Raw genomic sequence first — 142,363 nt, 5'->3', positions numbered from 1 at the left:
TATTCACATTTTACAAACAGGAATAACAAAAGTATGGTAAGTATTTGTGGCAGGGACCCTTGGCTATCATCTTCATCTAAGTATGGGGACTATATTAGTCTTTCTGCATATTTGCCTCCTGTCCAAGAGTCAGTTCCTATGTGAACCTATTCACCACAATGCATACCTGCAGCTGTAGTTTCTACAGCCTGGTGCTCTAACTGCATATGTGATTTTGTTACCTTGAGTCAACCCAAAACAACAAAACAAAATTCTTACCAAAGACAACAAGCGGCAGCTCATGCCAGATATTTGCCAGGCGATAGACAATGAATGGGGTTATGATTCCACCAATATCACACATGGAGGAGCAGACCAGAACTCCCAGATTCCTGAAATTTTCATGTGTCATTTAGTAATGCGTACTATTCAGTGCCAAAATGAGATCAACAGTGTATTCCTAGGCAGTTACTGCAGTCTAAGACTATTTATTTCAATGGGCTTTGACTGAAGTAACTCTGACTGGGATCATGCTGTTAGTACTGATAGATGATAACCCATCTTCAAGCCCATTCTCTTGTTAGGGCTGAAGAACCAGCCTGTGCCTCTTCCTGTCCATTGAAGCTGCTCATGCAGCTCACCAGTAAGCCTCCTCCAGATGGTGAGCTGAGGAAGCAGTCTGGGTGGAGAAGACAATGAGGACAGGAAGAAAAAAAAAGAAATGGGTGTTGAGGCAATGTTGAAGGGAAAGGGATATAGAGCTGAGAGATGGGACACTGTAAAGGAGTAGGCATAGGATATCTAAAGATGATTTACTCACCTGAGAAACGTTGGGTATAGTTCTGCATTTACTAAGCAAACCATTTCATAGCACATAGTAATGCCCATCCTGCCGAAGCAAGCTGCAGCAACTTTAAGCCAATAGAGATCTGAAAAGATACAATTTAAGTTGCTGGAGGCTTGCATGGTGTCCTAACATTTCCTGTGCAAAACTGATAGTATCATATACTAGGAATTTTACTTACAGGCACCTGTGGCCTCCACGCTTATGTGGCACAGGATATTTGCCAGCTTTTAAAAATGGCAGATTTAAATGGATACTCTAAGACCCTTCCTCCTAATGTTATTTCTACTGAAAAGTGGGGAAATCTGGTTGTTTAAACATATATGTGCCACATATACCTGTGCCATTCTAAACACTGCTGTAAAGTTTCCCCTGACTTTCTGAATTTTGGAGGGAAGTTGGCGGCTTATATTAACAGAAGAGCAACATGATCTTCTGGATCCAAGACACTAGCTCCAATAAAATCCAGTAGAGTCCAGTAGCACCTTTAAGACCAACAAAGATTTATTCAAGGCATGAGCTTTCGAGTGCAAGTACTCTTCGTCTTGCACTCAAAAGCTCACGCCTTGAATAAACCTTTTTTCGTCTTAAAGGTGCTACTGGACTCTGATTTTATTTTGCTACTTCAGACCAACATGGCTATTCATTTGAAACTAGCTCCAATGCCAGCAAGCAATGTAGTACGATCAAAAAAGAAGCATGCACCTCTTCAATGGTGAGGAAGGATATGCAAAGGGAGTGCTGTGAAGAACTCACCCTCGGGGACCAGAGCGGTAATAAGGCAAGCCATTCCTGCTGTCAGAGTTGCTGCAGCCCAGGGATAGCGGCGACCTATGCGCTCAATTGTGAGTATGAGTATGAGGGCAGCAGGAAACTCCACAAGAGCAGAGTAGAAAAAGTCCAAATAAACATTGCCACCAGCAATGCCCATGTGCATGATGAGGCCCTGATAAAGCACAGAGCTGGTGAACCTATACAAAGACCAGAGGGCAAAGGAAGGAAGGAGACAAAGGGAAGGCGATTGTAAACTCCTTTATGCAGTGAAAAGCAGGGTATAAAAACACTTCTTCGATAGCTGAGGGTGACTGGCCCAGGGTCACTCAAAATGCTTGTGGCTACATAGAGATTTGAAACTGGACTTCTTAGGTCTTCGCCAGCCGCACTAACTACTATATCACACCGGCTCTCTGCAGAGCCCTGGAGGCTTAATACTTCTTCTGGGTTAGGAATGCCAGGCCTGCAGCTGGCAACAGTAGGAGTATTAAGGGGCATGTAAAACTATATCACATGATGCACCAACATCCTTCCTGGGTGAAGACCCAAAAGAGACATCACCACCTTGAACAATGCTCTAGGAATGTTCATTATAGCAGAAGAGATGGAGGAGATTCCTGGAATGCTGCTTATCATATCAATGGCAATTCTGGGACTTCATCCAGAAATGAAGACCCATCATGTGAGGTTGCTTTCCCCCCACCCCACCCCCTTTCTGATTCCCCTTGGCTGGTCCATTGAGCAAGGACACAGGATTGGGAACAACAGGAGCGGGGGTGAGTAGCCCACCAATAATGGGTAAATGGCAGCCCTAGTCTGTCTCATTAGAAAAAGGCTACCCCCTACCTTAACATCTATCAGGCCTCCCTTTTAAAATGATGCCCCCAGACCGTACTCTGGCTCCGGAAGAACACAACACGGAGACTGTGGATGCTGCTATTCTGTTTTGATATTGATGCTATTTTAAATTTAAAACATATCTTTTAGATTTTAAATTAACTTAATGAAGCCTTTTACCTGTCAACGTTGTTCAACATAATATATACTACCCTGCGCCAGTTTGCTGCATAGGGTGGTATATACATCAAATAAATAAACACGTATTTCACAAACATTTTTAGCACTCTAAAGACTGTATGGTCAGCTCACACTTATTTTTTGCGTGATAGGACCAACAATTGCTGATCCTGTGAGGGAGGTTTGGCTGAGAGGGAGAGCAACTGATGCAAATTCACTGAGTAAGCTTCATGGCCGCGGAAGAGGGCTGCCAGTTCTCCTGGAGAAAATGGCTGCTTTGAAGGGTGGACTCTGTAGCATTATGCTCTCCTCAAGCCCTGCCACCCCCAGAGCTCCAGGAATTTCTCCACCTGGAATTGGCCATCCTAACTGAAGGGCTCCTCTGGAGAGAGAGACCTGCCCTGTGAGTTCCATGTGTGAAAGGAAATGAATCACCCTCATGGAAATTAATAATTTATTTTCTATGAATATTTCTTACCAAGTGTACATTAAAATGAGTGTATGTTTCCTTATCTGTGGTGTCCTCACCAGATCAAGAAATGAAGGGCCTAGTTTTTCACTCACTTCTTCCTCGGGCTGAAGATTCTAGCAAGATAAACAAAACAGGGTTCAGTATCATGGGGGTGGGGACAAAACTGGAAAAATGAGAGTTTCGAGTCAGGCAATCTCATGACAGCTACAGTGCAAATAAAAACTAGCACAGGTAGGTGTTGAAATTACCTTCACTGGCTCAGGGATTTTTCTTAGCCCTCTTCCCTATATTTTATTTTAAAAAGTAAATATTTATCTATTTCTTTTCCAATTTATATGCCACCCTTCCCCAAAGCTCAAGGTGGCTTACAACATTCAAATCATAACATTAGCCCTTTTACTTTGAGCAGCATGAGGAAAAGATCCAAGACAACATGTTTCTATCCAGTTGCTCACTAACAAATAGATTTGGTCCTGGATTCCAGAATAATTATGGCAAAGGGATTCAGAAGTACTGAGACAAGTGTAAGGCATTTGCACTCTGGCTCATATATGGGTCAGCTGTATGCTCAAAATCCTTTTGTCAGTCAGTGGTTTGTGCCCTGCTGCTCCCCCTTCTGAACAGCTGAATTTTAGATTTTTTTCCCCCCTTTGCTGCAGGAAGGACTGTGAACTGGCTAAGGATGGCAGACTGTAATCTGGAGAACTGGGTTTGATTCCCCACACGTTAGCATAAAGCTTGGGGCAGTCACAGTTCTCTCAAAGCTCTCTCAGACTAGATCCATGCAATACAGGTTAGCATACTGCTTGAGAGCTACAATTCTTGTCTGTGCTGATTTAATATGCTGTGAAAAGGCGAAGGGGGCACAAAGTATTCAATACCGGAACCTTGTCACTTATTGGAAAAAACTTCTATGTGCCGCTCTCAATGTTTTGGTTGGTTTTTCTAGCTATGTTTTTTCTTTCACTGATATTGTTGTAACCATTCCTGTGGCTGCTTGTAATTATTTGCTAACCTTCAGGTGCAGTTGAGAATATTAAACTTATGTCCGGACTACAATGATTCCTGGAGAAAATGGCTGCTTCAGAGGATGAACCATTTGGCATTTTTCCCTGCTAAGGTCCCTCCCCTCTCCAAATCCTGCTCTCCCTAGGTTGTCCCCCAAATCTCCAAGAATTTCCCAACCAGGAACTGGCAGCCCTATGAATGTTTTCAACACATTTCACTGGTCCTGCCAATACCTTGCAGTGCAATGTTTCACTGAGTGGAAAGAGCAATTACTCTTCATTAAGTGATTTGAAGATTTCCTGCAGTGCTGCTTCGCTTGCCAAATCAGTCTGTTCCGAAGGCTGACTGAGATCACATTTAGTCATCATGGCAAACCTCATTTTACTTCTGATGGACACAAGTGTCCATATTTGCATTCTCAACCCCTCCATTTCCTTTATGTTCAGAGCATGACTAAAAGCTTCTGGAGTTGGGAAGCCTTGAAGCAGGCTCCAGTGTGGGGCAATGGCTGCATACAAGAGCTTGGTCAAATTGGAGTCTGTTTCCACCCCTACAAAACTAAGATTCTACCATGGTTTGGAATCCCAGTTTCAAAGAGAAAATGTCATGATGAGACTTGGCAGAAGTCTTCCCAAGCCTGGCAGCGTTCAGTCATGCTCTAAACACAACAGTAAAACGAGTGGATGGATATGACAAAACAAGCCATTTTCTGCCCATCACCTACACACAGAGGTCTGTTATGGTGGCTTCTGCGTGGCCTGACTGTGGGTTAGCAATCCATTTGTAAACTGATTACCTCCATAGACGGAGGTAGTTTTTTCTTGTTTCCCTTGGCAATACGCCTAATTATTTTCAGAGCTTTGTCACTTTCCTTCTGGGCTATCAACCATCTTGGGGATTCTGGAAGACACCTGCAAAATAAAAAAAAACTAGGCATCATTAACTGCTAGTAAAATACATGCCCCTTTCTGTAACAAAGCAGGGTCAAGTGAGTACAAGTCTAAACATCAACAAAATACAGCTTTCAAAATAGCAACTATACTCTGGCACTGACAGTGCAATCTGGGCTGGTGGTGGTAGTAGTGGTGGGGGGCTGAAAGTGCCCAGGCAGCCGAGTAGCCATTGCACTAGAATATCTCAGAGATAAGCTAGCATAAGCAGGAGTTAACACCAGTACAATTCCCCAGGGCTACCCTTGGTCACATCTTGGTCACCTGTGATGGATACCCATCGGTGGGCCAGTGGCATAGGACCTCACACCAGTGTGCAAGTGGGGAGCTGGGGGCACAGAATGAGTTAGTTGGCTCCTAAATTGCTTCAGCTTGGGAATGCCCCTTTCTCCCCCATGGGTATGCCCTGTTCAAAAAACTCAGAGGAACACAGGAAGCTAACTATGGGTGAAACAAGTCCCCTTTTTTGTGGTGGCCAAGCACCCAAGCACAGCCCCCCCCCCCGGCCCTACAACCCACCCCCTTCCATGACTTATTAGGCAGGACTATGTCTCAGAATTACCTGCCATCCAAACGTAGAGAGACTGGCATGGCACTGTGGTGACAAGAAAAGCACAAATGGGCACTAGCACTACAAGGAGAACTCTTTGTGCTAACAACCAAGAGGAGAGCAGAGGTCATAGCACAGGGTTAACAAGTCTCACTGCAGAACCCTAGCAAGTGGTCCCTCTCTGGAAGGCAACTGTGCACTGAAAGGTATGCAAGGGCCAGGCTCCCTGGCCTGCCTTCCTGTTCCCCTGTTCCCCTTGCTACTCTGGCAATGCCACCTCTGACAACCAAACCCAGCATTATGCAAGTGCAGAGGTGGCCAAAGCCACTGCCTCCCAGCACCATGGACCCTGTCACGCAATGGGAAAAGATCCCAGGAAAGTTTACTGGGAGAACTGCTGGGGGAAGGATGCATTCAGCTTCACACTGGGATGTTAGCACCTCCCCTTGCCAGGATCCCCCCATCAGTGGAGGACAGGGCTTGACAGTAATTTGGGATATCTGGTGGCTGCCCCACTTTCCCTGGTGTCTCAGCTTGCTGAGCAATCATGGGCCTCATCCCCTTGCAGGATCAGGACCCTATGCAGCAGTTAAAGCAGAGATGTGATTATTAGCAATCGCTGAGAACTTCTACACAGGTTCATAGAATCATAGAATCATAGAATCATAGAGTTGGAAGGGGCCATACAGGCCATCTAGTCCAACCCCCTGCTCAACGCAGGATCAGCCCTAAGCATCCTAAAGCAAGGTTGGGTCAGTGTAGTTTGGATAGTACTAGCCTCTACCATGAGGGTCTGGGACTATGGACTTGCTTGGGCACTACAGATATGGCTGTGTCCAGGGCAGAGTCTCTGTCGTTTGCCATCATTGTGCATGTCCATATTTTGATTTTGTGTAGGTGGTGCATCTTCTGCCTTCTGGACAGGGGGCCAACAGGCAGTTGAGGCCGTATGCCACAATGACCAGTGCATCATTCATGCTGTCCAGGAAGTTGGCCATGAGGTCTATGAAGATGCCTGTCTCCAGTCATCTGGACATTCAGGCTCTAGAAACAGTGCTGGTTGTGGCTCCTCCCAGGGGCTAGTGGATCCCAGTGCCCATGCTGTGAAGCAGAGGAGTGAGAGAGGTGAGGTGGCCGTGGGCATGAGCCACAGGTGCCGGGCTGCCTGGTACAGGTAGGCCAAACTCAGCAGCGCCCTTCTACTTTCCTCCAAGCTTCTTTGATATGGTTCCCAGCCCTGGATTGGGAAATACCTAGACATTTTTGGGGTGGGGTCTGAAGAGAGGGGGACTTGAGGAAAGGGTATAATGCTATAAAGCCCACCTTCCAAAGTGGCCATTTTCTTCAAGTTAACTGATCTCTTTTGTTTTTAGATCAGCTGTAATCCCCAATCTCCAGCCATCCCCTGGAGGTTGGCAACCATTCTCTTTGCCCTAACAGATCCTGCTGATATTGTAGAACAACTTCACACTCTGACCCCTTTGAAATGAGCTCTGGTGGCTAGGATGCTGGTTAATGCATGGTTTACCTAGTCAATGGTTGCTTCATTACTTTTGGCAGGGGGTACATGGGTATGCCATAGACATAGTACCATGGTCCAAGGTCCTCACTTTCCTGCCCCTTAGCACAGGGCCTGGCCCTGCTGGCCTCCAATTGGTTCTGTCCACCTTATCCATCACAGCCTTCTTGTAGCACATTGTTCCCTGTTCAAGACATGACAGTGTGGCTCTTGGGGATGCTGGCATGGGGGTGGTTCATGAGGCCCTCTTTCTCAGTCTTTTGGTTACCTCCCCACTCCTGGAATCCACTAAGGAGTGGCCACAAGTATGCTGGCACCTGTCCACAGGGGCAGAGGTGGCCCTCAGGATGCCCCTGTCTGTTTCAGACATATGTAAAGAAGTTTGAAAGACATTTTGTAGATAAATCAAGTTCAATAAATCTCTGCATTAATGGCTAACCAAAAAATGAGCCAAGCATTCCCTGATTGTTATCTTTGGAAGAGAAAAGTAGCCTGAAAGAAATTTCCTCTGACTTTTGGACTTGAACTGACTTGGCCAGGCCTGACCACCAAGGCAGTGGTAGGGTAGGTAACGGGCATGAAGGGGACAGAGTGCATTGGGAGATACCTGACAGGCTTATTGGCCACATTGCTATCCCTGATTGATATTTCTGTACACAGAGTTTCAATCCCTCTCCCCCAATCGCTGGCTTACTGAGGACTCTTAACAATTAGGGGATATTCAACTTACTGCAAAGCCTGGAGCCTTCCAGAAAAGAGGCAAATGCTCTCCTTATATTCATTGCCAGGTGGGAAGGGTTGCTGTGTCCCTTAAAGGGGCAGCACAACAGTCAGAGGGCTGACCATACTGTGTCCCCTTCTCTGTGATACAGAGCCTACTTGTCCAAAAGGAGTCTTGGGATGGCCTGGTTTTGTATACGTGAAAAATGGGATTTTGTTTGTTTTAAAAATTCACCCAGCTGTTATGTTGTAATGTCCACTTCCCCCCCCCCTTTTGGTATGGCTCCCCAACCTTCTCCCACCAACATGAGGGAGCTTTTGTACCCCCCCCCTTGTCCCCAGATTGTTTCCCCAGATTTGTTTCTGCAAATAATAACCAAAGGACAGGAAGTGAAACTTTCCTGCTTCTTTTTAACTTGTCAATCATTGTTAAGTTGTGAAAAACCCCAATCACCATTTTGTTGCACTTGAGTGCCCCTCCTTCAGGTCAGAAATATATTTTTTTTAATTACCACAATTGCATTATAATGCAAAACCATAACAACACAAACAAGGGGATACAGAAAAGTGGGCTGTTACCATGCCATTCCCCTCCCCGAACACATGCAGCATGAAAGACATAAAGCACAATCAGTCAGTGTGGTTGCTTAAGCTCACAGACTGTCCCTGATCTCACTAAAACCAAATATAAAGTTGAATCCTAAAGAAAAAAGAGAAGGAAGGAAAGGTGTCAACCAAGCATGGTAGTGGGCGTGGGGATTGCTATTTTGTTATGTTGGAATTCCATTGTAATTTATCAGCCACTTTTTAAGGGCAGGGGAAGGTTGTGAGGGTAGATGATGGAAGTGATGCTTCCACATTGCCTAGCCACAACATACCTCCCATTGGATTTCACATCAAAAAATGGACCGTGGATTTTTGAATATTCCCTTGATGTGGGCAAGTCAGGACAGCCATGGGACCATGCATGGAGGGGCATGTTTCTGTTAGGAAATGGGAAAAAATCCAAATGCAAACAACTAGATTTCAGTGCCTTATCAGTTGTACAAAAACAGTCTGGGTGAGGGAGAGGTAAGAGACCTGAAAATTCCATCCAAATTTGAGAAGAAGACGAAGAGCTGGGTTTTTGTACCCCACTTTTATTACCCAAAGGAGTTTCAAAGCAACTTACAATTGCATACCCTTCCTCTACCCATGACAGACACCCTGTGAGGTACGTGAGGCTGAAAGAGCATTGAGAGAACTGTAATTGGCTCATTGTCACCCAGCTGGCTGCATGTGGAGGAGGGCTGGGGAATCAAACCTTGTACTCTCTCTAGATTAGAGGCCGCTGCTCTTCATCACTACACCAAGCTCTTCAGGGTGAGGGGAAATGATTAATAATCTCCCAAACAGTACTTGAATAATATTTCTGTGTACATTCTTCTCATACAGTATCTAATTATTCATCTTGACTGAATTTTACATCTTAAAATATACTATTATATCCCTACTAGTCCAGGTATGTGACATCTGGCTGAAAGTTCAATGCCATGTGGAATGTGATCTTTTTTGCAAGAAAATATGGTATTCTAATTGCAATGAGAGATTTGGATGCATTTTCAAACCCTAATATTTGGGGGATGTCAGAGATATCTTGTTTACCAGTAATACAGCAAGAAGAAGAAGTTTGGTAGTGTAACAGCAAGTTGTAGCCATCTCCAATACGGAACTGCATATGCAATGGCAGCCAATACAAGAAGTCCAACTGTAAAGGCCACTTGGTAAACAATGCCTACTGTCCTTCTGTAGCTCAAGCCAACAAATTCTGTAACTTTAAAAAAAGCAGAGAAATGTTATTGACACAATGGAATAAATAGGAAAACAATGTACTGAAGGTCACAGAATCTAGATACCATATGTCAAGCCACACTGACTATCATAGATCCCACTTGCTTAGATCTTCTAAGATTTTTTTCTAATATGAGTAACCACTGATCTTTCAAAATTATACTTCTACAAAGTGATGCAGAGTATCTTCTGGTTAGAAATCAAAGAAACTCAGCAAATTCATTATGTTTTATAACCCAACCCAAAATGACTGAAAATATATAATCTTAATCCATTGGGAGCTCACAAAAAAGTTTTAAGATGTCTTCTACCTCTTATCAATGACCTATACTTTAATGGGAGACTGCTGATAACCTACAGTCTGCCCCAAGGGCCTTAAAGTAAGGGAATCATATCCCACTTTTAATTTAAACAGAAAATACAGTAAATACAAACTGATGTTTTGAATGAAATAACTGGAATATTTCTGTGGAACTGAATTTTTATCATCATTCAGTTTCACCATCAGAAGTGATTTCAATAATAGGTTAGAAAAGATTGCCAACTGGAGATCATTGTTATTAAATTTTAATCATTTTTATTTGGTAATCATTAAATTTCAATAAATGTTCATTTTACCAAACTGCTAATATTGGTGTCTTTTTGAGATACTAGATGGAATGTAAATTAATTTATAATGAGTAAAGAGTATCTATAATTGCCATCTTTAATATCTTTTATTCTATATTACATTAACAGACTAAAACTAAGAAATCTTGTAAAAGAATTGTACCAATAGCATCCCCTCTAATTAAAATGTACTGTTTACATTAACCTATGATAAAAACCAATTAAAATGATTAAAGCTCGCAGTTCAGTGGGTAGTTTGTATGTATTTTCCCTTGTTCTGCCCATTTGGCCTCAGAATTACCCATGCTCAGTGTTTTGTTTGTTTGTTTGTTTATTTATTTAGTGGTTTCTCTCCCCCCACTCCCCAAAGGCTCGTAGCTGGTTACAAAGCTTCTTTTTAAATAAAACAATCCGATCAAAGCTTTATAAAACAATCAGATCACAGCTTTATAAAACAATGCAACTTTAAACAGCCTTACTCAGGATATAGCCTGTTAGCCAGCCTCCTTTGCTGACCAGGCCTTGTACCAACCGGAAGATTACCATCCATGTATAGTTAGGTGCAAATGCCATGAGAACGCCTGAGACAGAATTGACAAGTATGGTAATTAGCAGGCAAAGTTTACGGCCAAACCTGCAGGGAAACAAGGCACCTAGCATTATTATACATATATAGTTTTTCTACAAAATACCAAAAATTGTTTGGGGTATTTTCCCACCTATATTTCCCAAATATTTTAGTTATCTTCCTAATATTTAGAGAACATTAATGACTTCTGTCTGCTGTTCTCAAGAGTTCATCATAATTCCAACAGCAGACTTGAATATCATTTGACTTCACATGTTGCTGGCTATATGCCACACAGTACACTGTCTTTTAGGCTGGATGACGTATTTCCCAGAGAACAGAAGGCAGTATGCTGGAACATAGGCTACTGCCTCACTGAGTCAAATAGTCTAGCAAGGTCTGCTTTATCTACTTTGTCCGAAAGTAGCTCTCCAGGGTCTCAGGCAGAGGTCTTTCACACCAGCTAATCTTTTTAACTAGAGATGACAGGGATTGTGCCTGTGGCCTTCTGCATGAAAATCAGATGATCAGGCACTGAGCCACAGGGAGTCAGCACATTACATTCACTAGCATATCTATCAACTGATCTTTCAGGCTTTCCTAGGGTTCCAAAATCCTGAAAAATCTATTTACAAAGATGACAGTGTGATAAATCTGTTTATAGGAAACCCCGCTTCTATAAGGCCATTCTGGTGCTCTTAAAACATATTCTCTCTCTCGTAAATTGGTATAAATTAAGTTGGCATAATTTCCCCCCCTTAGTGGAAGGATTCGCCTTGGATTGAGCCATCTACTAACGGTGGGAGGAGCCTACAAATGTTAAAACTCTTTACCAGGCATGGAGGAAAAGTAGGCAGTACTTAGCTCTATTGAGCAAAGCAAATACTCTACCCAAAACATAGTGTCCTAATCCAAATTAAGTTGAAAGCAATTTTTCAGCATAAAAGTCTACTTCTTGCTTTATTCTTTTTATTAACGAAATAAATACTCTACCTGTCTGCCATGTATCCAATGCTTATGGAGCCAATGAAAAATCCCACATTCACGCATGATTGAAATAGGTCCAGCTTCCAGGCATTCTCACACACCAGGTTAAACTAAAGAGACACATGTAGAGAATAATACATGAACATTTATCCCAGTCCTTCTGTTATCTTGCCCCATGACAACTTTCACCCTCAGCTAAAGATGCAACCAACAAATTATTTTTGTTTGGGCTCAGCAAGATTTCAAATTATAGTTAAGTCATTCAGAGTCACTCCTGGAGGTTCTCTCAGGATTGTTTCCCAAAGTATGTTCCTGCTTTTTTTTTTTTTTTCAAATCAGTCTCTGATATTTGGTCCTTCTGGGAATAACTGAACATATACATAGATCAAGATGGGGAGCCATGTTAGTCAACCTGTAACAGCAGAAAAGAGCAACAATCCAATAGCACTTTAGAGACTAACAACATTTATGGCAGGGTAGGAGCTTTTGTGAGTGACCTTTCTCTCTAAAGAATTTGGGGCTCCAAAGTTTGGAACTGTATTGACTACAATTACACAGAATTTGTTTTGTTGCTAAAGTTCCTTACCTCACTCACAATAGATGATCCTGAGTAGTGATAAGACCAGCCATCTTGGCAAACAGTAAGAGGAATATCACTTTTGTTGGCGAATGCATCTAGTGGATTTGTGCAGTTTAGGTCAGTTATGTTCCAGTCCACGTCATACATTTTGCACTGACTCGTGGAACTGTCCCCATGGATCACTTCTTTGGGAAGTGTATAATTCCATTCCTCTTCAAGACTCCAACCACATCTGCTACTTAATTTGGCAACTCCAGGGCTCCAGCAGTGGTGCTCAGGTATAAAACCTAGGAAGACAATACCCACATAGATGGGAGTGAAGGCAGCAGAAAGCAAGCACAGAACAAAAAATGCCCTTTTCTGATAACAGTCAAACTCCCCAATGTGCTCCAAGATGTCATCTAAAGTTGGCATGCTTGCCTTTGAAGCAATTCCCTGAGAACGTGCTCTTCATAGGCACCGCTCCGCAGGCCACTGGCAGCAGAGTTGTTTAAGCAACAGCATGAGATCAGACCAAAAGTCCAAGACAAAAAGTTAATTCATTTTGTAAATTGACAAACCATGTGTAACTATTAGCAGCTGTACAAAGAAATCAAGCATGCCTGCAGTTACAAAATAGAGCTGTGGGAATTCTCTCCTCCCCCATTCTCTCCTCCCCAACCCTCCCCCCCCCCCCTCCGCCTTTATAGCATTCCCAACTAGGCTAGCAGTTCAGCCTGGCCTAAAGAAGAGCAACAGCAGGGTCCAAAAGGCCTATGCAAACTGGTTTTTAATTATGTGCTGGTAACTGAAGTCATGATTAGAGATTTCCTTTCAAAGAAAAGTGAAGCTACTTCTCTTAGGATTTACTAAATGTATTTGTCTGAATTAGCGTTGCTGGCAGCTAGGGGTGGGGAAATTCCTGGAGATTTGGAGATATAACCTGAGGAGGACAGGGTTTGGAAACAGGGGGAACCTCAACAGGATTTCCAAAGCAGCCATTTTCTCCAAGGAGATGTATCTATGTTGTCTGGAGATCAGTGGAGATCCCCAAGGCCTCGGATGTTGGCAGCCTAAGTCTTAATAGTTCATTTCTGCTGAGAGAAGATATGCTTTAAAAATGTTATTCTTTAGAAAGGCTTTTGTCAATTATTAGCCTCATATAATTGACCAATGGTGGCTCTACCCAAAATCCTATCCGTTCAATCTGGCCCAGAAAAACAGCAACAGACCAGGAAGGTAGGAAAGACTGACATAATTTTTGTTGAGTTACAGTCCTGCTTTTGAATAAGCAACAGATTTAAGAAGCCTCAGAAAAGGAATTCACAAATCATATACAAAGCAAATGTTTGAGAGCCTATTTGCGTACCTAGACAGGATTAGAGCACTAAATACTTATTCACTAGATAGATTAGATAGACATACAAATATTGCGGTTTCTTTATAATATATTAAACAAGGATGAGGCAGACGGGGGGGAAACACCACACCACTTCTTTCATGACCTTCACTGCCACCCCCCCCCTACTATTTTATAAATGTTTACAGTTTTCCCCTTAGCTGTTTTTATTCTAGACTGAAAAGTTCCAGACTCTTCAGTCTTTTCCTCATAGGAAAGGTTGTCCTGCCTCTTAATCATCTTAGAAGTTCCCTTCAGTACTTTTTCCAGTTCTGCAATATCTTTTTGAGATACAACAGCCAGAATTACTAACAGTATTCCAAATGAGGTACAGAGCTTCTAAAGCCATACAAGGATATTCCAATATTAGGTGTTTTACTCTCAATTTTACAATACAACATCACAATATTAGCTCTCTTATTTTCAGTCCCTTTCCTAAATATTTCCAACATGGAGTTTTCCTTTTTCAAAGGACTGCACGGTGAGTTGATATTTTCATTGAATTTTCCCCTACAATCCCAAAATGTCTTTCAATCACCCTTGTCCCTGATTCGGAAACTACAGCTGGTACAAAATGCAGCTGCCAGGGTCCTCACTGGAACATCTTGGAGGGCCCACATCCAGCCGGTGCTGAGGCAGCTGCATTGGCTGCCAATTGCTGCCCGGATCCGGTTCAAGGTTTTGGTTTTAACCTTCAAGGCCATACGCGGGTTGGGACCCACATACCTGAGGGACCGCCTACCGCTCTATGCCCCCCGCAGGGCCTTATGCTCTGCGGGTGAGAACCTGTTGGTCGTCCCCGGCCCGAAGGAAGCGCGCCTAGCCTCGACCAGGGCCAGGGCTTTTTCAGTCCTGGCCCCTACCTGGTGGAATGAGCTCCCGGGTGATCTGCGGGCCCTGCGGGATTTGTCAGCTTTCCGCAGGGCCTGTAAAACGGAGCTCTTCCACCAGGTCTATGGTTGAGGCTGGGGTCAGCAAATCATCGCTCCCCCCCTAGGAGTTGGAGTGTATGCTACTCCCTTATCCTTTCCTCTTCACCTCTTAATAATTGGGGGAGGGATGGGATTTTTAGCCGCCATGTTAGTAGATTGATGTTTTAATGGGAATTTTAATGGGTTTAGTTGTTGTGACCCACCTCGAGCCTATCGGGAGAGGCGGGAAATAAATCTAATAATAATAATAATAATAATAATAATAATAATAATAATAATAATAATAATAATAATAATAATATCCAGTTCTATAGTTGCCATCCCTGTTTTGAGGGGAGAGGCAGGAACAGTGGGAGCATCCAGAGATGTGATGACAATGAAGGAATCTGTGAAGGGGAACAGGAGGAAATAATTATTTGTATTAGACTATTCATTGATCTTTGAGAATGTTTAGATACTTTTAATATATTTGCCTGTCTCCTGGAGACATGCCCCCTCGTCTATGGGATGCAGGTGATGGTAGTTCCTGTCTGAAAGAAAATGTGCCAAGTGCATTATTTTATGTATAAATTATTTCATAAAACAGCTTATGACATTGTTCTGTTCTCCCCATTTCAACATCACTATGACAAGACTGTGAGGTAAGTTAGGCTGAGAGTGAGGGACTAGGTCAAGATCACCCAACAACAGGGAGACCTGGGTCGAGTCTGCACTTTGCTTTTTATCCTCTCTCAGCCCGAATAAACCTCTCCCCTCTCCACTGTATTTGATTTCCATTTTGATTTTTCCCTCTGCAACATCCATGATTGATCTGCAGTGACCTTATCTTTCCCCCGCGATATCCAGGAGTGGATATTAGTCGCTGTATTTGAAGAACTGGCTTTGAACGCCCACAGGATGTGTAGATCTTTTGCGTTTTGCTGGATTAACTTCATCCAATGCTGACATAGCAAAGCAGTCTTCCCTGATAGGCCAGAGAGTCAGTTCAAAGACTTCCTGGTTCCCAGTTGTAAGACTTCCCTCCCAAGACTTATTTTTTTCCTGTTTTAAAGAGACTGCGCTCCGGAAGCCCGCATTTCTCTCAGCAAAGATTTGCCTTGTTCGCTGTGAGGCTCAGAGTCAAAAGTCAAGAAATAAAGCACTCTCCTTTAATGCTGACCCCCCTCGCTTGTTCAGGAAAAAAAACACAAGCAGATTCGTGACTACCACTCCCCTCCCCATACTGAGCTTCCCCAATCAAGTGCAGAACACTTTCTGTTTCAATTTGGGGGACAGGAAAAAGGAAGACCCGAGTTTAAATTGATGCGTATTCAGCAGGATCGACAACAGAAAAAACAATGTAAGTGCAGAACCAGCAGGTTTCCTGCTACAGAGATCTCCTACTCCCCCTTTTCATTGCCTGTTGGTGTGCTGAGGGCCAGTAGGATAGTTTCAGTAGCAAATGGCACAATTAATGCATGAATTTGAGAAAACAATCATGCTGTCAACTATATCCAATCTAATTAATCATAAAAGGAGGTAATTTGCCTCCTATTCACACTTCTTTCTGTGCCTCAGCCAGAACAAATCCTATCACCCCTGATACTGTATTTTTCCCATTTAATGCTTAGTTTTTAATGAACTAAGACCCTTCACAAGTCCCTGAACAATCGTACTTTCAAATGTAAAGAAACTTGGCCCCTCTCTGAAGGAAATAACTTCCTTTCATTACTGAATCTTGTTTTGACTATTTATTAAAGCCTGTGGTAGGTCCTAAGAATCTGTATTCTTTCAGACAAGAATTCCACTGTGCTCTCTATGAGAAATTTAGTGCTGTGTTCAGTCTTTCCTTTTTTCAAATTACATTCAGTGGCTCTTTACCAAGTCTCAATATAGCTCTGCCCATGCTGAATTCATAGCAAGTTGTGGTAAGAGCTGGTTTCATAAACCCTTTTGCAACATATTATGCAAAAGCATCTGTGAACTTTTGGGGACTTTTGTCCGAGCAGTTAAGAGTTGTAGTTCTCTAGCCAAGAAGGATTGTTTGCAGCTACCTGAATCCAATTAGAATGTTCCCTTCTGCAGTTAGCTTAATTGGACAGCTAGCAACTGGCCAAATCCTTCTTTTCAAAACTGGGTTTGTGGTGGAAAAGTAATATATCAGGAGGATGAGAAGGGAAAGACTTTCAATGTTACCCTTTGAACATTTGCCTGCACTTGATTTTTGTTTGCTGTGCAATAGTGTTGTTCCGTTTTCAATGACTTGTTTAGTATTTTTACCACTCAGCAAGTGCCTTGCAAAATGCACCACTGTTTACTCTCAGCAGCATCTCTGTGTAGCATCGTGTAGGGCTAAGCTGAAATTATTTATGTTTGTCAGACTAATTTTTGCTTACACAGAAAAATTGCCTTCTCTCCCAGAAAGTTTTAAAAACTCCAAAACATCCATTTCATACATCTCTATATTACTATTATTACCAGTCATGTCCAGGGAACTCATTTTCCCTCTGCCTTTCCTCCCTCCATCCCACCTCTGAGGTAGGTTAGGCTGAGAGAGAGTGATGGGCCTAAGGTCACTCAGCATGCTTCCTGGCAGAGGAGGCATTTGATCCTAGCTCCCTTGGTCCTAGTCTGATACACTGACCACTCTATCTCACTGGCTGTCCTTATAACTTCACTCCTATACACCACAACTTGTTTGAAATCAAAATGGCTGGCTAGGCCCATATTTATTGGTTAAATAATAAAAACTCAATAAAACTTGGTTAGTCCTTAAGCTACCAGTTCCATCTTCAGTTTTTCAGACTTTACAAAGAGCCACTTGCCTGCATACTCTTTCACAATACTCTTTGTTATGTTTTACGATGTTTGTGAAACGGGGAATATAAATCAAACAAATTTACGTAAAATAGCTTTTAGTTCAAGTCCTTTTTGTTTGTGGTATTTCTCCTGCAGAGCTGAGAACAGCATGATTGAATGTTTTGGAACAGGGAAGGGCATGATCTAAGGAAAAGCCATTCAGGGACAATCACATGAGATTTATAAATGAACACTAAATCTTCTTTCACCTTCCCCATGAATATCTCTGCATGCATGTTCTTGTGGGTGATTTAAAATGCATGACCCATAGCTGATATACTTCAGCCATTTAAACAAATTTAGAGTCCAGTAGCACCTCTAAGACCCACAAAGTTTTATTCAAGGTATGTGCTTTTGTGTGCCTGCACACTTCTTCAGATACATTTACAGATACTTCTTCAGCCATTTAAATATGTAAAGATCACTTGTCTGCTCCTGATCCATTAGCAATGCACAGTCCTCGTTTTCAAAAACATTTATAGCAATATGTATACTTTTACCAGTAGAAAAATATGCCTGCTTTGCCACCTATTCTCGATTGCAGTCTCCAGCAAATGCATGGGCTACAATGGAGGAAGAAGAAGAGTGGGGGTTTATACCCCACTTTTCACTATCCAAAGGAATCCCAAAGTGACTTACAGTTGCCTTCCCTTCCTCTCTCCACAAAAGGAAGTAATGGGTTTAAACTACAAGTACAACAATATAGGCTAGATCTCAGGAAAAAGTTTTTCACAGTCAGAGTAGTTCAGCAGTGGAATAGGCTGCCTAAGGAGGTGGTGAGCTCCCCCTCACTGGCAGTCTTCAAGCAAAGGTTGGATACACACTTTTCTTGGATGCTTTAGGATGCTTAGGGCTGATCCTGCGTTGAGCAGGGGGTTGGACTAGATGGTCTATATGGCCCCTTCCAACTCTATGATTCTGTGATTCTAAAACAGTTTTAAGAAACAATCCGGTTTCTTCATCTGTCCCAGCCACCTTTAAAAGGTTATATGACATTCGCTTTGGAGTAGTACAACGAAAACTGTTTAAATTCTGAAATAATCAGAAAAACAAATTAATTAAAAGTCTTTTCAGAAAGCTATGAGCATAGGAAGGTGTGGGAGGATTTTTTAAATCTCCATTGAGACCATATTCCACATTGTGCTTCAAACAATACTAGAAGCACAAGTTGGGGCATAGAAGGAAATTGATTTTCCAAGCAATGGAATGCCATTTGAACACTGGAAAAAATGCAATTCCCCCACAACTTACACACCTGTTGGAGAAACCAATATTAGAGTTCTATGCAACTTTGTTGTTGTTATGTGCGAAGTCGTGTCCGACCCATCGCGACCCCATGGACAATGATCCTCCAGGCCTTCCTGTCCTCTACCATTCCCTGGAGTCCTTTTAAGTTTGCACCTACTGCTTCAGTGACTCCATCCAGCCACCTCATTCTCTGTCGTCCCCTTCTTCTTTTGCCCTCGATCGCTCCCAGCATTAGGCTCTTCTCCAGGGAGTCCTTCCTTCTCATGAGGTGGCCAAAGTATTTGAGTTTCATCTTCAGGATCTGGCCTTCTAAAGAGCAGTCAGGGTTGATCTCCTCTAGGACTGACCGGTTTGTTCGCCTTGCAGTCCAAGGGACTCGCAAGAGTCTTCTCCACACCAGAGTTCAAAAGCCTCAATTCTTTGACGCTCGGCCTTCCTTATGGTCCAACTTTCACAGCCATACATTGCAACTGGGAATACCATAGCCTTGACTAAACGCACTTTTGTTGGCAGGGTGATGTCTCTGCTTTTTAGGATGCTGTCTAGATTTGCCATAGCTTTCCTCCCCAGGAGCAAGCGTCTTTTAATTTCTTTGCTGCAGTCCCCATCTGCAGTGATCTTGGAGCCCAGGAAAATAAAAATCTGTCACTATCTCCATTTCTTCCCCATCTATTTGCCAGGAATTGAGAGGGCCGGATGCCATGATCTTTGTTTTCTTGATGTTGAGTTTCAAGCCAACTTTTGCACTCTCCTCCTTCACCCGCATCAACAGACTCTTTAGTTCCTCTTCACTTTCTGCCATTAGAGTGGTATCATCTGCGTATCTGAGGTTGTTGATATTTCTCCCTGCAATCTTGATCCCAATTTGTGACTCCTCTAATCCCGCATTTCTCATGATGTGCTCTGCATACAAGTTAAATAGGCAAGGCGACAGTATACAGCCTTGCCGAACTCCTTTCTCAATTTTGAACCAGTCAGTGATCCCATGTTCAGTTCTCACTGTTGCTTCTTGACCTGCATATAAATTTCTCAAGAGACAAATAAGATGCTCTGGTATTCCCATCTCTTTAAGAACTTGCCACAATTTGTTGTGCTCCACACAATCAAAGGCTTTAGCATAGTCAATGAAGCAGAAGTATACGTTCTTCTGGTACTCCCTAGCTTTTTCCATGATCCAGCGTATGTTGGCAATTTGATCTCTAGTTCCTCTGCCTCTTCGAAATCTTGCCTGTACTTCTGGAAGTTCTCGGTCCACATATTGCAGGAGCCTAGCTTGTAGGATTTTGAGCATAACTTTGCTAGCATGAGAAATTAGTGCAATGGTGCGGTAGTTTGAACATTCTTTGGCATTGCCCTTCTTTGGGATTGGAATGTAAACTGACCTTTTCCAATCCTGTGGCCATTGTTGAGTTTTCCAAATTTGCTGGCATATTGAGTGTAGCACTTTTACTGCATCATCCTTTAAGATTTTGAATAGTTCAACTGGAATGCTGTCACCACCACTAGCTTTATTATTGCTCAGACTTCCTAAGGCCCATTTAACTTCACATTCCAGGATGTCTGGCTCCAGGTCAGTAACTACTGTGGTCATCAGGGATGTTAAGCTCGCTCTTGTATAGTTGTTCTGTATAATTTTGCCACCTTTGTTTAATCTCTTCTGCTTCTGTGAGGTCCCTACCATTTTGGTCCCTTATCATACCCAACTTTGCATGAAACGTTCTCTTCATATCTCCAATTTTCTTGAAAATATCTCTGGTCCTCCCCATTCTATTGTTTTCTTCTATTTGTTTGCACTGTTCATTTAAAAAGGCATTCTTATCTCTTCTAGCTTTTCTCTGGAATTCTGCATTCAGTTGGGTGTATCTTTCTCTTTCTCCCTTGCCTTTCACTTCCCTTCTCTCCTTAGCTATTTGTAAAGCTTCCTCAGACAGCCATTTTGATTTCTTGCATTTCTTTTTCTTTGGGATGGTTTTAGTTGCTACCTCTTGTACAATGTCGCGAACCTCCGTCCATAGTTCTTCAGGCACTCTGTCTATCAGATCTAATTCCTTAAATCTATTTGTCACCTCTACTGTGTATTCGTTGGGGATATGATTTAGTTCATACCTGAGTGGCCTAGTGCTTTTCCCTACTTTCTTCAATTTAAGCCTAAATTTTGCAACAAGAAGCTCATGATCTGAACCACAATCAGCTCTATGCAACTATTGAGGTCTAATCTATACATGGGCTTAGATGCAGACAAAACTGGTAGGCTTCAGTGGTAGGAGGGAGGCATGAACATTCTGTTTCAATCCTTGGACTATTAACTATTAATCCTTGGACTACTTCCTATCTCATGAAGATTTTCCCCATATACTTCAGAGGAAACTCTCCATGTGTTAGGAAAGGGTCATGAGGTTACTGGAGTTAGGTATCCTGAGGCAAGGTTAGAAAGTCACCACAAGAGGCAGCCACCATAATGCAAAGTCAGAACGTCTCCACTGACAGCAGAATTCATGTAATATAAAAGTAACATGTTTCTATTCTGTTTTATTTTGTGATCTGCCTCAAGATGGCATATAATCATTTTATAGAAATGTCATACTGGTAGACAAACAAGAACCGTTTCTACGCTGGAAGCTTCAGATTTCGGGCAGGTTGCCCCACCTCTTACTGCTCCCACACAGGGGAATATTTGGCCTGGTTTTCCTCATCCACCCCAGATTTGTGCTCCCACATGGGAGCTGGGGCAGCTCCCAGTGTGGAAACGGTCAAGGCCACACCTTGTAGAAATTCAATGGGCTGTGTCCAATTATATTATCTAACATGTGTGGCATGGGCCACAGATGCAACTTTGAGCAATAGCAGTTTAAATGAGACCTATGAACAAAAGACATTAAACATTAGCCTGACTGTATAAGAGCCATTTCCCCCTAAGTAGGTTTCATATGTCTGGAGTAACCATTAAGTGAACTACTCCATGGATTAGACTTAATGGTACATGTCTTTCTCATGGACTATCCCTTTTGGTGCGGTGCCAGTTCTGTGGTCAGGACCTAAAAGATCAACCACCACTGATTTAAATGTTACACTAGTTATGTGGGAAATATTCAGTATTCAAACAAACGAACAAAAATAGCTGCATTGCTAAAGCAGTGTTGAAGGGCCCTCTTAAGTCAACAAAATAAAACAAATAGATCACCATTTAAATTTTGTTTCCTTGCATAGTTTTGGGTTTTTCATAACAGAAGGCTATCTGATAGTGTAGATTCCAATATGAAGAAGTTACTATATATATAAAAAAGATAAATTATATATTCAGGAAAAAACAGTAATAAGTGTTATATCTGTAGACACAAAGGGACTTTGCACTTGGCAGCTGAGACTGGGATCCTGTACCCTTGCTAGGGATTTGCCAGTCCCAGGGCTTGGGCCAATCATTGAAAGACCAGTCATGGGCCTCCTATAACAGCCAATGTTGTATCTTGGTGGGAGGCTCGAGAATATATAGAAGTTCCACGGTTCAGTTCATTGGTATTCAGTGTTTTCTTGTTCTAGTAAAGAATATTAGCATCTGCTGTAGTCCCACAAACTATTTAAAAAATGAACTGATTAAATGGAAAATCTAAACAAAGGAATGAACTTGTGAGTTGCACTGTAGTCAGACTCTTCAGAAAAATGATTCAGGAAAATACACTGAAAACTATACAACAAAATTTATCTTTGTTCAAAGGAAACCCATAGAGTTAACACTGAAGTAAATAGGGCTGGACGTTCAAGGGTGGGAATATTCAAGAGCAATGTCTTGGTGGGGAAATGTTCCTGCTTAAATGGGGATTCATGGGGCATTCCACACAGAGGTCAAAATAGTGAGATGCCCTCTACCTGCAATAGCGTGATATTAAATCACACTATTTCCCACCTCCACACTTTAAAGCCTACCTGCCGCGGCATCTCATCTTTTACACTACTCACATGCTGTGCAAAAAGCAAAAGAGAGAGCAACACACTCTTTCACTCACTGCTTCTCGGCCTGTCAATCAGTGGGACCAACCAATTGAAGTTTTGTTGGTCTAGCTTTTTAAAAACTGAAACTTATATGCGTCAATGCGTATTTGTTGCCATGTAAGATAAAGCCCCCCCCCTCAAAAAAAACAAACAACTCAAACATGGCTGGCCAGCAGAGGACACGGCAAAGGAGGCAGATTCCCCCTTCTATCAGTTCAAACACCATTAAGTCTCTCTTTAGTGGTTTTTAACTAAATGCCTCCTTCCTTTCCTCCTTGGTTGTCAGACCCTCATCCCTTCTTCTCTTCTCTTTCCCCCTCTTTTTCAATTCCCAAAACCATGAATTAAAAAAGGTGAAATCGCAAGCTGGCTACTGGGCAGCCTCTGGATATAGGTGATGTCATGTGGAGGGGCCGGAATATGCTGCCTACATTCAGAGGCTGTGCAGCTACATTTTTCACATGCGGAAAACCCCACAGCTTCTCTACTGATTCTGTCACGAGAGCTGACAATGTGAGCATGGCTTTTAAGTAACTGAACTGGACCAGGAGCAGTCTTAGTGATTCAGAGACCCTGGGTAAACGTCCAGGATGAAGCCCCAGAATCACTGCTGACACCAGGGCCAAGCAAGGAGTAGCCCTCCCAGCCTTGCCCCAGGCAAGAAAGGTGGGAGCTACCAATGCTGCTGGTCACCAGCTGCCCAAGCCCCACATGGGGCAGGGACAGGTAGTGGCAGAAATCTGCTGTTCTTTTTTTCTCCCTGTCTTTGAGGGGGCAGTCCTGTTGGCAGTTGGCTCACTCTCCCCAGAACAGGGCTTGGATTAGCAATCCTGTATATACAGGAGATTGTTTACTTTAAATAGATTTCTCTCCCTCCCTTGTGCTGAACATAATTAACCCCACAAAAATGCATAGATTTTTTGCAATACTCTACTGCCTCTTTATGTCCTGTCCGCAAGACCTGCAGATAACTGATTCTGTTTAAAGAATGATTCTGTTTGAAGAATGAAAAGCAATAGAAACATGAATTACGTACATAAACTATGCTAGGTGACACTTTCAGCAAAATTTATCTTTGGTGTTTTTGAATTTTCATTATACTTGGCCCACAACTGTATTCTGGATGCCAGGGGAAAGTTCATTCTTTTTGGGAAACGCATTGGAAAGTTTTTTTGTAAAATGCCATGGTAACAATAGCAGACTAGACAAAACTCTGACTCCACTGCCTTTGGAAACCCAGGTGGTCTTTCACTGGAGTAGAGTGAAGCAAAAATAACCAGCCTGTCAAAAGAGTTTACAGAAATGGTTTGTAGCAGTTTTACTAAGGATTTTAAGCAGAAGTATCCAAATCAATAATGCCTTCCATTTTGTGATATTTGGCAACGTCCAGCAGCCTGATTTGTACAATGGCATGCTTCCAAGCGACAAATAGCCAGACAGCTTGTTCAACTTATTTAACCAGACTTATGAATTACTGATCACTAAAACTCTAGGAAAGTAGTAACATATTCATATTCTATCCTGTATTCCCCATGAGGAGGAATGACATTAAGCTTTTGCACATTCCAACTAGGGTTGCCAACTTCCAGGTAGGGCCTAGTAATTTCTTGGAATTACAACTGATCTCCAAACTATAGAGATGAATTCCCCTGGAGGAAAGGGCAGCATTGGAGGGTGGACTCTATAGCATTATACCATGCTGAGGTCCCCCTTCCCAAATATCCAGGAATTCCCAGCCCAGAGTAGGCAGCCCTAGTTCCAACTGTTCTTGTTTTTGTGCCTGTGTTTTCCCCTTGTGTAGTTTGGTCTTCAGTCACTCCACCCAAATTGCCCTGCCATTTCTACCTTGATGAGTACCCTTTTGAACCTCATCCTTCAGAACCTATTAACAGGGCATCTCAGATCCTTCCAACTTTGAACTTGGTTCTACTTCTGTATATACTTTCACTGAAATCATAGGACCTCCCCTTCCGACTCTTTAATTGGTTCTGCTCCTGAGCCTCCTTCCTTTGCTGTTGGCTTATTACTGGATTTTCATCCTATTTGCTGAATTACTGAATCCATTTCTTGGATCTCCAACTTCACAGTTGGCTTTAGTGTGTATTTTTCTATCATCCTGAGAATCCCAGTCCAGCTTTCCTCCCCACTGCTCCAGACTTCAGCTCAATAGACTCTTCCCTTCAGGAAAAAGCAATATATGTTTTATCTTTTATTTCCCTTTATATTCCACATTCACCCCCCCCCCTTCCAATTAGGCATCAACCTCAGGCAGCATTGCTAGGATTGCGTTACTATATTGCAATCCGCAAGGAGAGGTAAAATGTGAGTGACTTCCAGCTTGCAAATGCAGGATGGTAAATCTCGTGTTTGCAGCACTCCTCATGGGGAGACCTTTCCTGTGTTTTCCCTCTGCCCCATCCCGGCTTTTTGCTTCCTGACGAGGTTGCAAGGGAAAACAAGGCATACTTCTCCATCCACTCCTCATCTTGTCAATTACTGCAACTCACCAATCACAGCACATCAGTTCTCTCATAGATTGAAACTCCCCCCCCCCCCAGCTCTGAAATTGATTTTATTAAAGGCACTTTCACATTGTATGGTAATGCCACAACACAGATCCATTTTAATAACGATCAACACTGCCACGTTGCTATGGAGAAACACCAAAATGATACAGCATCCCTCCCCTTTGGGGATTCCTGTTCTCTGGGACTTTATTTCTATCAGAGTAGATTTCTGAGATGCTGAACACGGTCACCCCCCCTTCTTTCCCAGCTGATTTCCCACATCCAGAGAACATAAACGGGCTGTTTTTGCCTGCCCGAGTTGTGAGAAGGTTGTACATGGTCCCTGGAGCCCGAAAAGACATTTTGTGTTAATGGTTGGCTTAAAAATAAGGAGCTCACACCCCTATATGCTCAGGCCTCTTTTCCCCTTCCCCCTTTCCCCCAGCTCATTCCCCACCTCCAGAATCATAGAATCATAGAATCATAGAACCATAGAGTTGGAAGGGGCCATACAGGCCATCTAGTCCAACCCCCTGCTCAACGCAGGATTAGTCCTAAGCATCCTAAAGCATCCAAGAAAAGTGTGTATCCAACCTTTGTTTGAAGACTTCCAGTGAGGGGGAGCTCACCACCTCCTTAGGCAGCCTATTCCACTGCTGAACTACTCTGACTGTGAAAAACTTTTCCCTGATATCTAGCCTATATCGTTGTACTTGAAGTTTAAACCCATTACTGCATGTCCTCTCCTCTGCAGCCAGCAGAAACAGCATCCTGCCCTCCTCCAAGTGACAACATTTCAAATACTTAAAGAGGGCTATCATGTCCCCTCTCAACCTCCTTTTCTCCAGGCTGAACGTTCCCAAGTCCCTCAACCTATCTTCATAGGGCTTGGTCCCTTGGACCCAGATCATCTTCGTCGCTCTCCTCTGTACCCTTTCAATTTTATCGATGTCCTTCTTGAAGTGAGGCCTCCAGAACTGCACACAGTACTCCAGGTGTGGTCTGACCAGTGCCGTATACAATGGGACTATGACATCTTGTGATTTTGATGTGATGCCCCTGTTGATACAGCCCAAAATGGCATTTGCCTTTTTTACCGCTGCATCACACTGCCTGCTCATGTTTAGTTTACAGTCCACAAGTACCCCAAGGTCTCGTTCACACACAGTGCTACCTAGAAACGTATCCCCCATCCAGTAGGCATGCTTTTCATTTTTCTGAAAACAAAAAAGGGGCTGTGTTTTGCCTGCCTGATCCCAAATCGACTGTGGACCCTTTACAGAAGATTGACAATGTAGGTTTGTAGTTGCGCTACAACGTGGACCGCACCATTAAAAAAAATGGAGCAAGAAATGGAGGGGGGCGGGTGTGAAGGTGGAACAAAGCTGCCAAGACGATCACACATTTCCGCCTCCATATAGGCTTATCCCTGGATACCTACTATTTGCTCACTGATGGGACAAGCGGTATTGACAAGCGGTTTAGGTTTGTAAATCCAGTTTTGGTGATTCCCAAAATCACGAGTTAAAAATGGCCAAAACTTGACCCAGCTATTGGACAGCCTCGGGATAAAAATGACATCATGTGGAGGAGGCTCTAAAACCTGCCAACATTCGAAGGCTGTCCAGGAACAGATTCCTTATGCAGAGATGGTTGATTGTTTTATATTTTTATTTTCCTATGCATTTCATTTTTCTACCTTCCCTGTTAGGGGAATAAAGATGTTTTATTTGAGATTCTCTCTTTTGGTTTTGTTTCTCATTCTTCACTACAGTGCTACCTCATATCAGGACCCAGGTATACACTAGACTGTTTGGTCCCAAAATAATCCTCCTGTGACATGGTCTGACCTACATGTATAGAGAATGTGTTTCATTTTGCAAGTGTCCCTTCTGTCATGAAAGAGTTAAGCTGATGTTTCTGTAAACTTATCTTGTTAGCATAGGGCCCATTAGGTGTCAAGTAAATGTTTGCCGTCAAGAAAGGGAAGTCTTATTCCTAATGAGGAGAGCCAAAGATTGTCAGTTGGCTAATCAATATATTGATGATGGGTATATGGTACTCTGCATGTAACAGGAATGGGGTCAGGAGTCAGTATATTCAGAAGAAGGCAAGATGGTGTAGACCTAGAAAAGATGAGCTAGAGAGGCTGTTGTTATTTTCTTTCCATGTAACCCTTTCCCTAAATCTTTTAGTCAACTTTTCTTAGAAGATATACACATATATCTGTGCTGAAACATTTCTGCTGTGTTATTTTGGCTCTGATTGATTTCCCCCAATATAATGCTTTGCATGTTATGGGTTCATCATGTATACCAGTTTGGGTAACACAACTTTAAATCCTTCAAGCATGATCCATGTGATATCTTTTATCAAGTTACGACACAATATGCAAGGTTTTGAGTTTTCCAGATCTCTCTAGCAGGTTGTTTAAAACTAAAAAGGGGTTCAGGAAGGTTTGAGGTCATAGTCTTGAGACTTGGGATGTGCCAGGCAGTGTTTGTTTCAAACACCCCCGGCTTTCTGAGAAGATGAGTACAACAGCAGCCTCCATTGTGACTAAAAAAAACCCAGTAGCAAATCAAAAGCCTTTCTAAAACCAAATGGAATAACTGGTACTTTAAAAGGCTGAGAGTAGAGGGGAAATGAAAGAAGTCCTTATATTGACAAATTGTGAAAATAGGAAAGCTTGCACATTGTTTTCTGTCATTTTGATTGATCTGAATTAAAAGCATTACATGGATTTTATTTGTGAAGTTTCTTTGGAACTTGACTCTTAAACCTCTCTGTTGTCCTTAATCAATTATCATTTTTTTGTCTCATTACCTATACAACACAATTATGTTTTTTTTCTCTTCCCTTCTCTGTGTTGCTTTCCCAAACTTAACAGACCCTCAGTTGTGTACATCACATACCTTCTCGAAGTCAATAAATAAGCATGGTCCTTAACCAGGAAGTTGTTTATAACTTCTTTTTTTGTGTGGTTTGCTAAGTAATACTTTTTCCGCACAGCTGGGATGGTCTGTGAGTGTGGCTGTATTTTGTTTTCATGGCAATAGACTTATCAACTATAAATTTGCTATTTTTGCTATTAAGAGAGATGGAATTAATGATGATGAAGAGGATAATGTTTGAGATGCCCACATTGTTGCCAATTTCCAGGTGGGGTTTGGAGAGCTCCCAGAATCACATCTCATTTCCAGTATACAGAGATCAGTTCCCCTAGAGTCAATGGATATTTTGGAAGGGGATTCTATGGCATTTTTGCCTACTGAGGTCCCCACCCTCCCTATCTTCACACTTCCCAGGCTTCACCCCCCAAATCTCAAGGAATTTTCCAACATACAGTTGGCAACCCTAGATGTCCAATACTTTCTTACTTATTCTTCAATGGATTGCCTTAATTGTCTGTAAATATTTCTAAAATGTTATAAACACCGAGTTTTATCTTTTTGTAAAGTATTTTAGGATAGTGCCAGGGAGACAATTTGAGATACAAGTGATCTCATCAACAATATATTTTTCGTTCTTTCCCAAATAAGCTTTGTTACTTATTATTTCTTCCTTTGCTATTTCTGCATTTTTTCTTTTGTGAACATCTGCTTTCTTTGCTGCACTGGTTCTCTTTTTATTTGTAGGTTTCTTTTAGAGATGTATACAAGTCCCCTGTTCTTTTTCAGTCCAAGGTTATTACTGCCTTTCTCAAAGTTTTTTATTTACATTATGTGAATGATTACCCTCCCCAAGCTTAAAAGCCATGAAAACAATAACAAAGGTTAATGCAGGGCACCGTTATGTTTTCTCAATGTTCCGAAAAATGGGAACCCCATGGATATAGTTGATGGAAAAATGATATTTCCCATGATTTAGGATTAATCCGCAATTTCTTAGGTTGACCTTGAGGCATGGGAAATATCTAAGTCTATCGAGTGTTGCCACCTTTTGGAAAATAAATGAAAAAGCAGAATGGGGAAAAATAAATAGAAATGAGCCAACAAAGAAGCATCAGCACATTAATGCTGTCTCTCCAGAGTCGTTATTCCATGATTTAGAGGTTAACTCACTTTCCAAACAACATTTTCAATCTAAATTAGTGTTGGCAGAGTTTGAATATGCTGAGAGAATGGGGCACCAGGCTGCTTAATACAATAAATTAGGTTTATTTGGGAGAGATACAATCTAACTGTCTAGCTAGCTGCAGTGATTCTTCTGTTCAAGAACTGTTCTGGAGGCAAGCTGAGAGAAAGTATGCTCAAAAAGCAGGAAGTCTCCTGTTGAACCAATCAGAACACTGAAGGATATAATTTGAAATATACATCTCCTGCTGATTTCCCTGAAGCAGAGGTCTCCAACCCCCGGTCTGCGGCCCGGCACCGGACCGTTAAGGCCATGGTACTGGGCCTGCAGCGAGAGGGGGGGAAGAGGCAGGCGCGGCCGCTGGCACGCCAGTGACGCAAACCCGCATGCGTGGTGCACCGCGCATACGTGTTTGCACCACCTGCTGGCGAAAACACGCACGTGCGGCTGTTCTGCGCATGCACATTAGCGCCACCTAGTGGCGAAAACGTGCATGTGCGGCAACTGCGCGTGCGCGTTTATGTGCAGCTGCTGTGGCCGGGCCGCCGGCTCTCTCCCACCCTCGGAGACGGTCCCCGACTACAAGAAGGTTGGGGACCGCTGCCCTGAAGGACACTCTTTATATCCTGCTCAATTATGCACACTGCAGATCTTGCATATAGGAACCTATAGGACCTATCTCCTATTATCATATCTAGTCTTCCCCTAACTCTTAAGGTTCTCTTCTTTCTTTCTTTCTTTCTTTCTTTCTTTCTTTCTTTCTTTCTTTCTTTCTTTCTTTCTTTCTTTCTTTCTTTCTTTCTTTCTTTCTTTCTGAGCCCTCCCACCAAGCTGGCTCAAGGTGCTGTACATCAGTTTTTCGATAACTGTAACAGATAATAAAATTAAAACAATTAATTCAAATTTAAAATTAGATTAAAAACAGATTGAGGAAAAAACAAAAACAAAACAGATGTCAGCAACTGACAGTCCCAGGTATAACGTGCATTCATTTTTTCTGGAGCTAGAGTGTGGTCTGGGGCATCTTACAAGTAGTGATGGCCCCCATAGGTGATCATTTCATTGATCCTAACCAAAAGCCTGGTGAAAGAGCTCCATTTTGCAGGCCCTGCATGACTGTGCTGTTCTGTTGGGGCACAGATCTGTTCTGGGAACACATTCCACCAGGTGGTGTCCAGGACAGAAAATGTCCTGGCCTGGTTGAGGCAAGATGTACTTCCTTGGGGCTAGGGACCGCCAACTGGTTGGTGTTAGTGGAGCATAGTGCCCTTAGGTGGGTGTAGATAGAAAGGTGGCCTTATGGGTGACCGCAAATGGCCTTATGGGTAAGTACTAATATCTTAAATTGATCTGGTATTAAACTGGGAACCAGTGCAGTTGCTCATGGTTCAAGGCTGTGAGGATTTGTGACATTTATAGTAGTCATGGAATCTGTTCATGACAATGGATACAACTATGTACCATTATAGTTCATGTCTTCACAACTGGAGATCATGGGAACTCTGTGTGAGACGAGCTCAAATGTATTTGACTGTGGTAAGAGATGATGGTATATGCAGGATTACATGCTGCTTCCCTGCAGCTGCTTCCCTTGGCCAGGTGGTGCCACCATCTCCACATTAAATAGCAGTTTTGTTAGTGTTGATGTTAAAATAATGTTTTGTGTTGTGACTTGTGGTGCTTGTGTCTTGATGGGCTCTTTAATATCAGCATAATTTGCGATCTCAATCCAGATCAGTTTAGGCATATGTGTTCTTGAATGGTCTCATGGGATTTATTATTTCCTCCCCTCTAAACTTGTTTTTAAACTTTAAAATTACTAAAAGCGATGCTTTTATACAACATAGAAGGAATAACAGATGCAAGCAGCAACATATAATATGACTTGTTTATTTTTATTTATCAAAATATGTATACTCTTGGGGCTCAAATCAACTTGATAATAAAAGCTACCCATAAACCTCCCAAGTGGTTTAATTAAAACCACAGATTTAATTATATAAACAAAACACATGACATTTACTTACATATGAAGGTTATCAGAGTTGCAATCAATCTAGACAGGAGACAGGGTGGGCAAAAAGGGTGTCCATCTTTTTTGCTTCCAGAGGTAATAATGGGACAAGAATGCTATTTACCTGCTTTTAGTGAGCAAACCCCAGTGGAAGCACCCCTTCCCTGCTGTCATTCAGTAGACTAGCAGGAGAAAATGGGGTGAGGAAGTGTCTAGGGAAGCCAGAACATCATTTCTAGCTGCATATGGAAAGTGCTGTCACCAAGTTGCTGGATGTTCTGGCATTACCCCTAGACTCTGTGGTATTGGCATAGAGTTTTGGGAAATGCTAGAGCTTCTTATGATACAGTGATATCACTTTCAGGTATATAGCCAGAGATGTTGTGGTGTTACCAGGCACCTTTTACCAGAGCCTCCAGCCCTATCCTATCCTAACGAATAATAATGGGCTGTCAGCTTCAGGTGGTGGAGTTTAATTCCTTTTCAGTCTGCATTGTGACTTCAATCGTTTTGCAAAATGGAATTGTCCAAAGGGGCAGTCTTATAGAGGGAGAAAAGTTTATTGTGCAATATATCAGCTGAGAGAGTGGCTTTTATTAAGGATAAAGTTTATTTCTATGTAGATTGTCTTGTTACCCTTAACACATATGCTTGCATACTTTGTTCATGTTTTTTCCCTAGTAATTTTGTCTTACTAGGAATCTGTGGCAAAAATATCATATTTTGTAATCCACTCACAGAGTGCAAAGTTTCTAAACCAAAATCTGCCTTGAGTCCCAGTTAGAAAGGAAGGCTATAAATGAATATCAACAACTGAAACTGCAGTCCTATCCTCTGATGCCAACAGGAACCATTCCCTGCCCTCTTCCAAGTGACAGCCTTTGAAATATTCCCAAGTCTCTCAGCCTTTCCTCACAGGGCTTGGCCCCCAGGCCCTGGATCATCCTCGTTACTCTCCTCTGCACCCTCTCAATTTTGTCCACATATATATTTTTTTGAAGTGAAGCCTCCAGAATTGCATACAGTGCTCCAGGTGCAGTCTGACCAATGTGGTATACAATGGGACTATGACATCTTCCAAATTTCATGCGATATACCTGTTGATACTGTCCAAGACTGCATTCATCTTTCTTTCTTTCTTTCTTTCTTTCTTTCTTTCTTTCTTTCTTTCTTTCTTTCTTTCTTTCTTTCTTTCTTTCTTTCTAGCAGCAGTTGTGCCCTCCATCTGTTGATGCTGCTGTCAAAAGAAGTCCATGTTGGAATGCTGTCGTCCAGGCCCAGCACTCAAGGGTGGAGGTGTACAGTTGCATCCTTCTTCTCATTGTGGTTTCCTCAGTTCTTTAACTAGCAGAGAGCTGTGTGATCTGTTACAAGGTAAAGCTATTCATAAGTAATAGCATGAATATAATAACAATAATAATGTTTGAAAATTATTTATATCCCCCTTCCCTGGAGGCAGGTAACAATATTTTCAAAACAATAATATAATTCAAAAAAACATTATAACATTAAAATCCATTAAAGATCCCTTAATTCCATAACCACTTCCTTCTCATGGTGAGAGGATTGATATAGGTCTAGATTTCAGATTCTGAAGTAAATTTGCTGTTTTTTTTAACAGGGAGGCCAGGATTTCAATGCTGTTTTAGGGCTTAAGTGCCAACCTTGTGGGACAGCTCTCTTGAAGTCCCTGTGGAATTGTTCAAGGTCCCACAGGACCCTGATCTCCCCAGGGAGAGCATTCCACCAGGCCAGGGCTATGGCTGAAAAGGCCCTGGCCCTGCTTGAAGTCGGTTTGATATCTTTGGAGCTCTTGAGCAGATGTCATAGATCACTTTATTTCCAGGGCCTCCTTTTCCAAAGTAAAGTAGGCCTGTTTCTGGGAGAACAGCTTACAGCTCAAAAAGAGAGTAGTATTCTTAAGTGTCCATGTTCCACTTCTTAAGGGTTCATGTACCACTTTCCTTGGCTAAGTCTCAATAGCATGGATGACCAAAGCAATCTTACCCAATAGGGGTGAAATCACATATCTGTGCTGCTTCTATAAGTCCTGTAATTTCTGTTGCTGGGTGAGCAGCAATGTGTTTTATGGACAGGCCAGTTCACCCTCACTTCCAGTTGAGAATATTCTGTCAGGGGCCTTCTCTACAACTGAAAATAAGGCAGCTGTCTCCTGCCACTCCTTCAGAAGGTGAATGCATGCCACTTAGTTTGAGCTTGAATCTGACCAGTCAGACTGGTATTCATATTTGGAGCCTCTATACTTCACAACAGGGCAGGGTCCACCTAGTCAAAGTGCAGTGCAGAAGTCTTCATCTTGTACATAGTAATGACATTCGGGTAGTGATTAATGTAGTCTACTATCACTAGAGCTACTCAGTTCCATCTGAAAGTATAGGGGACCAGCCTCACAAAGTCCATTCCCACCTCGTGGAAGTGATCCCTTATCACTGGCTGTGGCTCCAGAGGGGAAGTAACTGGGGCTGGCCTTGCAATGGTCTTTTATGTCACCGGCCATAGTGGTTTAGAAGAACTGCTGTAGTGATTGTTCCAGGGTTTTCCACCTTCCTGATGCCTCACTAATTTACCAGCATGCATTTGGACCACCTGTCTCTACATATCCTGCCCAATCAACTCCTGAACACTGGACAACCATTTTGTAAAACATGTCACGTCAAACACCCAAACAGGCCCCACCAGATTTCATGGTCCTGACATTGTCATCTTTACTCTAGCTTGAGGGAGGGGGGAGGAATCCATGGAAAGGAAAGGAAAAACTGGAAGAGAAGAAGAAAGGGGGGAGGGTACCCTTGGAGTATGCATGTCCAATTGCTGGTACACATGAAACTACCTTATACTCAATCGTATCCTTTGGCCTTGGGACTCCAGATGCATCCTCCTCCCTCTGAAGGGCCTTTTTGCAATCTCTGTTCTCTCCATACTCTGTCCTCTCCCTGCTTCCCCCTTTTAACACTGCAGGTTGCAAGGTTAGGGTCCACTGACCCTCCAGTAGCATCCGGCCACTTCCAGCCTGGCTGTGTTTATATCTGGCCGGTCCAGATGGAACAGGACACTGAGCTTGGGACATGTTGCATTCATAACACATTTTTTGGATAGAACCATAGAGTTGGAAGGGGTCATACAGGCCATGTAGTCCAACCCCATGCTCAGTGCAGAATTAGCCTAAAGCATCCATGCTAAATATCTGTCCAGCTGCTGCTTAGAGACTGCCAGTAATCATCTTCTTAGGCAGTTGATTCCATGGTTCCATATAAGATCTGAATGCATTCCGTGGGTACTCACATGGCCTAATGTCATTAGCTAGGCCCTCATATGCAGTTGTTCCTATTCCAGTTCAGTTTCTGGAGGTTGCCATATAGTGGATGAGGGGGAAGAAGCTAAAATGAAGCCAAGATAGAGAGGATATTGATTGGAAGGGGAACTGATCCATCCACTATCATTATTGTGTCAAGATGACAGCCCAGATGTGTTCCGTGACACATTCCTACGTTTTGGTATGTGATCACTAAAGAAATAATTTTAAATTTGTGGATTGTCAACTACCTCTAACAAAGGACTGGCTAGACATATACCTTTCAACAAATAATATAAGTAAATATGGGTACTTGGCCATTGTTATAATAATAACTGTTGTACACTGGAGATGAGGGAGAGAGATGCTTTGTAGATTATTATAAAATAGGACCCTTTGTTAATTTCTGCCTGCCATGTGCCACCCAAGTGTTGCTGCTACTACCACCACCATCATAATCACTACTACTACCATCACCAAGTGGGAGGATTTAGTTCAATGCTTATGGCTGGAGTCCTGGGTAAACTGATCATCATCATAGGAAATAATTCAGGTAAACTGTAAAAAATTACAGATTAAGATTCCATATAGGATAAGTAACACTAGTATTTTCAATAATTTTAATTTTGCAATGTTATTAACAACAATGTCATTCAAAATCAGGTATTGACCAAAGTAGACACTGAAACAAATGAACATGATAATAAAAGGGGAAAAATACAAAATGAAAAATTATCAGCTCCTGTAACTCATTAACCAAATGGTTATATGCTGTATCTCACAAGAACAAAATTAAACTTTATCTCCTGAAATTTCTCTAATCCCTAATAAAAAGACAATGTCACGAGGTTACTGTAACTCACAGTGATATTTCTGATAGGAAAAGCAACACTGTCATCTTTGCAAAGAAAAAAACACTCTTCTTTTTCAGTCTTCTTAGATTTTTTTTCTCCCCTGAAAGCCATTTCCCAAAGGACCTGCATCCAAACATTCTCACCCCCTTCAGAAAAACTGATTCTGTGCGTGTAATGTCTTAGCCTAGGGCTTCTTTTTAGAGGAAATATCTGCAATATTGCTGCATACACTGCTATGTTTTGATCACCTATCCCTGAAGAGTTAACTGTTTTGATTACATAATCACCCATTCTGGACAGATAGGAAATATACGCCCCTTCTTTGTGGGCTGTATGTTTGCCAACATTAAACTGAAATCCTAAATTGCTATGTGTAAGCTTTGTGCCAATCCACAGTATAGCATTCTGTGGGAGTCACTTTGCTCTGTCCCAGCATTGCTTATGTTACTTGATTATATGTGTGTGGGCGAAGGAGAGGGGGAGTGTGTGTGTGTGTGTTTGAGAGAGAGAGAGAGAGAGAGAGAGAGAATGCAGGCAAGATTTATAGGAAGTGCAAGTAGTGGTTACAAAGTTTGAGAGCTGTAACGCTGCCACCTCTTGGATTCAACTGACTTAAAAAAATACTCTCTACAATGCCGTCTTTTGATGCAGTTTTAAAAGAGGCTGGCGAATTTGGAAGTTTTCAAAAGAGGGCCTTCCTTCTCCTTTCCCAGACTGGCATAACGTTTTCATTTTTATTTGTTGGAATTGTATTTCTCGGACCAAAGCCAGAGAACTTTACGTGCAAGCTCCCCTATACTGCTGAAATTAGTGACCGTTGTGGATGGACGCTTGAGGAGGAATACAATTTTACCCTTCTTGCTGGAGACCTGGTGAATAGTACTTACGGACATCAATGTCAGAGGTACAACATAGAATGGAATACCACCTCTGTTAACTGTGCCAATCCACCGGCTCATCTTACCAATAACAGCTTGGGCAGCGTGCCACTTACTACATGCCAGAATGGCTGGCTATATGAACAGCCTCATTCAACTATTGCCAGTGAGGTAAGAGAAGTCAAATTATTCAGCAAATATTTCTACTGTTTGTACAGGACTGTACAATGAATAGGCATAGATGGCTAGAATGCAGTTTCTGGAGTGTTGATATCTTTGATAAAAACTGTTTCTGTATCCGATTTTACTCACATTAGCAATGGAACAAGATCACAGATACTCCTAAAAAGCACTGCCTATACGTCATGTGCTTAATACGTGAAGTAATGCCAAAACTGTCCCCATTTGTACTGAAGTTTTAAAACAGGATAGCATTGTAGACACTTGATTTATGGAAGTGTGAATAAAAGACTCCAACTGAAAACTAAAGCAACATACGTACTTGCTTAGAGGGACTGTCCGTATGTTCCATGTCACTGTGATGATCTCAGTGACAACATGGCTGTGTTGCTTTAGCTAGATGAGTTTCATGTAATTTCTCTTTTTGCTAGGTCAATTTTCATAACAGCCATAACAAAAATTGAAAAATAGAACCATGTAGCAACACAGTCAGTTTCCAAACTGAGAATAAAAGATCAAACATCATGCCAGTAACTGTGTTGGTGCATTTGGATAAATTCTAGCTAGTAGAAGGAGACTAATCTTTTTATTAGGGTAAGGCACAAAACAGTTAATTAACTTTTGAGTTTCACAGAGCTCTTCTATGTGAACAATCTTTTAAAAAATTGGGAGGAGAAAGAAAAGATGTTACTGGTGTACCAGTATTCTACTGGTATAGGCACCTTCTACAATATGTGATGGTCTTAGCAGGCTTTAGTAACAAATGCAAAAGATTTATGATTGTGCTAAAGCATACCACAATAAAGAAGGAATGAAAATATAAACACCAGTAATTATTCAGATCAACAGTAACTGGAAGCCACAAATCCTTTGTAAAATGGTTGTCATTATGTTAGTAAAACCAGAGATTAATTCTGGGTTATGTGCTAGGTATAGTCAATAGAAGCCACTCTGTGAAACAATACCTAGTGGTAATTCAGACTCCTACACTCAAATATGTAAATACTAAAGGCAGACATCTACTACGTCCTGTATCAGGAACACTGAAACTATACCCTAATGTTTGTTTACTATTCTGCCTGAGGAAAGGTTCTGTGGTAGACAAAACCTGGCTTATTACATGTGAGTTGCAATTGATCTTAAGGTCATTGTAGTACTGATGCTAATAAAATACCAGTTATCACATTGTGAGCGTACTCCACGTGCATCAGAGTAATATCAATGGTAATGAGACTGCAAATGGTTACAATATGCTACAAATTCACTGGTTTTTTTTTGAATCTGTGCCAGTAAACCAAAGGCAAATCTGGGAGCCTGGTGGTTGAGAGCTGAGAGTAGCTAGGAAAATTGATGGTGATGAGGGGGCTCAAGTCACATATTGAACCTAGTGGTTATGAGGCAGCTGCATTGTTTGCCAGTTGAGTACCAGATCAGGTTCATGGTTGGCTTTGACCCTTAAGGTCATACGTGGTATGGACCATGTGTACTGGAGGGACTGTCTAACTCCTTATGCACCATGTAGGTTGCACTCTGCAGCATTGAATAGACTGGAGATCCCTTGGCCACACAAAGTCCACCTGGCCTCAACCAGGGCCCTGGCCCTGACATAGTAGAATGAGCTTCCAGGACAGATGAGGACCCTGCAAGAGCTGGCTAATTTCCTCAGAGCCTGTAAGATAGAGCTCTTCCACCAGGCCTTTAGTTGGGGCCGAGTGTTGAAAAGGCAAAGGAAAATCTAGCCCCTCCTCAGGAATATTACTATCTCCCCAGGGATGCAGTTGAGGGGTGCTGAGGAGGGGTTAGAGAGTGAGTTGGGGGATGATGTGTGTGGGGGGGCATGGGTGGGAAGGGAGGCTAGGAGAGGGATTTTAATTGTTTTATGGTTTATGTCAGCGGTCCGCAACCTTTTGGCTGCCGCGGACCGCTGTTCCGGAGTGGGGGGAGAAGGTGGCCCGGGGGCCCACGCACGCATGGCAGCCCCAGCGCAAACGCGTGTGCGCAGACTGCTGCGCATGCGTGTTTGCGCCCGGCAGGGGCGCAAATGTGCATGTTCAGCAGTCCGTGCATGAGCGTTTGCGCCGCCGCCATGCCGGCAGCCGCAGCTCCCCCTCCCAGCCCCTCCGGGCCGCCAGCAAATCGGCCGCCAAAGCGGCCGATTAGCTTGCGGCTCGGCAAGCTTCTCTTCCCCCCCCTCCCGAAACAAGAAGCTTGCCAAGCTGCGAGCTAATCGGCCGCTTTGGCAGCTGATTTGCTCGCGGCCTGGCGAGCTTCTCGCTTCGGGTGGGGGAGGGAAGAAGGAGCTGTGGCCCGGCGCCAAGGCCTTCGCGGCTCGCCACTGGGCCGCGGCCCACGGGTTGGGGACCACTGGTTTATGTTGCGATCTGTCATAAGTTGTTGCGATCTGTCATAAGCTAGCTGTGCTGGGAACAGCAGACTATAAATGTGATTAATAAATAATAAATACAAATACTGAGTTGAGTCCCAATAGGCACAGGCCATGTGTATGGCATTGGATTCCACTTCTTTTGAATTGCGACTTGGACAGAACTAAGGTACAACTACATACCTGTGTGGACAGTCACACCCTACATTCCTAAATCCAGTTTTAAACATTGAAATAATTTTCAAAACCCGAGCATTCATTGATTAATAGCCAGTAGAAAGTAAGATTACAGGAGAGAAATAACAATGCAGCTTATATGATCCAGATCTGGAATAAGAACACAAGGTTAGCTTGGTCCGCTGTAGCCACAGCAATATCTTCTCCTACTACCTGTTTTCAAATGAAGATTGCCTGCACAGGATACAGTCAAATAGTTGACTCCCTGGAGTGCACAATGCATTTAGGATGCCACATAGCTAGAATAGTTTTGCTAAATTCCCCATGCAGTGATGCTGGCACATCATTGTTTGTGATGCTCTGGTGTAATTTACCCATCCACTATATTTGAAACATTGTTGATTCAGTGATTTATTAGATTGATCTGTTTGTTAGAAGTAAGTCAACCAAAGTCTGTGTCATTCTGTGATCCCAGAACTGTTAGAGATCTTTAAATTAACCTTCTCAGCACTCTCACCTAATAAATCCTAAGATTTCTTTTCAGAGAAACACTGACATTTGAAGTCCTATAAAATTGAGCATAGTTTTATACGGTAGAAAGTAAAAAAATTTCTGCTATATGCACTTGTTTGTTTTCCCTCTCAGCAGATTTGGACTTCTTTAGATGATGAAGAGGGAATGTATTGAGAGTGTTAAGCCTAAATGGAAGTGTTGGGTCCATGCTTCCATGAAACATATATTTCCTGCCGTCCCTAGTACTCCCCTATGCCCACCCAAAAAATTGCTGTTGATAATCAGTCTATATGTTACAAGAAAGGGGACATGATAGCCCTCTTTAAGTATTTGAAAGGCTGTCATTTGGAGGAGGGCAGGATGCTCTTCCCGTTGGCCGCAGAGGAGAGGACACGTAGTAATGGGTTTAAACTACAAGTACAACGATATAGGCAAGATATCAGTCAGAGTAGTTCAGCAGTGGAATAGTAGTTCACAGTCAGAGTAGTTCAGCAGTGGAATAGGCTGCCTAAGGAGGTGGTGAGCTCCCCCTCACTGGCAGTCTTCAAGCAAAGATTGGATACGCACTTTTCTTGGATGCTTTAGGATGCTTAGGGCTGATCCTGCGTTGAGCAGGGGGTTGGACTAGATGGCCTGTATGGCCCCTTCCAACTCTATGATTCTATGATTCTATGATTCTAAGTTGGACCTGTGGTCACCAATGAAATGTAAGAGAAGAATTTAACCATTTAAAATGCTGGGGCATATTGTTCCGGAGTTTTCTGAACTACAAGGCCAAATTAGACATTATTACAGCCCCAAATCCAACCTGTAGCCCCTGATGCCATTTTAGAGAAGAAGAAGAAGAGGAAGAAGAAGAAGAAGAAGAATTGGTTCTTATATGATGCTTTTCTCTACCTGAAGGAGGGTCAAAGCGGCTTACAGGCGCCTTCCCTTTCCTCTCCCTACAACAGACACCCTGTGAGGTGGATGAGGCTGAGAGAGCCCTGATATTACAGCTCGGTCAGAACACTTTTATCAGTGCCATGGCGAGCCCAAGGTCACCCAGCTGGCTGCATGTGGGGGAGTGCAGAATCGAACCCAGCTTGTCAGATTAGAAGTCCGCACTGCTAACCACTACACCAAATGCTGCAAATGTCACAGCAGTAATGAGTAGTGAAACATCCTGCAAATGCACGCAGGGGGGAACATTATGACCATTTATGCATTGGAGGTTTCATGCTGGGCTCCAGGCTGGAGTTTTAGTTGTGGCAGGTTGCCCCACCTCTTCCTGCACCCACATGGGGGAGCATTTGGCCTGGTGCACCTCATCCACTCCCTACCTGTGCTCCTGATAAGGGGGTGGGGCAGTGAAGTTCCCAGTGCATAAACGGTCTATGTCATATTTTATGGGAGACTGCAAGAAGAGGGGCAAAACTGTTTTTTTCCCTACAAGGAGGGCAGTTTCATCTTCCTGTGCTCCCTGGTGTTACATGCCATTTTTTTAAAGTGGGCCTTGTAAATATCAGCAGTCTGCTGGGAGTGGGAGGATAAATCCAGTTGTTGTGGGATTGGGAAGACAAGAATATCCCCTTCTGTTTGTACAAGTTTGGATCATGTCACATTATACCTTGAAATCCCTTCAAATTGTAATAATTCTTAATAGATTTTGTTTTTATAATAAAAAATTCATTCCTGGTATCTTTTTAATCTTTGTATGTTGGGAAATTATTACACTGCACAGATTTACTCTTTGTGGAAATTTAATCCACTTTCAATAATATCTTCTTACTGCCTAGAACCACCTTGGTTTTGTTTAGAGGTAGGACAGGTATTTTAAGATTAAAAATATAAATAAGTATATTTACATTATCTTCTTCTAGATATTGAGGTTTTTCCTTCCAGGAACTCATATCAATGAATTACTTAGATAAGGAGAGTTGTAGTTCTTTTACTGGAATGTGTCTGGCAAGGCAGGTGCCGTTTTAAAGATCAATTAAAAGTAATATCTTTGATTGAATCCTACTTTGTTTCTCTTCAGTAAAATTTGGTTAACCATTAAAGCTAAAATATCACAGCAATTGTTCTTTAGGAAAATAGGAGGATGGATCAGAATCTATGTGTCCTAAATCATTTTGTTCACAAGAAAAATAGAGGATTTAATCAATATATGCCAATATATATTAATTATAGTATAACTAGCTTCAAAGCCCGTTCCTAAGAACGGGCCATGAAAGGGTCCCCTACCCGGCCAGGCAGCATAAGGTGGCTTTGGGCCACAGCTCACAGCCGGATCAATTGTGGCAGGTGGGCGCTGGGCAGCTCATCAGCAGGCCCGGGACAGGGCTCCTTAGCAGGCAGTCAGCAGCCCGGGAGGTCCTTGTTAGCAGGCCCAGCCTAGCAGGCCAAGAGGCCCTCGTTAGCAGGCCCAGCCTAGCAGGCCAAGAGGCTCTCATTAGTAGGCCCTCCACCACGACCCCTTGCCTATGGCCCTCTCCCCTTACCTGCTGCTGGCTCCAGGCACTGAGGTGTGTCTGAGAGCAAAGAGGCTAAAATCCAGGGATTGAAGGCGGGAGCTGCAGGGGCAGGGACAATCAGGGTGATTGGCCTGATTGGCCCTATTCCAACTTGGACAGCCGGATACGTTCCACCCTCCAGGCTGTTTCACAGATATATAGAGGAACCATGGATGGATCAGGATATATACCAGACTTTACAGTGGATATCAGTAATTGGAGATGCTGGAAACAAACTGAACACTGGTACGAACTCTGCAAAAGTGATAAATGTGGAAGCTGAGAATACAGCAATAATTCTTGCTGGTGATTCACCTGGAGAGTAGGGGGGCAGGTTAAATACATCTATTCCTCAGAGTAGCCATTCTGCAAATCTAGCTGATGTAAATGCACAATTTTCTGGAGTAATTAAAACTGACTTTTTTATGACTCTCTAGTTTCAAAATGTTCTTTTTACCCGTAGTTTACCTATAGATATAGTTACCCATACTTATGTGATTTTACTATGTGTGTATTGATTTGTTAGCCACCTTGGTGAAGGCAGAAAGGCAGGTTATAATTAGGGTTGCCAGCTCTGGCTTGGAAAATCTGGAGATTTGGGGGGTGAAGCCAGGAGTGGGTGGGATTTGGAGCAGGGAAGAACCTCAGTGGAGTATAATGCTATGGAGTCCATCTTCGAAGGAAGCTGTTTTCTCCAAGGGAACTGATCTTTGTTGCCTGGAGATGGGCCATAATTCCAAGGGTATCCTCAGGTTGCCCCTGAGGAATGGCATCCCTAGTATAAATGTTTTAAGTAAGTAAAGAAATAAAGAAATAATTATTTAATGATTAGCTGAGTAGTCAATTTCCTACATTTTCATAGCAATGTGGGAGTTCAGTTAGTTCCTAGAAGAAGAAGAAGAAGAAGAAGAAGAAGAAGAAGAAGAGTTAGTTCTTATATGTCACTTTTCTCTACTAGAAGGAGTTTCAAAATGGCTTACCTTTGCCTTCCCTTTCCTCTCCCCACAATCACCTGTGATGTAGGTGAGGCTGAGAGAACCTTGATATTACTGCTGGGTCAAAACAGCTTTATCAGTGCTGTGGTGAGCCCAAGGTCACCCAGCTGGCTGCATGTGGAGGAGTGGGAAATCAAACCCGGCATGCCAGATTAGAAGTCGATGCTCCTAGCTACTATACCAAGCTGGCTTCCCAGTTACAGATATATATGGGACAGACCTGTCATATGACTATGTTAACTGTAGCTGAGGGATTGAATGTCTGAAGCCAAGTCTACTTGGAGCTTTCCCCCTAACAAACTTCTACACTGAGGGAGATAACTAATGTACAATCAATCATTCCTTATATGGTTCCTGAGATTGTGTAATTATGTGGGTGACTATTCCATGGAACCCGCTGAGCACTGAATCAGGTCTGAATAATGCAGATGTGATGAACAGGTAACAGTTGAAGAAAATACATTTAATTTTATATACTGTTTACTTGCTAATTAGTCAATCAGTGGCTCTCAGTCACAGAGCCACACAGTAGGAAGAAGGTCAAATAGTTCCAGGGTTGCTTGGCAAATGCTGAGATATTTTGAGGGCAGTACGGGGAAAGGAGTAAGTCCGGAGAGACTGTGGCATCATTTCTTGGTGATGTCCTAGGAATTTATTCCAATTTATATTGAGGCCATTGTTCAGTCTTTTCCCCTGCTAACGCCTCAGTTGGGGTTGAAGGCAGAGGTGTAGATGAGCAAATGACAATTGTAGATACAACATGTTAAAGGTCTTGTAAGGCTAAACACAAGTCTGTACAAAATCTCAGAGCACACAGGCTGTTTTGATTTTGGTATACAGTATTTGCTGGCGTATAAGACTACGTTTCCCCCCTGAAAAACATGCCTCCAAGTGGGGGGTCGTCCTATATGCCGGGTGCACTTCAGTTGGGATAGACATAGCTGCCCATAGTGGTCCATAGTACTGTAATGTAATGTAAAAAACTCTATATTTTGAGTGGAAATGTTGGGGGGTGGTCTTGTATGCCCAGTCGTCTTATACACCGGCAAATATGGTAACTACAATGGGACCATTTCTGAATGGAGGCGGACAATGCACGTCATCTCCTGTTTGCAAATGCGAGATTGTAAACCACGCATTTGTCTGCTTTCTGACAGGAGACCCATCCTGCTTTATCCCACCATCTCATCATGGCTTTTCCCTTCCTGACAAGGTGGTAGAGAAGATGGAAGCATGGACAACCCGCAGTTCCCCCCCCCCTCCTTGGGTTGTCAATCACTTCTAATAATAAAGAAGCTGGTGCCCACTATCATCATGAAAGCAGCAAAGGCAGGCCACTCATAGCCAAGATAGGGGTTTTTACATGACTTTATAAATCAAAAGGAAAAAGGAAAAAACCCAAGAGGCCAGATGAGGCCTGAATAATGTTTTAGGAAGAATGGGATCTTGAGGTCAGGTGGGAGTCAGTAGATATAAGAGTGGGAGAAGACATACTTTCCCCTACTGCCACCCTCTGTCCCTGACTATGGAGAAATGACTCCAGCCATTTCAAGGCTGTGTCTCTGTTCCCTTTGTTGGCTAGGCAGTGGGTTAAATGTTCATGGCTGACCATGTCAAATGCTGCTGTCAGATCTAATAAGAGCAGCATCACTGACCCAACTAGATCCAACTTTCTCTGGAGATCATCTCCATCCCATGGCCAGGCCAGAAACTAGATTGCTGGGATCCAGCCCGTGTTTTTTTCAGGAAATGCCTCACCACAGCCTTTTCCAGCTTCTTTGGGAATGTCCCTGATGTCAGAGACAGGTTGATAATGTGTGGAGAGGGCCCCGGATTCCCTCACCACCACCTTTTACCAAACATGGGTCAAAAGGACATGTGGCTAGCTGCACAGCTGCCAGGGCCTTGTCTTCTTCAGCCAAGAAGAGTGGACTGAAGTGGTACCAAGTAAGACTCTGAGACAGTCGAGGGGCGTCTAGTTCACTTTCTGCATCAAATATGGTGGAGAAGTTCTAGCAGAGTGATAAGATTTTCTCTGTGAAACGGATCATAAAAGCCTCACAGTGAATATTCAATTTAAGACTTTGGGACAATCTTAAGGATGTCAATGATCTAATAGTTTTGAACAATTCTGCCAGACGTGAGCTTGTGGGTTCAATGAAGGCCACATAGAATTCCTTCTTAGTGGCCTTCACTGCTATCTCGTAAGTGTTCATAAGCATTTTATAAGACATTCTTGATGCTTTTTCACAAGTTTTTCACCAGACTTGCTTTAGCCATCTCAGCTCCTGTGCAGTGTATGCAGCACTGGTGAGTACCTCGCTTTGGGCAGAGGATGAGAAGGTGTCGGGGAGCAGTCCCATCAATGGCTTCAGAGAGTCAGCAATGCCAATCCTCTGCTAGCTCATCAGTTGAGTTACCAGGGTGGGGGGCTTCAGATCCCACAGAGAATTCTAGAATCCAATAGGATCCATAAGTCTTCTTGGGCAAGTGTAAATCCACTCTCTGTCTATACAGGGAAGGAGCACTATATCAATTCAAGCCTTCAGGGTGCAGTGGTCTGACCATGGCTGACATTTATCCCCATTCCAAAGATCAGATCCAGGGTGTGGCCTGCTTAATGTTTGGGGCCAGCAATAAATTGGGTGAGTCTTAGGCCCATTCCGCACCAGGATCAATGTGGCAAATTGATTTCGGAAAGAAAAAACACAATTTTAAATAGTGGAATTCGTTGTTATGCATACCTGCCTTTGTAGTGGAATCCAGTTGCGTTTCAATTGTTTCCTACAGGTTTCCGGTCTCGGCAAAAATCGCTATCCAGGAAGTGATATTTGCCGAGCTTTGTCCCGCCCCTGGCCGTCAATCAAATGAACAGCCAATGGGCGGCCGTTATCACGTTCCTGAAAAGCCCCTTTCCCTTTAAGGCAGGTTTAAAAAAACACACACACACGTTGCAACGAATCTGCATTGATTCGTTGCAACGAAGAGACCCATCTAGCTGGCAGGTGGCATGTGAGCTGCCGTTTCATTGTTGCCATGCTCCCCCGAGTGAAAAAAAAATCCCCCCCCTTGCACGGGCGCAATTTCCGGCTGAAAATAAAGGGAACCAGCAAACGGGGCTGTGTTGTGCTTGGTGACTTAAAACAGCTCTGTGGAGGGACTGCAGCCGGGGAAGCCTCGCTGGGTGAATGAAGGCTCGCTGGTTCGTTGCTCTCCGCTCGCTCCGAGAAAAGAAAATGGCGATCGCTTCGCCGGAAGATCAGAGGAGAGAGCCAGGGGGAGGGACTTTGCTGAAACTGCAACAATGGTAACGCACAGAACTTTTTTGGCTAGTGTTGCAGATTGGTTGCAAGAGTGTAGCACTTTCCAGAGGGTGAATCCACCTTTTGGGATTTCCCTGGAAGTGCTACAACAAAGCACTTTTTGCTGATCAGTTTCAGGAGTGTGGCAGATTGTGTACGACGTTGTGTATAACTGCATTTTAGTAGCGATTACAATTTGCCACACTCCTGCTACAGTGAATCTGTGCGGAATGGGCCTTAGTGTTCCCATGGCTGACACCAAGTATGAACTCACCACGAAAAGAGGACGGTTCGAAATGAATATGATAACAGAAAAAAAGAACCTACCCTAGGGTATAATAAACATTTAAACAATTTAACAATAAATACAAATAGAAATATCTCATCTCTTCTTTTAATTGTCATAGAACAACCCAAACGGTCTCCAGATTAAAACCATCTTCAAAGGTATTTTCATTAGTGGCTGTTATGAGTCCTTCACTATGATCTATTCTTCTTCACAGAATTTAAACAATATATATGTTGGCCTTTGGCTCACAGGTATGGGGAAGTTTTACTCCAAAGACTGTTCCCAAGTGTAAATCTGTCTATACAGGAAAGAAGCAACATTGGCTGGAAATCAGACTTCTATTTTTGCCCACCAAAGACGAGGATCTGTGATCCACTCCTAAAAAATGCTATAAATATAAATTATTTTAGTTGTTTTGAATACTGAGCTAGATATTTTCAAGTTGTTAATTACCAAATGAATGTAGTAACAGGTGTTTTCTTGTTAAGTTATCAAGTAGTGAGATATAATAGAGCTCTTACTAATACTTGTTTCTCTGGCAGCTTGTAAAAAACAAAACAAAAAAAGGGTCGTACCTCTAAACACATGAACCAAGCACGTATGCTTGAACCTACCAGTATGCTTGAAATAGTTTGCTTTATTAGATGGGTCCCAGTATATGCCTAAGGATAAAAAATAATTCACAAAACATTGTATCCAAACACTAGCTCTCTATAACCCCCCTTTTTAAAAGACTGGACTACACTGCTGAGTAAAAAGTCTGTCTCATCTATACATCTTACTGTAACTTTTGTTTCTTTCCACAGTATAACCTTGTTTGTGGCAAGGACTGGCTGGTAGATTTGACACAGTCTGTTCTCAATTTGGGATTCCTAATAGGAGCATTCACCCTAGGCTACACTGCAGACAGGTACAGTTTTCCAAAGGATCTCGTTCTTTTTAGCTGTAGCTAAGGGCTGAAACAGGTGGGATGCTGGCAGTTCTGTGAATGGACCTTTCAGCGCTTTTCTTTTCTAAAAATCAGATGTATTGATATTTTGGTTTGGGGCCATGGCACGCGAGGCTCAAGGTTAAGCCTTTATCTTGTGCTTTTCCCAATCTGAAACAGCCTTAGAGTTGTTGCTTGTCCCACTGCAGAAACTTTAGGGTTGCCAATATCCTGGGATGAGTTGGCAAGCTCCTGCTCTGAGGTTCCAGGCCTTGCTGGGTCTCTTTTTTTCTACTGGGAGCAAATGGCAGACAGGGATGCCATAATGTCACTTCAGTCAGTGTGGTGTTTGGAAGGGACATCATGATGTTCCAGGAATTCACACATCTCTATGAAGAAAACTGTGATGTTGGGCATCATCATGTGACATTGTTCTCCATCCCCCAAAGCTGACAACCCTACGAAACTAACATATATCAATAATGTAACTTAATTTTTCCCTGACAAGGCTAATAGCTCCTCAGGGTCAGTTGATGCGTCTTGTAGCCCTGATCTGAATGCAATAGAACAAAGTTTGAGTCCGGGGGACCTTTAAAACCAACAAAGTTTAATTCTGGGTATAAGCTTTTGTGTGCTTGCACACTTCATCAGATACATTGACACAAATTTCCTCAACCCTTACATATAGGTAGAGAAAGGGTGGAGGGTGGGTTCATTGCTAAATACAAGAGTTAGCAAACAGTTCTCAGATCTGTTAACTCTTGCATTTGTATGTTAATTTGCAAGCTTTAATCCAATCTCAGCTAATCACCTAGTAATTTGTGCATCTTGACTCTAACTAGCCCCTCCTCCTTTACCTATATATAAGCTCTTCTAGTGTAACTGATGAAGTGGGCTTGTACACTAAAGTTTGTACTCAGAATTAAACTATGTTGATCTTAAAGGTGCTGGTGGACTGAAATCTTGTCATGTTGTTTCAGAGCATATGGTGCCTCAAACCAAAAAAACACATTAAACATAAGGGGCTTACATGGGAACAAAAATTTAGTAATGATCACCAGCTTCTTCACATCTAGGATTAGGGAGGAGGTGGTGCAACATTCTGAGAGATCTGATTCCTAGGCTTCACATCTCAGAAACTAAGCACTTGTTAAACATTAGAATGAATCAGCACAAATAGTGCTGGAACATCTACTCCCCTCTCTGAGAATGGAAATTTCCTAGACAACAGTTTAAAATCTTTGAAGTGCAGAAGGGAAATTTCACATGTTTTCAAAACAACCTTTTTTTCCTTGACAGATATGGAAGAATCTCCACTTATCTCTTCTCCTGCTTCGGGGCAGGACTGTGTGGTCTCATAGTGGCCTTTGCACCAAACTTTACAGTATTTGTGATATTTCGCTTTCTACAAGGTGTATTTGGAAAGGGAACCTGGATGACAAGTTTTGTGATTGGTAAGGCCTGGCAGTTCTTCCTCTCCATATGGGGGAAGCTGGAATGACTAGTGGCCTGCTAAAATTGTATTACATTACAGGAATGTTCAGTATGAAGTCCATGGGCTGCACTGTGAATACTGCTTGGTTAGAAGAGTGTAAAATGGGAGAGGGAAATTGCATGCTAAGTGCTAGTTCATTCAAGGACAAAATATTCTGTTCCTTTCATAGAAGTATGCATTAATATAACATTCTATATATCAGCTGTTGTGACAATTATCACTATAGTTTATCAGCATGCTCTATTGTTTAGCATGAAGGCTGTAATATCAGGCATTAATATGTGTGGAGTAACAACATAAAAAGGCCCCTGCCCTATATGTAAAAGATGGAATGTTAAAGGGTACTTCTGTAGTTGCACATTGCAATGACCAGCACCTTCAGAAATTACAGACTAAGTCATGCCCTCTTGTTCACAGCTGGGTCAGCCATGACTATGGACTACAATGGGAACACATTCTGTTTGTGTCACTATTTCTCAGAGTGGAGTTCTGGGAACTCTTGGAGTCCAGTGGGTCTACAAAACTACTTCAGGAAATCTGGAAATCCTGTGTAAGGACAGAGGGGGAGCCACTCTCATATCCATCTTGCTAATGAGTAAATGAAACCCTCTCAGTTTTTTAGGGATGGGGGCAGAGACTCAGAGGCAGAAAATCACACTAAGGGAGAGAAATCTTGGAGCTGCCACACTCACAGTCACCTAGTGTCCAGGTAACCTCAGAACACTAGTCAGAAATCGTGGTAATTGGTTAAAAGGTAAAGGTAAAGGTATCCCCTGTGCAAGCACCGAGTCATGTCTGACCCTTGGGGTGACGCCCTCTAGCGTTTTCATGGCAGACTCAATACGGGGTGGTTTGCCAGTGCCTTCCCCAGTCATGACCGTTTACCCCCCAGCAGCAAGCTGGGTACTCATTTTACCGACCTCGGAAGGATGGAAGGCTGAGTCAACCTTGAGCCGGCTGCTGGGATTGAACTCCCAACCTCATGGGCAAAGCTTTCAGGCGGCTGCCTTAATTGGTTACCAAAGCCCAATAGCTTAGCCCTAGAACTGATTGTGTGGGGGCAGCACCAAAGGCCTACAGACCTACTAATTTTATCCCAGTGACTTCAGTTACAAAATTGAAATGGTTTTTACTCTATTTTTCCAATATAAAAGAAATTAATGTAGACATAGAAAATTGCCATTCTATAACCATTTGGATGGGTTTCAGTTGAAATATCAGAAATTCAGGTTATGTGTCAATTGTTATTTTATATTTCTGTGAGAAGCTTTGAAAGTTTTTCCAGGCCTCTTCCTTCCCTATTCATTTGATATTAGAGGTGTGCAGAAAAAAAAAAAAGTGTGGGGAAGACCGGTTATTTTGGGTTCACATATATTGAACAGAAAAATTATTAGTAATTTTAGATAATCCTGATTTCAAATAGAGATATGTTTTCCAGATTTGGTAAACATTCGAGAATTTCAATTTTTCTCAGCTCCATTATAGCCTATGGGAACCATTATAGTCAATTTGCAGCATAGTTCATGGTGCCTCTGCTCACACCCCCCCCCCCGCCAATTTGAAAAGGATTGGACCAGGAGGTCCACAGGAAAAGTGCCCCTATTCTCCATTGTTTCCAATGAAAAAAAAGGCATTTATACCTTTAAGGGAATAAACTTTGAAGGCAATTTAAGAGTCTCACAATCCATTTAAATGCCTTCTCCAAGCTGAGAAAGGCATTTAAAGGGACTGGGAGCTCTTTAAATGCACTTCAATTGTAGCTATTTGGTGGTCCTGGTTTTTCAGGTGCAGCCATTTCAGATAGATGAAAAATCGCGATAAATAAATTAAACTGGCTGAATTAATACTTGAAAAATACTAATCAGGTATTTGGGTGGTATTTTTTTTCAGCTTGGATTAATTGAATGCATATTTTTTGCAGTAGTTGTCTGCCACACTCTCTTCTTGTGATTCTTTGGTTTCCTTATCTCACAGTAGAGATATTCTGCTTTACTGTACCTTGGATCATTTTGAATTAGTTTTGGTTAGTGTCTGATACACTTGTATTTAATTTACTTATTAATTTTCTTTGGTTTCAATGAAATTTTTTTTAAGGAATTATATCTTTCACCTCTGTAATCCCCCATGCCAAAGTCAGACAGAAAGGAGAAATCATCTCCATTTAGAAGTAATTAAAATTCTCACTCAGGCACAGGGAAATGTAAATTGGCATGTCACGGAGTTTATCTCACTGTACATAAATTGATTTCAATCGTTTTCTGACAGACTTTCAGTCCCAAACCTTACTAGTAGAAAAAATATTTCAGGTGCTAGAATAAGACACATTAGGAAACAGAGTTTAAACCTCCTTATCTACTCACTTTTGTTTAAAAATATTTAGGGGTGGGCATAAATTAGCTCATGAACCAAAGTTCATGATACATTTTGGCTGGTTCATGCTTTGTAAACTAAAGTTCGTGGCAGGTGAACTGGTCCAAACTTTCCATCAACTTTTGGAAGGTTTGTGCCAGTTTGTGAGTGGATACAATTCCAGGCAGACTGTCTCCACTCAAAGTGTTTACACAACTTTGAAACAACATCTTGGTGGATATGTAAAGGAGCATCTGGGGGCACTCCCCTGTGACTTTGGTGTCTCTAGCTTACACAGGATCCATTCGACATGCTCCTGAATTCTCCTGTCAATGACAAATGGTTATTTCCTCAGAAGGCACTTTCTTGTGGGCACCTTCTTTGAGGGGCTGTAACTCAGAACCCATAAATGCAATCCGCATCAAACTTGGAGGACAGGTAAAGGACAGTCATCTGGAGATCCCAGAGTTTGAATTCTCTACCAGGCTGGTGTAGCCTTATAAACCTTACAAACCAAACCAGTTCATGAGGTGGCTAAAAGTTTGTGACAGTTTGTGATTAATGAGCCAGGAATGCTATGGATCATAAAACAAATTGCACTTTCCTGGTTTCTGCCCCTCCCTAAAAATATTTCCCATTTCCTACTCTCTTTACATGTGAATGATGGTTGCTTACCTTTTTCATCTGATTGGAACAAATAGTACAATACAATAAACTCAGTTTTTGTGTCAAATAGAATATAACAATGGTAACAATAACAACAACAAAAGAAGATAACAGTTTCTTTCCTGTGTTGCCCAAATGTGACTGGGAGTTAAGCCAAGGCGGGAAACGCCCCTTCTTCTTTCTTTCCAAACTCTTTGTTAGTCTTCAGCTATCTACAGCAGTTGGATTCCTCACTCTTTTTCACCAACTCAAACTTGTAAAGAACCACTTTTCCCTTAGAAGAACTCCTGCAATCATGTAAGTCTGCTACTGAGATTCCTAAGTAAAGTGATCTAAAAATGTTTGTGTTGCATTGACACTTCTGTCAGCACTTGAGCTGTGGGACAGAGTAACAATCAGACAAGTCCATAGTTCAGTTCAGGTACATAGATTCTTGGGAGTGATGTTCAGGGCCCCAGCAGATGTTGCCGATTCTTGTCAACCTCAACCAAATGCCTAGTGGAAGAGCTGCCTTTTCCAGGCCCTGTGGAACAATGTAAGTACAGTTTGGCACTGATCCGTAGCAGTTCAAACCCATGACAAATAGTTCTTGACTGCTAATTTATATAAGACAAAATTTCCCATGTGGAGCACAAAAGAATGAACAGCTGATTTTAATAATGAATTGATTGTTTCCTTTCAATGTATCCTGTTTGTTTTTTTAAATCAATTTAGTGACAGAGATAGTTGGTTCAAAACAGCGACGGATTGTTGGAATTGTAATTCAGATGTTCTTCACACTTGGAGTTGTGATTCTTCCTGGAATTGCTTATTTAATTCCCACATGGCAGGGGATTCAGCTGGCCACAACGCTCCCCAATTTCATTTTCCTGTTGTATTACTGGTAACTTTGATGTTATTTTTCTTCTTTGATAATGAATCATATTTCAGAACATTTTGTTGTTGTTAGTATAAGGCTTTGTAGTACCTACTGAGGACAGTTTTTGTGTAATGGTTAAGAAAAAACCCTTGTTCTTGCTTCTTCCAGGAGCCCACTAAGTAGTCTTATGCTTATCGGAGGGGGGGGGGAGGTATATAATTTTTTCCCCAGTTAAACAATCAATAGTGCGTCATCAAACTGCAGGAATTTTGTTCTAATATGTATTATCAGGAAAATGCTAGGGGCCCCAACTTTTTTCTTCATGATTGCCATAAGCAAATAGATCTTGTTAATATTATAATATGATAATTTGTAGGATGACATTATTGTATTATAATATGATTATTTGTAGGATGACTTGTCTGAGTGATTCTTAGGGATGAATTGTAGGGACAGATTGTATTTCAGGTGATATGACAGGAAAAAGATACACAGAAAAACAAAATTCCATTCATTAGTCTACTAGAGAAAAAGGTTTTGGAAAGGACTAAAATATTAGGACATTTACATGCCACAAATTCTTTCCAAACTCTTGAGAATGGCAGACTTAATTTCCCATTGATATTCTATTCTTCCATGTTGTAGAGCTGCATTTAAAGCATGTTATGAAAGGCCACAAGGGCCACTAAGAGGAAGAAATACAAGAGCTCAGATTTGGAGGCCTGAAAATCAAAACAGTTCTTCACCTTGGTTTTCCTCTTATATTCTCACCTGGCATGAGGTCTTTAATCTTGGGGCTTCAGCAGTGACTGAAAGCCCATCTAGGAATCCACAAAAAACCATTTAAACCCTTTGTTTCACTTGAAACCATTGTTGGTGACGTACTGTAGCAACAGACTACCTGCGTCTACATTTCCAGTTAAAAAAAGGTTTAGGATGAACAATTGTGAATTCCTAGAGATGGTTTTCATCCCTTGTACATGGATTGGTGAGTTCCCTCCTCTCTCTCTATGTCTATGTATTTATATGTGTGTCTTTAAATGTGTTAGGTGTGGACCCAGAGTGAGTTTTTCTCTCTCTAAAAGGGTTGTGGTGTATTATGGAGGCCCTCCTCACTGGAACCATTGCCATCAGGCTATTCAGAAATTTTGATAGGAAAGCTGTTTATAAAGAATTCAGTGACTCTACTACTAAAAGGAGCGTGTGTTATGACTAATGGATGTCAGGGGTCCTCCCTCATGAGCACCTTTGGAATTCTGACACAGCATGGTGGGCACAGGTAGAAAATCAGGTTGATTCTGTCAGTGTAAAAAAATCCTGCAGCATTAAACAATATCTAATTTGTTAGGAAATATTTGGCAGACACAATTCTCAGAACGTCGAAGAGTTTATTATATTTGCCCTGCCTGTGGGCGATAAACCCCTCTATTTTTTCAAGGTTGTAAACAGACAAACCCTCACTGTCTCCTCTCTTTGGGTAGGGTAGTACCTGAATCTCCACGGTGGCTGCTGTCGCGCAAGGAAGGAGACAAGGCCATGAGGGTTATGCACTCCATTGCCAAACAGAATGGGAAATGTCTTTCTCCGCTTTATTCAGAGGTACTAAATTTAAGTGACCTGTTTTAGTTGTGAATACTGATGTCTTTTTAATAATAAAATTTATATGTTGGATGGTAAATTTTATGTCTGTATCAGTACAGATCTACTATATATTGAGTCTGTGTTGCAATGGGAGTCATGTCAGTTTGCATTTCTCTTATAAAACCCACTAGTTCTTTTATCAAGAAAGGCTATTTTTCAACTATTGCTCTGGCTGCCTGGCTCGTAGGGAAAGTTTTGAGAAGCCAGCTGTGCAAATGTGTCTTATGACCGAATGCAGCTGGAATACATAAATAGATTGACTTCTTTTCTAGACTGTATGCTCGCTTCCTCTTCTGTTTTGGTTCAATATGAACTGTAGCACCAAATGGAATATGAGTTGTTATGCTTTTGCATGCTGCCCGCAATAAAACAACTCTGTACCCAAACATTGGTAAGAAATGTAGTTTGCTTGGTGAATGCTGAATTTACACTCTGTGAATCCTCAAACTGCCTTTACAGGTAGCCTGTTGCCAGCTGCCAAACCCTTTCTCAGTTCCTTCTGAATTCCACACTATAAAGTTTGACCAATAAAGCCAGTGCTATAGTCATAAAGGAGAGGTTGAGAGAGCTGCTGCACATACATATTCGAGCCTCAAAGTGGCAAAATTACTGTAGCCTTCCCCCCCCCCCCAGTTTATATTCATTTCATTTTTTGTGTATTCAGATTCTTTTGCTATTCAACTGTGTGCTTTTATTTGCTGTATTCATAGATTGCTTTTAAGATTAAACTTTCTCTTTCTGGAAATGGAGTTATGTAGACTTATACAAGTGTGGGGAGAAAACTCATGCTTGGGCTCACAATTATCAAGGTATAAATATGAGGCACAGAGACACTGCCTGCTTGGTGGGAAACGTCTCTTAACTAGTGGGATTTCCAGAAGTTTCCCCTTCTACCTGGTGGCTGAATGCAAGGAGGGTATTCTGAATCTGAATAGAGAGTTTAACTGCAGGCCATCACACTTCAAGAGCATAAACCTGATTTGTGGAAGGGAACTAGGGGCATACAGTTGGAGCGGTGAGCTTGTTATTGTGGTCTAACAACTTGAGATCTGGGCCAGCTAAGTAAATGACTCATTTTCAAGTTAAAAACAAGAGACTGTGGGGTCATTTTACTATGCCGCCATATGTTAAAAATATACATTTGAAAGTAGAAAACCAGCACTGAGGGCAGGGGAAGATTGGTCTTCTCTCGTAGCTGTGCTCTTTCCTACTGTCAGGAATCTGTTGTTGTTGTTTTTACTTCAGGAAGCATTCAGAAACATGATTGCCCACCAGATAGCTGAAGTGGTACAGACACTGCTTGCACCTCAGAATCCTGTCACCTTATTCTGTTGCTTATATTGATTTATTTATTGAAAAGGATTTCAAGCTTGCACTTATTTTTATTTTATTTAAAGCACTGAGTTCCAGTAGATATTTTACAGCTACTTTTACTTTATATACCCTACTAGCTTCAAAGCTCGTTCATAAGAGACCCATCCTATCCCCCCCTGGAATGGCGCAGCCTCCCCCAGGCCGCCAAGCACACCCACCACCTCTGTGAGGTTGCAGGTGTGCTTGGCAGCCCAGGGGAAGCCATCCTGGACCCCGTCCCCCTGCAAACGCAAAGCTGCATGCAGCCCGAGAAGCACAGCAGGCATCTCTGCCCTCCTCGCCCTCCCCCCCCCGGAATGGCGCGGCCTCCCCCACACCACCAAGCACACCCACGGCCTCTGCGAGGTCACGGGTGTGCTTGGCAGCCCAGGGGAAGCCATCCTGGCCCCCTCCCCCTTGCAAACGTGAAGCTGCGCGCAGCCCGGCAAGCACAGCCGGCATCTCTGCGAGGTGCTGGCTGTGCTTGCCGGCTGGGGCGAGAGCTGTAGGGGCAGGGCCAATCAGGGTGCAGCTAACTGCACCCTGATTAGCCCTATTTCCAACTCGGACAGCTGGACCGTCCGTCCCCCAAGGCTGTTTCCCTTTTATTTATAAGGAGACCATGGATAAGGATTTGCCTGCTCAACAAAAATTGAGTCCAATGACACTTTTAAGACCAACAAAGAAGCATGCCTGCATACAAAAGCTCACATCTCGAATAAATCTTTGTTGGTCTTAAAGGTGCCACTGGACACAAACTTTGCTGTGCTACTTCAGACCAACATGGCTATCCACGTGAATCTGTTTGCCTGTTTTTTGCCTTTTATTGCAAAACTAGGGGCAAAGCCCGTTGTCTCCAAGAATACAACGGGCGCTAGAGCTTGGCAGTGGGAAGAGGAAGGGGAGGATTTGTCCAGTCTGTAAGGGCATGGGGTTGAATGTTGAGGCCTACTGTACAGGGTTGTTGTGCAGATAAAACAGGAGACAAAAGAAACTCTGCAAAGGCATCCAGTTTTGTCTGCAGAATAACACTGCGCAGTAGGCCTCAAATCTGCAGAGAGTTGCAAAGAAGAAAGACACATGGCTTGGCTGTGTCTAACCTCCGGCCAGAGCAGTATTTTAAGTGAGAAGGGGCTTTTCTGTGGCCTCCCTGTCAGGCAACTGTTTGGCAGAAGGGGAAAGTCCCCCCCCCCCTCAAAAGGAAGGCCCTCAGGCTCCCCTGCGTTGCTCTTGGAAAGGCCTCCTCCCCTCAGTCAGGGGCTGTCAGAGGCTCCTTCGCAGCAGGCCTGAAGGGAGGGAGGGGGAGGGAGCGTACTCTGCAGCCTCCAGCCAGCTCTGTCAGGGTTCTGAGGCAATTTGCAGTTGGACATGACAGTTAGGACAGCCTTGGGGCGAAAAGGGCTGGCGCAGCCTCTGTTCTCATCCCCCTTGGCAACCCTGCTGACCTCCTCTCCCTTTGGTGGTCAGGAGCAGACTGGCAGCCAGACTGGGATGGGTGAATGGAATTTTGGTCTGTCCTGGTGAGGGGCCAATAGGAAGGCACTTTGCGCGCCTCACCATTGGCTGCTGGGCCCTGGAGGGACACTCGGAGGGCCCAATCAGGAGCCGCTGAGTTTTTATCCTGGACAGGGCCCGCCCTAACTCCTCCCCAGGTGGCCTTACTCTTTTATTTAATAGGACCCTGTCCTATTTAAAGATGAAAGATGTATGTTTAAAAAGACAACATGTCCATCAGTTTTTTTCAACTGATCAACCCTAAATACATACTTTTATATACATTCATCAGAGACTGTATACTAAAACACCTTAAATCATCACATTAGTTCTGTGATAAGTTTGATATCAGAGCTTAACTGTATATATATGTATTGCAAATGTTAACTGCTGCCCTTGCTGTGAAGATCACATTTTATGAGATCAAATTAAGGGCAGCGGACAAGTGGATCTGTGAACTACAGATATCCATCTGTTCAGATTCTTCAGTTTGTTCAACATGGGTATTTTTAGAACCTTGACCTTGACTTGTATTACTTTCCCCACATAATGACCAAAGATCTCATCCTAAAATTTTAAGAACTATTTGTAGTCATGACCCTTATTTATTCACATCTGCAGATGATTCCATGTCAGTGATATCTAAGGCCTCTAAACACTCCTTTGGGTTCATTCCAGAGAACTTTGAGCTCCACAAGTTCTGTTGTTCTTGGTTCTGTGCCCAGAAGGGAGCATGATACTCCTGAAAGCACGATAGTGGGTGATCAAGTGTGTTTCACATGCCGTACTTACAAGAAAATCCCCTCCCAAAATATGTAGCTCTATTGTTTAAAGTGAAGCTGGGAATGTAAGCAAATTCACTATACTGTAACTTTTATAAGGCACATAATAGTGATAAGCCTGCTATACCAACAAAGTGTAGTATGTCACTGATAAGTACATAACTATAAAATTATTACTATGAGACATTTCTTTAAATGGTATATAGAAATGAATAAAAGGGAATCAGTAGTGTCTACTGAAACGGGTTACAGATTTATTGTTCATTTCCACTCTACTACTTGTGGAAAGACTTATACATACTTATTGGAAAAGAACCCAATTTACCAATTTACTAACACAGAAAGAATTCTTAACTGTTTTCATGATATATTTTATTCTTTCTGTATAATTGGTTTTAAGCATTATTGGGTTGTTTTCTTACCAACAAGGGGGGATGACTTTTGAATAGAAAGATATAACTAGAACTTTTATTGTTAAAATATTTTTATCCTGCCTTTCTTTGTGGCTCAAGATGGCCTATAGTTTAAACATTGTAATTTACAAGCTAATAAGATCCCAGATTGCTTACTACCCACCAACATGCCTGTGGTTTATGCCAGACTAAAAGTCCTAGTAAATGGAGTTGCCTTGCAAAGCCTTTTGAGGACTTCTAATGATGGGAATCTCCTCACCTCCTTAAGGAACCAGTTCCTCAAAGTGGGAGTTACAATGGAAAAGGAATGGGCTCTGGTCGATGTCAGGTGGGCCATCTTAATTGAAGAACCAGCCAGACGGGGCATCCTGAAGATGTTATTTAGCATGGGGAGGAGACAGTCATTTACACCACCCTGAGATGCCACAGTGAGCAATAGTATATAAATTGAATGAATGAATGAAGCTTACAGTCGCCTTCCCATTCCTCTCCCCACAACAGACACCCTGTGGGGTGGGTGAGGCTGAGAGAGCGCTGATATCACTGCTCAGTCAGAACAGTTTTATCAGTGCCGTGGCGAGCCCAAGGTCACCCAGCTGGCTGCATGTGGGGGAGTGCAGAATTGAACCTGGCATGCCAGATTAGAAGTCTGCACTCCTAACCACTACACAAAACTGGCTCTAGAATCACCATCAACTTGACCACCTGACCAAAGCTTCAAAGCCAAAATGGAAACAACTAGAGGTTTAGATAATGAAATATAGACTTGCATATAATCTACATATTGATAATACCCAAGTCTTTAAACTCTAGACCGGTGGTCCCCAACCAACGGGCTGCGGCCTGGTGCTGGGCTGCGAGGGCCCGGGCACCAGGCTGCGGCTCCCTCTCCCCGCCCCCCCTGCAGTAAGAAACTTCCCAGGCCGCAAGCTTGTGGCCCGGCAAGCTTCTTTTTGTGGGAGGGGAGGAGAGGGAAGCAGGGCCGCGCACACGCAATGCACATGCGGGGCTGAAAATGAGCATGCGTGTTTGTGCCACATGCGGCCGAAAATGTGCATGTGTTGCACTTTTGCGCGTGCGTGTGTGTAAATGCCGCGCATGCGCGTTTTTGGCCACACATGCGCGGCATGTGCGGCTGGGCAATCGCCCTCCCTGCTGCCGCCGGTCTGCAGCCTGTAAAAGGTTGCAGACCACTGCTCTAGACAATCTCATTCATTTTTACCTCATGTAGATATTAATGAACACAATAGAACTGCGCAAATCCCACTCAGCTGGTGATTCTTCTCTGGTCAATATGCATTGTGTCCAATCAGATAAAAAGGACCAAAACCAGCAAAGGGCCCATCAAAGATCCTTTAATACCAATTCCATACTCCAACCAATGAATAACTGGTCAAAGGCCCTCACAGATCTAAGCATATTGATAGGGATGGCCCTGTCCAAGATAAAATGAAGATCATCTATGATGCAGTTAAAGCTCTCTTAGAATCATAGAGCTGGAAGGGTTCTCCAGGGTCATCTAGTCCAGTGGTCCCCAACCTGCGGGCCGCTGCCTGGTGCCGGGCCGCGAAAGCCATGGCGCCGGGCCACGGCTCCCTCTCCCCGCCCCCCCCCGCAGTAAAAAACTTCCCAGGCTGCAAGTTTGCGGCCCGGGAAGCTTCTTACTGCGGGAGGGCGGGGAGAGGGAATCAGGGCCGGCTGCGCCCGTGCGGGTGCGGCCCGATGCGCGGGCATGGCCCGCGGGTGCGGCCCGATGCGTGGCCGCGGCCCGATGCGCAGGCGCGGCCCACGGGTGCGGCCCAATGCGCAGGCGCGGCCCGATGCGCAGGCGCGGCCCGATGTGCGGGCGCGGTCGATGCATGGGCGTGGCCCGTGCGGGCTGCGGGCCGCGCCCCGATGCCCTGCCGGTCCCCAACCTCAGAAAGGTTGATCTAGTCCAACCCCCTGCACAATGCTAGGAATTCACACCTACCTGCAGTGACCCCAATTTCATGCCCAAGTGATCCCCTTATCAGAAATCTCCAGAATTCAGCCTGGCTTGAGGGAATTCTTGCTTCCAAAACCTGGTCTGAAGCCAGGCTGATATGGGTCAAGGGTAGATGTGTCATCCCAAAATCCCTGGAGCTGCTCCACCGCCACATAGTCTATCCCTTCCCTTGGACCAAGTAAATTGGATCTTGACCTACAATGGTTCACCTCATCAATGAAACTTTTAGGATCAATTTGAATAATAAGAGAATAGCTGTTTCTTTTATATTGTGCATTTCACTACCCAAAGGAGTCCCAAAGCAACTTTCAAACACTTTTCCCTTCCTCTCCCCACAACATATACTGTGTGAGGTAGATGGGGCTGAGAGACCCCTAAGAGAACTGCTCTATAAGAATAGCTCTAAGAGAACTGTGACTAGACCAAGGCCATCCAGCTGGCTACATGTGGAGGAGTGGGGATTCTCCAGATGAGAAGAAGAAGAAGAGTTGGTTCTTATATGCCGCTTTTCCCTACCTGAATGAGGCTCAAAGCGGCTTAGGGTCACCTTCCCATTCCTCTCCCCACAACAGACACCCTGTGGGGTGGGTGAGGCTGAGATAGCTCTGATATCACTGCTTGGTCAGAACAGTTTTATCAGTGCCGTGGTGAGCCCAAGGTCACCCAGCTGGTTGCATGTGGGGGAGCGCAGAATCGAACCTGACATGCCAGATTAGAAGTCTGCACTCCTAACCACTACACCAAACTGGCTTTTAGAGTCCATCGCTCTTTAAACACTACACCATGCTGGACAAACACATGCTTCTTTACATCTCAGGAATGTAATCTACTCTTAACTTGGCCTCCAAGTTGAAAAGAATAAAGAGAGATCATAGTTTATTTTAGAATTGAGAGGAATTCACCTGCAGTCTTGAAGTTCTGCTGCCAGTGAGATTAGACTATATTGGGCTAAATGAACCACTGGTTTGTCTCAGTATAAAGTAAATGTAAAGGTATCCCCTGTGCAAGCACCGAGTCATGTCTGACCCTTGGGGTGACGCCCTCTAGCGTTTTCATGGCAGACTCAATACGGGGTCGTTTGCCAGTGCCTTCCCCAGTCATTACCATTTACCCCCCAGCAAGCTGGGTACTCATTTTACAGACCTCAGAAGAATGGAAGGCTGAGTCAACCTTGAGCCACCTGCTGGGATTGAACTCCCAACCTCATGGGCAGAGCTTCAGACTGCATGCTGCTGCTTACCACTCTGCACCACAAGAAGCTCTCAGTATAATGCAACTTTATTAGCATATCTAATTCTGAATAATATGTGCACATCAAAACATCTTGACAAGGGTGCTGTGTAGGAGACACCCCAGCCAAGAGGGAAAAAGTGAGGAGGATATGAAAATCTCTAATGATTTAAGAAAAACTCGTTCTTGCAAAGTAGCATTGAGAGACGTTCTTTGACAACATTTTTACAGATTGCCTAGCAACACATGTAAGCAGTGCTTCAGAGTAGGGCAGCTGCACCAGCCAGGGAGAAGGAGGAGGCAGCAGCAGAATTGGGGGGGGGGGGAGTGGTGTTGGTGGACATCAGCATTAGATCCAAAAAAGGAATGCTTGGCTAATGTTACCCATACAGCTCCCCGTTCAAAGCCCAAACTCTGAGAGGCAGGCAGGAATCTTATCTGCTTCATGAGAAGTCAAGAGATGTCTCTCACACACATTCATAATAAAAGAAAAATTGAGATTTGTTGTGCCATAAAAACAGAGGCATGGTATTCAGGCATGCTATATACAAACACACAAAACTACAGACAGACTTAGGGCTGGCCTTGTTGCTGCAGTATAGAAAGAGAAGGGTTGCAACAGTTCGAGCCAAGTGCCCTAAAGAAAGGAGAGGGGCCCAGATCTAGGGTGTGCACTGGTTCTTATATCATTTCCTGTGCTTTCTGCTCTTCTCTCAGACTGGCCTATATCACTGAGGATTTGTGCCTCCCCCCTTCCCCAGGTTTCTCAGCTGGCTCTAGTGTAACTTTTGGCACTTACAGATAAAAGATTCAAGGCCCTGTTCTGCCTTTTATCTCCAGGATTCTCACAAACTGGCTGGCCCTGGGCTGAGGGTCCTGCAACATAATTTGGGATGCCAGCTGTGACCCTGAGTAATTGATAAGCATCCCTTACACCTACATTCCAGTCTGGCATCTTTGGAAGAACTGAGCAGGGGGGAGAATGAAAAGAGGGAGAGAAAAACTGGTGATGGGAGGGCAGAGAAAGCAAAAGGAAAGGAAAATAGGGTCTAGCAAGTAACTATTTTCTGTGTTTATTTCCCTTTCAGACATTCTAACAGGTAAACTCTGGCACATCTAGAGAGAGTTATATTTATGCACAGTCTTGCATTCTCATATTGGATTGGATCTAGGGATGTGCAATTGGGCTCAGATAAGCCTGAAAAAACTTGAATCAATGCTGATTCGTGTATTTATAGGACATTTGAGCCAAATCACAATCCCTATTAATTTAAATGGGACAAATCAAAGTGATTGAGAAAGACCCCTCAAAACAGCTGATCCTTTCTACGTAGCTGACCCCTCTGAGGATGCAGAGAGCCTGTGCCCTGCCTCCCCAACCCTGCTGGAGCCAGCTTCAGACTGAGGAGTAGAGCTGACTTGACAGTCCCATGCCCTCCCTGACCCTGCTGGAGGGAGCTGCAGGCTGGGAATGAGATGGGTAGATGCAGAGCTGAGAAGTCAGTCCCATGCCCTGCCTTCCGTACTATGCTGTGGCTGGCTTAGGGTAGGATCTTGCAGAGCTGAGAAATCAGCCCCACATCTTATCTCCCCTACCCTGCCAGAGCTGGCTGCAGGCCAGGATCAGATGGGGCGGCGGCATGGAGATGACCTGTCAGCTCATGCCCTGGCTCCCTGATCCTGCTAAGACCAACTAGCCTGTGAGGGAAGTACTGACTGGAAGTATTTAAAGGGACAGGTTCCCTTCTCTCCAGAGATCAAATGTTTGTCAGCCTGTGCGGGGGGGGGGGGATGTTGCCCCTCCTATGGCCCACCAAAGAGCTGAACCCCAGAGAGCTTTCTCCACAGCAGGATCAGCCATCTGTTGGCTGATTTATAGTTTGAATGTCTCAAACTGGCCAAACTTGAATCAATCAGTTGATTCAAGTTTTTCTGAATAAGGAAAACTCAAATCCAAAAAATACTGATTTTTTTCCTGCTCCTGTTCAAGGGTTCTCTCAGAGGCATATCTTTTCTGGATTTCCTCTGTCCTGGCAGCCTCATTTCACCCCACAAATCAGATGTTGGGATTTAGGGGAACCTCATGAAAAATGCCAAAGAGCAAAGAAAACTGGCAGAAGGTGCTTCAGTGGCAAAATCTTGAGATAGGGAATGCAATATAATTCCTATTCTGTACAGAAATCTCCTGTTTTCCATGGCTTTTTACCCATGATCTCCAGCATCACTTTTTCAGCAGCCAAAGGAGCCTTTTGTAGAAGGGTGAACATGTCAAAACTCCATCTTGCTCACAGTTTGTAGTCTCTAAAACATTGATTTCCCCCCCCCCCAAATGTCTCTGCTTCTCCACTCCCTTGGAACATGTCATAAGCAACTGTATAAAATAAAAAGACCTTAAAAAACTTATTACATTAATTTCAGGTGGGTAGCTATGTAAATCTGCAATAGAACAAAGTTTTGAGTCTAGTAGCACCTTAAAGATTGACAAGATTTCTGGGATATAAGCTTTTGAGAGTCAAAGTTCCCTTCATCAGATCAGGTTTTGTGAAGTTCATGAAAGGTTGTGCATTTGTGCAGGACTGATCTTAAACCCTTTTTTCTTTTTCTTTTTGCTTCTGGAAGTTGTCTCCAGTTGACTCCACTCTTATCTGCTCCACTCCGCCTGCATGTGCCTGTGACTCAGTAGTGTCAATAGCAGCTGAAATGTCAGGCAAAGGGTTGATCTGGCAGCAACCCTGGTGGAAAACAGGGAGAGTTGCAGGTGCCTCTGGGCGCTTGTTTGGTTAGGGTTGTGGCCATAGAAAAAACTTAATGAACCACGTGGAGTCCAAGGAAGGGGCAGATGGGTCCCCTGTGGCCATTTCAGCTGTTGAAAGTGGCATGGGAGAGAGGGCTAAACTCCCCTTCCCCACTTGGCAGCACAGTAGTCGCATTGTATGGCATACCAGTCCTCTCTTTGCTAAGGAGTCAGATGGGGCACCTGTGCCTCTACTTGTTGTCATCTATATTTCTATCAATTTGGGCTTGATTTAATTTCTATCAATATCTATATTTCTATCAATTGATCAATGTATTTCACATGTATATCTTTTTTTAACCCACACAGAGTTCTTTATTTTGATTTAGACTCTGATCTCTGCTTCTGTTACTTAGATTGTAGTTGCTGATGAAGAGGTTACTAATCCTTCCTTTCTTGATCTGGTCAAAACACCACAGATGAGAAAATTTACTTTTATTCTAATGTATGCCTGGTAAGTCCTAACTATGCTGCTCGTCTCTGTGAGATTATTGTTTTGTTTAGTCTTTGCTGATCAAACCAGGCTGCTTTGAATTCTTTGGAAGTCTTATTATTGTTTGGCTTTTTAAGGTTCACAAGTGCAGTGGTTTACCAAGGACTCGTCTTACGCCTGGGAATTATTGAAGGAAACCTTTATTTGGAGTTCTTTGTCACAGCAATGATGGAATTGCCTGCAGCTCTTTTAATCTTACTACTAATTGATCGGATTGGCCGGCGTCCCCCCTTTGTGATCAGCACCATTGTGGCAGGTGTTTCCTGCTTAATTACTGCATTTTTACCAGAAGGTAGCTTGCTTATTTTAATTTATTCATCTGATTACTAGACCATCATCTCTCAATGCAGAAAATTTAAACATCTAAAATATTTTTAAATACTCAAAAGATTCACATTCTTGAAAATGTACTTAAACAGAATTCTATTTATTTATTGCTTGTTTGCTTGCCCTCCCTTGCGGCTCAGAGCAGTTTATATCACAGATTCATGGTTCACATCTTCATCCAGTTTGGGTATAGTACATAACAATCAAACTCTTTAACTTGTACATTTGTAAGACTCTGTAACTTGCAATTCATCAACTCGTAAACATTATAATCATCCAAACTGTTAACTATATACCTGCTCAAAAACTGTTCCTTGATGAGGTGACTGGTCACTTTGTGCTGTATCTGGTGAGGGGGACTCTAAGAGACCCCAATCAATGGTACTGGCTCATGGTTGTCAACCGAAAACTTTGCAGAACAGCTCTATTTGACAGGCCCTGTGAAACTGTGCTACTTCCTGAAGGGCCCTGATCTCATCTGGGAGCTCATTCCATCAAGTGGGGGGCAGGATGGAATCCTGGCCCTTATACTGGCCCTGGTTGAGGCCAGACATGCTTCCTTGAGGTCAGGGATCAGTGCTCTCTGGGGGGCATAGGAACAGAGGTGATCCCTCAGGCACACTGGACTCCAGACTGCATATGGCCTTGAAGGTAATTACCAAGACCTTAAGTCTGATCTGGGATTCAGTTGGTAGCCCATGAAGTTGTTGGAGTATAGGCTGAATGTGAGCCCTCCAAGGTGTTCCTATGAGGACCCCGGCTGCTGCATTCTGTACCAGTAGGAGTTTCCAGATGAGTGATAAGGGTAGGCCTGCTTAGAGGGCATTACAGAAGTCCAGTCTAGAGGTGACCATTGCATGGATCACTGTGGCTTGGTGTTCTGGGGCCAGATAAGGCACTAGTAGCTTAGCTTGGTACAGATGGAAAAATGCCAGCCTTGCTACACTTGTGACCTGTTCCTCCATAGAGAGGGAAGTATCAAAGATCATGCCCATGTTCCTGGTGGAGTACGCCACTGATAGCTGCACTCCATCCAGGCAGGGCAATTGCAGTTCCTCTTTCCTACCTAGCCACAGACTTTCCTACCCAGCACAGGGTTGAGCTTCAGGCTTGAGCCATCCCATCACTGCTTCCAGACATTTGACTAATGACTCTGGGGTGAATCAGGGTGGCCATCCATCAGGAGGAAGAGTGGGGTGTCATCAACATATTGAGGACAGTCCATCCCATACCTCCATACCAGCTGGGTGAGACGGCACATAAAGATATTGAATAGAATTGAATACTATTTAAAAATAATGGCTTATACACAGCCAGTTTTTAAACTCAAATTTATCCAGTTCTCCTCCTTACCATAGCCTCTGTCCCCCGTGTCTTTTGTATATAATCTATTTATAGAACAGATAAAAGAAAGTACTTCCACACCTCCAAATTAACATGTGGAGTTCACTGCCACAGGAAGTGGTGGCAGCTACAAATATAGGCAGCTTCAGGAGGGGACTGGATACATGGAGCAAACATCCATCACTTGCTATTAGCCACAAGTTACTGGTAGAACACTGCGGCAGTGATGCTCTGTATTCTTGGTACTTGGAGGAAATAGTGGGAGGGCTTCTGGAGTTCTGGCCCCTCTGGTGGGCATCTTGATGGCACGTGGGTTTTGGCCACAGTGTTGAACACAGAGTGTCGAACTGGATGGGCCACTGGCTTAATCCAACATGGTTTCTCTTATTTTCCTAAGATCCATAGTCCCCTGGGATGCAAAATCTTCCATTTTTTACCGACAGAAAAGTTGGTTGGATCCATCCCAATATCAGACATTCAAGACAGAGAGATCAGAAGTCAGAATAAACACCCAAAATGCTTTTGTGTATGCCTCGTAGTTCTTGGTTGAACATGTAAAGGGATTGCCTTCAACTATGGTTTGCAACAACCTGCAGAAAAATGTCCTAGCCCTTTAATAAAAGCTTATTGTATTACTATTTGCCAGATGGTGTCATTTATTTCCATGCCAAGGAAAGCTTCAACTGCCCAAGCCTCTGCTAAAGTGGCAAGGCATTTTTGTTTCAGGTTGTTGACAACCCTACTCAGCTAATGGCAATATCACAATAGAATACAGGGATGAGTAAGCAACCAAAATTGCAGTACTTGCCAATACTCATTAGTTCAATTTTACCTGGATTCACTTTCTATTGACTCATCTACTCCATTCCCCAAAGGCAAGAAATGCTGTGTAGGTCCTTCAGGATATCATTAAGGAGAACAGCATTTTGTCATCACTAATCAGCCATTCCCATCATCCTCTCACACCTCTTGATTAATGATATCAGCAACCATTGAAAGATCTAACAGGATCAATAGGGTGCAAATGCCACAGTTAATGCCTAATATTGCAGAACAACCAGTCACTCAACAACTAGGAACACTGGGGAAGAGGCTGTGACTTTGCCGTCTGCATGGCATCATCTGAAGCAGTTCCAGGAATATCTGCTGAGCTTCAGAACTGTATTATGACATCTCTTGACCAATGCTGTCAAAGGCCACTGAAAGATTAAACAGAATCACTAGGAGACAAAGTGCAAGTATATTCAGGCTATGTGTCCTCTCCCGATAGGGAAAAAGTAAGACAGGTCTCCTTCAGCCCCCAAACTGTGATTACTCCTTGGAACCTAATACCTAAACAAACTCCACAGAAAAGAAGACCACTTTAGTTTCTGGAAAGCGGTCATTTGGGGGGAAATACACAACTTCCTTACAAATAATGGTCTTACTACTCTGGCCAGCTCTGGAAATGGGGGGAACCAGTTAAGGAACCCAGCATGTGGTATTATCATATTGTAAATATTTGTGGTTTATCGCAAGCTAAAGCAAAACTAGGTTACTGCTCCTGGATTTCTATTTGTACTATTAGCTATGTATTTTGCTGTAGTGATTATGCAATTTTATGCACTCATGAGTAGCAATTAGAAGACTCCACAATATTTGGCACAGTCCTCTGCCGCAGATGACTAAATGCTTCAATAAACAAATCCAGATTTCTGAAAACTTTAGAATTTCATAGTTGGACAAAAACCCAATGATTTGGCAACTTTATGTAAAATTACATGTGAATACATACCAAATAAGAGCCTCTAATGGCGCAGAGTGGTAAGGCAGCTGTCTGAAAGCTTTGCCCATGAGGCTGGGAGTTCAATCCCAGCAGCCGGCTCAAGGTGGACTCAGCCTTCCATCCTTCCGAGGTCGGTAAAATGAGTACCCAGCTTGCTGGGGGGTAAATGGTAATGACTGGGGAAGGCACTGGCAAACCACCCCGTATTGAGTCTGCCATGAAAACGCTGGAGGGCGTCACCCCAAGGGTCAGACATGACTCGGTGCTTGCACAAGGGATACCTTTACCTTTACCTTTACATACCAAATTCTCAGGACTATAATCCAATAGACCCAAAGTGAACTATGCTGTACCACATTCATTGGGACACAGAATCTCACTAGCTACACAGTCTTTTCTGGGCCAGATTGTGGGATCAGGGAGATACATTCAAATCAGTATGGTATAAATCAGTTAATTGGTAGGTTTTTCTTTGGTGAGTTAAAAAAAATAATGAAACTGGCAGCAAATGCCATCTTTATCCAGTACTAATCAGAAGACCTAAGCTCCTTGCAAGGGATAAAGTAGAATTAAGAAAAACATGTTAGAACTTATATTAGAAGAAGAAGAAGAGTTGGTTCTTATATGCTGCTTTTCCCTACCCAAAGGAGGCTCAAAGCGGCTTACAGTCGCCTTCCCTTTCCTCTCCCCACAACAGACACCCTGTGGGGTGGGTGAGGCTGAGAGAGCGCTGATATCACTGTTTGGTCAGAACAGTTTTATCAGTGCCGTGGCGAGCCCAAGGTCACCCAGCTGGGTGCATGTGGGGGAGCGCAGAATCGAATCCAGCATGCCAGATTAGAAGTCTGCACTCCTAACCACTACACCAAACTTAGCAAAACTCCTAGCCCTAAGAAAGTACACCTTGCTTTGGCGTAGGTCAGGGCTTTTTCAGTCCTGGCCCTGACCTGCTGGAATGAGCTTCTGGGAGAGCTCAGGGCCCTGATGGAGCTATCACAGTTCCACAGGGCCTGTAAAATGGAGCTCTGCCACTAGGACTTATATTGAGGCCAGAGCCAAGATCATTGTGGCCCCTCCTCAGGCTGGGCATTTACATCTTTGTACCCCATCCCTAGGTTAGTCTGCTCAGGAGTTAGGGGGTATTTCAGCGACCAACCTTGGAGGGTTTGTTGGAGGTTTTATTGGGGCTTTTATTGATTCATGAAGTTTTATTATTGTAAGTTGCCATAAGTCCCTGGAGAGTGGTAGGATATAAATCCATCAATAAATAAAAGAATGAATGAATGAATAAATAAATAAATAAATAAATTAGCAGAGTTGTTCAGTGATTAGTAGTTATGCTTTTCTCCAGAGTCAAAATCCTATTATAAGGCAGTACAACTGGGATACATGCTTCCCAACCACTAGATAATAGTACTCAGTTTGACTTCTAGCAACTTGCCTGTTGCACTACCTAAACTGACTTTTCAGCTTTGTCAAAAAACAAACAAACAAAAAAGCCAGGCAAGCCTACATTTATTCCTGTCTGCCGCCTTTCACAAGACCTGGGTATAGCCGAAAACAGATCTGAAAAGCTGCCAGCATTTATTTTTCAGCCCTTGTTTCTTTGTCACAGTTGCCTTTGGTAGAACTGAGATCTTTTTTGTACCTAGCACAACCTTACCTAATCAGTTCCACAACATCTAGAATGATTATGCCCAACAGCAGCAAAGGCTTTCCCTCTTTTGTTTAGCAATGTAGTTTTAACCTGTAGTTTGAAGAACAGCTCTAAGTGAACTCAGAAATTTCATCAACAATTTTTAGTATTTAGCTGGTCCTGATAAGAGAATTGTGCTATTGTTCCTTTCAGATTTTTATTTTTAGTAAACAGCTGCTTAGAATTTTTGATAAAAGTTATTGTCTGTCTTTCAAGCTGTTTGTTTCCATTTCAAAAACAGTCTGTTAGTGCTACCTACTGGTGAACGTGAGTAATGCTGTCATTACTCACATTTCTGCCCCCCCCCCTTTTGAAATCTGTATACCAATCCTCTCTAGTCTTAGAATAAGTGACAGTCAGATCAGAAAGTGAATATATAATATGTTGGCAGAATAATTAACATAGCAAATGTTCATAGCTTGATTAAAGTTCAGATAAAGGTTTATTCAAGAACTAATACTTGATGCTGAGAAGAAGAGTTGGTTTTTATGCTCCACATTTCACTGGCTGAAGGAGTGTCAAAGTGGCTTACAATTGCCTTCCCTTCCCCTTCCCACAATAGACACCTTGTGAGGTAGGTGGGGCTGAGAGAGCTCTGGGAGAACTATTCTGTGAGAACAGCTCTGAGCCCAGGGTCACCCAGCTGGCTCACCAGATTAGAGGCCACCACTCTTAACCACTACAACACGCTGGCTCCTGGAATAGGAGAGACAAAGATAGGGCCTTAACAACATCACAAACTAAGAGAGAGGAACTTCTGAGAAGAAGCAGGATATTGTCCTAAGAGCAGCAGTCTGGACGCAGACAAGGAATGGCATTTAACAGGAAAAGATGCTGACTTCACTCTCCTATCTAATTGTCTCCTTGCTGCTCCCTGAAAGATCTTCTTTTTTGTACACCAGACATTGCCTATTCCAACACAATATTCTCTTAAATTTGCCTGTTCCAGATCTGATGATTCTTCGCTTCTGGACTCAGTAGGAAAAGGGTTTAGTATCTTCTACACTAATTAATCTATTAAGAGGTTTTTCTGATATAAGAGATGCTTGAGAGCACTATAAAGCCTTAGTGAACAGAACCTGGAGTGCAATCTAGACTTTTGATTCTTATTGTTAAATGAGTACTTCCCATGCTTTATTTGAATATATCTCATTAACAGACATCTTATGGTTAAAAACATCAGTATCTATCATGGCAAGAGTGGCGATAACCATGTCTTTTGAACTTGTGTATCTTGTGAATTCTGAACTATATCCTACAACACTAAGGTAAGTGTCACAAGTAATTCATATGAAAATTTCTCAGAGGTCACGGAAGAAATTTAGCACAAGATAAGGAAGCATGTATGTTGTACATCAATGGTCTCCAACCTTTCTGAGGTTAGGGACCGCCTCCAGGGGTAAGGAGAGAGCCGACGGCCCAGGTGGCAGCACGCGGCACACGCGTGGCAGCTGCATGCAAACACGCTTGCGCGTTTGCATCGCCAGGATGCTGGCAGCCGTGCCTGCCTCTTCCCTTCCTTCCCACTGTGGAGGGGGGAGGCAGGTGCGGCTGCTGGCGGCCCGGTACCGTGGCTACCAGGCCGCGGACCGGGGGTTGATGACCCCCGTTGTACATGACCCAACAATGAAAATATTCACAGAGCATGAGGTCCTTTGAGGAAGGCTTGCAGTAAGCATATCTCAAGATCACATCTGCTGGATATGCATGTCAAAGAGAGAAGTGAAGTCTCGTCAGTTAGCTGGTAATATTCACCTCCTTCTCCCTTTTCTATCTACATTAATGGAGGCCATCACAATCTGGGCATATGGGAGCCATCAAAGGCTAGACATGGAAGAATGATACCCCTTAAAAGAGCCTCTGCTCCAGCTAACAAAATCTGCTGGCTTCCAAGAGGTAAAGATGGCCTCAACCAGAGCCAAGGCTTTTTCAGGCCTGGCACTGGCCTGGTAGAACAACCTCTCAGGTGAGATCAGGGCCCTGTGGGACCTGAAACTGTTAAGTAAAATGCTTAATTATCCCTTAATTGTCTGATCAAAAATTGGGGAAATTAGCTATGTACCAAAAAGGGATAAATAGCGAAATCTGTTTGCAGTTTAACAAGCTGATTAATCCTTGTAGGAATCCACAGGAGACAAATACTGATTAATAATGTGTATGCTTTATTTAAGAAATAAGACACAGAACAACACTAAGCATTACAGCAGAAATCAATTAGATAGGAAATGGCTAAGTTCTGAGGGGGAAAAGGGACAACAGAAATCTTACCTATCTTGCTCAGATGGAGAAGTTGGGTAGGGAGAGGTCAGCAACATGAATGGAACCAGCATCCGAGTCAGGCATCGCTAGAGGTGAGCAAGCGCACAGGGGGCTACAAGGAAGGGTTTTAGTACCCTTTCCTTAGCCAGATATATGGTAGAAGTCATGCAGGCAAAAAGTGGGCTTTGGACAAAGGGTGCAGATGCTCCATTTGATATGGACCCAAAAGGGTTAATTTAAACTATAGAGAGCAATAATGCTATTGGTAAGCTGGCGTTAGGTTGGGTGGATAGGAAGGAGATTCCAAAGGAGAGAAGTTTCTTCTGACATCTGCCAGTTTAATGGGGGGAGGGGGGGAAGAAGAAGAAGAGTTGGTTCTTATATGCCGCTTTTCCCTACCTGAAGGAGGCTCAAAGCGGCTTACAGTCGCCTTCCCATTCCTCTCCCCACAACAGACACCCTGTGGGGTGGGTGAGGCTGAGAGAGCGCTGATATCACTGCCCAGTCAGAACAGTTTTATCAGCGCCGTGGCGAGCCCAAGGTCACCCACCTGGCTGCATGTGGGGGAGCGCAGAATCGAACCTGGCTTGCCAGATTAGAAATCCGCACTCCTAACCACTACACCAAACTGGCTCTCCAGTCAGGAAGGAGTCAGGGAGTCAGGAAGGAGGATGCTCTTTGAAGTTGCCAGGGTTCACAAGGTCTGTCATGCCAAGCTCCACTGATGCTTTTCAAAGACAGGTTGGCCTGGCTTTTTGGCCTTGTGTCTAGGCCAGATGAAATGTCCAAAGTTCAGAATTCAGAGTCTTACTTGAAGAGCACACAGGTGCTAATCTTGTCGCATGATGAGGTCTGTTATTATGGGTGCTGATTCAGAGTTTCTAGCACCATAGAATACAGTCCAAAGGGTCTGGTTGTCACTGGTTATAATCCAGGGTCTGGTACCATTCAGAGGTAGGGCTGCATAGGTAACAAAACGATTCCAAAGGGCCTGCAAGACAGAGTTGTTTCACCAGGCCTATGGTTTGAGGCCCATAGAACATCAGGATAGTTGCACTAAATACACTCAGACATATACTGAGAGACGAATAAAATCAGAGTCCAGTAGCACCTTTAAGACCAACAAAGATTTATTCAGGGCGCTAGCAAATATTTAACATCAAATGTGTTTAAAGTATCTTACGGGCATTTATTCCCCTCCCCTCACCCTGAGGAAGGCGCTAAGCTCCTAAGTGTATATGAATTACCCCCAGAAATATAAACTATTAAACAGAATTTTATAATGGTAATAATTTTAATAACTGTAACAAATTGTTTTTATGATTGTGATTTTTTCATATGTGTTGCATGCTACCATGTCATGAACCTCCTGAACTGGTTCAGTTCATACACATGTTTTTTTTGTCCATGACAGTCTGTGTGTGGTATGTGGATGCACCATGGACCATGAACCAGCCTGTATTGTCCCAGTTTGTGCCTATCCCTAGTTCTGGATAGAGTTGTTCTCCCACTGAAATATCAGGTTCACATTTAGAAGTACTTCTGGATTTATCTTTGTCACAAGTGGCAATAATACCCCTATGCTGCTTTTTACCAGCATACGTCAGGCTGGATTATGGAGATTTCGTGTGTGTGTGTGTGTGTGTGTGGGAATCATTTGGGCATGAAATTGGCAAAAATATAGAAACTAAGTGCTAAGAGGCAATCCACAGAACGAATGTTTCACTCCAGTGTTTCTCCATCTAGTGGCATTGTTTCTGTGTTCAATTCAAGCTGCCGCTTTGTACTTTAACCTAAGCAGCGTGACTCACAGTATCCAAAGGACCATCTTAGCCTATATAAATCACTGAGATACTGCCTTACCTGAGATTGTGCCGTAACTATAAGAGCTTCCTTACCTGCTCTGTCAAAGCACTGCCCCCCTCAGGTGATGCAGTACCTTTTTGAGGGACATACAGTTGTCATTTTGAAGGCCTTCCAACAAAATCTTTTGAGATATCTATTTATTTACATTTATACTTAATTCTGAAGAACATTTGAGCTAATATATAAATGGATTTCATACTGCTGATTTAATTTATACAGCTGCTTATTTGAACAAAATGTTTTTATAGTTTTCTGTTTCAGACTGCTCTTATATTGGGTAATTTCAACAGATTTTATAATGCTGCCAGTATATTTTATATGATTTTTAAAAACTCTATGCTGATTTATATTTCTTTTAATCTACTGCTTTAACTCTTTTGAACACTTTTTACCAAAGGGTACATTCTGCTTTGACTGGTTATTTATCTATTTTAATACAGTAGTTTCTAAAATGAATTTTAATATTTCTTTTGCATACTTTTTGAGTACATTTTTGGTAGAAAATTGGGATATAAATTGAGGAGAACTAGGATTCCAGACTAAAAAGAGCCTCTTTTGGCGCAGAGTGGTAAGGCAGCAGACATGCAGTCTGAAGCTCTGCCCATGAGGCTGGGAGTTCAATCCCAGCAGCCGGCTCAAGGTTGACTCAGCCTTCCATCCTTCCGAGGTCGGTAAAATGAGTACACAGCTTTGCTGGGGGGTAAAACTGGGGAAGGGAATGGCAAACCACCCTGTATTGAGTCTGCCATGAAAACGCTAGAGGTTGTCACCCCAAAGGTCAGACATGACCTGGTGCTTGTACAGGGGATACCTTTACCTTTAGGATTCCAGACTAGCTAAGTATGCTTTTCTCCACCATTCAAGAATCAATGGAAACAACCACTTAACCAAACAGTAGCTTATCAGACTTGTATATAGCTATTAGGTGTGCTGGGTATCTCTAACATTCTTCTGAGTAATGAGAATTTCACTACATAGGTGCTGATGTATGACTTTAAAAAGAAGGTAGTAAGAGCCCTAAGGTAAGTAAGGTAAGATTTAAAAAGTAAGTATATGCTCATGTGCAATCTTGTGTGTGTGTGTGTGTGCATCTTGACTAATATGTTTTCTTTTTCCCCTATAGAAACTTTGGTGTTGCGATATGTTCAGGTCTGTGTGATATAGGGGGCATTGTAGCCCCATTTCTGCTCTATCGACTAGCAGACATCTGGGTGGAACTGCCTCTGATCGTCTACAGTAAGACATTTAAGTAGCCACTTTTAAATGTCCTCTTAACTGTTTTTCCCCTATGGAAGTGAACATAAATTTCCACCATTCACCTATAGTCATAGAATTAACAGTAGAGATTAGCATGAACTGGCTCATGAATTAAAGTTAGCAATGAATTTTAGGTGGTTTGCAGTATGCAAAATGAAGTTATATCAGTTACAACAGGATTCCCCCCCCCACCTTGTTGGTGTTCATTTCTGTTCCCTTCCCTGCTTTTTTGCTCAGAATTTGCAAGCTCTCACTCTCTCCTTTCTAGGATTTGTGACTCTGTACTTTCACATCAGTTCTTTTAAGTTCGCAATGCCCATGGCACTGGGTTCTGCTGGGTATTTTGCACACTGTAACTGGTTGTATAAAATACAAAAATCCCCCCCTCCACACACACACACACACACATACACACACACACACCGGTGGCTTTCTTGTGACTCTGCTTTGAGATCAATCCTTTTAAGCTTGTAGTGGCATAGTGGTCTTGGGTTCTGCAGAGCATTCTGTATACTGACTTGGTTATGCTGGGCTTTAAATGTTTCTACCCTGGTGGTGGTGGGGCATTCTTCCATGCCAAACAGTAGCTCACAAATGGGACAGTTCACGTGGCTCTTAAAGTTCATGATGTTTTACGATTTGAGAACTGGCCATGCCACAAACTGAACCACATTTTCTGGATTTGTGCCCTAATTGCCGGTGTTTCAAAAGTCAGACCGTAGTGTGACAAGGGAAAAATACTGTGGAAAAGATAGCTAAGTAAGTATGCACAAGACTGTCATGTGAATACGCGGTTGGTATTGCAAATGCCCCTGTGAAGTGAAGAAAATGCAGAATTCTTGCCATGTGAAATCCTCTAAGGACCAGAATAGAAATAAGTTCTTCTGCACTAACCCAAAAAGTATGATCCCGTGAGTCTTATTTCTCATTGCATAAAAATACAATGCATGTTTTTATCATAGGTATATTTTGTATTCTGTGTGGAATTCTCCTCATGCTTTTACCAGAAACAAAGGGGATTTCCCTTCCAGAGACAGTGGAAGATGTGGAACAATTACAAGGGTACCTGAACATCCTTATTTGTATATGTTTTTTTGATGAATGCAAGCCATTGGATTATGGGATTTTCTTACACTATTTCAGCAACTGTGTCAGGTCCTTGGGTGTTTCCACAGGGGTCACAGCTCAGGCTGCCCCTTCTTGCCTCCCGCACAATTAGATCAGATGCCTGGTTGCCCCACTTCTTTCTAGGTCTCTCTGCTTCCAAGCAGCCTCCTCCTGTCTCCCAAGGCCTCTCTTTTTATCCTCTGCCTGACATCAGCTATCTTCCCTCTTCCAGCTGGAGAGGGCCAGGGTACTTGCTGGGCATCTTAGGCATAGCCTGTTCATCTCCTGACGACTTGTCATTTGAAGGTTGGGTTTTTTTTTTTTTTTGCCTTTTGAAATTCAGATTCTGGGGTTGTTTATCAGAGGGCTGAACAGCATGAAGGAAAATGGGATCTTTAACCTTTATTTAACCCCAATACCTTATCTCTGCTGGGGGGAAATGCATCTGTATATTTTTCCCAGCAGGGCTAAAACAGGCTCAGGGGATAGCATCTGCTTCACCAAAAAGTAGCTTCAATGTCTGTTATCAAGAGCTACAAGATCTGAAAACCATACACTTCAAATAGGACAAACTTTGGCCCATGATTAAAGCAAAAAAATTTTTCTCCTCTTTTACCACAGATTCAATCATTGTTGTGAGAAAAGTAAACAACAAGAAATCAACTCATTCATTTGATCTTTTACTATACACTGGCACCATCAGTTATTAGGTTCTCAGTTTGATGTCCAATGGATGCCATTATCATGTTGGCTGAAGAAGATCAATTTGCCCGAGTCATAATAAACAACTGTAAAATATTTGGTTAAACTATCAAGATGCTCAAAATAAACACAGTCATTTTCTATGGCTTTGGAAAGCTGCGCATGTTTTCTGAGCCACTTGTTTCCGGATTGCCGAACTGTTCTGTGTGGCTCTTGTAGAAGAGTAAATGTTTCCTTTCAACAAACTGCTTCACCCATCACTTGGTTCTTGTTACCTGCTCGGCGTTATGGTCATTCCTTCTCTTCTCTAATTAGGAAGAACGATTACTACAAACTGCTGCTGGATTGCATGAAATGAAAACCATTTGGAGGTTTCAGTGAAAACGAAGCAAAGTAGAATGGATCAAGAGTAGTTCTTATTTCAAACACACAGAAAAGAGAAAAGATTAATTGATATTGTCGGAGTAACATGGGGGGGGGGGCTATTCCTTTTACCAGAATGATTGAGCAGAAATTTGACCCCTGCTTTCAATCCATTGCACCACATATACCTTAAATGGAGTGTGTGTTGAGATCCAGAATGTACATAATATCAGCATGCTAACTCTAGGAATGTATTTGGGGGCTGAACCTCTGCTCAGCCTGTGTCTAAATAAAATCAAAGATTCAGGAATTCTGGAGGGGCTTCAGTTTCATGTGCACGCATATGCACATACACGCCTGAAGCAACAGCACACAATCGCTCTAGTTCCTGATCAATTTATTGCATGTATTTCTCAAGTGCAGTGCTAGGGACAAGTTCCAAAACTCTTTTGCTATGTGCACTCAGCAATACGTGCACAAATGTTGACAGAATCTCATCTGTGCCCCTGCAAACACATTGTTCAGATCAATTAATGGATAGGAAGTATTCTTCTCTTTCCAGAATTCTCCTCTGTGGCCTATAAAAGTTAGTTCCTAGATCATTCAATTTAAATGGCATTCGGATACACTCTCAAGGACATTTTGGTGGTGCAAGGAGGTGTTTTCACTTGTTAAGGACCACACTAAATATTCAGATGCTCACCAAAATTGTAAGTTTGTTTATTACTCGAAGAAAGACCTTTCTAACAAGCAAGAACGGGTGTAAACTTGTAGCAAATTCTAAGACAGAGGAACTGGCTGACTGTATTCAGATGTTAAGACAAACTAATTATAGGGGGGGGGGGATTTATTTGTAATTAGATTGCTGTGCTGTACTTGCTCCTCCCACTTCCCTTCTCCACTAGAACACAGAGCTTGTTTTAACACTTGTCAATTTGCCATGATGTCTTAACAGCACACGCCTCACCCAGAGTTTGTTTTCTTCTATGGGCTGGGATTCTGAAGTGGAAAGTTTAAAGGCAGAGAGGGAGTGCACAAGGGAAGCAAGCAAGCTGTCACTGTGTGTGTGGGGGGGATACATCTCCAATTAAACAGTTTGTTGTGCCACCAGAATGCAGCTACTGTGGGCCAGGACCCTTATGACAACAAGCATTAGACAGCATACTGCTCTCTTCTCCAGAATAAAAGTAGAATGGAAGAAAGTTGTTTGGGAGAGTTAGGCTGCAATCCTAAGCATACTAATTAGAAAGCAAATCCCACTGAACATGCTGGAACTTGCTTCCAAGTACTGGATTGGGCTGCTTTTTTGCCCGAAAGCAAGGAGAGACAATACCAGTTTGTATTTCTTATTCTCTCATGCCTGTGTTATGGTTTACCTACATAAAATGAATAGAATTAGAGCAGAATATGATATGTGGGAGCACTGATTTATTATGTATATATACATTATGTATTCATTCAAGGTTTTCCTTTATTGAATAGGGGGAAATTCTTAATAGCCTTCTGTGGCCCAGGGAGGGAGGGAGAGAGCGAGAGAGAGAGAGTAGTAGAGGTTATATGGTGTTTTTGTATTTTAAAATGTGCAAATTGAGTAGGTATTGCAGAGTACAGCAGCAAGCATTGAAATGCTAGGCTACGGATCCCCAATCCTGTTGAGCCTGTGTGAACCTTTATGCTTTAGAAAACATTGATTGGGTGCCACCATGTGGGGCAGTGCCAACTGCAAAATGTTGTGAGGTTGCAACCAATTGTTTCTAAATGGGAGTTCTTTGGAGACATAAAACTTCCCTGGCTCTTCTGAAGCACCTTCTGCTCCAGTGAGTTGGCAGATAGTCAGGACTGGCTCTTTGCCTTCAGGAACAAAGAAGTGGGGACCAGGAAACACATCAGCAGACACCATGGGGTCAAACCCCTTATCCTATCATTCCTACTTAGCAAAATTTGAAGCCTTTCTCCAGCCTAGGGAGTCTTCCTCCAACTTAAATGTCTCTTCCATTGGAAGAAGAACAACTTAAGCTACTGGAAGGCTCCTTGGGACCTCATTGGATTCACTCCTATGGCACCCACAGACACCACACTGAGAATCACTGTGCTAGGCCCAAACCAACAACAATCCAAACCCTGGCATACTTCACCAGTTCTCTCATCCAATAAACCAAAATCATTTCTTACACCAATACTCAATCAAAATCAGACCACAATTTCCTGGGTGGGTATGACTTCCAGGGAGGTTCACTGTAACTGGAGGCTGGGGTTATGTTGTTTCAAGGTTGTGTGGATGCAGGTGCATATGTGCATTAGCGACCATATTGCAACACTTCTCTAGGTTCGACTGAACCAGATAAAGTCATCTTTTGAGATACACAAGAGTGCATTCCCATCCAGAACCATACCCATATGAGGCCTGCCTGATAACTTTGTTGGGAACTACTGAAACTCAACTACAGTACCCTGTATTTTGCTGTTTGATATCAAAGCAAAGATTATTACTAGTGTTACTATTAAAGTATTAGTGAAAATGCACTTTATTTTTTCTTGTATTTGTGTTCTAAGTTGTTTTCTCTGAATAAATGTTTACCTTTGTTTAAAACACGTTTTGCATTGTTTTGAGCAATTTGTATACAACTGTCAGCTTGGATCTGTACTACAAATTTAATAGCCTTTGGGAGATTAGAAAACTTCATGACTGTTCCAAGTTTCAGATTCAGAAAATGTACATGCTGCTTCTCCAAAGATCTGCTTGAAGCATCATTCAAACTGTCTAAATCAAGTTTGTACCGATCAGTGTTCTTAATATTTGTTGTTGTTGTTGTCAGCCATTCAGTTGTGCTCAACTCTTGACGATCCCATGGCACAGCTGTCACCACAATCTCACACCACCTCCCTCAGTCATGCAGTGTTCTGGCCAGTGTCCATCCTGATTGTGTCCAACCACTGAACCCTTTGTTGGCCTGGTTTTGTTTTTCCACATCCTAGTATAATCGCTTTCTCCATTGAGTTGAATCTCATAATATGGCTAAAGTAAATGAGCCCGAGTTTCATGATTTTGCCTACCAGTGATACATAAGACTTTATGTGCTGTAGTATTTCTTTGTTTGTGGCTTTTGCTGTCCATGGAACCTGCAGGAGCCTTCTCCAGCACCAGAGTTCAAATTAATCAATTCTTCTCTTGTCTGATTTTTTCACCGTCCAACTTTCACGGCCATAAAAGGCTATTGGAAATAAGATAGAGCTAACTAATCTATGGCAGAGTCTGCACTTTGTTTATTCCATTGTCAATCCTGTTGAATTCAGATCGCTTTGACCTCGGATCTTCCTCTCCCCCCCCATTGAAATAGGAAAGTCTTCTGCACGTGGTTAGGGAGGCTCAGAAGGTGGGGGGGAGCCAAGCCTCTTTCTTTCTTTTCTTGAAGGGGGGGGGGAGAGGATTGAAAAAGGCAGAGTAGGGTGGAAAAATCCAGGACCGACAGAAGTTGAGAGAAATTAGGGGCTTCTCCTTTAAGGCAAGCATGTCACATGACCAGGTGTAGCCTATCAGAGGTTCTCTACCACAGAGCTTTCTTTCCCAATCTGGATATTGAGGATTAACAGCACTCTGAGACATCGCACAATAAAGGTAGGGTCACTCTGGATCAATCCTTCTTGCTGCAGAAGGAAAATTTAAATCACCCAAAATCCAAACGGAAATTGCATTCTGTGTAGAGGGCAGGGACTGAATCAATCTGGGGTTGGAATAAAAGCTCCGTGCAGTTTACATCTACATTTGGTAGTCAGGCTTATGTCCTTGCTTTTCTAAGTTTGGTTCAAGCTTGTTGTTGCTGAGCAACCCAGAGCAATTCAATGTTTTATTTCCATACTGCAATCATCACTCATATCAATTTGCAATCCAAGAAAAATGAATTATTGAATGCATTTGATCTCTTCAGCATCAATTGTTATTAAAGTGATCACAACTTTTGTCTTTTTAGTGTTTAAGAAAAGGCCCAATTTCTTACTTTCTTCATTGCCCTTTGTAATCAGCTGTACTAGGTCTTCCTTATTTTCTGATAGGAGAGTAGTGTAATCAGAATACTGAAGATTATTTATGTTCCTTCCTCTAATCTTAATTACAGTGTTTGATTCTTTGAGTTCACTCTCTCTCATAATGATCTCAGCATACAAGGTAAATAGGAAGGGGGAAGGAATACAATCTTGGTGCACTCCTTTCTCTAATTCGAACCAGTCAGTTTCACCAAATGATGTATGTACAATGGTGTCTTAGTTTTCATAGAGAGGTTACATCAGTTTGATCAAATGTACTGGCACCCTGAATTTTGCAGAGCTTTCCACAATTTGTTGCGATCCACACAATCAAAAGCTTTCTTGTAGCCAATAAAGTAGATGTAGACATCCTGAAATTACTGCAACTTTTCCAAAATCCAGCATAGGCTTGCTACAAGTGCCATGCCCCCCATCAAAAGCTAGCTTGAATATATAGTAATTCTCTCTTAAGCAGTGGCAGAGACTTACCATGGCTGCCCTGCTAATCAGTGGCTGTTGCTAAGACTTCTGTGATTTTGAGCAGGATCATACTGGCATGAGAAATTAGGGCTATTGTATGATAATTGGAACAGTCTTTTGAGTCACCCTTTTTAGGTAGTGGGATGAACAGAGATCGTTTCCCAGATTTTCCCAGATTTTCTGTCACAAAGCTGTAATGGTTTTGATTAGTACACATCTCGGCAGTTCCATGGGTATAATGTCAATGCCTCGGGCCTTGTTGTTTGGCTATTGACTCAATGCTCATTCAGCTTCCTCCTCAAGAATGGCCGGTTCAAGTTCTATTTCTATCTTTCATTTTGAAGAGAGCGAACTTCCATTCTGCATGTGTATAGTTCTTCTGTGTATTCTCACCACCTGTTCTTGATGCTCTTTTGGTCAGTCAGTTCCTTCCCTTGTTTATCTTTGATAATGCTTTTGCAAGCAGCATATAGCATTCAGAACCTCTTTACTTGTGCAAAAGCATTTATAATGTGTCTCTTTTTGTAATCTTCTAATGGCTCCCATTTCTGATTCCAGTAAGCTTCGCTGTCTATTCTTGCTGCCCTTTGAAAATCCACATTTAATTTTCTTGCTTCCTCCTTTTTGCCTGCAGCTTTTCCTAATTTTCTACAATCAGTGATTCTTATAGTTTAATCTGAGAGCCATTTTGACCTTTTTTTGGCTTCTTGGTGTAAACTGCACGGAGCTTTTATTCCAAGCCCAGATCGATTCAGTCCCTGCCCTCTACACAGAATGCGATTTCCGTTTGGATTTTGGCCGATTTAAAACTTCCTTCTGCAGCAAGGAGGATTGATCCAGTGTGACCCTACCTTTATTGTGCGATATCTCAGACTGCTTTTAATCCTGAATATCCACTTGGGAAAGAAAGCTCCGTGGTAGAGAACCTCTGATAGGCTACACCTGGTCATGTGACACTCTTGCCTTAAAGGAGAAGCCCCTAATTTCTCTCAATGGAATAAAGAAAGTAAGTGCAGACTCTGCCCTGGTGTGGTATGTGTTTAACTGCTATTTAAACAACAGTTGAATTTTCGGCCACAGTTCATCAGGCATCTTCTCTGTTGCATCCAATAGTTAAAATCAATCTATCACCTTCATTGTATATGTGAGAAATGTATTCACATCAAACTTCCTTAACTCTTATGTTCTCTCAATGTTGCGGAGTTTTGTTTTGATTTTAGCCAGTAACAGTTCATGATCTGAATCCCAATCAGCACCTAGATATGTTTTGACAAGAAGGATTGAACTGGACCATCGTCGGCTGCCTAAGATACAGTCGATTTGGTTCCTGTGTAGTCCATTTGCTGATGTCTTAACATACCTGAATATAAATATGTGGAGTAGTGATGGAGCTACCCATGTCAGTGAAAGTCCTTGTCCATTAAAATCCAACCCCTCCCAATTGGGTTTGAAAGAAAGCTCAAATGGAAGAAACCTGTTCCCATCTTCCAGTGTTCTTGCTATGGAGTGCAAAGACACTTAATAGACAAACCTGAATTGTAAATTAAATTGTTTTTATTGATATTTAATGCAATTATTTATTTAGGGTCTTTTGATCCATTCAGATGCCCTTAGTTTCTCTCACCACAACACTTCTGACTGGACGATACACAGAAAATAGATTTCTAAGACCATGGCCATGAGAAAAGTGTGGCTTATCTGTGTACAGCCCAACTCACACTAGCATTTCCTTATCCCATTGAATGGAAAACCCAAAGAGAAACTCACTAGCTGAGGGTACTCATAAACCCCCAGGAAGACCATACAAGTGAAGGAAAATTACACTTAAAGTTAGGATATCAGCCTAGTGGATCAGAAAACAGTAAATAAAAAGAACTTATTTTATTTGTTATGGGTCTCAAATTGTGAAGTGAGTTCCAGCTAAAACAGAACAGTATGTCACTCAACAAACTCAAGCTTCTTCCTGATGAGAGAATACAAAACATGTTGAAAGAAGGCACTAAAACCAAGGATATCTGGTTGTGTAGCGTACAGGATTTACATATTTATTTTCCTTTCATGTAATTTTTTTTATAACATGGCAACCAGAATTACTCTTTTTGTACATGTGGTTTTCAACAGAAAGTCATGGGTTTTCACTCATTATTCTTTCAATCCATGGAATAAACCTAGACACTCGAACATAAACACCAGGCTTCATAGGCTGGGCACAGCCAAGACCCCAGGAGGTGACTCCCTGCAGGATATATTTTCCTTGCTCTTCACAGACTAGAGGCCCTCCACTGTCACCCTATAAAAGAGAAGGAAAGGAAATGAAGGAAATGAATAAAGAAACTAGATATAATCCAATATATGGACTTTACTGCCTGACTCAAGTACCATGTCTTGTTCAACATAGGTATTCAGACACAGGGCACAAGAATCATGGGCACTTTGAGATCTGAGTGGTCAAACAAACAAGACGAATCTCTATTTGCTAACCCAGAAAATCAAGCTGTGCAGCCTCAGTTTGCCTTGGGATCACATAGGGAAGGGAGAGTGGTTAACTCTTCAAATTCCACTCAGTTTCGCAGTTCAGAATAGGGTTGGGCACTTTGGTGTCCGAGCACAGAGGGGGAGGGGAGGTGTGGGTGCGCTGGCCGGTGCACACATGCAGATGCAGAGCTCTGCACATGTGTGTGTGCACCCACCGGTGTGGCCGTGCCCCTCCCCAAAGCTGGCTGCTTTGGGTGCGAATGGCTGCTTCAGACGCCGAAGCGCCCAACCCTAGTTCAGAACCAGGGTCTCTGCTTTATCAGCATTATAAAGCATGGTGCATGCCTTTTTGCTTTAAAAATGTTTCCTAAAATCCTGATTGTCAAAGTGAGAAGCTGATACTGCTCCTGAGCTATGGGGCTCTTTTACCTACTAATGGATTGAATCGTTATCTGACCTTCATTATAAAAAAATCCAAATCATTCCATATACAGATATTTTGAGCATAGAGTCAATCTGCCTAAGGGGGGGAGTGGGACTATGTGTACTAGTTCTGCTCATCAATGAGCACATTAACCCTGCATACATGACTCACCCCTGGCCAATGAAGGGCAACAGAGACTGGTAGCATTGCCAGATTCAGGCTCCAGGAGATTTGGAGATGAAGCTTGGCAAGGACCGAGGCCTCAGCTATAGAATCCACCCTTCAAAGCATCCATTTTCTCCAGGAGAACTGATCTCTCTAGTCTGGAGATGAGCTGTAATTCTATAGGATCGCAATTCCCACCTGGAGGTTGGCATCCCTACTTGTTGTGTATTTCAGCAAGTACAAAATTAAATCTGTAGATTTCCTCTCCATGACTGAGGACATTAATAAAGCAGTATTCTTGATCATGGAGACATACCATGCATGTACAGAGTTTGCATGCACAGAGTCCTTGTGTCCTTAAGAGGTGAACATGCAACAGACTATCACAGGCATTCATCCGCAGGCCTAGCATGCTTCATTCTCTCCCCCCCGCCCCCGCTTTCCAATCTATATGATTGTCACATAAAAGTTAAAAACATGAGGAAACAGAAAAATAGTGAAGGTTGTCATTGCTCCTATATGTTGGATTCAGAGAGATTATAGCCAAGTGTTTATTAATTTAGCCACCCTGAATGGAATTACACTGTCTTGCTTTCTCTCCTAGTGATCACAATTTCTTTATGTTAGTCTGGTTATTTGAGACTTCCAATGCTTTCTTCAGTTAGTTTTTCCATAGTATTTTCTGGTTTTGCTTGCCATTGCATAATGGGGTGAAAGCTCACTGTGTGATAAGCTTATCACCAGATGAATTGTTTATCAGTGGGTGTTGTCAGTTTTCTGGGCTGCATGATTGTAGTCTGGTAGTTTTATTCCCTGATGTTTCGCCAGTGACTGTGGCTGCCATCTTCAGAAGTAGGACACGGCAAGATGCGAAACTCCTTGCCGAAGTGTGGAGTGTGACTGGTGAAACACCAGGGACTAAAATTACCAGGCCACAGACATACAGCCCAGAAAACTCACAATAGTCAGTTGGCTCTGGCTGTGAAAGCCAGATGAAAAAAATGGTGGTTTGAAATGCAGTCACCTGAAGATAGCTCCCCATGGGAAGCTGCTTCTGCATCAAGAACTCTAGCCCTTGCACTGCTGCTACATGGTAAGGATTGAAGGCACAACATGAAAAGTTACTTATATGCAACCAGTTCTCCATACTGAGCAGTCTATGCAAACAGTGTTCTACTACTCTAGACTTGAACACCCCAGGTGGCAGCATGTGACCCACTGACCACGTAACAGGAGGTCACATGAGAAAGAAAAGAAACCAAAGTCTCTGGACCTGCCTATGCTTCAAAAAGGAATTGACTTCACCACTGAGTGACCTAGCCATGCTATCCTGCTGCTCCTCACAGCCACACATACAACAACCTTGCTTTTTGCTCAAGTGCACAAGCAAAAAGCAACAGAAATGGAGGCTCTAAACAGGTCTAATCTGTGATCCAATGAAGGGTCCCAATCCATGGCCCAATATAAAATGCGCACTATGGAGTTGAATTCGACTAAAGCATGCACTGTGCAAAGGCAAAAAGAATAATATCAGTATGGCAACAGAAGAAAGTAATACTATGCCTCTCTGATAGATACCAAAAATGACATAGCTGTCCTGCTTCATATTTTGAATCCCAATTTATTTAACCAAATGAAATGCAATCAAATTTCCAGTACATGTTCTTGATTATTGTGCTGTTTGCAAAGCTTAGCTACCCAGGGTCATGCAAAGCCTTTATAAGTAACACTCCAAACCAATTATTTGATGTAGGAAATCAATCCTGGTGTCATCCACCCCACTTACCTGACAGCTATCCGTACCACCATCAATATTACCGGCACAGAGTTCAGTGGTTCTGACTCTTCCATTCAAAAATTCAGGCCGATTACACACTTTGTTTTCAATTACAGGGAAGCCAGTCTCCTTCAGAATGCCTTCTCCACCCGTCCCTTTGCAAACAAGGCAAAAATGCATAAAGAAATGGAATGAACAACATACATTTCATGTTCCAATAAGCAGGGCAAGGGAATCTAAACAGGACAAGAGTCAATTCTCTTCATTTCAGATTTTCGTGTGAAGGTAATTAATTCTATAGAACTCATTTCTCCATAGTATGAAATAAGTGGTATTCTAGTTTGGTCTTGTGCTTGAGAGGTAATAATAAATATTAGCTAAGTATTAAGCAAAGTAAGAACATCTCAACCATTTACCCTAGGGCAAAGCTTTTGAGACAGAAGTCACATTCAGCAGCACTTGTGGTCCTGTGAATGTTCCGCTTGCTTGGTCTCTGCAACACTACAGTGAGTAGGGGTGTCAATGATTAGTGGCTTTGCTAATGGATGGAGGCTGGGTTTGCATTGTTAAACTAAAGCAGAGCACACACTCAGCAGTGGTCAAATATATTCATGTTATAAATAAATTATCCATGTAAAAGCACCCTTAGATGTTCTGCAAAAGAATCTTCAGCACTATCCTTCACATGCAGGAGCAGTAACAATGTGCACCTCACCTCACAAAGCTACCAGTCAAAGCTCGGGAGGAACATCTCAACCCCTACCATAAGATGCCTTCCCCCACAAGGGATTCCTCCAACTTTCCTTAAAACAGGCAGTTGCTAGATAACTATAGTGTATAGGAAGAACGACTAAACTGTGGCTCTACAAATGTCTCCAGATAGACTACAATTACCATGACCCCCTGCCAGCATGCTCATGGTAACTGTAGTTAAAGGACATCTGGAGAGCCATAATTTGGTCCCCTGTGTATATAGTACAGATTGCTATACATTGTGACAGTCTATTGCCATATTATTATTATTATTATTATTATTATTATTATTATTATTATTATTATTATTATTTAATTTTTAGACCACCCTTCTCCCAATAGGTCTCAGGGCGGTTTACAACATAAATAGTTAAAACACAATAAAATCCCCATAAAAACCCTAATTAAAAGTTACATATAACATATAGCGGCGGCGGTCTATTAGCTCATTCAAATTCCTAGCTTTCTTTTTCATTTCTTAAAATAAGCCTTCTCTGAGAGCTAACAGATTTTGCCCCTGACTTGGGCTGAATCTGCACGGAGCTTTTATTCCAATCCTAGGTTGATTCAAACCCTGCCATCTACAGTGAATGCGATTTCCATTTTGATTTTGGGCGATTTAAATTTTTCATTTGAAACAAACATGATTGATCCAGAGTGACCCTACCTTTTACCTGCAATGCCCTGGAATAGATATAACCCTCAATATTTGAAAAATCAGCATGAGTAAAGGTGCAGATCTCTGCTTTTCCTGAACGAGCTTGCTGCCTCAAGCCTCCAATGCTGTAGAAAAGCCCTGATTAGCCAAGGTGTCAGTTCAAAGGTTTACTCATTCTCAGGTTGTAAGGCTTCCCTTAAAGGGGAAGCCCTAACTTCTCTCAGCAGAATCTCCAGAAGGCCTAACATCTCTCAGCAGAGATTTTCCTCTCCTCTGCTGTCTCCAATTCTCCACCCCCTCAAGAAAAGAAAGAGGCTCCTGCTGAGCTTGGCTCCCCCCCCCCCATTTCTGAGCTTCCTAATCATGTGCAAAACACTTTTTTGTTTCAATGGGGGGGGGGTAGAGGAAGACCCGCATTCAAATCTATCTAAATCCAGCAGGATCCATAACAGAATTTTAAAAAGTGCAGAATCAGTCCTGAATAGCCAAGGCTAGTCCAATCTTGTCAGATCGCATAAATTAAACAGGTTTGGCTTGGTTAGTATTTGGATGGGAGACCATGAAGGAATTCCAGGCAATGGCAAACCATCTTTGTTGCCCTCTTGCCTTGAACACTCTTGGGGGTCCCCATAAATCAGCTATAATTTGATGGCACTTTACACACACACAACACATTGTGGGACTAGGTTGTTATGTTATGGTGCTGTTGTGATCTAGCAATAGCTGGTTTGTCCTGGGGGAAATGATGGATGCAGAGAAGCTAAGGCAAAGAAAATGGCACCTTGTACATCCCCTTGTCATAGGTCAGAAACAGTGTCAAACTAGGTTTGGGAAAGATCACAGCAAGACAGGAGTAAACCCAGAAAGTGTATTAGTGGACAACATTATATGGATCATAATAATTTTAAAAAACTTTCATAGAGAAGCAACCCAAATCTCCCTGTGTATAAGTAAGACAAATCAGAAAAGTGAAAAATAAAAATGATAGGATGAGATAACGAGTAAATGAAAAATATTGGTGGCTTTGCTAGTTCAGAATAGCTTGATCTCATCAGACCACAGAAGCTAAGCCAGCTCAGTATTTGGAAGGGAAACCACCAGGGTCACGAATGCAGAGGCAGGCAATGGCAAACTGCCTCTGAATGTCTCTTGCCTTAACAACCCTCTCAGTTGTGACTTGAGAGCAAAGAAAAAAGGATGATAGAATGAACTCACCTTTTGTTTCACCCCATCCTGTGACAAAGCATTCGGCTCTGTCTGCTACCACGGTATTGGTTGAAGGCAAACATGCGGGGATTATCTCGTTGGTGATGGGAACAGGGCTGAAAGGAACATTATTATGAGGTTTGACTTTGGTGGGATTTTTTAAAAATTACTGTTATAGTTATTCTGGACAATTTCATAGGAAATGTGTTCTGTCATTTAGGCAGTAATGTTTGCTTGCTTGGTTTGTTTTAGCAAGGCATTCCTCCAACTCTATCCTTCTGCAGTATATCTGTCTTATCAAAGGTACTACATATGCTGCTTGCAGCCAAGTGGAGCTGATAAGCTCTCAGAACTCCAGCCTTATCCAGCTCTTATTTGCATTCTCTTGAAGCCTGACCACACACATGCTTTCTCCAAAGTAAGCCCTATTTCTGCAAAGGAAAAACAATGTTTTTAAAGCAGTGGGGCTGATTTGGAAGCACCTTTACTATGTTCTATACAAATGTACTTTTTCATCTCCTGAGTTAAGTTGTACTAACTTGCAGCAAAAGCTAGCTGTGGCGGATGCCAAGCAGTAAGTGCACCTGAATCTGCCTTATACTGGATCAGACTATTGGTCTATCAGACTGGCAGTAGCTCTCCAGGGTCTCAAGCAGAGGTCTTCTACATCACCAACTTTTGGTGGGAGATGCCAGGGCACTGAACCTGGGACTTTCTGCATGTCAAGCCGATGCTCAGCCACTGAGCCACAGTTTCTTCCTGAAGGATCTATGAAGTTGTTTTGGAAACATGGGAGATGGAGAAGACCGGTGGTTGATTAAGCATTCACATTTCCTGATGCACACAGGTGAAAAGCTGTGAAGCTGACATCACCCTATGGGTGGAGGAGAGCTTGCTGTAAAGGTTGCAATGCTCTGCTGTCCAACACTAACACTCCCAAGTTTTGATATGAAAATGTTTTGTTCACGTAATATTTCTTCATTCAGTGGAAATATGTTGGAACAGAAATCAAGATGGATTGACTTCTGGCACCAAGTCACTATCCCTATTATGTGTACATAATACAACACATGTTGAAAACTGATCATTGTCACTCCACTAAAAAGAACAATGTGGAGATTGTTTCACATGCAATGCTGCAGTTATTTGTATCACATCAAGCCAATATTCCCCTCCTGCTTGGACCAGACTGTTAAAACTACTGGCAGTCATTTCCCCATGTTGAATACTACCATTCACTTTCATTCCACAATAGTTACCATGTCACAAAAATGACACATGCATTGGGCACTAAACAGTAAGAACTATGATCCGAGGGATACCTGCTCAGCTTCAGCAAGGCAAGGTCTGCGCCGTTTGGCTCCTTGAACATGCGCACAACGTTACGGAGTTGTACTGATGCCTCCATAGCCCTTTCCCTGTGTAATCCAAGTGCCACTTTGTAAGCAGAAGGGTGTGGTGACCTGGAAGAGAGCGCTTTGTTGGGTAAGAGTGTATCCAGACCTCCAGGACTCATGTCTATTCACATGGCTGAAGAGTACAAGAGCCCCCTGAATGTTGTTAGAGATAATGCTGGGCTCTTAACATTTTGGTTTGCATTTTGACACTTAAGGCTTTTCCAAGTGCCCCAAGTTTTGTAAAGTGCTAAATACTTTCCCTGCAAGTTAAAAAAAACATTCCTAAAAGTGGCCAGCAGCTAATTACCATAAGGTCCTCATTTCCATTATGTCTCCAAAGTCAATAGAAATAAAGCCAATTCGATAGAGCTACTTCCATTTTTGTTTTCTATCCCTTTCTTTGAAAGTTTTATTTAATCTGACTCAATTCCCCACCTCACCCCCACCCCACAAGTACTCTGGCAGCTGCATACATTCTTCTTTCTCTCTTTGATTTTCTGGAGAAAAAGACAACACACTGTGTTGGACTATGAACATTTGGTTTGTTCTAGCTTGGCATTTTTTTTATGTTCCTGCCATCTCAGCCACAGACACATTTGTGAATTTTGAAAAATTGTCCTTTTCAGAGTACTCACACATTTACTCCAAGCCAATAGGCTCCAGTAACTGTAGTAAAGGGGTTAGGAACCTCTTGCAAATTATTCTCATAAAGCTACAACTGCCAGAGTTTTTGAGAAAAATCACAACTGTTAAACCAGTTTCAGAGGGCAGCTGTGTGAGTCTGTTAGCAGAGCACCAAGATTCACATCCACTAGCACCAAAATCTTATTTTTCACTAAGATGCTACTGGACTCGAACCTAATAGTTAAACTTGTTTGTTTACAAGGTGTTGTATAGGCAATAAATGCTTAGTTTATTAATGTACCCAGGGAGAGTTTATAGCAATAGCAACATGCTGTCTTGGGCAGAAGACTCTTTGGTTGGTCTACTCAAGGGCAAGCAGTCACTAGTGTCAGAAAAAAACTTACCGATCTAAGCAGTGAGTGGCTGTCAAAACCCACTGGGGGTCTATCAAAGTGCCTCCGCAGAAGTGCAAATTGAAACTGAAAGAGAGAGGCAGAGGAGAAGATGAATTTCAGATGAACCATAGTGCTCTGAGGTGGACTGTTGCTCAAATCTTCAGGCTCTCTCATTCACAGGCACTCTGCAGAAGCAATCAGAATATCCCTTTGGAGAATGTTTTCATTCCAATAGCTCAGGTACTTTACAGCATGATGAGGTGGCACAGGTGTACAGAGAGAGTAAGGACTTAAGTACATGTAGACAGTTGCGCGCACACCCCACCCACACACACACTGTCAAGAGAGTGGCCACCGCTGACAGTTTAAACATCAGCATTTGGCTGTGTCATAAATTTCAAGCAATAACCTTTTGGATCACATTCTTGATGGTCAGTGGTTCGGTTTTCCTGTAACGTTCACTTCCAGCCACCTGGCACAAGTTTTCTAAGAATGGGCCACTAATACCATCCAGACCCCGGATCATCTCACTGCATCCCCAACCTGCCACTTTGTTACTTACGCTGATTTGAAGATGTTGAAGATGCTGATTTGAAGGCCTGCCCTTATGTATGTATGTGTATGCAGGAAGACAGATGTTGTTATTTTATTGTACCTGCCTTATGCTCAAGCCTGGACCATTTTTAATCCTTTTCAATAAAGCCAGTTGTTTTTATTGGTGTGTGAGAGGCCAACCCCAGGTCTGGGGAAGGGGAATCCAATCATCCTTGAAGGGACATAGTGTACTGGGAGTCCCCAAACACAAGTTTGTTGGAGGGGCAGTCTTCGGATGGTACTGTTCGAACTGGTTTTTTACATTTTGAAGCAACTTAAGTGAAAGCCTGAGTCATTTCATTAAGAGCTTTCACTCCAAACTTACTTTCTCTCAGACATACAAGCCTGCCACATCCATTCCCCCACAGACGCAAATAAAGACAATTGCAAAGTACTTTGTACTGTCATTAAATGTACATTTTAAATACCTTGTTCGGAGACTGATCTGCCATGGCCAAGAATGAGGTTTTGAAATACATCCACCAACAATCCTTGCAAAGCACCGATTTGGTTCATATTTGGCTTTCCCACATTCATATTCAGGAGGAGCTGAAGAATTAAACTGATTATGATTATGCTGCATCTAATAAATTCAATTCAAACTGATTACGAAACATCTCAATAATAGGTGAAAGTATCTGTCATTTTAAAATGTCTCCTTTTGCCTGTTTCCCTACTGACCAACTTTTAAAATGTCTCCTTTCATCTGTTTCTCTACTGACCAGGATATTGGTACTTACCCATAAGGCCATTCAGGGTCACATATATGTATCGACAGTCAATGAAGTGACAGTGTTGAGCTAGGATTTGGAAGTACTGGGTTGGCATCCTCATGTTCAGTGACTTTGTGCCAGCACCACAGTGTAACCTACCTCACAGGGTTGTGAAGGAAGTGTAGCTCACTGGCAGAGCATCTGCTTTGTATGTAGAAGGTCCTAGGTTCAACCACTGGCATCTCCAGTTAAAAAGGATCAGGTGGGAAGTGATGTGAAAGACCTCAGCCTGGCTACCTGGAGAGCTGAGCAGATAATACTGACTTTGATGGAACAAGGGTTGGCAACTTCATATGCTGATATATTGTGAAGATACACTGGAGGGCAGCCATGTACACTACTCTGAACTGCCTGGAGGAAGGCAATAGAATGTACTAGATATTGGTGACTTCGGAATGGCATCAAAATGCAACAGTCCTAGCGAAATTATTCCTCTGAATGGGTACTGTAGGTCTAACTTTGTTTACAATGTAGTAGAATAAACTGGAAGGGGAAGATTGTTCATGTTCCTAGCATATTCTTTGTTCAATTCCCATGAACATGTTGATAATAGCCAATAATGTGGAGGTGGGAAGATGATTGCATACATATTTCTGTATCTACAGATCATGGGGGAAAGTGGGTGAACTTGTCACCAGGCTAACATTTCTCATTTTCAGCAACAACTCCATTTGATCACCAGGCTTAGTTCTAGCCTGAGACTGTTCTTGAAACTGAAACAACAGAAGACTTAAAATGATAATACTGTAGGCATACATACGGCAATTTGGGATGTCACAATAGTCCCAAGATTTCTTTGGGTCTGTGGTATAGCACCAAGGACCATTAATATCACCATCTGGATTTCTGCAATACTAGAAAAAATTTAAAAATTAACAACATAACAAGAACTGCAAACTATACAGATCAGCTTCCTATGCTGTTATGGAGGGGAGACTCTGCAATGATAACTCATCTCCAGGCTCCTGGAGATGAAAGGGCTTGCTCGGAAGGGCGAACTCTGTGACACTGTTCCCCAGAGAGGCTGCAGGATGCCAATCTCCAGTTGGGACCTTGGCTGGAATTGCAGATCATTTCCAGGCAACAGAGATCAGTCCCCTGGAGAAAAGGGCTACTTGGGAGGGGGCACTCTCTGGCTTTGGATTCCACTGAGGTGCAAGGATGCCAGGCTCCAGGTGGGAAACAAAGAGAAATGCTGGGTGGCAGTAATTGCTAATAACAAGAAACATGAAATAATTCATAAACTAGTCACAGTGTATTCTTTCAATGAAAATATTTAATTGATAACAAAATTTGCTTGAAGAACTGAAAACCTTTGTCTGTACGTTCTTCAGTTCAATTCAATATCAAAGTAAATCAAAACCAGTTGCATGTTACAGTCAAGCATGCAAATGTTGGTTGGCAATGAACTTGCAGAGGGTTTCTTAATGTCAGCCTCCATCAGCTTTTCTTTACTTTTTTACCATTGAGAAACCCCTGAAATATTCTTCAGGCATTGAGAAACCCCGGAAGTGGAATATCCAGGTCTCAGCTGGAGGCTAGCATCCCTACCACTGTTTGGGGATTCCAGCCTCCAAGTAGGACCTGGAGAACCCCCAGGATGAAAGTACCTCTCCAGACTGCAGAGATTAGTTCCCCTGGAGGAAAGGGCTGCTTGGGATGGGTGGCTGTGTAGAACTCCCCTACACACACACACACACACACACACACAGAACACAAAAGCATTCATCCCCTCTCAGATTGCAAACCTTATTAACCACATAATCACCTCTCATTGCAGGAAATACCTGTATTGCTCTGAGAAGCCATTGGCCAGAAGATCCAAATTTAAAGGAAAAGAATTCCATAACAGTCAATGAGCAAGTAAAAAAAAAAGTATGCTTCTTCTGCCTGTGCTCTAGCTACATCTTTTAAAGTCAATGGCCATTTGTACAGCTTGGTGTATTAGCTAAGAGCAGTGGCTTCTAAGTAGCAAGCTGGATTTGAGTTCCTGCTCCTCCACATGCTGGGTGATCTTGGGTGAGTCACAATCCTGTTAAAAACTGTTATCACAGAGCAATTTCTCTCAGAACTCTCTCAGCCTCGCCTAACTTACTGGGGGTCTGTTGTGGGGAGAGGAAGGGAAGGCTATTATTAGCCACTCTTAGACTCCTTTTGGCAGTGAAAAGCAGGGTAGAAAAACCAACTCTTCTACTGGGAAGGTGCTACTGGGAAACAGTGCTTTCCTCCTCCACACATATCCATGGCCTCATGGTACTTCTATGCCTCATCTATAGTTTCTCCATCTTACATTCCATTGGTTTCATATTTGTTTTGTTGGGATGGTCTTGGAAAGATTACAGCAAGACCAGGGTGGTATCCATATGGAAAGGGAAAGTCTACATTTTCCCAGTCCCACCCATATCAGCATTATTTTCCCTGCTGCAATTGCCTATGATGGTTACCCCCAAAGCATTCCTCCCTTCTCAGATTGCAATTTGCAAACCTCACAACTTACTCATAGATAGATTCAAGTGGGTAGCCGTGTTGGTCTGAAGTAGCACAACAAAATCAGAATCCAGTAGCACCTTTAATGCCAACAAAGATTTATTCAAGGCATGAGCTGAGGAAGAGTGCATGCACTTGAAAGCTCATGCCTTGAATAAATCTGTTGGTCTTAAAGGTGCTACTGGACTCTGATTTTGTTGAACTTACTCATGAGTAAACATTCCCAGGGCAGCGACTTTTCCTGCCTGCCCTGGGTCCCAGAGGGCTGGCAGGGGGCTATTTACGGACCTCCTACAACTCCCCTCCAGATGCTATGCAAAGATTGTGCCAGGAAGTGGCTTGCTCCCCACTCCTCAGAGTTAAAAGAGGCCAGGGCAACTTACTGGCAGCTGGGCTCCCTCCAGATTGGAGCTAAACTACCAGAGCAGGCCATTCCTGTCTGAGGGCCATGTCTTACTCATTGGTAAACATTTCCAGGGCAGTGACCATGACATATTCATGAATAAACATTCCCAGTTTAGAAGCTTTTCTTGGATGCCCTGGGTCCAGGAGGGCTGGCAAGGGGCATTTCTGGACATCCCACAGCCCTTCCTACAGAAGACATGCAGAGGCTGCCCCAGAAGGCAGCTTGCGCTCCCACCCCATGTCCTCTGAGTTGAAATGGGCCAGGGTAACTTACTGGCAATGGGGCATGCTCTGACTCTGCATCCTCTTCCACCCAGCAAACTTCTGAAACCAGCAGAAATTTGGAGGCAGAGAGCTGATTCCTTATTATCTCTTCCTGGCTGAGGGCTCCCTCCTGATTGGGGCTAAACTACCAGGGCAGGCCATTCCTAATCTATAGCCATCTCCTATTGGGGGAATATTTCCATGTGGGGCAATCAGGTAAGGAGTGAGTTGTCTGCCTGCAATTGGAGCTGATTGGTCCTCATTGGCAGAGTCCAATTTGAACTGATTGGCCCTAATTGACAGAGTGCTCTCTTTCTATTGGTGGTACATCAGGTAGGAAGTGAGTTTTCAACTTGAGCTTTTTATGTTTAGTAGTAAATGATAGATGATAGATAGATACCATATCATTATGAAAATGCTTACAGAAAGTAAGCATTGTTTCTTTTCTAGGCCAATGAATTTTGGTGAAGGGGACTTACAGTGCAATTCAAAGAACAGTTTCCAGGGAGTAATCCTCACTGAACAACATTGAGTAGGTCTGTTTAAGATTGCTTTCATTGTTTGTTAAAAGAAAAGAACAGCAATTTGACTGGAGTCTGGTTTGTGATTGCTGTGGTTGACAATGGATTTTATCCAAGTAAGCAAGGTACTTCAAGTTCATCCTCTCTTATTTATTATATTTATATCCTATCTTTTATCCACCAGGAATTTGGCAGCTTACATAGATTTCCCATCAAATTTCCAATCCAGGCACTGACCTTGGGTTGCTAACTCCAATTTGGGAAATTTAGAGGCAAAGTCTCTGCATTGACAGAGTTGGAGAATAGAAGGAGCTCAATGGGAACATAATACCATAAAGCCCATGCTACAAACCAGCCATTTTTTTTTAGGGAAACCAATCACTGTAGTCTAGAGCAGGGATCCTCAACCCGTGGTCCTCCAGATGTTCATGGACTACAATTCCCATGAGCCCCTGCCAGCATTTGCTGGCAGGGGCTCATGGTAATTGTAGTTCATGAACATCTGGAGGACCACAGGTTGAGGATCCCTGGTCTAGAGATCAGTTGTAATTCTGGGAGGTCTCCATCTCCCACCTACAGGCTGGCTACCCTACACTGATTGGACCCACAATGGCTTAGCTTCAGCACAGATGCAGTTTCACATGCCCTCCAGCTATACTCCAGGGCCATGAGAAGTATTACATTTCTATGTTGTCCAGCATTATATATTTCTTTCTGTTTCTTGATAAATAGTATGTGGTACTTACATTCCTTTCCAGACCTGAATTTGGGTGGGTTCGTGGTGTGAAAAAATCATGCTTATGAGGTGTCTGTGAATTCCATTCTTGACAAGTTTTGCCACCTGCTGTTTGTGCAATTTTTCCACGGTACTCTTGACCGTTACCAGTCTTGCAGTCTTCAAAGAGAGATAAAGATATGTTTACACATAGAGAATAATATGTTTACACATAAGTCATGTCCACACTATGCTTTTAAACTAGTTTCATAATCATTCCCTCTTATCAAGAAGCCTGGGATTCATAGTCCTGCCTTTTTTGGGGGGTGGGGGGTGGGGGTGGGAGGGAGAAAGCCTGCAGTCAATTTCTGCTTAGAAATGAGGGGAAATGTACAGCAGCTGGGGAAAGATGCTTAGTTTTTTAATGACTGAAAGCTGAAAATTTATAAAAGGGACCTTGAATACCCCCAAGACATTCAACCCCCCACCACACAGAGATCCTGGTTATATTGGCTGTCAGCAACTGATTATTTCTTAGGTTGCCAATTCTGGTCCTAATATTCTTGAAGATTTAGGGGTGGAACCTAGAGAGGCCAAGATTTAGTGCATAATGGGGTGTAATGCTATAGTAAGATCCACCATCCAAAGTAACCATACTCTCCAAGAGAACTGATCTCTGTGGTCTGGAGATCAGTTGTAGCTTCAGGTAATCTGTGTACAAGCTTTCTGCTGTATCTCCAGTAATAAAAGAGACATGTTTTTGGTGTGTTGATGAAAGCTGAACAGTCAGGAAAGGGATTGAAAATATCCATAAGACAGCACTAACAGTGGTCTGGTATACATTGTGAATTAACATTAAAAGAACTGATTCCTCACTTAAGGTCTTTTACCATGTATAGCATGGTCCCCAACCCCCGGTTTGGTGACCGGTACCAGTCCGTAGATCAGTCGGTACCGGGCCACGGCTCCTCCTCGTCCTCTTCCCCGGCAGCTGCCTCGGGGGCTGTCCTGCCACTCTGCCACTGGCTCACCTTTGGTGCTCTCCAGCAGCCGCCATGGCTGGGGCTCCCCCTTGGCATGACACTGCGCAGCTGTTGCTGGCAGCGCCCCCCAGTGGGCAGTGGGAAGTCAGGGGCGCCGGCGGGAAAGCAAGCAGAGCAGGGGCGGGGTCGGCGACGTCCCTTGGCAAATGTCTACCCCCCCTGCCGGGCCTCAGTAAAATTGTCAAGCGTTGACAGGTCCCCGCTGAATATAAGGTTGGGGACCACTGATGTATAGCTTAAGGAGCCCTTCAGAAGTGTTCTTCATTGTTTTTTTTATTCCACTCACCTGATAGAAGGTCATTTTGACAAACAAAGAAACCAACCTGATTATTGCCAGGAATGAAAAGGAATCTGAATTCTCTTCCTCTTTCCCCTCCCCATGCACTTTACCTTTGATCAGAGTACACAGAGCACACTGGGAAATGTAGTTCCAAGTGTGACCGACTATAGTGGTCTCAGTGACCAATAAAACAGGCAAGGCACCAGGGAAAGAAGAGGAAAGAATGGGAGCAGATTCTTCTTTATTTCTTCGCTGCCTGGTTGGTTGGCCCAGCATTCCTACCGTTACAGCAGAGCAGCTACTGCAGGGGAGGGGGATTCTTCTTTTGTATCCCAGCTAGAGAAGAATTATGAGAGCCGTAATACTTGCCTTTTGTTACAGGCAGATATTAAGTCTGTACTCTGAATGCAGGGGGAGTGAATGTCAATGACATGAGTGCAAAAATTCAGGTCCAAGCTTATTGCCTAAGGAATGCAGTGCATGAGAAGAATTGTAGAGAAGATGCAATGAAGAGAATATGGAGCAAAGAAATTTGTCACAAGGATATTTGTGACAAGTGAAAGCTTTAAAAAGATTAAATATGGACATGGAATCTGTAAAAAAGGGGGGAAATATGCAACCTTGTGAAGAGGATAATCAAGCAGAACAAAAAAAGAGATGGATGAGTTTTGAAACAATAACCTAGACAACAAATTCACACATTGCCTGTCTTGCCCTGAGGGAACCAAGCAGGACCCACTCAGCTCCCTTATACCTCAGGCAGCCAGTTAAGCCAGGACTCCAGGACAAAAATCTGAGCAGCAGGTCGATGTAGCTACAGCAACTTGGCCCCAGAGCTTTGGACATCAGTTGCTGATGTAACTTCCTGGTGCCAGGATAACAAAACAGATGCCAGGGAAGAGGAAGTCTCAAAGTCCACCAGGCCAGCTGGTAAGCATGGAGGCAGCCAGCAGAAGCTCAGCCATGAAGGCTAGTAAGATTGCCAGGACCATCCTGGCAATTGGTGAGGGGTCAGAAAGATTTATCAGGGAAAAGAGGAAAGCCCAGGCCACATTGCCAACTAAAGTTCATAGAGTTCATAGAATCATAGAGTTGGAAGGGGCCATACAGGCCATCTAGTCCAACTCCCTGCTCAACGCAGGATTAGCCCTAAGCACCCTAAAGCATCCAGACAAGTTGTGTCTGTCGGGGTCCGAAGTGGCCGTTCCAGGCCAAAGCAGCAAGTGCCATGGCGTGGGGGAGGGAGGGGAGGCACCGGTGTTGGCGCGCAACCCAGCGCCTGCACGCAGGTGCAGAGCTCTGCACCTGTGTGTGTGCGCCAACTGGCAAACTGACACCGGCACCACCCCTTCCCCCCTGCGCCACAGTGCTGGCTGCTTTGGCTTGGAACCGCTGCTTCAAACACCGAAGTGTACAGCCCTATTGCCAACATCACACAGGAAGTGACATCATCATGCTGTGATGTCAATGTGATGCTCTTGTATTAGGGCAAAAGCTCTATGGTAAAAATAGCTTCTACCATAGAATTTTTGCCCAGATACAAGAGCATCGCAGCAATGGCACCGCATGATGTTGTTGCTTCCTGTGCAATATTGCTGACATGGCTTGGGCCTTCTTCTTTCTCTTTGTAAGTCCCCATGCCAGCCAACAAATCAAGGGCTAGAGTCAGGGCCTGATAGCGGGGGACCCTCACCTCCACTGGGGGGGTCAGAGAATTCTATGGCTTTGGCACGGCACAGAAACAGCCCAGCCATGCAAGAATTTGGGAGGAGTCAAGCAGGAAAGGCCTGGCTGTAGGCTTCCCAGGACCTGGCCAGTGAGAGAAAAGTGGCAAGAGTTTAGATGGAGAAGGAGACAGAAGGAAGTGGTGCTCTGACCTCTGGCCCAGCTAATGGATCAGGCCATAAGGATGGGGCCAGGAAAATGGAGTCTGGGATATTTTGCTGGAGGACTTGGGTGTTGAAACCTTTCCTATCCTGACGCATGGGGGATCTTGGGGAACTAAAGCAATACAAAAGTCAAGAGATGGTACTGGTGAGTAAAGAGCCTCTTAATTAGCAACGCTAATTAACACTAGTATATTTTTATTTTTTACATCTTTCTCTTTCCCCTGGAACTTAAGATAACCCAGATCAGTTCTAGGGTGATTTTCCATTGAGGCTCTGATATCTTCAACAAAATTCCTGCCTCATATTCCTTCAAGCCATGATGAATTCTGGGAACTTTCCAAATCTGGAAACAATTTGACTAAAATATTTATAACCTTACCAAGATTATGAGCAGAATTAGTAGAAGGACTAATAGTGAAACCACTAAAAGGAGGAGTTGATCTAGTAATCACATCCTATGCACGACACTCGGTTAAAACTTGAAGATTTGCAACCTAAGAAAGTTTTTGTTTGTGAAAGTGATAAAATCTCCACTGAGAAACTGAAAGGAAACAAACAAATTTAAACAACAAAGACTAAAAAATCAGGGTGAAGAAATAAAGTTCATTCATGTAGAAGCAGTAATGGCTTCCTGACACAAATAACGGCTTAAAAACAATCCCTTTTTTAAAATATGCAATACAGAAGAAAAATATGCATCCTGTTCGCCCAAAGACTATTTCATCAGGTCTGCAACTAATTTCATAATTACCAACTCTGAAGCCCCAGCACTGTAAACACCAACGTCTTACTTGATTTGGTGTCCTTATGCACAGGCCCTATAGAATTTAATGTACAATCAGTAACACATCATACAATATAACAGAAAATGATAACTTGGCTACAGATCTTTAAATGACAGCAGGAAAACTAAAAGCTAGCAAAGGATATCATTTCTCTGTTACATTCTACAATGTTTCAGAGGAATTATTACATGTTTAATATTTTTAATTTCAAATTCTGTAGCACTTCTGCATAAGGGGTTTGCTTTTTGCTTGTTACCTGCATTGGGGGTAGAAGTCATACCAAGGTTTGGTGTCATTGTCGTCTGAAGCTGCTGCCCTTGATTGGTACATTTCTGTAGGTTGCAGAACTCCCATCTGGTATTCGGATCAGTTGTGAAACACCAGGGGGCTTTATCACCATCTGGATTTCTGCAGTAGTTCCTCCTCAGGTCTCTATAAACATAGACATAATGACAGCATCAGACAAGCAACTCTTGAAAATAACCTACTTGAAAATAGGAGTGGAGGTTTAGTATACAGATCAACCGTCATTGAACAATTCCCCACTAAGGAACAATTCTCTCCACTGAAAACGTGTTGTGAATTTATAGGAGCAGACTGGTACTTCATTACGGTGTGGCTGGATTGTGAACTATTGTTCATCATGGTATGTAATGTCATGCATGAAGTGTAATGTATGGAATAAAAAGGTAAAGGTAAAGGTATCCCCTGTGCAAGCACCGAGTCATGTCTGACCCTTGGGGTGACGCCCTCTAGCGTTTTCATGGCAGACTCAATACGGGGTGGTTTGCCAGTGCCTTCCCCAGTCATGACCGTTTACCCCCCAGCAAGCTGGGTACTCATTTTACCGACCTCGGAAGGATGGAAGGCTGAGTCAACCTTGAGCCGGCTGCTGGGATTGAACTCCCAGCCTCATGGGCAAAGCTTTCAGACAGCTGCCTTACCACTCTGCGCCACAAGAGGCTCTGTAATGTATGGAATATAAGTCAATAATTAAGCATGCACAAAGAGATAAAAGCATCATGACAAACTATAACAATTTCTTTGAATATATTTGGAGCAGGAAACTGGCCAGGGAAGTTGGGCCTTTGGAGGACCAAGGAATTAAAGAATTGCTAAGAAAGATGAGGAGCTGGCAGAGAAACTCAAATGTTTTGCTTTTTTGTTCACTGGAGAAAGTGTGGAGAAGGAAGTCTGAAGAACTGAGTCAAATTGAGATAAAGTGCTAAATCTATCAGGAAAATTAAAAACCAGTAAGACTCCAGGTCCTGATGGCATACATACAAGAGTTCTTGGGCAACTCAAATGTGAGATAGTTGGTCTCCTAACCCATATATGTAAACTATCATTAAATCCAGCCACTGAACCAAATGACTGAGAGTAGCAAGCATAACACCAATTTTTAAAACGGGACCCAGAGGGGACCCAGGAAATTACAGGCCAGTCAGCCTAATGTCCAGTCCAGGCAAATTAACAGAAGCTGCAATCAAGGATAGAATTATTAGACACACAGAGGAAAAAAAATCCTGCTGAGGGAAGATCAGCATGGCTTCTGCAAAAGGAAGTCCTGGCTCACCACCCTTTGGAATTCTTTGAAAAAAAGAACAAGCATGCAGACGAAGATGACTCAGTAGACATTAGATAGTTGGGCTTTCAAAAGGCTTTTGACAAAGTACCTCTCCGAAGACTCCTGAGTAAACTTAGCAGTCATGGGTTAAAAAGACAGGTTCTCTTATGGATTAAAAGTAAGTTAAATGACAGGAAGCAAAGTTTAGAAATAAACAGAAAGTTCTCAATATGGAAGAAATTAAGCAGTGGGCTTCTACAATGATTGATATTAGGGTCAGTACTATTTAATTTGTTCAAAAATGATCTGGGATTCATGGTATGTAGTATAGTTGCCAAGTCTCCAGACTACACAAAGTTCATAGAATCATAGAATCATAGAGTTGGAAGGGGCCATACAGGCCATCTAGTCCAACCCCCTGCTCAACGCAGGATCAGCCCTAAGCATCCTAAAGCATCCAAGAAAAGTGTGCATCCAACCTTTGCTTGAAGACTGCCAGTGAGGGGGAGCTCACCACCTCCTTAGGCAGCCTATTCCACTGCTGAACTACTCTGACTGTGAAAATCTTTTTCCTGATATCTAGCCTATATCGTTGTACTTGAAGTTTAAACCCATTACTGCGTGTCCTCTCCTCTGCAGCCAACAGAAAGAGCATCCTGCCCTCCTCCAAGTGACAACCTTTCAAATACTTAAAGAGGGCTATCATGTCCCCTCTCAACCTCCTTTTCTCCAGCTGAACATTCCCAAGTCCCTCAACCTATCTTCATAGGGCTTGGTCCCTTGGCCCCAGATCATCTTCGTCGCTCTCCTCTGTACCCTTTCAATTTTATCTACGTCCTTCTTGAAGTGAGGCCTCCAGAACTGCACATAGTACTCCAGGTGTGGTCTGACCAGTGCCATATACAAGGGGACTATGACATCTTGTGATTTTGATGTGATGCCCCTGTTGATAAAGCCCAAAATGGCATTCACCTTTTTTACCGCTGCATCACACTGCCTGCTCATGTTTAGTTTACAATCCACAAGTACCCCAAGGTCTCGTTCACACACAGTGTTACCTAGAAGCGTATCCCCCATCCAGTAGGCATGTTTTTCATTTTTCTGACCCAGATGCAGAACTTTACATTTATCTTTATTAAATTGCATCTTGTTCTCATTTGCCCATTTTTCCATTGTGTTCAGATCTCGTTGAACTCTGTCTCTATCTTCCAGAGTATTTGCCAGTCCTCCCAATTTGGTGTCATCTGCAAACTTGATGAGTAGTCCCTCCACCCCCTCATCTAGATCATTAATAAATATGTTAAAAAGTACCGGGCCGAGCACCGAGCCCTGAGGTACCCCGCTACTTACCTCTCTCCAGTCTGATGAAACACCATTGACAACAACTCTTTGAGTGCGGTTCTCTAACCAATTCCCTATCCACTTAACTATCTGAAAATCCAGATTGCAGTCCTTCAACTTATCCATCAGAACATCATGGGGAACCTTGTCAAAAGCTTTATTAAAATCCAAGTAAACGACATCAACCGAATTTCCCCAATCCAGCAAACCTGTTATTTGGTCAAAAAAGGAAACCAGGTTGGTCTGGCAGGACCTGTTGGAGACAAATCCATGCTGACTACCTTGGATCACCAAATTGTCCTCCAGATGTTTGCAGATTGCTCCCTTTAATATCTGCTCCATTATCTTCCCCACAACAGAGGTCAGACTCACTAATCTGTAGTTTCCTGGGTCATCCTTCCTCCCTTTTTTGAAGATCGTAATAACATTTGCTCTCTTCCAGTCCTCTGGGACATCTCCAGTCCTTAAAGAGGTTCTGAAGATGATGGACAAGGGCTGTGAAAGTTCTCTGGAAAGTTCTTTGAGTACTCTCGAGTGCATTTCATCCGGACCAGGGGATTTGAACTCATCCAGTGCAGCTAAATGTCTCTTGACAACCTCTCTATCCATGTTAACCTGCCACCCAGACACTAACCTTTGGCTACGGCCATCTCTAGATGTGCCTAAACACTTTGACCTGTGGGGAAAAACAGATGTAAAATAGGCACTAAGCCTTTCTGCTTTCTCTGCATCTTCCGTTAGAGTTTGTCCATCTGCACCCAACAGTGGGCCTATTGCCTCCTTTACTTTACGTTTGCTCCTCACATAACTGAAAAATCTTTTCTTGTTACAATGGGCCTCCCTGGCCAGTCTTAGCTCACTCTCAGCTTTGGCCTTTCTGATGATTGATCTACAGTGCCTAGTAACCTGTAGGTACTCTTCTTTAGAGCTCTGTCCTTCCCTCCATTTCCTGAACATTTTCCTTTTCTTTCTTAGTTCCTCTTGAAGTTCTCTGTTCATCCAAATAGGCTTCTTAGAGCTCCTGCAGTGTTTTCATCTTTCTGGGATAGTCATTGATTGAGCATGAAATAGCTCTTGTCTGAGTAGCGCCCACCCTTCACATGCTCCCTTCCCTTCCAGCATTCTCGTCCATGGTATGACACTCATCATGTCTCTGAGTTTATTAAAGTTTGCCCTACGAAAATCCAACATCTGCGTCTGGCTACAAGCTTCCTTGGCTCCCCATCTCAAAAGGAATTCTATGAGGACATGGTCACTTCCCCCTAGGGTCCCCACCTCCTTCACCTCATCCACCAACTCTTGCCTGTTGGTCAGTATTAAGTCCATTATGGCTGAACCTCTTGTGGTTTCATCTACCATTTGATAAATGAAATTGTCAGCCAGGCAGGTCAGAAACTTGCATGACTGAAGACGCTTTGCAGAGTTTGTTTCCCAGCACTCATCTGGGAAATTGAAGTCACCCATGATGACAAGGTCCTGCCGCTTGGATATTTTCTCAAGCTGCTCACAAAGTGCAGCATCCACATCCTCTCGTTGGTCAGGCGGTCGGTAGCAGACACCAACCACCAGACTGTTTGTTTTCCCCTCGCTTATTTTCACCCAGATGCTTTCCACTGTAGTTATTCAAGATGGTGAAAACTGTTGACTATGAAGAGCTCCAGGAAGATCTCCACAGCAGTGAAAAAGGCCAACTCTGTGTGCGGGATTATTAGGAAAGGGATGGAAAGAAGCAACTTATATTTTAATGCCCCTGTATAAATCCATGAAGTGGCCTCATTTGGAATACTGTGTACCATTCTGCTCACTGTATCTCAAAAAGGGTTATTGCAGAGCTGGAAAAAGTAGAAGAGGGCTACCAAGATCATTAGGGGTTGAAGCACTTTTCCTATAAGGAAAGGGTGAAGAGACAGCAACTTTTCAGTTTAGAAAAAAGAAAACTAAGGGGGGAATGAGAGAGGTTTATAAAATTATACATGGAGCACAGAGAGTTAATAAAGGAAACTTTCTTCCCTCTCTTAAATGGACATCCAATAAGGCTGATGGGCAGGAGGTTCAGGATGGACAAAAGGAAAGACTGTTTTCCTCAATGAGTGATTAAATTTTGGAACTTGCTGCCATAGGATGTAGTGATGGCCACAGGCATCCACAACTTTCAAAGGGGATTACATACATTCATGGAAGATAGGACTATCACTGGTGATTCTAACTTCGGAGGCAGGCAGCCTCTGAATCCCAGAGCCAAGAGTCAACATCAGGGGAAGGCCTTGGTCTCTATGCCCTTTTGTTGGCCATCCAGAGGAACTGGATGGCCACTGTGTGAAAAGGGATACTAGGCTAGATGAACCACTGGTCTGATTCAACATGGATATTCTTATGTTCTTATGGTATGGCATCTTATGAGTAAATTGCATCATTCACAATAATTTTTATACAAATTTGCATTCAGGGAAATCATTCCATTGTTTTTAAAACATTACACGCTGACTGTAGAATCACCACCACGGATTCTTGAGCATGCTTACAAAAATTGTCCATTGAGCCCCATATATTTTCAGATCCTCAACACAATTTGGTCTGTTCCAGCAAAGCTCTTGTTATGTTCTTACTTTCCTCCAAATAATGCTTGGCTAGTCATTGTTGACCTTGTGCCCAAAGTAAACTGGTACTGTCATCTGTAAATTCTATCTTATATTTTTAATTGTATTGCAAAAGAATAATTAGTGCTTGGAACGAAAACGTCATCTTTGTGGGTTATTGTAACTATTGCATGAGGTTTAGCAAATGTTCAAATGTCCAGTGTCCCAACAAGCATCTGATATCAAGATAAAAATTATCCCAAGCATTCAGTTGAGGTTTGTTAAAACATTGGACACCTGCCAAGAGATGCTTGTTTCGCTTTACTGATATGAAACCACTACTATTTACTCTTGCTATGAAAAATGCAAACAACTTTTGAAGAAGGCTAAGGCAAACATACGCTTGTGGGAATTTAGATGGGGTTTTAGTGTGACTATGAGGACTCATAGAGCTCCAAGCCTGACACTTCTTTCCTGTGATGGTTGATGACATTGTGCCCCGGTAATGTTCACCATTGCCTTCATAACAGTCTTCAACAGCTGCAGATTGCTCAGGAAGAACAACTGGAGCGACTTCTATATTAAAATGAAACAAAACACAAACACACAAATGGAGAACTAAGTAAAAAACTAAGCAGCATGCGCTTTGTCTCCAGAAGTTCTATGGCTTTTCTTATTAATGCCTTCATTCTATAGAATTATAGTGCTGTAGTACCATAAATAGGGATGGGCACAAAGAGGGAGAATGCAGTTCAATTTGTGGCATGCCTGGTTCATGGACCATGAACTGTTGCAAATTTTTAACTGCCAAATGAACTGGTTGGTGCATGTGATGCAAGATAGTGCCTCCCCCCCACCCAGTATGCTAGAGACAGAAAGCTCACAGGGGATCTCTGGCTAATCTCTGGCTGACTCTTCTCTATCATCCCCCTAAGTTCGGTGAAGATTGGATTTACAGGGTCCAAGGTATGATCCCCTCTAAAGAAGGTGTCCCCAGGAAAGTGCTTTCTGGGGAAATGACAGGTAGTTATTCTGACAGGCACAGGTTCAGGAGAACAGAAACTGTGCAAACTAGAGACATCAGAGTCTCTGGAGACTTTCCCCAGAGGCTTCTCTATATGCCCTCTGAGTTCTGGCACCCCTCTTCCTTTGAAATTTAGTAAACATTTAGATTGAACAGAGATAGTCTGTTTGGAAATGTATTCATTCACAAATGGGCACAAACCACCATGAACTGCTGGGGGCTTTCCACACTCCTTCAAAATAGCACAATGGTTGCCAATTGAAATCACTACAGTTTTGCCATTATGCACAACGTCGTTGACAATCTGCCACACACCTGAAACCGATCCGCAAAAAGCACTTCCTTGTAGCGCTTTCAGGGAAATCCCCAAAAGTGGATTCACCCTCCGGAAAGCGCTATACTCCTGCAACCAATCTGCAACACTAGCGGGAAAGTTCTGTGCATTACCATTGTTGTGGTTTCTACAAAGTCCCTCCCCCTGGCTCTCTCCTCTGATCTTCCGGCGAAGCGATCACCATTTTTTTTTCTCCGAGCAAGCGGAGATCAAATCACCGGCAAGCCTTCATTTACCCAGTGAGGCTTCCCCGGCTGCAGTCCCTCCCCAGAGCTCTTTACAGTCACTAAGCACAAACAACAGAGAAGCCCGTTTGCTGATGTATTTTCCCTTTATTTTTTACACTGTTTTCGGCCGAAAATTGGGCCCATGAGGGGAGGGGGATTTTTTTTTTCACTCGGGGGGAGCATGGCAACGATGAAACGACAGCTCAAACACACCTGCCAGCTGGATGGGTCTCTCCGTTGCAACGAATCAACGCATATTCGTTGCAACGGGTGTGTGTTTGTTTTTTTTTAAAAACCTTTCTTAAAGGGAAAGGGGCTGTTTGGGAGCATGCTAACGGCTTCCCATTGGCTGCTTGACGGCCAGGGGCAGGACGAGCTCGGCAATAGCGCTTCCTTTCTAGCGATTTTTGCTGAGACCGGAAGCTTGTGGGAAACGATGGAAACGCAACTGGATTCCACTACAAAGTCAGGTATGCATAACGACGAATTCCACTATTTTAAATGGCGATTTTTCGTTCAGCAAACAATTTGCTACAAGGATCCCGGTGCGGAAAGCCCCCTGGAATATATGTGGAAAGTTCATGCCAGCTGACTGAATTGAGAGCAGTGGCTTCTAATCTGGCAAGCCAGGTTTAATTTCTCATTCCTCCACATGCAGGTAGATAGGTGACCTTGGGCTAGTTATAGTCCTGATAGTTCTGTTCTCACAGAGCAGTCCTGTCAGAGTTCTCTCAGCTCCAGCTACCTCACAGGGTGTCAGTTGTAAGGAAAGGAAGGGAAGGTGATTGAAAGCCACTTTGAGACTCCTTCTGGTAGTGAAAAATGTAATATAACAACCAACTCAATGCAACACCCAATAACATATCCATTGCAACTGGACCTTTTCTCATTGCATCCTGTCCTTCATAACTGATAGTGAATGGATTATATGAATGGCATGCTTTAAATTCCTGGGGCAACACAGTATTTAGTTGGCCAACTGAATCCAAATTTTTATTATTCTAATTTTGCCCCTGGGTTGTCAGTACAATGCAAAGTGACTATCTTAAGCAAAATAGTAAATTTGCCTTGAGAGATTTTGCTTTTGATTTACTGCTCTAACTCTGAGCATTCTTTGTACATTTATAAACAATTTACAATTTACATAATAATGAAATATAACACAAAACTCTACATCTGCCTTCATTCCAGATCTTAAAGCTGAAAGACTGACCTTGTCAACTAAACTGTTTAAATCTCAGACTGGTTCATTCTGCTCCTGTGTCATAGATACTCTAAGACAGGTTTTCTTACCAGTAGCTGCTGCTGTGATATGACATTTAGGAACATTGCAGTATTCCCATCGTTTCTTGGGGTTTGCAGTGTAGCACCAAGGAGAGGTCTCTCCATCGGGGTTTCTACAATAGTTTTCATCTAAAGATCTAAAACAGAAATAAAACTACTCAGATTCAAACACTTCCTTGATTATCCAATAACAAACTAATATCACTATAATATCACTAATATCACTATAATCTGTTTTGATGATTCACAAGTCAGATGTGGTGGTTAGAATGTCAAGATGGTTAGAATGTCAAGACTTGAAACTGAGATGACCCATCACTCAATCATGGAAGCCTGCTGGGTGACCTTGGGCCTGTCACAGTCACTCAGCCTCACAAGGTTGATGTTGTGAGCATTAATCAGTTGGGGGGGGGGGAAGGAAATGATGCCAACAGCCATTTGGAGCCTCAGTCAGGAAGAAAAATGGGAGATAAATGAAAAAATAAGCATTGTGTATGTGTGTATTTATCAGTCCATCCATTCATCCTTATCTGTGCCTCCAAGGAGTTCAGGAAAGCATATTTGCTTCTCTTCCTTCCCTCTACTACAATCATGGTGAGTTGACCAAACTCACTGAGACAGCTTTAAGGATAAGTGGGCCTCAAACCCATGCCTCCCTAGTCTTACTCCAATACTTTAACACAGCGTTTTTCAATCTTTTGACCATGAAGGAACCCTTGAAATATTTTCAGGCTTTGAGAACCCCAGGAACTGGTGACATGCCCCATCAGAGAGGTGGGTGTGGAAGTAAGATATGGGAGTCAGTCAAAAAGTCATTCAATCATTTACCATTCCCATTAGGGAAAAAAGAATCTAGGTCTGTAGAGTGACAGGGGAAGTGAGCTTCAATGATGTCTAGTGATATCAGCAGCCGTCTAAACGTCTGGGAAAGGCCACATAACCCCTGGGAAGTTCTCACATAACTCCAGGGTTCCCAGGTAACCCTAGTTGGGAGGGAATCCTAACTACTACATGACACTGATTTTCCAATCACTGACACACAGAGATTTGTAACGCTTCCAGCATTTTGCAGGGCCTGCAAAACGGAGCTCTTCCACCAGGTCTATGGTTGAGGCTGGCATGGCAATGGAAGATCTGTATGGCCTCCCCTTCCAGGATAGAGCGGTGTGTATGGTGGCTGGTGGTTGCATATGCCCCCCCTCTTCCCACCACCCTCTATGAGATCTGCACTGAGAGAACAGATAGCGTTTTGAATTGTTTTTCCTTTGTATTGATAGTTGATTGGCTAGTTTGATCAAAATTATTACTTATTTTACTGGGGTTTTTATGTATTGGGGTTTTATCTTGTTAGCTGCCACGAGCCCTTGTGAGAGTGGTGGGATATAAATGCAATAAATAAATAAATAAATAAATAAATAAATAAATAAATAAATAAATAAATAAATAAATATTGTGATTATTGTATTTATGCTGTTTTTATGTCTGGGGTTTTAATGGGAGTTTTATCGGGGATTTCATCCAGACTGATGATGTAACCCACCATGAGCCATTTGGGAATGGTGGGTAATAAATTGAAATATAACAACAACAACAACAACAATAATTCTCTGAGATTTAGTAACCATCTTGACCTTCTTATCTACTTTAATGGATTTGTGGAAACATGCCACATACATTTAGTAATAGTAGTAGCAGTACCAGCAGCAATAGCAGCAGTATTGTCCTGCTTGCGGATGCAGAACGTTTTTGCACAAGGTCAAAATACCACTCTCCATTTTAAGTTCAAATGCCCACACATATCAGCTTTTTTTATAGGAAAGGCAGAACAGACATAAAACACACTGTAGCTCTTGCTCCAGCATTGCAACTGAATTTTCCAGACAATCCAGTTATGAATGATTGAGGTAGAACAATAATACTGCAATATCCATCCATGTGTGGAGGCAGCCTGTAATATGACAGCTCCTTTGAGAATAAAATGAAAGGTGGTTAGTGCATTTGCAACATAATTCAGTGACAGAACACCTGTGCAACATCTCTCGCACCGGGGAAGGGAAACACATAATGGGTTATAACGTAATGTTTGAAACTAGGCCTCTCAGAGGTTGTATCTTGTTAGTTACCACACACCATATTTAACAAGACCCAGAGGTTTAACTTACTTGCAGGGATAGTTCTCAGGAGTCCTATTATGTCTGTGAGGTTCCTGGGCACTCCAGGGTTGGCATGCAGCACCTGATTCTGTCACAGACATTGTGCCTCGGTAGTCCTCCCCATTTCCCACAAGGCACTGACGCCCTGGGTCAGATGTTGGTGGTGGTGTAGCTATGTCGGAAAGAGAAAGCAAAGGAAACCAGCTTCTTAGGGAAACATGAAACAATACAGCAAAAGTATGTTCTCAGTAGAACTTCATTCTTGACTTGTTCTGTATCCATTAGGCTATCAAAAAGCTACCTCAGGTTTGAAGAGACAAAATGACATTCCCATAAGCTGGAGAGAAAACCAATTCTGTTTAAAAAAACATTTTGAGAGAAAACCAATTCTGTTTAAAAAAAACATGGCTTCAACGCAGCAACCTGCAAAGAATAATCCAAATAAGTCAAACTTACTGCAACGTGGAATGTTACAAAATTCCCATCGTTTATTCACACTGGTGGTGAAGCACCAAGGACGAGGCTCACCGTCAGGATTACGGCAATAATTCTTCTTCAGATTCTTTTCTGGAAAACTAAACATTACATGTCAAAGCTGAAACCTCTCTCTGTTAATGTTAATACCCACTCAAGGAAAAACGGGACTTCCATATACCTAAAATATGCCAAAGGCTTTCATACACAATATATGCCTCCAGAACAAAAAGAGCTGCATGCTCAAAGGACTCCTGCACAGGACTCACCTTGAAGGGTAATACCCATGACTGTGAGGTTCTTGAGAATCCCAGGCTTGACATTCAATTCCAGTTTCTGTTTGGGAGATTTTTCCTTGATAGTTTTCTCCACTGCAGTGCATACATGTCTCTGTGAACAGAAGCATCTTTGAGTCATACAATTAGTTCTGTTCAGCTTATTATTTGTGCTACAAGCTCTAAGTGGAAAGGATCTTCATCCCTCATGCTGCTCATTAATGATATACTATACTAAGAATCAGTTATTAGTATTATATTGGTGCTACAACTTCTGGAAAACATATCATTCAGTTCATATCGGTACTGCATCAATGAATATATCCAAGCTAAATCAAAGGAAATGTACACATTAATCCATTCCTATTTTCCTCTTGCATTTTAGAAGTAGGAACCTCTACAGGTACGACTTTTGGGACAGAAATGGTCATGGACATTATGTCTGTGGTCCTCCCCCAGGGAGTGTGCCACTTTAAGTGGTGGCTGCAGCAGCGGCAGTGAGAATGGTGGTGAGAATGGCTGTGGTGGCAGGTTCAATGGCCATGGCAGTGGCAATGGGAATGGTGGTGGTGACGGAAATGGCGGTGGATGCCCATAGTTGATACAGGGGCAGGGGTTGGGGGTGCAGCCAGCCCAGGAAGACTGCTGGTGGAAGAAGAGTCCTCGACATGAAGCATGGTGGCAGGAACAGTGCATAGTGCAAGGAAACAGGGTGCCTAGCACAGCACAGCTGAGGCAAGGAGGAGTAAGGGCAGATGCAGTCTGCATTGCCTCTGCACCTGCTGGACCTTGGCACCTGCCCCAGCCTGACTTGGCTGGCAGTGAGCTAGCAGCTCCCCCAATCCCCTCCTGGACATTCTGGGGCAGCAGGAGGGAGGGAGGGCCAAATCAGCCTGAAGACTGGGTGGAGTTGTGGCCCCAGCCAGGCCAGCCCAGGCCAGCAGTCACCTCTTGGGCTTCCACTGAGCAGGAGACCCAGGATGGGGAGCAGGACATCCCTCCTAAGTGTGCTGGTGGTAGCAGTGGTACAGGCATCAAGTTGTGATAGCTTATGTATTCCTCTAGAATCTGAAACAATCTGATTCTCACACATTTTTTTAAAGGTGCATTATGCATCCAGGGACTTAAGTACAAATATGTTGTTATGAGTAACTATTCAAAACATTTTGTATTATGTAACTGTTTTACCTTCATACTTTTTAAAACTATGTATTTTGTTTAATTGAGTTTTTTTATGTGTATAGTTTATTACAGCAGTGGTCCTTCAGTCACTGATTCATCTCTCTGGTCAGCCAGCCCCTACCCACCCACCCCCCACCCACACACCAGCAGGTTCTAATGTGGGACAAAATAGAATTCCAAGGTAGAATTATGATACAGTACTAGAAGCTAAGGAGTGTAGTGTACACCCACCAGAATTTTTCAAGCATTAGATTTAAATCATTTAGGCAGCAGAATTGGTAGCTAGTGAGAAACATTTTGATTTCTTGCTTTATTACTATTGTTTTCATTTCTCAGTACGCATTACTGCCAATATTCTGAAAGAATTCAAACACCTGCAAAAACCAAAATTCAATGCTGATCTAAGGTCATGCTCAACAAATAATTATATTATTAATTATAAAAGCAGCAAAATTGAGCAGTTTTTGCATATTTATATGATTTCCTAGGTATGCTGAAGGATATGACACTGTGAGTTAAACTAAAAGAAAAAGAAAAACCGTTCTAAAATGGCCTGATGACAACTGAGCATGTCCTATGCATCATGAAATGTTCAGAGTCATAAAAGATGGCAGGGTGGGAGAGGAGACTCTTGAGAACTTTTACAGTCCTGGAGGGCAGAATTAGGTGTGCAGCACTGCAAATGGAGAGTGAAAACAGAAATCAAGTTGATTTAACAGTGTATATAGCTCATACTCAATATCTGAACCGACATCTCAGGATAATATTGTCATGCAACCCCTAAAGACTAGCATTACATTTAATATCTGTTGTGAAGTAATGCATTTCTGCTGTGAGATTTGAAATGAGCATTTTAATCATTTTTTCACTCTTCTCTAAGCAGGAGAAGGTGGCATTGGGTGATAGCTGTCCAGGTTCACATCAACTCATGACTATTAACTATTAGCAAATGAAAATTGATTTAATGGGGGTGGGGCAATATGGCGGAGCATGAAGGAACCTCTAAAGCCATGTATGGGCTGTTTCAAGTCATCAAATGGCAGGAGAGGGGGATTTGTGCTGAAATCCCCCATACCTATTCCAATAGCCCTTGGGGGGGGCATTGGAATTAAAAAAACAAAACAATCTGTGAGCCTTATAACTTTGGATCCTTTGGTTCCATGGTGTCTGAGCTAAGGCAATGCCTACCCACTATTCTCCAGTCCTTTCTTCTCCTCTTTTCTTTTGAAAATTGCCTTTGCCCTGCTGATTCCCAGAATTTAACATCACAGAGCTGGGGGGGGGGAGAGTGACTAAGCAACTCTCTTCTTGGATTCTATTTTGGTTTCACTCCTCCCCCCTTGCTCAGAGCCATTTGATACTGCTTGTTCCAGCATTATCCCCCCCCCCCTTTCGAGACTTGTATATAATTGGCAACTATAAGCAAGCAAATGATCACAAGCGCTTTAAAGATATCTGTTTTGAAATCTTACTTCGATGCCACCACTTGTTTTTATTTTCTAAGATTCCTGGTAAGATACTTAAAGACTGTGAGACGTCCCTATCCAACTCTCAGAAGAGGAGTTTATACCTAGAGAGTCAGGAACTATTCGGTCTGATCATGTGACTCCTTCAGAAGACCCGGATGTACCAGTGAGTATTCTGTTTGGGACGGTGAGTTTCTAGCAGCCTGGAGCATTCCACTTGCAGAAGCCTTCAAACATCTATCCTATTCACTTTTTCTCACTTTATTATTTTATTTTTAATTTTGGATATGTGCCTCTCTAGCTCTGTGGATTACAAAGCTGAGTAACTGAGCACATCTAAGTCAGGAGATGGGTGTCAAAATCCTACCAGTAATTACCCAGCCCACACTTCCTGGAAAAGTTCAACTGACCTGAAGCAGCTGATGAAGACACTCACCCTTTATTAAAGATCCCAGCTGGGAACAATGTAATTTTATATGGTTCACCATTAGAGTGTTTGATGCTAAGTGTTTAAAAATTAATAACAGATTTATGCTTCTTTCCCCCTATTTTGTGCTTTTATAGATATTGTCAGATACTATAGGCTCTGATTATATGGTCTGATTTATGCTGTTTCTGTTGAAATTAATAGTAATAATTGCTTATACTCTGATTAATGTCAGTTAAATTGAGACACTTTTCGAAAACATCAAAAACTAAAACATTAACCCAAACTATTTCCCATTTGAGGGGGAAAAAAGACATGGCCTATGCCAAAGAAATCCCAAAAAGAAAGGCGAGGAAGAAGGAGAAGACACTACACAAATATTGCATAGCTTAGACAAACACAACAAAGAAATTAGATCCTTAATAGAGGGGCTGCATAAGGAAATTGTGGCAGTTTGGAAAGCAGTGACTGCTGCTAAAAAAGACTTGTCTAATAGAATTGATGACCTGAAAAAATCTGTGGATTCTAATACAAAGCGAATTGATGAGGACCACACAAAAGTGCAAAAAGTGGAAATTGACATGACTGAACTAAAGGACTGGAAATCAGTGGCTGAAGAAAAATGTGAAGCCTAGGGAATTCATTCATGGGCTAGGAATTTAAGTATCAAAGGTGCATTAGAGAAATTTGGCAAGCAAGATCTCTGTCAGGAGATAACCACCACTTTGGAGAAGTACCTTCCAAATGAAGAGATTCAAATGTATAAGGTATGCAGAGCTTTCTCTAGAGCTGCTATATACAAGAAACAGCCAAGAGGTTTGGTGATAAGCTTTGATAGTAAGCTCGTGAGAGACTCTATGCTGGAGAAGAACTTCTCTGTCCCTCTCTATAAATCTGGACAAGAAGTTAAGATATCTCAAGATATTCCTGTGGAAACTCTTCATAAAAGAGCACAGTTCTGCAACGAATTCATATACAGTAGGAAATCAGGTATTTTTAGAAGATTCCTTTTGCTCTTGAAGTTATTTGATGTACTAGAAGATGGATCATCAAGACACTTCAGCAAGTGCAGGAGTTGGCTGATCAGCTATCTTCAGGGATGCCAAGTCAGATTCCAACCCCACCCTTACTTCATCTCAACAACCTGGATCATCAGCATCAGGGTAAAATATGGAGAAGCTAAAATTATTTTTGGTTAATGTGAATGGGCTAAATGCACCAGCTAAAAGAAGGAAATTCTTTAATCAATTTTAGAAACTATAGGCTGATGTAATTTGCTTACAAGAAATTCATATTAAGTGAAACCATTTAAAAATTAACAATTTGAAAAGCTTGGTAAATTTTTTACTGCTTCTGCCTTGAAAAGGGGGGGGGGGTAGCAATATATATTGTGAACCGGCAAGCTTCTCTTCCCCCACCTCCCGAAGCAAGAAGCTTGCCGGGCCGCAAGCTAATCGGCCGCTTCGGCAAGACTGCAAGACTTCATAGTCCCATTATACACTGATTGGTCAGACTACACCTGGAATACTGTGTGCAGTGCTGGAGGCCTCATTTCAAAGAGAACAGAATGGAGCAGATGAAGAACAGACTGGAAAAGATGGTTGTTCACTCTGGAAAAGAGGAGGTTGAGTGGGGATATCATTGTTCCTTTTAAAAGAGAGCAGTGAGGTGCTCCTGTTGGCAGCAGATGATAGGATTCACAATAATGGGTTTAAGTGACAGGCAGAAAGTTACTACCTGTATATTGGGGGGGGGGATTTACAGCGGGGGTAGTTAAGCAGTTGAGTTGATGACCTAGAGAGATGGTGAGCTCCCCCTCACTGGTAGTCTTCGAACAACAGCCAGATAAATACTTGTCAGGAATGTTTAGATCCCGCATTAAGCAGGGGGTCAGCCTGCATGGCTCTTTCCAACTCTATGATTCTACAGTACTTACTTGGAGATCTGCCGTCACAGAAAATGCCCTGCCTGTAGTTGCTACCAACCCCACAGAGAGCAGCACTTGATAGTTAGATCTTCAATGATGAGCTGGCTAGTACAGGAAGATATGGCCCCCAACCTTAAGTAATTTGTTTGTTTCATTTATACCCCACTTTTCTTAACAATGGGGACCAAAAGCAGCTTATATCTTTCTACTCTACTCCATTTTATCTTCACAACAACAACAACAACAATCTTGTGAGGCCAGTTGGGCTGAATGATTGGCCCAGGGTCACCCAGCAAGTTTCCATAGCATGAGTAGGGATTAGAACCTAGGGCCTTAAAGGTAAGAACCAGCACTTTTAATTGTTCCTGAAAATAAATGGGTAGCTAGTGGAGATCTTTCACTGTAACTGTTCCCTGATAATTGTCTGGTATTATGTTTGGACCAACTGAAATGCATTACAATAGTCTAATGTGGACGTCATTAGAGCATGGATCTTCATGGCCAGACCATGCTTTCAAGGAACAGACATAGCTGGTGAACTTGCTAGAGCTGGTAGAAGGTGCTACACACCATGTAGTATGAGCCTCCAACTGTACACCAGGATCTAGTAGCATCCCAAGCCCTGCTCCTGCTCAGAAAAAGGCTGGCCTCGCAGTCTCCAAGCAGCTTCTCATTGACAAGCAGCATGTCTGGATTGAGCTGAGTTTGATGTCATGTTGAAGAGCTGGAACTGGAACTTTTTACTACCCAAAGAAGACACGGCTTACAATCAATGCCATGTTATTATGAATCATGAAGCATCATGATGAAAATGTATCCCTTTTTAAACAAAAAATATAACTAGATAGGTAGTTAAATAGCCATGCAAAAGTAAAATCCTGGGGAGTGCAACCTCAGGCATACCTTCACATTCTGGGATGTTACAATAATCATATCTGGTCCCACGGTCTGTTGTGTAGCACCAGGGACCTTTCTCGTCATTATCAGGATTTCTGCAGTAGTTTGCTTCTAATCCAGCATCAGGATGAGTAGCAGGTGAATAACTGAAAAGGGTAGTGGAGAAGGCAAAGTTAGAGTTTTATTATAGGACACACATTTCCCCCGAGGTTTCAAGTATATTGAAGTAAACGTGTATGTGGTCCATATCCAGGTGTATTTACTGTTGATTATACTCTGTTTCTAGTGTGGTGGGAAAAGTTCTAATAACTGAATCAAGCCCCTTTGCTTTTAACTGGACCTGAGTCACAGCTAACTTTACACTAAGCTATGGTGCATGGAGAAGACAGTGACTGGCTTAAGACTCAACTTTTTGGAGTTTTCTTATAGTAATTAATTCAGTACTTTGGGCCTGGTGGTAAGTTGGTGGACGGCGAAGGCTTCAGGCCATTTTTGCTTTTTCTGCTAAGTACTTTGCTTTAGCTTGCCGCTTTTGTGAATATGTTTTAGCTTTGTTTTTCATTTTTTGTTCTTTTGGGGAGATTGTGTGTGTGTGTTTTCTTGCTTTGTTCAAAAACACCACTTCACTTTCCCCCATCTCTCCTTTGTCATCCTTTGATTTCCTCTCTTTTTTGAGGAGGGGTGCTTTGTTGTTTGCTTTTCCTGGGCAGAGTCTGCGCTTACTTTCTTTATTCCATTGTCCAGCCTGTTGAATTCAGATCTCTTTGAACTCGGGACTTCCTCTCCCCCCCCCCCATTGAAACAGGAAAGTGTTCTGCTCGTGGTTAGGGTAGTTCAGAAGGGGGGGGGGAGAGCCAAGCCTCTTTCATTCTTTTCTTGAAGCGGGGGGGGGGGGGAGAAGAGCCAGGTAGGGAGCCTCTTTCTTTTCTTGGAGGGGTGGGGGAGAGGATCGAAAAAGACAGAGGAGGGAGGAAAAATCCAGGACCGACAGAAGTTGAGAGAAATTAGGGGCTTCTCCTTTAAGGCAAGCTTGTCACATGACCAGGTGTGGCCTATCAGAGGTTCTCTACCATGGAGCTTGGTTTCCCAATCCGGATTTTAAAATATATTGAGCATTAAAAGCACTCCATGATATCGTACAATAAAGGTAGGGTCACTCCGGATCAATCCTTCTTGCTGCAGAAGGAAAATTTAAATCGCCCCATATCCAAACGGAAATCGCATTCTGTGTAGAGGGCAGGGACTGAATCGATCTGGGGTTGGAATGAAAGCTCCGTGCAGTTTACACCCTGGTTTCCCCCTTTTCTTTCTTTTTTTTTTTGGGGGGGGCTGGTGTGTGTGTGTGTAGAAGGACTTTTGGCTTTGCTTCTTGCTTTCTTTGTTTTCTCTCCCCCCCCTTCACATTCCAGTGGTTTAACATACTAAAAGATTTATGTTCTGCTTTTCAGTTGAACAACTGGGTTGGGGTCTCACCCCCTCCCCCCCCTTCTCATTTCTGGAGGACAGATTGTGGGGAATTGGTGTCAGGGGTTGAGGTTCATTGAAAGTTCTGCTTGGTGCAATGTGCATGCTTCTGGTTCAAGTAGGGCCTTTGCATTGTTAAATACATGTTTGGGTAGAAGGTTTTTAATAGGGGCTGTTAGTAATAAGGGTCTACTAGGACTTGTTAAAAACAATTCTAATTAAATTTCAGCACAGGTCTTTCGTTCCTCCCTAATTAAGCCAGGGCTAGGCTATTAAAAGAGGTGAGGTCGTATGTGTAAAACGGTAGTTATAATTAGCTTATATTAACTTCAAAACATTTTTCTAGTGTCTGTTCTGAGTTTCAGTCCTTAAAGGCAGGTGTTTGTAGACAAAATTTTATTTAGGCTGTCCTGTAGTTTCATTATTCAGAAGGAAGCTCCTGAATTTGTGAAAAGGAAATTAAGTGCACTCCAATACAAAACAGTCAGGAAAAGTTCAACAAAGAACCTTAAAGGTTTTATTTTTTTTAAGTTTGCAAATTCCATCTCAGGGATAGTTTCAATTAAACCCTATTTTGGTTTTGGAAGTCACTAGTTTTAAAACAAACCCGCTAAAGCATGTTATATGAATTTAAAAATAAAAAGCTTAGTTTTTATGTGGGATGGCTGACAACAAGATTTCAAAGTCCTTTGGGTTACCTAGGTACCTAACTTATTGTGAGTGCTGCTAGATAGAAACAATTTGGCCAAAGGAAAAAATGAGCAGCAGGAAGAGAATGCAGTGGACACTGGCAGCAAGGAGAAGGAGAAGACTAGCGGGATGGAGGTGAGAGGGTTGCTGATAAAGGAAGTGAGCCACCCTGCAACCACCTCCAGTGCTGCCCTGAATGATCTCCAGTACGGAAGAGAAGCCAAGTAATTCTGGTGGAGATGTTTGGTGAGGCTGGCACTAGGATCCGGGGTGGGGGGTGAAAGACAAAGCAGGGAAGGGAGTCACTCATCTAATTGGTGAGATGATCACTCTAGGTCACCATCCCTTCTCCATGGTCAAAGATGTCAGCTTCTTCAGGCTACTGCAGGATACCTACCCTTGGTACAAAGTCCCTGCTCAAACTATACTGTGCAGGGACATGTTGCCTGTGTTGTACATGGCGAGAACTGGGAGAATTGTGCACTTTCTGTCGAACATCTGGACTTGCCTTCAGGTGCATCATGTGTAATGACATTCTAGGTGGGGGTGTGAAAAACAATGTTAGGCAGGGTGAGGGCTGCTGGTCCAGCTATGACCAGGCTCTGTTCCTGCTGAGAAGTTTGACAATGTGCACACAGCAGACAACAACTCTTCCATCATCAAGAAACAGTGAGGTGGATAGGCAAGGACAGCTCCATGGGCTTCATGGTGACTGATGGTGGCACAAACATCACAGCAGCAGCACAGGCATTGGGTCTCTACTGCATGGTCCCCATCTCCACCTCATAGTGAAGGATGCCTTGGGGCTGGATTCTGCAGAGAATCCCGGTTTGGATGCTGATAATCACAAGTCACTTCACTTGTGTGAAGGACATCCAACACTTGCACAAGAAGCAGGTGCTGACAGGTGTGCCAGAGCACCATCTGAAAAAGTGACAGGACCAATTTCCTGAAACTCCACATTCCCCATGCTTGAGTGTTTGGTCGAGCAGAAGAGAGCACTGCCTGTTTTGATCTCTGAGACCAGGATAGTTCAGGAGGAGATCTGGTTCATCCCTTTAAGAACCTCATGCAGTTGCTGTCATCTGACATGGCAAGTCTGGCTCTGCTTACTTCCATGATCCAAACAGCTCATAAGGACTTGGCCACCTTCTGAAGCTAGCTTCCAATCATGCATATACTGGTGAAAAGGCTGCAAGATGACCTTTGGTCTAGCCTTCAGCCTGTCACACAGCAGAAACTCTACATTTTGATGGCCATGTGTGATTCATGCATCAAGGGCAGAATTGCTAAGTAGGCCAACCAGCTTATTCTCTGAAGACACAAGCTTTCCCAGTGAGTTGAGCACATAAAGAAGGCCATGTTGGCACATACTGAGGAAGAGGGCATTAGAAGCAGCTTTGCAGCTGTTCATGCCCCACCTCCCCCACTTGGCAGTGTCCTTTCATAGCAACCATCTTGGAAATGGGGCTCATTGGGTGGGCACTGAGCCCTGTGGTAACATAAGATAGGATATATTGGTTGCAATGCTAAGAGAATACCCTGTGGAACCCTATGAGTTGCAGATCACCAATCCACTGAGCTTCTGGACCATGAAGGAAGCAGGCTGGCTGAACCTCTCTGCTGTGGCCTAGAGACTCCTTGCATGCTCTCCAATGAGCATGCAGATCAAGCATGTTTTCTCTTATGAAGGCAACATTGTCAGTTTGCATCACTCATGCCTACTCTCCTGGGTAGCTGAGCAGCAGGTCTTCCTGAAGGTCAACTTGCCATTGTTCAAATACCTGGTTCTGGACTTTGAGGGTGACTGAAGTGAGCACATACTTGTGTCTACATCCTTTCTCAGGCTACGCAGGGAAGTTAGGGTTAAACATTCTTCCCAAATTTAAAACGACACTAGAAAGAAGTAGTAGGGCATTTACCTAATTTGTCTGGCACCCCCCAATCCCTATTGCCATTCTGAATCCACCTGCACCAAAATGCCTCAACAGAAACTCAATAGCAGTGCAGCAGAGGGGGATGTTGGAGGTGATGTCCTCAGCAGCTCACTCACAGAGCCATTTGTGACCCCAAACCAAAACTGCATGCTGAAATTAATACAGCAGCACAAAAACTGGTCTTTATTTTGGTGGAGATGAAAGGGGTAGAGGAGGATAGCTGTGTATCAAACAGAAACCAGTAGAACACACAGTCAATCCCTTTGTCACTTATTGCTGCCATTGCCTTCAGACCCATGATCTCTGTCTTATCTGCAATCCTATAGACCTTTTCCTAGGACTAAGTTCCACTGAAATAGTTGGGTTTCAGTCCATTAAATATACACCTAATCCTGTCCATGTTCACTCAGAAGTCAGTTCTACAGACCTCAGAGCGAGTAATATGAGCACAGTCATGCCTAACTTCTGCCTTCCACATTCACCGCTGCAATCTGTTTGCTGGCAATATTTCACAAAGGGAGAAGTAGACATTATACAGATTTTAAAAAGTTCATACTTTGGTATGTGAGGGATTGACTCTGCCCATTTTTGGCATGGTATATCATTTTGAGTCTTAGATTCAGTGCCTCTGTAATTCTGTCCATTTCCAGTCTGGCATTCAAGAAGATAAACTGAAAGAAAATAATGATTACCATCACCATTACTGTAGCATACCACTACCACCAAGACAAAATAACTAATATATGTAATACATGCACATATCCCAATCCAAAGCCTTGACTGTGCTTGAATGCCCTAGCACATGGGCTATTCCCCATTAACTTCAATAAAGGGGGCAGCTCAGTGTGTCAATAAATCATTAAGACATGAATCTACTCTGTCTCTTATGAAGGGGCAGCAAAACCTGTACATGTGAGGAAGTTCCATGTTCTTCAGTTAGGGATTCTGAATGCACAGGACATTTCTAGAGCAAAGCAAGAGTGCCCCCCCCCCATTATGAAGATTACTACTTAAAATAGAGTGCATATTTTAGAAAAGCTATTTCATGATTTCTGAAGACATGTAAGATCTATCTATGTACCTAGTTTTAAAATAATTGTATCCAGACAGATTCATTTGCTTGGAGACAAACAACTGTTCCACCCATCAAAAAATGATCACAGGTTTATGTTGAAAATAAGAGGATCTGTATGACCTAAAGCCATGTCAAACAGAGTCTATTGTAAAGGAACTGAGTGCAATTGAGTGAAAAACTTGACTGGATTCAATCCATCACATTATGACTGGGGTTTTTCTCCTTCCAGGATTATAGACACATGCTTCCTATGGGCATATACCCATGCCAGACAAAATGGATAACTTTTCCTCAGATTGTGTTCATTTATTTATTAATGTGGGACACATCTCTGGCGCGGCCCCCTGGGACGGAAATGGGCAAAAGAAATGGGGCCAGCAACTAGTCTCTTTTAATTATTTCTTTTCACAACTGGGAAAGTGTCTGCCATTAATTACTAACATGGACAGTTTTATTCCTCCAATGTTTTTGTGAACTACAACTGAACTCAAAAGGACTGATTAGCAGTTTTAGCAAAGAATTATCATATTGCATAATATGGCATAATTTGAATACTATGACACATTTTTCTAATTTGCCACTAATTTACCTTTTCTATATATCTGTACTCTCATGATTCTTGTTCCATTTTGTCTGAGGAAGTATGAATGCACACAAAAGCTCACACCTTGAATAAATCTTTGTTGGTCTTGCTATTGGACTCAATTTTTGTTGTGCTACTTTAGACCAACATGGCTACCTACCTGAATCTGTGAGGTAGGGTAGGCTGCGATTATCCCAATGAATTTCTTTTTGGAGGGAAAAACCCCTTGTAAGGTCAATGAAAAACTTGCTATATTCTTTTTCTTTATTGTTGGATATATACAAATCAAGTATTTCCAGAACCAATATACCGGTATAAATATTGGTTTCACAAGTTTTGGCTTCTTCAGCTAATGTGATTCAGGTGCATTCAAGTGATAAATGCTAGAGGGGAAATAATTGATACATGGGGTTTTTCCTCCAAAATATTGTTCATGTGTACTCCCCCCCCTTTTTTTGCTTCAATTAGCTTCTTAGTAGAACTAGAAGAAGAAGAAGAGTTGGTTCTTATATGCCTCTTTTCTCTATCCGAAGGAGTCTCAAAGCAGCTTAAGTCGCCTTCCCTTTCCTCTCCCCACAACAGACACCCTGTGAGGTGGGAGAGGCTGAGAGAGCCCTGATATCACTGCTCGGTCAGAACAGTTTTATCAGTGCCGTGGCGAGCCCAAGATCACCCAGCTGGCTGCATGTGGGGGAGTGCAGAATCAAACCCAGCATGCCAGATTAGAAGTCCACACTCCTAACCACTACACCAAACAAGCTCTGAAAGATATAATATCGGAGGCCATATACTTACTTTTTTTTTCAAAGAGAACTACACCTGACCTTCTGAACATCACTGTTGTTTTGCTATTGTCAGCTAATGTAATACATCGTTGGTCTTTGGTGGTAAACAAAAAAGATCTGTTAAAATGGTGAGATGAAAAACAGCTATTCATTTTCTTTTAATTGTTGCCATAAAGTAAATTATGTCATCCATTTTTTATAATACATCAGTGGGACCTAGGAGAATTCATGGAGGATGGAAAATCCCATTCTTCCCTGCTAGTCCCTACTTTACCCATCCTTTGGTTCTCCTTATCAACCACTTTCACTCTTTCCTGGTCCATTTGTCCCAGCTCTCCCCATCTATGTGCCTATTTGCCCATTCTTCCCTCCCCTGCTTCCCTGTTCACTTTTATCTCAAATTCCACAGCAGTTGAACAAGGAGATGAGAAGCAGGCATGTGAGGGAAACAAATCAGAGCCGGCTCTAGCTTCCATTTAGAATTATAGAATCATAGAACTGTAAGGGGTCATACAGGCCATCTAGTCAAGCCCCCTGCTCAATGCAGGATCAGCCTAAAGCATCCAGGATAAATATCTGTCCAGCTGCTGCTTGAAGACTGCCAGTGAGGGGGAGCTCACAACACCCATAAGAAGTCATTTCCACTGCTGAACAGCACTGACTGTGAACTTTTTCTCTCTAATATTTAGTTGATTTTTTGCCTGTTCTCAACATGTTCAACATTGGTGTTATAATTTGGAGGGGTGTTGTTCTCTCAATTTCTTAAAATCAGATTTTTCTACAAATCTGTATCCTACCCTCGAATGGCCTCCCTGTAGATTTTCTGATCTCCATGGCATCCACTGTGGCTATTAAATTTAAGGATTGAATGCACTCCTGGGAGCACATTTAGACTGTATGCAAAGGCAGGACTTGCTGTTATTATGAAACATAATACATAGAATTAATACTAAGAAAATGAAAGTGTGCGTGTTTGTGGGAAATCCCAGGGAGTTGTGTTAGTTGTCAGAGCATAGTAAATCCAGAGCTGGGTTAACATGACTTGTTTATTTCTCTTGAAAACCTTTCTTTCCATCTAAATTTAGCTCCTTTTCTGACGAATTATTGGCAGTTACACAACACATTATACCAAGTATATTAAGAGTATTACTGAGACTGCCCTTGGACAGTCTCTGGTTGCTGGTGGGTTTTAGATCCCCCTCCATATGATGTCACCTGCATCCTGATGATGTCCAGGGGCTGGATCACATTTTGCCCAGATTTGCCTCAGGATGAGAGAAATTGCAAAAAGTGGATTTGCCACTTTTTATCTCGCATCTCACTGGTGAGCAACCAGGGGCAAGCCCATATTGAGGGGGAAAGGCATGATAGTCTCTGCAGCGTTTCCCACTGTTGCACCTGCCCTCCCCACTCCATTTCCTGCCCTGAGTAATATATATATTTTAAAGAATGGCGCAGTCCACATTGCAGTGCAACCACAAAGCTACATTGTCAAAGGTAAAATAAAATCTTCTGCAAAGTGTCCATGGATCTCTTTGGGATCAGGCAGGCAAAACACAGGCCTGTTTGAGTTTTCTGGAGGTGGGAAATGAGCTGGCAGGTGATCGAGCAGTCTTCTCCTGATCATACAGGGATTTAAGTGCTTTGTTTTTAAGCCAATCATTTACACAAAATGACACTTCGGGCTTCAGTTACCATGTTCAGCATCTCAGAAATCCACCCAGACATAAATAAAGTCCAAAAAACATGAATCCCAAAAAGAAAGGGGGGGGCTGTATTTATAGCAATGCGGAAATGTTGATTTTTATTTAAAATGCATTTGTGTTGCAGCATTATCGCATAGCAATGCAGAAGTGCCTTTTTAAAATTAATTTTTGGGGCTCGGGGGGAAGTAAGTTTCAGTCTACAAGAGAACTGCTGTGCTGTGATTGACAAGTCAAGGAATGGGGGGGGGGGGAGAGAGAGAGAGAAGTTCAGCTGTTTTCCCTTGCAGCCTCTTTGGGAGGCAAAAAGCCGTAATGGGGCAGAGGGAAAATGCAGGAGGGGTCTCCTGTGAAGAGTGCTGCAAATACCAGGTATACCATCCCACATTTGCAAGTGCATTTTACCCCTCTGTGCGGAAATGGCCTGAAAGTATATTATATTACCCTATGCACATTCTAACGTAGCCTAAATAGTACTTGAATTTCAGTCATCAGGATAAACAGTGATGGAAAGCTGCTAGTCTTATTATCTGTTTCTGGGCTTTCCAAGGATATCTGGCTGGAAACAGGATGGGGTGGGTACATAATCTCCCCATAGGTTGTTAGTTTTGTAGCATGAACTAAACTTAAATGATAAATACTGAAGCGTTTTTTCTCCCCATGCTCTCTCTGCACTTAAACTCATACTTGGCCTTCATAGTTAAACATCAGCAGATACCACAGCTATAGAAGCATAAAAATAGTTCCTATATTAATAGGAATGGTGCAGGTATTTAAAACCGCAACTCTTTTCACTCCCACTGTAAAGTCATCATCATACCCAGTCCTGTCCAAATGGCAGGAAGATGAAGGTAACACAACACAATTCATTCAAGGGCAATGAATCATTTCATATTTGTGGTTTAACAGTGAGATCTTACAACAAAGTGAATATTATGCAAAACCCAGGATCACTCCAGTCATCTCATGTTCCTTGTGGAGTAGAGGTGTTCAAGCTGTTTATTTTTCTTATTACAGCATCTTATACACTGAGCACATAAAATCATGTGAGATTCTCATCCAGTATTAAAGCCTTCAGGCATCGTTTGCAGGATGTAACCAAGGGACACTAACCTGCAAAGAAAGTTTTCTTCATTTTCACATTTTCCAGCACATTCTTCACTACTGAGAGTACTGTAGAACTGTTTTTTCTGACCAAGTATCCAAGCACCATCAGTCCTCACATAGTTATCCAGTATATCTCCTCGAACTAAAAGAAAATTAGGAAAAATGAGACATTTAAAAAAATGATAACATCCTTTTCTGCATTTGAAGCAACTATTCACCAGGAACAATGAACCTCTCAGTGAAGATTGCAGAGCTTGGAACTAGTCCCTGCAACATACCTCAGCCTCAACTATGTCCCATATCAACGCCAGTGAAATCCTTGCAGGATCCTGTGAGTAAGAGCTCATTCATCTTCACATTCTCTAATGTGAACTCGTATTAAAAATGGAAACCATCAAAAACTTGTGGGGGAGCAATCTACCCTCCCTGGACGTTATGTAAATCACTTAAAAGGTGCAGTACAAAAGTTTCAAAGGGAAATGACAGTGAGAAGTAGTTGAATTGGAATTCATATGTTGACTAGTCATTAAATTAGGTTTTGACTCAACAGGAGAATCAGCTCTCCACAAAGAAAATTGTCCTTTGTTAGAGCTTCATGTACTTTATTCAGATTTATCTCACTTTGCTGATTCATCAGCAGCTGGAAGTAGTACACACCTACATAGAATGGATTGTTTACTAAGCCTTTTGACTAGATCTTTATCTGTGCTCTGGATCTTCATCTGATGTAACACATCTGTGTCCTGTGAAAGTGAACCTTCTGGTCTCTTTGTAAACTGCCTCTCCCAGTAAGTCTGCTGTCTGTAGCTTAGGGGGAAATACATAGCTGCTAACTGGATATAGCACTTCATGCTTCTGACAAAGAAGGCTCGGGCTTATGGAAGTTATGCCACAATAAAGCAGAAGTGGTTTAAGGTTTCGTGGGGCCCAAAGCACCAGAGCCAATTTAAGGATTTGTGGGGCCCTAATAGAATACAATTGCAGCAGGAGCAGCCGGACTGGGGCAGAGCCCCCCCCCCCACATTGGAAAGGGGTGATACTCCAAGTTTTCATAAAGATAGAAAAGGGGGGAGAAGGCTACAGCCTGATTCATAAGGGGAAGGCACTGCACGGGGCCCCTGGAAGTGCGGGGCCTGTAGCAAGTGCTATTTGTGTTGCAATAAACCAACCCTGGTCTAAAGTACTGATGGTGGTGAAAAGTGCCATCAAGTCATAGCTGACATGGTGGTCCTGTAGGATTTTCAAGACAAGAGAGGTATAAACATGGTATGTCATTGCCTGCCTCCATGTCATGATCCTGGTATTCCTTGGATATTTCCCAGTGAAATACTAACAAGGACTGACTCCACTTAGCTTCTGAGATCTCATGAAATCAAGCTAGCCTGGGCCATCCATGTCAGAGTTCAGGCTACCATTTGAATAATCTTTGACTGCCTATTAAACATTATGCAAAACTGAAACATAAATAAGTAGAGGACATTGGTTTGCAGTGGTAGCTATATATTGACCTTAGCTAATACTGACAACTTAGCTAATACTAACACCAGCCTTAGCTAATACTGACAACTACATTAGTTCATAGATTTCAATTATCCAACAGTATTATGATTTCAGTAGTAAACTGACCTACTCTAAAAATAGACTAAAATTGCCTTCTGCACACTAAAACAGTGGTCCCCAACCTTTTTATCACCGGGGACCACTCAACGCCTTTTACTGAGGCTCAGTGGGGGGGGGTAGTTTACTCCTCTACTCTCAACCACTGCCCTAGCACTCTCTGATCGCTATGGTAATGTTTAAACATCCCTTCAAAATAAGATACAGACACGCCGCAACAATGAAGTGTTGTAAAGGACTGCGGGGGATGAAGTAAAGCGGGGGAGAAGGCGTCCTTCGGGGCCCACCTCCAATTAGTCGAAGGACCACATGTGGTCCGCAGCCCACAGGTTGGGGATCGCTACACTAAAATAGTTGTCTATTAAGCTTACTGTGGTCAGGCAAATGAGAACTGGGGAACAGAAATGAGGTTTTCAGAGTTCAGTGAGAATCTAGGCCTGTGGAAAAGTAACATACAACTCTGCTTTTAAGCAATATAAATTTTGGGTGAGGTAATGATTCCAGATATATTTTGGTTTAATGGCTCACGGCATTCTATGATTCCCCCAAATCAAAATGTTTCAGTGAAACAAAAAGGTAGGAACTTCTAAAGCAAAATGTTAGTTAAAATGATAATGCTTATTGAATGAAGAATGCTTATTTAGCCTTTTTGTAAAAGCAAATCACCAGCTGTGCTGTCCTAATTAGGGATGGACATTAACTAGTTCATAAACCAAAATTCATCATGAATTTGGCCTGGCTTGTACTTCCCTGGAACAATTCCCAAACTTTTGTCCAGTTTGAGGGTTTGAGCTGCTAATATATTTTCTATTTTCCCTTCACCTTATTAATAATTTAGTGACTAATGCGCTTGGAACACTAAGTAGGAACAGTCAGTGACCAATACACAAACTGCACTGGATGTCAGCCATAATAATGGTTGTAACAGTCTCCCAAAATCGCATGTGATTGCTCATAAACAGTTCAAACAGAATAGTAAATATTCCAACAGATGAAATTTTGACCAGTAGTAAACTAATCACAAAGGGCATTTCCCAACACTAGATCAGTGCAGTTAAAGCAGAAACCCAGACATTCTTATTTAGAAAAAAATAACTTACTCATGGTCACAGAATGGGTAAATTGAATGTATCTAGCTCATGAGTAATATACTTTCATCTTGAAAGACAGTAGTAGTAGACAGTAGTTAAAAACTACTTGGCTCAATAAAAGGTATATTTCTTGTACTTTGATGTGAAAGAGGATTTTAAAAAATAAGAAAAAAGAGAATCAAGAACCAAAAAGGTTTTTAAAAATGTAACTATATGACTCAATACATCAAAAATAAATAGTGCCTGCACACGAAAGCTCACGCCTTGAATAAATCTTTGTTGGTCTTAAAGGTGCCACTGGACTCTATTTTTGTTGTGCTACATCAGAACAACACGGCTACCCATCTGAATCTATATGACCGAATAGTGCAGTAACAACATATAAAAACTTTAAAATGTTAAATATGCAATATATTTATGTATTTATTACAATGTAATTAAAACAGGTCTAAGTAAGAACCTCACATATAGAATAAAAATATTAAATGATATCTATTAAGAACCATATGACACTGACTAAATGCCTTCCGACCTGGCGCTCTTTATCAGCGGTCAACCGTTCACAACATGTCATACACAAAAGCTCCAGGTTTAAATATTGCAGCTAAACACAAAGCATTGTGGGATTTTTATGAGAATCTAATACCATGCTGAGTACTGTAATGAACTCCTGCTTCAGATCCAGATGCTCATCAGGCATGTCATTGCATAACAAGAATGACTAAGCAGCACAGATTCAAATGGGTAGCCATGTTGGTCTGAAGAAGCACAACAAAATCAGAGTCCACTAGCAACTTTAAGCCCAACAAAGATTTATTCAAGGCGTGAGCTTTCGAGTGCAAGCACCCTTCCTCAGACTAGGTATGCTACTGGACTCTGTTTTTATTAAGCAGCACAAAGCATGCTAGAATGGAAGCAGCCATGATGACTTCAGTTGCAAGCTTCTCGTAGCCTTTTGCAGTCATGTCCTGGGAAAATGTCCTGGGAAAATGTGCTACATGTGACCCTCCCGACATACACAACACCCATTTTATCTGTAAGTGACAACTTGCATATTTTCATCCTTAGTTTGCATGTACTTGAACTATGGTTTTCTGGGATTCTGTTTCAAGTGTATGGGCACTGAAAATATGGGCATTGTCCTTTTGACCACACTATGCTCACACATATTGGGAGGATTGCATGTATTACATGTTCAAATGGAATGCCCCAAAAGGGCTCTTAACTGGTCCTTGGCATGTCTTTGTCTCCGTCAGGGTCAGTGTCAAAGTCCCCCATCTGCATTATCCTGTACCCATATGCTCCCTACCATGATGCAGGCATATTAATAATCTTACTACCAGTATCACAGGTAATGCTAAAACTCGTATTGTCTTGGCCAGAATCTTCAAATCAACTTTTAAAAGTATCAGATCAAAAGGACACCTGAAATGTAAAAACTGAAAGTAGAAAAAACAAGAGCATTCCGTTTCAAGAAGAAGAGTTGGTTCTTATATGGCACTTTTCTCTACCCAAAGGAGTCTCAAAGCGGCTTACATTCGCCTTCCCTTTCCTCTCCCCACAACAGACACCCTGTAAGGGAGGTGGGGCTGAGAGAGCCCTGATATTACTGCTCGGTCAGAACAGCTTTATTAGTGCTGTGGCAAGCCCAAGGTCACCCAGCTGCTGCATGTGGAGGAGGGTAGACAGAAAAAAGGTAGTTTTCAAGCTGGCAATCACAAAAACTTTATTCAAACAATATAGTATAGTGTAGTATTTCTTTAAAGCGGAGTCACTTATAAGATTCTCTAGAGGATGGTTAGCTTGTTGGACCTTTGATATTAGTAGACCCAACATCTTAAAATATAAGGTTGTGTGTTGAAGAATAACTTTGTTAATATCCCTGTAAAAACCAATTTAAAGAAATACTACACTATGCATATAACAGTTCATGTTGCTTGAATAAAGTTTTTGCCATCACCAGCTTGAAAACTACATTTTTTAGGTCTACACATCTTTGGCTGACTGGTCATCTCTGCCACATGTGGAAGAGGAGCAGAGAATCAAACCAGGCTCACCAGATTAGAACTCAGTGCCCCTAACTACTACACCAAGCTGGCTGTCAGGCTGGTCAAGAGATCAGCTTATCTCCAGAGAGATAAATATACTGCAGAAATCCATTTGTCTCTGCCATTTTATGAAAGCCTAGGAGATAACAGACCTAGCTATAGAAAAACATGTATAAGTATTTTGTCTTCTTTTGATGACCTCCAAAGTTGAGATTTTACTCATGTAACCCTCTATAATTTATTCCAGTTCTCCACAGATGCAACCCTTAATAGGATAAATCTGTTTTACACAGTCTTAGCACACTGCCAAACATTTTACTAAATTGTCTTACATATTTGCAGAAAAGTAATCTTCTAGTGACTAGACAACCTCAGATTAAAATTTTAATACATGGAAAATGATTTGTTACCCTGCACAAACCAATAGTGAGAAAAGAGGTGGCTGGCTATTGGAAGCACAATGAGAAGGTGGAGGTCCTGTGGCTGGGAAGGAAGTGACCAGAGGAGGGAGCATGCCTCCCCTGTCCTGATGGAGTGCAGTTACAAGATGCACAGACAGTCAAAAATTTGGGGGTGACGTTTGACATCTCCCTTACCATGAAGGCGCAGGTCACAAAAGTAGCTCAGCAGGCATTTTTCCACCTCTGCCAGATGAGGCTACTAGCATCCTACCTGGAACACCTAGCCACAGTGATCCATGCAACAGTCACCTCCAGGTTAGATTACAGGAAGTCACTATACACAGGCCTATCCTTATCCCTGACTCAGAAATTACAACTGGTCTAGAATGTGGCTAAAATTGTGGGGGGGGGGGGGAAGGGGGGGAAAGAAAGGAACTGGAATCATAAAACCCAACTGGTAACAGTTAGGACCTACAAAGGTTGAATGTCTGTATTGTTGTTAAAATTATATTAATTTTATTGTGCACAATTTTAATCAAATTCACTCATTGCAATACATGCACTAATAAGAGAACGCACCATTGCAAAATTTTGGGCAACCTTTGGAAGAGAGCTAATGATTGAAAACTAGACATCTTCTTTCATTGAGTGACTCTGATACTTTACAGATCTTACTTTGGAGCTTTTATTGGCTGTTGTACATATTTTATGTGTTAAGAACTGGTGTGTGATAAAACCTTTGAAGAAGACCCTATAAGGGCCAAAACGCATCGTTCTATTAAATTGGTTCATATAGTGCATAGCATACTGGTTTGCAATAGCCTCTGGAATTGATATATGTTTTTAATTCTTAAAGTTGTTTCTTAGAGAGACAGGGGAGACAGGGTTGCCAGATCCAGATTGGGAAACTCTTGGAGATTTGGATAAGGAGCCTAGGGAAGACAGGGATTTCTGTGGGGTACAGTGCCATAGAGACCACCCTCTAACACATCCATTTTCCGTAGCCTAGAGAAGAGTTGTAATTCCAGGGGAGGCTGGCATAACAAGTTCTCCCTTCTCAGACATATTGGCACTATAGGATTAGACTGACCCTTGGCCTCTTCAGTATAGGGAAATGCTTTACAGGGACACAATATTTGCCAAGACCAAATAGTTGCAGGTTATTTGGCAGTGATTTTTCTGGGCTCATTTATGGAAACAGACTCAAAGTACAGCAAAACTTTTCCATGACTGCAAAGGCAAAGATTTTTCAAAGGTGATAAGCAGTGATAGCTTCTTATGGATTGTAGCACACTTAGTATGCCCCCACTCATTTTGCTATATACATATATATATTTGCAGCTATAAAAAATAAGTAAAATCATCAAAGTCTAGCAAGTGTGAAAAAGGAACTCTAAAAATCAACCACCTGACAGCAAAAAGAATTATCAAGTGGGTATCTCTAAACATGCATCAACTTAGTCAAGCTGTATTTTACACACAAAAACTGCCAGATTGCCTGTCCATTTAAAAGTCAATAATTGGTTCCTGTCAAAACATGAGGGGTGTCACTTGTGACTTACGTTCGTCCCAAAATTCAATCAGTTCAGCCTATCAGATTGGACATAGATCCCCCACTTCCCAAAGTAGTAGAAGTTTTTTGTACCTCACTCAAAGTGGCTTACAATCCCCTACCCTTCCTCTCCTCACAACATACACCCTGTGAGGTAGGTGAGACTGAGAGAGTTTTGAGAGAAACCATGATTGGCCCAAGGTCACCCAGCTGCATCATGTGGAGGAGTGGGGAATCAAACTCAGTTCTCCAGATTGAAGGTCACGACTCTTAACTCCTCCACCTGCTAGGCAGCACTGACTTTCAGGTTCAGGTATACAAAGCGGTTTGAACAGGCAAAGGTATAATTGGTGCTAATGTCACAAAGATACAAATAGCTGCCAAAAGCTATACATTCACTTGGCTATTCTTAGGAGAAAAAGGAAAGGAGGGGCTTTCTTTCAGATGAACAGTTGCTACTTTTTTTCCTTCTCAGGTTTCCAACAATATTTCTTTAGCCCAAGATGACAAAGCATTTTAGAAGGAAACAGTGGACAGAGACAGGGTGGACATTACATTAAAATGTTAAAGCATGATGACCTAACTTTCAGAGACGCTATTCAAGACTCACAAGAAGCTAGTTATGATACAGATTCAAGGTGGGCAAATCTCTCTCATCATATTATTTGATGCATAATGTTTCATCATGTTTAGGGTACTATTTTATTCTGGTTTGAACTGGAAATGTTTTTAACTATTATTGTTAGCTACCATGACCCACGAGAAAAGGCAGGCTGTATGTGTTTTAATAAATAAAATAATAAAAATCAATAGGAAAACCTGGTCCCTGTTTTTTCCTTCTGGTTGTTCAGAAATCATGTAAAGGACAAGTAACTGCTATTGAGAACTTTTTTCATCAGCGAGTTTAACCCCACATAGTGATATGAAAGCCTATGCTGGAATTGGTACAACCAATTTTCCTGCAACAAAATCTTTGTAAGTTATTTGTCATAAAAGTGGCAGCTTACACAACAGGCATCTGGGTATACATAAACAAATGACATATTGCAAACAAAATGATCTCCAGCAATCACATAACAACAGCTATATTAATACTATGCTATGGATTAAATTGAACTCACACTGTTTGTGTATGTGGGTGATTCTGAACTTTTCAATGTTGACCTCTCCCATAACAAAGAAAGCTATAACCTTGAAACCTCAGCATATCATAAATCTCTTCTAATATGAAACATTTATCAACGTCTCTGCTTATAACATACGTAATACTAATCAGAGGGTAGTCAGAATCACACGGCTGTACTGTTGAAGCTAAGCAAGTCTGGCAACATACTCTTTGTGAGTGGGCAACCTTCTGCAAGTATTTTAAAAAGTGCCCTGATCTTTTGATCCGACATAAATTGGTTTGAGGACTGCAAAATTAGTTATAAAATTTCCTCCATAATCTCAGTTTCCCTTTAAAAAGTAATGTAAAAGACCTTACCTGAATAGACAAATAAAAGTAACACAAAGATATCTTTGCTGGCCCTCATTTTGGGACGGACAGGCTGTGTGCCGAAAGCTCAGTGTCTCTTTGGACAGTTTTATTGACACAAAGTTAAACAACATCAAGCAAACAAGATACCCCCAATCAGGTTAATCATTCTCTTAGTATCATGGCCCCTCCACTCTAAATGTTCAAACAGTACCTTGAATTCACAATCTTGCAAAACAGCCTTTAAATGTTTGCATTAGATGGTAGGAAAAGGTAAGAGACCCTTCCAGCCAGATACACGGCTAGATTAAATATCTTTGTGAAACACAAGAGGATTCGTGGGGCGCATCTCATACCCCCATGCTATTTCCTCTTTCCATCCCATTAGAAGACTTCATAGGGTCAGATCTTGGAAGCTAAGCAGGGTCAATACTTGGATGGGAGACTACCAAGGATTGCTCTGCAGAGCAAGGCAATGGCAAACCACCTATCCTTCATATTTGTCTCAAAAGTCCCTTGCTGGGGTTGCCATAAGCCAAGTGTGACTTGACTACAGTTTCCAGGTCCCTCTTTGTTATTGGCAAGGGATAAGGGCAGGGTTGTCAGGTTGGGAAACTCCTGGAGGTTTGGATGTGGAGCCTGGGGAGGACTTTGCACCTTACTGGGGTGCAAAGCCATATTTCCCACCCTCCAAAGCAGCCATTTTCTCCAGGGGAACTGATTTCTCTAGACTGGTGATTATCTGTAATTCCAGAGAAACCCCCAGGTCCACCAAGAAGCTGCCATATCTATGGTACATGCTTACACAGAATCCTCAATAACCTCTCCTCACCACCCACCCACCCCCTGCATTTGTCTCTTCCTCCCACACACCAACCTACCTACTTTTATCTGCCCACTAAGTCTTCAGATTCCCTTCTTACTCTCCCCTAGGTAGCCTCTCCACTTTTATTGTCTCTTGGGGACCAATTGTTTTCTGTTCTCTTTTCCTTATTCTCTCCTCCTTCTCAGCTTATTTCATGTCCTTTTTCAGGATTTGAAGGCTCACCAATATTATGTTTGATTAGCAATCTCCTCACCCCAAATTCCCACTGAAATCTCCAAATACAATATCATTAGAAATTAGTGTTAATCTCTTAAAACTACAGATATTATTTTGGTCATTTTAATATTAAAAAATCACTGTTTTGCTTTTTAGATTTCTGTTTTTTCTGCAGAAGTATATTGCCTTTCCTCAGGTTTGTAGACATCCATTCCCCTTTCAGCATTCCTGGCTCCATATTCTAGGGCCCAGGTCAGAATCTGATATCATGATTTCTTTGGTTATGAAGGTTGTGAAAGTTGCTGAAAGTCAGCAGCAGCTAGGTATGTTGTTAAAACCATCGACTTTGGCTTCCCCTGACATAATCAGTCCTAAACATATGTAAATATAGGCTGCTTCCATGTAGAGATAATTCTACATGTGGCTAACACTTGTGCTGCTAATGCCAATATATGGCAAATGGGTATCCACATGGCAGTTTTACCTGCACAGTCCGCACCTCAGCCACCTGTGGTTGCCATCCCCCTCCCCAATACTGCCAGATGGCTTTTCCAGGCTTTAATAAATAAAGTTGGCAGGATATATTGCCATAAAGTATGTTCACAATGAAAAGGGCTAGACAATAACGACAACAACAACAAAAATACCCTTAAATATTTGATCATGAAACAAGCCACAATTCCACATAACAACTGTTATCCTGTTCCCAATAACAGCTTCCACCATAATCTTGTACCCATGCCACAGTTAGAAGACCAACTCTGAATGCGCACTCTTTTCAACACTGGAAGGATGTTTTCATCTTATAAACGGGAAAGTGCATACCCTTTTTTGCATATCATGCATCCTGTCTAAATCCCATCCCCCTTCTGCAACAATGTTGACCTATACGTGTTTGCCCTCTTGTTTGACATCCTCAGACTTACCTAAAGAATTTTTATCTGAGGTGAATGAGAATTGGAGTACTTTAGTTAGCACAATGGTTAAAATATAATCAGGTGCAGGGCACGTATTAAATAGCAGTTAATCATTGAAGTTCATTTCCTTTAAGATCAGAAACTAAAACTGACATGTACTACAAAAATGATCACTGTAATTTGTCCATTTGTGTGTATTGTTTCAGTATTATTTAAGGATGACTAATCCCCCTTAAAAACTGTGGGAAGTCACAAAATGACAGTCTCAAGATCATGTACTAAGCACACTCCTTAAAGCTAATCTTCATGTGTTTCAGGGTTACACTCCCCAGATATGGAGGTGGCTAGGCAAAAACTGATAAGCGGCAAGTGGGAAAAACAGCAAGTTTGGGAAAATCCATAAAGTAAAGGTGACTTTATGATAATGCTACTGGAAAAGCATTCGATAAGACCAGAGATAGTTTTAAGAACTCGACATTTCCTTTTTAATTCAATCTTGGGTGGAACAGCAAAGCAAATGGGAAGAAGAAAAGGCACAAAATTAAGAATAACTGAAAGCAGAGAAGAGAAAGTTCAACTTTATTTTTCAAGATAGCATTGTTCTATGTGTATGGAAGGTACTAATAGATATTTTGCAGAAAACAGAAAACCTAACTGCAATAGTAAGGTTGAATATCTGTGACCAATTATGAATGGTGGCAGCCATGCTAGGCCACAGGCAGTACCATGCAGCGGGGCAGTGGGCCCTGCCACTTCACATGTATGCACGGGGAATGAAATTCCCTGGTGCACACAGTCTGCCCCGGAGTTATACATGCACACACACAACTCTGGGGCAGACAGGTTCCACTGTGCTGCATGGCAATAGGGGGGAGAGGGTTTGTCCCTGCAGAAGGATGGGATAGCGTGGCAATGCTATCCCATCATTATGAGGGTTGATGAATGCCCTGTTTGGCTCCCTGTACGCATGGGCCTGGCCTGGCCTGGGTGTCAATGGTGCCTGTGTTAAGAAAGGGAATATTGAAAACTCAGCATTCCCAACACAGGGCATCGGAGGCTCTAAAGCAGGCCAGGGCTGGGATGGGGCCAGGCTGATGTTGTTGTCGTGCCTCTGCAGGGATTTGCTCCACTGACATGCAAAAGCTGGCCCGGCTTATCCCTCCCATGCATAATTAGTCTGTGTGAACTATTTCAATATTAGACCACTGAAGAATATTAGACCACTGAAGAAGACCACTGAAGAGGAGTTGAAACATGTTTGGTTTTTTTGTCATTCATCCATGTGTCAATATACTTTGGATTTGTGCAATAGTACATGACTAATGTTGATGTTTTAAATGTTTATATGAATTAAAATAAATATTTGTATTTTAATATTTCTGTTGCTGCTCAAGCTTTTAGGTTGCTAGCTTGTGCATACAGATTGGATTACTTTATTCTCTCTTTTGTTCTTCAGTGCGTGAACTAGACAACAAGTTACAAAAATATGTGAACATTTATTTTGCGCAATTTTTTTTTAAAGTTTAAAGTTAAAAACATACACAAAGACTATAGGCTGTTGTTGAAAAGTTATCCTGTGCACTTTACAATCTTAGGCCATAGACCTTCTTAGACCTGAGTCATTTTGACCCTCACTGGCTCTTCCTCAGAGGTCTAATTATGACACACAATGATAAAATATCAAATACATAGAGTAGCCAATAAAATGGATGGATGGATGGATGGATGGATGGATGGATGGATGGATGGATGGATGGATGGATGGATGGAAAGCAAGTTTTAGGGTGACAAGATCAGTGGATCTGATGGAAAATGTCCATTTACCAGTCAATAGTCCCCTTTTTACAGGCTGCTAAGAGATTCTGTTGTGTGCCCGTGAAATTAGTACTTTTACAAAGGCAGGTTAGGTGGTTCATTAGAAATAGCTGAAGAATATTTTATAGTGCCACTAGACACTCTTATAAGTATGATATAATCTTTTAAAGGTAAGCTTATAAAACTTGTTTTTTAAATACTATGCAGTTCTTAGCACATTTAGGCATATATTAAAAGATAAAAAATTCCGTTTGGTTTTTTTTAAAAAAGAGGGCTTTTAAAGAGATAAAACTACTGTTTCAACTGACAATTATTTATTTGTCAGTTGACAAATAATATATCCTTAATATATTCTCCTCACAAATGACAAAGCTGATACAGTACATTGTAATTGTAATTTAATTTCTTCAATTTATTGACCGTCACTCCCAAAGGCTTGTGGCAGTTTACATATGCCCAACTAAAACCCCATTTAAACCCAATTAAAAGGACTATAATAGCAACAATCAACAGCAAGTAAAGATGGCGGAACCCTCAACCCCCCCCTTTCATCTACTAGAGGGAGGAGAGAGGAGAGACAAATCAGATGGTGTCCATTATTGGCAACACTTTATGTTGTAGCTCCATTTTGTTATGATACATTTTTGTCCTTCATAGGTCCAATTCTGCTCCTTTATTATTTTCAAAATCCCAGAAGGAGGCCATTCATATTTGCACATATAACTGGCTTCCATATGGTAATATTGACTGTTCCCTTAGTTGACCCTTTTTAAGTGAGATATTTCTTTAACAATGCACAGGTCTCTTCTGGCCACCAGAGAGGGATGAAGGGTAGGGTTGCCTTATCCAGGTTGGGAAGCTCCTTGAAATTTGGGGGTGGAGTCTGACAAGAACAGGGACCTAAATGGGGAACACTCTCCAAACCATCTGTTTTCTCCAGGATAACTGATCTTTGTAGTCTGGATATGAGCTGTAATTTTGGGGGATCCCCAGGTCCCACCTGGAAGCTAGCATCCCCAGAAAGAAAAGAAAAAAAGATAATCAAATACAGACCTTGAGACATCTTTAAAAGATTACAAAGTAGTCTTTTAATCATTCTGAAAGTTACATGTGCCACCAGTCATTGCAAACAAAAGAAAAGGAAACAGAAAAATTGCATATTTGTACGGATCCCTGAATAGGAAGACATCTACAAATGAGAGTGAAAAAAATCTACTGGGATTTTTTTTCCTGATTAAGGATGAACAATATCATTTGGTTCTGTTATAAAAGTATGAATGGTAAGTGGAATAATACCATTCTAGTACCCCAGAATTCACAAGTGGATTTCAGACATGTGCAAAGTTCAGTTTGAGAAAACATTGACCTATTTCTTCTTGGAGGTCTGCCAACCATGCAGTGCTGCAAGACGTAGTTGAATTCTGGCCAGGGTATTAATTAGCTAGTAGTGCTGATAGTAAAGGACTAAAGGAACAAACACTGAGATAGGAGATGATGTGAACTGTAACAAGGACAGTTCTTGCTTAATTCTACTAATTTTAATACCAGGATACCTAAAGACTATGCAGACTACTAAAGACTAAAGTGGTAGAACATATGCCCCAGTTTCCATGAGGTTGTTAATATAATCCTAAAATCAGTGAAGGCTACTACTTTTACTTTGGATCCTTTCCCATCCTCAAGGCTGGATTTACCAATAGGCTAAGTAGGCTGAAGCCTATGGCCTCAGAATCTAGGGGGCCTCCAGCCAAGGTGTACAATATTTTTGACACGGTCAAAGGCCTTTCTTACACATGCTGTCATAATGCACTACTCTAAACAACCCTTCAGTAATTTATTCC

At 42.5% G+C, this 142,363-nt stretch overlaps 3 protein-coding genes across 5 annotated transcripts in view; 1 reads left to right on the top strand and 2 right to left on the bottom strand.

Moving 5' to 3' along the window:
- SLC22A2 (solute carrier family 22 member 2) overlaps positions 1 to 12,908 on the bottom strand; it is a 15,050-nt gene extending 2,142 nt beyond the window's left edge. The window contains exons 1-10 of one of the 2 annotated variants that reach the window (XM_077348271.1): positions 12,828 to 12,881; positions 12,414 to 12,694; positions 11,834 to 11,937; positions 10,752 to 10,906; positions 9,478 to 9,646; positions 4,891 to 5,005; positions 3,093 to 3,199; positions 1,580 to 1,794; positions 800 to 908; positions 259 to 371 (exon numbers count right to left, since the gene is read on the bottom strand). In XM_077348271.1, the coding sequence (XP_077204386.1) occupies positions 259 to 371; positions 800 to 908; positions 1,580 to 1,794; positions 3,093 to 3,199; positions 4,891 to 5,005; positions 9,478 to 9,646; positions 10,752 to 10,906; positions 11,834 to 11,937; positions 12,414 to 12,694; positions 12,828 to 12,861 (1,402 nt within the window). In that variant the 5' untranslated portion in view covers positions 12,862 to 12,881. Of the gene's footprint in view, positions 1 to 258; positions 372 to 799; positions 909 to 1,579; positions 1,795 to 3,092; positions 3,200 to 4,890; positions 5,006 to 9,477; positions 9,647 to 10,751; positions 10,907 to 11,833; positions 11,938 to 12,413 lie in introns of both variants that reach the window. The other variant, XM_077348261.1, reaches the window with a different exon arrangement.
- A 23,013-nt stretch (positions 12,909 to 35,921) lies between these two features.
- Positions 35,922 to 80,529, top strand: SLC22A3 (solute carrier family 22 member 3). The gene is made up of 11 exons (XM_077348250.1): positions 35,922 to 36,604; positions 47,574 to 47,677; positions 48,995 to 49,149; positions 52,920 to 53,088; positions 54,546 to 54,663; positions 65,115 to 65,212; positions 65,329 to 65,543; positions 71,543 to 71,651; positions 75,632 to 75,744; positions 76,728 to 76,827; positions 77,494 to 80,529. Exons 1-11 carry the CDS (start codon positions 36,188 to 36,190, stop codon positions 77,546 to 77,548), a joined length of 1,653 nt encoding a protein of 550 aa, XP_077204365.1. The 5' UTR covers positions 35,922 to 36,187; the 3' UTR covers positions 77,549 to 80,529.
- A 3,444-nt stretch (positions 80,530 to 83,973) lies between these two features.
- PLG (plasminogen) lies at positions 83,974 to 136,912 on the bottom strand. 2 transcript variants are annotated; one of them, XM_077348226.1, is made up of 19 exons: positions 136,758 to 136,912; positions 128,572 to 128,707; positions 125,766 to 125,872; positions 123,869 to 123,983; positions 119,228 to 119,367; positions 113,317 to 113,437; positions 113,030 to 113,148; positions 112,583 to 112,745; positions 110,430 to 110,557; positions 107,953 to 108,127; positions 102,324 to 102,499; positions 98,102 to 98,250; positions 94,439 to 94,532; positions 93,334 to 93,454; positions 92,321 to 92,395; positions 91,218 to 91,358; positions 89,905 to 90,011; positions 87,288 to 87,433; positions 83,974 to 84,727 (listed from the first exon to the last, which is right to left on the bottom strand). In XM_077348226.1, the coding sequence occupies exons 1-19, from the start codon at positions 136,804 to 136,806 to the stop codon at positions 84,563 to 84,565; spliced, it is 2,427 nt and encodes an 808-aa protein (XP_077204341.1). In that variant the 5' UTR covers positions 136,807 to 136,912; the 3' UTR covers positions 83,974 to 84,562. The 2 variants fall into 2 exon arrangements, with proteins under 2 accessions (XP_077204341.1, XP_077204352.1); XM_077348237.1 differs by having other exon boundaries at positions 102,348 to 102,499.
- Between the last annotated feature and the right edge of the window lie 5,451 nt (positions 136,913 to 142,363).

This window comes from Paroedura picta, chromosome 1, assembly GCF_049243985.1.
Source record: "Paroedura picta isolate Pp20150507F chromosome 1, Ppicta_v3.0, whole genome shotgun sequence".
NCBI classification, from domain to species: domain Eukaryota; kingdom Metazoa; phylum Chordata; class Lepidosauria; order Squamata; family Gekkonidae; genus Paroedura; species Paroedura picta.
The sequence above is the reverse complement of the archived record's forward strand: the minus strand, read 5'-3'. Positions and strand labels throughout refer to the sequence as shown.

Coding starts and splice junctions, on each gene's coding strand:
- PLG (XM_077348226.1), bottom strand. CDS start 136,806: ATGAGGGCCAGCAAAGATATCTTTGTGTTACTTTTATTTGTCTATTCA. Junction 128,708..136,757: donor ACTTTTATTTGTCTATTCAG/GTAAGGTCTTTT, acceptor ATTTTCTTTTAG/TTCGAGGAGATATACTGGAT. Junction 90,012..91,217: donor GCCTTGCTGAAGCTGAGCAG/GTATCCCTCGGA, acceptor TGTTCCTTTCAG/CCCTGTTCCCATCACCAACG.
- SLC22A3 (XM_077348250.1), top strand. CDS start 36,188: ATGCCGTCTTTTGATGCAGTTTTAAAAGAGGCTGGCGAATTTGGAAGT. Junction 47,678..48,994: donor CTAGGCTACACTGCAGACAG/GTACAGTTTTCC, acceptor TTTCCTTGACAG/ATATGGAAGAATCTCCACTT. Junction 54,664..65,114: donor TTTCTCCGCTTTATTCAGAG/GTACTAAATTTA, acceptor TCTGTTACTTAG/ATTGTAGTTGCTGATGAAGA.